The sequence below is a fragment of the Sparus aurata genome, chromosome 13 (assembly GCF_900880675.1).
Source record: "Sparus aurata chromosome 13, fSpaAur1.1, whole genome shotgun sequence".
Lineage (NCBI taxonomy): Eukaryota > Metazoa > Chordata > Actinopteri > Spariformes > Sparidae > Sparus > Sparus aurata.
Window position 1 is genome coordinate 30,509,043 of NC_044199.1, and position 144,179 is coordinate 30,653,221.

The 144,179-nt window shown below is 42.3% G+C and overlaps 1 protein-coding gene across 1 annotated transcript; it reads right to left on the bottom strand.

Annotated features, from left to right (window-relative positions):
* Nucleotides 1-19,204: 19,204 nt before the first annotated feature.
* galnt10 (UDP-N-acetyl-alpha-D-galactosamine:polypeptide N-acetylgalactosaminyltransferase 10 (GalNAc-T10)) lies at nucleotides 19,205-114,508 on the bottom strand. The gene is made up of 12 exons (XM_030437506.1): nucleotides 114,029-114,508; nucleotides 83,365-83,467; nucleotides 81,735-81,873; nucleotides 73,347-73,513; nucleotides 52,716-52,901; nucleotides 51,739-51,922; nucleotides 42,618-42,735; nucleotides 37,913-38,020; nucleotides 31,045-31,266; nucleotides 30,833-30,949; nucleotides 25,136-25,285; nucleotides 19,205-24,146 (listed from the first exon to the last, which is right to left on the bottom strand). The coding sequence occupies exons 1-12, from the start codon at nucleotides 114,185-114,187 to the stop codon at nucleotides 23,982-23,984; spliced, it is 1,818 nt and encodes a 605-aa protein (XP_030293366.1). The 5' UTR covers nucleotides 114,188-114,508; the 3' UTR covers nucleotides 19,205-23,981.
* Between the last annotated feature and the right edge of the window lie 29,671 nt (nucleotides 114,509-144,179).

Here is a 144,179-nt window from a genome sequence, read left to right on the forward strand (position 1 = left end):
GTCATTCAGCATTGGCTTTTGGAGGTGGATGGATGGAGGGTAAACCACGTCGTTGTTTCCTCCCCTCCCACGTTCATCCTGTTGATGTGATCTCTCTCAGGCTGATCCTCGCTCCTACAACCTCCAGTCAACCAGAATGATGGTGATCTCTGATCATGTGACATTATATCACATTAACAGGCTTCGATACTCTGCCAAACCACGTTTTTAGGGACATCATATTTTTCATTCCATCGTCTGCTGCAAAGTGACTTGTGGTGCCACCGGATGTGATCCACAAATGTCAACATCTGTTTAGCTCGATCGTCATGAAACGATGGTTAGATCGATGATTCAGGAACAAAATGAAGCTCGGGGGACGTCGGTGACAATAACCACTGTTGGTTTGTTGGATTGAGGATAATGGAGAGGGCGGCTCGTCCGGGCCAGCTGTGTTCAGGCCAGCTGGGAGGGGACAAAGACCAGAACCCACAATGGGAAACACAGAATCCTTAATAACCGTAATGTGTGTCGCTGTTCTGAACAGCAGCTTGTGCATCAATTTGGGAAGCGTCTGGCCGGCCGACCCGAGCCACACGGACAGCTCTGACTGCGCGGGGCTTAAATTGGTGGTGACATCAAAGCTGCCAGGATTAAAATAGATATGTGTGTTTTTTACAGCACGTGGCAGCAGGAAACAGGACTTTCAGTTTAAACGATGAATTCAAGGCTGGTGGGAAACTTTCTTGGAGCGCTGAGAGAATGAGGCTGTCAGGCCTCATGCTAGCTGGTTAGCATGCCAACTTGAGTAGATACATCTTCAACGTCGAAACTGTTATTTCATCATATTCTGTTGCTAATTTCAGTTGTTTTTTTTTTATGTTTTGAACCTTAAAATCATGCATATTTAATATTTAACATATGTCATTTAAGATGAACAGATATGACATCTTGAGGTTGATGTGTTGGATGTGTGGTATAAATGTGTGTTGGCCTATTTGGGTCTTTGTTTTGTTGATGTTTAATTGAAATTGTATCTTGAGAAATCCAAATGAAATCTTTATCTTTAAATAAAACATACAGTAAGTTGTTTTAAGTTTTAAGGATGGGGGAGGCTGAGCCCCCAAGAGATGCACAGGATGTGAGTGAACGTAGCGTGCAAGCACAACATTTCACAAACAGCTAACAAAGACTGAGAAATTATTTATTATCATGTTGATCTTTTTCTCCCTCAGCATCTCCTTCTGTCTGACCCTTCAAGATACATTGAAACACAATGAGTTGAATAAATAAGTGGACAACATAGAGGCTAATGCCGTGACTTTTACTCACAACACAATAATTGTTTGCTCCCAAATATTTTGAAGTCGCACAGATTACATTTTGGGCACATGTGTGACTAAAATGGTTGTAATTTCAAGCCCGGAAAAATATTACTTAATTACTTGAATTAAAGTAATATTAAGATACTCCTGAAAATACTTGGGTCAGGCTAATTTGGCTGTTATATATATATCTTGGCTTTCTCCACTTTCTAATCATTACTCTCCGCAATAAAAGCTCAAATTAAATAAATCTTATATGGTGCATCTTGACTGAAATGTTTCATATTTCATATTCATATTGAGTTCCATGAAATTCCAAGACTGTCTGCATCACAAATGACTCTATCCTGTGAAAGACTCACCTCAACTCTCCCCTCTCACTCCCTGTGCTCCTCTGCCCTGACTCCTACAGGTCAACAGGGGTGGTGGGGTGATTATTATTAGTGTATCATTATTATTATCATCGACTGATGATAATCATATGTGAATGAGCTCAGCTCCTGTTTCACGGTGTGCATCCATGCAGTAAAGTGAGAAACACTGCTGATGCTCCGGAAAGGAAGTCATCACAAAAATAGTATATGATAAAAAGAATGCACACTAACTCTATAAACAACCAGGGCCTTCACAATGCAGTTCAGACTAACTAGCTAGCTAAGTAGCAGCGTTCTTTTAGAGCTGGAATGTAACTTTTGACCGCGAAACAACAAAGGTGAGACGTGCGCAGAGATTGTCTATATTTGTCGGCACTTTTTTGTAAAAAAAAAAATAAAATAAAAAAAAATTATAAAAACACCAAATTATTTAGGGGGGGCTTCAGAATAGGGCTTCAGCCCCCCTTAAATAGGCCTAATGACGCCACTGAGTTGTACGTTATGTCGTATGTTTTGTTTCTTCACTTAGTGTCACACATCAACATTCTAACATTTTTGCCCAAAAAATGTTGTTTTAACTTCTTTTCACAGATGAAATAAAAGAAATGTTCTCATCACAAAACTTTGCATCTTGTTTAATTACTTTTTCTCCAGGATTCTTTCTCCTCTTTGTTTCACACATGAAAAAGATTAATTTTCAGGATTTTCTCTAGTCAACACGTTTGTTCACTCATTTCCACACAGTTCCTGACAAATGAAAGATTTTTTCTCCTGAATTGTCTTTTTCAGTCGGCTTCACGGATGATTCATTTGTCTCCTGACAACAAATATGCCACTTGGTTTTACAAATAAAAGGTTTTTCTTCTAACAAAACCTTCTTTTACACTTTTTTTCCCGACAGATCATTTCTTTTCTTTATTTAAATAAACAATTATCTCCTCTCAAATGTTTTATTTATTTACTTGGTTTCTAGGGTTTTTTTTTTTACATTAAAAGATTTATTTTGGGGAATTTTCTCCTGAATTTGTATTGTTGTGTTCTGGGCAGATAATAGATTACTACTATACTGTTTCATTCTGCAGCTGCCATGCAGAGATATAGTAGACATGTAATAAAAAGACATCAGCATCGATATTCTGTCTGGATGTGTTAAGTCATCCGGTTTGTTTATGTCATTCCCCGTCTGTCCCTGGAGGAATGAGGAGTCTACATATAACACTTTCATTTAAGTAGAAACTTTTTTCCAATTTTCTCCAGTTTAAAAGCAACCCAGCCCAAATTTTAAATTTCTTGAGGGGCTGACAGTGATGATGCGATGTTTTGAAACATCTGTCGTTTCTTTTTTTCTTTCGTTCTTTTTTAATCTCAGTTCCGTCTCTGTGTTTACGAGCCGCTGACATTTGGAGGAAAAACTCATCACGATATCATTTTGAGACATCTGTTGGTGTTCGTCTTTGATTTTCCCTCACACACGCACACGCACACACACACACACACACACACACATGCATGCACACAGTGGCTGCCATTGTGAATCCAGAGCACAGCATGGCAATCCGTTAATTACACAGCTCCAAAAGTTCAATATTTCTGAGGCCATAGCTACAAAGGAAGGAATGAAATGTATAAATAATGAATTCAGCATTCTCTGTGATTAAAGCTGAATATCAAACCAATCAGACAGCCGTTGCGGCAGCTATCTGATTATCATTCGCAGACTTTTTTTTTTCTGGCTGAAGCGATGCTCACTTTCCTCAGCTTTCATGCTTAAAACACCAGGGAACACAAGAAGCGGAGGGGAAAAAGAGTAAGCACGAAATGTTTGTTATTCATGAGTTCATTTTATTCAGATTTGCCTCCGTGTGATAGTTCATATCTCGGCCTAATGCGGTTTCATGCCGACGAGTGTCTCGAGTGAGGCTCCGCGGTTGGTTCTGTCCATGAGAGAGACAAAGAGATGACTTTGAAGTGTTTGCACAGAAAGTGCCAGAACACAAAAGTCTTTCACGCTCGCTCTGACTCACAAGGTCAAACACACACGGAGGGGTGTCGGCTGTGGGCCCGCATCACTTGACTCAGATGAATAAGAGATAGGAGCTGGAGTTAAATCGCTCTGTGTTTGCACTGCAGCACCTCCTCGCCTCGCCTCGCCTCGGCCCTCCCACAGCACATTCATGTCTCTGTTTGGAACAAAAATATATCTTTCAATCAATACTTCAGGCTTCTGCTCTGCTTCATCCCTGTCCTCGTTCTCGTCCTCTCATCCACATCAGTCCGTCCTTCCGTCACTCCCTCTGCTGCTTTTCTCCCCCCTGTGTTCCTCCCTCCCTCTGACTCAGAGTCTCAGGTGTGGTTTCAGACTGATGTTGGCACGACTTGATTGCAAGAAACTTTCACATTAGATAATCATCAATAATCAGTGAAGATGAGATGAGACTGCCTTTCCATGCGCATACTGTATTTATGTCTTGATGTTTCTTTGTATCAGATTCACAAACAAAGAAAGAAAATACTTCTTTTTTTCTTTTTTTCCATTTTCCAAATGTTCAGGAAACATTTTTAAAAAGCACTTTTTTTTTCTGTGGAAATTTTTTTTTTAACTTGCTGTCACAAAGGAGGAACAATTTTCCTGGAAAGAAAATCACCCGGTTTCAGTGGATAATTTTCACAGGGGGACATTTTTGTGGAAAAAACAAACAAAAAAAAATTGAAAACATGTCTACTGGAAAAGAAAGAATTAAGAAATTCTGCTCAGTTTCGGGACAAAAATTGTTAGGGATTTTATTTTTCACATATGAAAAAAGACATTTCACTTAAAGAAAATAAATTATACTAAAAACTGTTCATTTAGTTTCAGGATATTTTTTTTTCTTAATTATTTTTATTTGAAAATGTGTTTACTTAGGAGAAAATTATACATGAGATTTATTCATGAAGAATTATTCATGTGGCGGAGCAAGTGGAAGAAAACATTTGCACAAAAAATAAAAAAAATAAAAATAACCTTGAGACGAATAAAATAAAGACATTTTCGCTCGGTTTCGCACATGACAAAAAGAAGGAAACATTTTTCCCGGGCAGATAAACACTCACTGTTTTTATTGGTCACATTATTTTGGAAAAAAAAAAAGAAATTCACTTGTTTTCACACATGAAAAATTATCCTGAATAATCCTTTCTTTTTTAAGTCTTTTTTTTCATGTGTGACATCAAGAGATAAAAAAAAAAATAAATATTCAAGAAAGAAAAAAAGTATCATTTTTGTTCAGTTTCACACATGAAAAATATATTTTGTCCTCTGGGAAAAAATAATGAAACGGTTTTACACATGAAATTCTACTGAAAAAAGAAAATCATATTTTTTTTTATATGCGTGAAATCAAGTGACAGAAAAATGTTTAATTTGATTTCACACCTTTCATCAGCCCTGATCCCTGCTTATATCATGAAGTCTTGCACTGCACAACAATAGTGTTGGTTGTGGAAATGTTGCAGCCGATTATATCAGACTCCATCTTGATGTAATGGATGTGAGGTAATCAGATCACATGCTGTAGCCCCGAGCGAGCGCCACTGATGCGTTGTGTGTGGTGGGAAACAGAATCAGTGTCAGCGGCTCGGCTGATGGCTGCAGACAGCCTGATGCTGTGATGATGGAGAGGAGATGCAGTCAGGATGTTTGTAATCCTACATTTAACGTGATTATCTGCGTGCCGGTATGAGGTAAATAAGAAAATGGCTCAGATCTGACATGTTGACAATAAAGAGCCTCGTACTCCATTTGCAGAGAATTCAATCAAGCGCGTCCTTTCTCTCTCCCTCTCGTTGTTGCTTCAAGCTGGGCAGATCACAGTCGGCCTTCCTCTCATTTAACAACCTACGTCCTCTTCACTGCCTCGATAGTTTCATCAGCCTCGAAACAAAAAACAGCAGTAATGGGTTCGTCTGATGTCTGTCTGAGGAGGTGAAGCTCAATTTCGAGTGAATTTCTGAGAGAGCAGGTTCGACTGACCCGTTGTTTCCTGAGCCGCTTTTTAGAAAATATAATCTGCGGGACAAATTGTTTTTGTGACTCATAGCCAGACAATCTTTTGTGCCTTCGAGGAACTGCAGGTTTCTCCTCCCCCAGAAGTTGCTGCTTGGTTGCCATTTAGAAAACAGTCTTCGTGAGCAAGATGATCTAAATATTTCAACGTAAAACCACAATGTTAAAAAAAAAAAAGCACAAGTCGATACAGCAGCTACTTTCACTCGCGTCCGTGGAGTCTGCTCTGTCTTGCAGCCTTCTGTATCGCCTGCTCGATCCTCGCCTGATCACAGTCAGAGAGGAGGAGATGTGTGGAGTGTGAGGGAGGACAGTGAAGTCTCTGCGGCTGATTGAGATCCTGTCGGATGATTACAGGCCCAGCGGGGGGCGGCTCACTCTCTGATGGCAGTGATGAGTAAACTGTCAGATGGCTGTCAACCTCACACCCCCTTTGTTTACTGGACTGTCAGGCTGAAAGCCGTGCTCCACGTTTATATGAATATACACCAGTGTCATCTGTCTAAATCGCAAGTAGTAGCGCAGCGTCTTATCACCACTGATTAGAGAACAGAATAAATATGAGGTTTCCCTTTTCGTTCGGTACCAGGAGGAATATTTTTCTGCTAAAAGGAAGGCACAGATCAGGATTTAGAGGCCAAGTGCAAAAACACAAACAGCAACAAGGATCCGCTGTGCTTAGAGAGTCACACTATAAGCTAATGAGAGGGCTAGAAGGAGGGTTGCTGTATCGCTCCTGATGGACTCTCTGGGTGTAACAAGCCATAGATCTAGATCTAGATATCGATAATTTCATTTAATGATTAATGATCTAGTACCATCAGTACAAAGATCTACATCATCATCTGTAGCACACACCTTTATTTTCAAATGTTTGAGAAAATGACGGTATACGAGTTCCTGAGTTGACGTCCCAACATTCGAAACAGGGTTGTAAAACATTGCTTTTTTTTCCGAAGTCATGTATCGTGTCGTCATTGTATCGTTTCCTTTGCTCTTTCTCGTCACTTAAAGGGATATTCTGGTGTAAATTTAATCCACGGTCTAACACACCGTGAAACTGCGTTAGACTCCCTCTCGAGAGATCAAGTTAGCAGACCGCTAATTTACGGAGTTTTATCAACCTCAGAAACGACCGCACGACAACAATACACTGCAGTAAATGGATCCAAATATAAACCGCCACCAAAAAGCCACAAATAATGCTCAGAACAGCACCAAACTTCAGCAACAGCACAAATAGGGTCTCAGCACATAGTCCGGGGCATCTAACCTCCGCTAGCTTAGCTGGATTTCTATTGTGAAGCTAAAAACAGATTTCAACTCTCCTCCATCATCTTCCGGGTCGGGGAAGTCCCGACGCGGCGATTACTGAGTGCGGTTAGAAATGCTGAATTCCGTTCTTTTCCCTGTCCGCTCTCGATAATAACTGTTATAAACTGGCAGGTAAGACACATATGAACTTTGATTGCTTTTCCATGGAGTCATAATCATACATTTTCATCCATGAGCCGCGGAACTCTGCTGCACTCGGTAATCGACTCGTCGGGACTTCCCGTCAACAGGAAGCTGCTGCAGAAGAGTGGTAAATTTAGTCAGCTTTTCAGTAGAAATCCAGCTAAGCTAGCAGAGTTTTAATGCCCCAGACTATGTGCTGAGACCCTATTTGTATCGTTAACTGCTAACTTCTGCTAACTTGATCTCTCGAGAGGGAGTCTAACACAGTTTCACGGTGTGTTAGACCATGGATTAAATTTACACCGGAATATCCCTTTAAATACTGGAAACAGCTGCTGACTTGTTGTTTAAACGCTCTGAGCGACGAAATGCAAAACAGCTTCTCTCTGGCGTCCATGTTTTTGCCACATTCTGACATGACGCACATGAACACACCGAAGTAGGAAGAACGTCCTCCCAACTCGGGGGAGCGGGACCATCCGAGGAGCACGTGAAAGCAGCATTACTCCCCTCTCAGGAATAAATCAGCTGTGTGGAAATATTTTCTAGTTTTGGAGAAATCTGCTAACTGGCTGCTGTCACGGCGACAGCATCGGCTGCTCTGTTTCATCAGTGTGAGGCTGAAAAGAACGGGCGTACTGAAATTCAACCGTGATGTTCTGTCAGGAGAGACGGTGACTTAAACCGGTAATGAGTTGTTGTTTTCTTTTTGGCCAAAAAGCAGAAAAAGAAAGAGGAGCAACGCCCTTCTGTAACTGGTTGCGTTAAACGGACAGAAGATAACGTCTCGTATCGATCGCAGGCACCTGAATTGAATTAAAACCAGAATCACATCATGATTAACATTTGTGATATTGGCAAATATTGTATTTCTGTCCAAAGAATCAATAGAATCTTGTATTGTGATGAAACTCTGATGTCTCTACCGTCAGTGTATGATGTGTGTAAGAACGGGTGAAAGTGGCCAGTGTTTGAGTGGTCGGTCGATCAGAAAAGATTTGCATAAATCCAGTTAAAATGTAATATTTACATGCCTGACGTCAGATCCTCGCGTGTTAGTGACGCTCTCTAAATGTAGCGGCTGATCTGAGGCAGCATGAACGTGAGAGACGACACTGGGGAGAAAGCAGGAGGCCGGCTTGATTGGTATTCGAGGAGACGCCCCCCCCGATCCAGTCACGGGCTGGAGGGAGAAACTGGAACTGAAATGCATTCAAACACAAGTCGGAGGGAAGGGAAGGTACAAAAACGGGATGTGGCATCTTTGGTTTATTGTTGCTCTGCCCACACGTGTCGCCGTCAGTTCCAGTCGGGGCCGGGAAACAGGCCGCGTCCTGATGTAGATGTTTGGAGTCATCCGCAGAAATGAGATATGAGCGGTGGCTCTGGATTCAGCACGAAGGACCGCAGCGGGAGTGAAGCCGTATGTCTGTTTATTCTCCGAAACATCTCGACCGTCTGCTCGTCTTTCACACTTTGTCCACCTGAAGTGCTCCAGTGCCTCTGTGACTGTCTGAGATCCACCTGTCGCCATCTGCTCTTCTTTCACTCTCTCAACTAAAAAAACAAACAAAAAACCTAAAAGCTCCCGTAAGTGAAACATTTTTCTCATTGAAATAAGTGTTAAATAGCTCTTAATTCCAACAGTAATCACTGTTATAATGTGTTTGCTCAGTAACTCAGTAGTTTGCTTCCACTCCGCTACAGTTTGCAGGAAAGTATCTTCCATTTTGCTCCACTACATTTATTTGATAACGTGAGTTACTGAGCAGATTACATCGGATAAGACAAACAACAATGATTATCATAACCGGAAAAATTCTGAATCCGATGATCAGATGAAACACAGTTTAGCATACAAACGTTTAAATACACGTATAATTTACTTTACTTTTGATACTTAATTAGGTTTAATTTAAAGAATTTTAAAGAAAAATACTTGTTATACTCGACTGAACTTGCTACTACAAAGACACTTTAATATTTTGTTGATGTTCGAGGCCATTGTGAACAGAAGTGGAAGTGTTCTCACCGTCAAAAACCACAAAATATAAAGTTAAAGTAAAAAATGTAAAAGAAAAATCGGCTCCTGCTTCTTTTCAGCTGGCTAACCAACATGCCGACCTCGTAGCAGGTGTTAAGAACACATTGAAATAGTTCATCTTCTCACTGGTGGCCTCATTTGCGTATGCAGGTCATACGGTCATCGGTATTAATTTGAGACTGTTTCATAAACTCCTTGTGGTTTTAATTTCAGAGACTTGTGTGAGTGACTTTTACTTTTCCAGATTCATATCCTAGTGAGCGGGCTCTTTTCATAACACTGCTGTGAAGGTCTTTAACGTCAGGCGAGATGTTATTATTCCCAATTATTCCGGTAGCGGCCCCATTATTCTGCACTTTCTATCTTTTGATTTTGGCTGAGTGTCAAGTCCCTCTTGATTGATTGGAGTGGATTCAGATCACCTGTTGCTCAGAGAGAGGAGACTCCTGATTAATGATTGAGAGCAACTTGGTTGCATCGCTCTCTCGAGTGTGATGACGTCCATTTTCTAAAGGGGCCTAAGAGAGGTACTGTCTCTCTGTCTCTGTGCTGTCTTTGTTCTGACTCAGGGGAGTTCTGGAGCATCCTGCAGCCTCGAATATTTAAAAAGTCACCGTTCAACAAGGTGAGTTGACTCCGTGCCTTTCAGTAGCCTGCTGCCTGCAGGGTTCTTCCCCTTTAGACAATTGTATTGTTCCATGTAACTTGGGAAACTTTAGACGGAGATTAAAGGAAGAAATATATTCCAGTTTCATCATCATTGAAGAGGCGGCTAGTAATATATATATTTTTTATATTTTTGTAGTTTGGAACTGGTTCTCAGGCTTTTCCCTCCAGTCCAGCCACTCACTTTTCCAAAATAATGAGAGCTGTGGGTTGACAATGTGAACAATAAATGACAATGACTCAGCAGTTCCTGTGTGTGTGTGGGCTGAGGTAAAACACAGAGGGTCAGCTCACTTGTTTGAAGTTTGTTGGGCAACATTTTCTAAACTGCTCCACTCATATGTGTCTTCTTATTGCACCATCACTTACCTGCAGCAAATCAAGCTTGAATTAAACCCGACCCCTGCACACTCTCCACCCTCAGCTCGCTCACATCAGGACGGCGATGTGGACGGACTGTGTGGACTGTCGCGGTGCAATCTTCTCCTCTCGCCCTCTGCCCTCATGTAATTTTATCATCTGTCTGTTATTACCTCTCTCATCACCTCTGCTCTTCTCTCATTCTGTTCTCCTGTTTTGCGTTTGACACTTCGATCTCTAATCTTTTGTCTGATTTAACACATTAATGGTTTCTATCCGACTTCTGTAAAAAGCACCTGCGTAAATTGAAAGGGGAAACTCGTGCAGTAAAATCATCCTCGGAACACATGACATCATCTGAAAGACAACATAATGATGCAGATGGGAACAGTTGGTTTTTACACCTCGTAAGAGACTGTTGACAAGATATTACAACGCTGCTGTGTCAGAAGTTAAATCTGTAATTTCTGCCTTTATTGTAGTTGTTGTATGTTTTATCTCAATCAATCTCGATCTTAACTGACTGACAATAGTAAAGTAAGTCTTCTAAAAAAAAAAAAAAAAAAAAAATTTCACATCGCAAACATAGCTGGATACAGAATCTATGAGGAGCAAGTGGAGAAATGTTTATTTCAGCAGCTGATCCATAATTTAAGTCGGATCTACGGATTTTATTTTTCATGTATGAAAATAAACAATATGAGGGGATTTTCTTTTTTTCTTTTTCATGTGACATCGAGTGAGGAATAAAAAAAAAATCAAGCTAACAATGTAGATCAGACTCAGAAAATGGGTCACCAGACAAATTTAAAAAAAAGAAAAAATATAGTCCCTTCAGGGCTTCCATAGGTGTGGTCCAGTGGTGTGACTTGAACCTGTTGGCTAACATCACACCACCACCGTCACCTCCTGATGTGAGAGAGGTGACTAATAATCACATAATGTCAACGAGATACGCCACTTTTAGACCAAATGTTAACTGCTGACAGTGATGTCCTGGAGGCCGGGCTGAAAATCCTGCTTATATCGGGTTCTAAAAATAGATTAGTGGGCCAGACAGGGTTTTAAAAAAAAGCCCAAATGAAGTTCAAATTGTAGCTGCTGAGGATTCAGTTAAACTGTCTAAAACCTCAGCGATTAGCTGACTGAACCTGGGTTGTTGGAGTTGAAGCAGCTCAAAGAGTAAATCTGCCTCCTCTTACTTTCCAGGCACTATTTAAATGTCAAACTACTTCCTGTTTCTAGTCGTGTCTCCGCGTAATCCCTTCATGCCGGGGAAAAGGATTACTCACTTCTCAAGTCATTAGCATATGTAGACTTCATGCTCGTTTCTCAACATTTAAGCAGGGCTGCGCTCGGCGTCCACGCTGAGACACAACAACGCTCTCCCGCTGCCGCCCAAACTTTATCTGCGCTCTGCTGTTTTTAAACAAGCAGGACAGTGATGAATGTCATTTCTCTACAGAGCTGCACTTCTAGCAGGAGAAGAATCGATGTGAAATCACTGGAGACTTCTGCTGCTCTTTGTATCCCCGCCGCAGCACAGACACAACGACCTCAGCATGGGAATCACAGCGGGCCTCATTCATCAATCAGAGCTAAAAAAAAAAAAAAATCTATCCAGCATCAGTACATCAGGGTGCGTAATGGTTCTAAAAATAAATGTTCTGGCATTTATTTAATCAATGCTTGGAGACAAAACTCACTTTTCTTGTCGTTCTAACCTTGGAGCTGCACTTCTGAGGAAACTTTGGGGAAACTTCAGACACTCTGAGATGAATTACATGTTGAGGATCATTTAGTTTATACTCCCCATCCATTAAAAGACGCATCCAAACAACACTGGCTCGTATGAAAACCCAGTCCAGATGCCAGAATAAGATGTTACCATCTAACGCTTCCGAAAACCAGACGCATTCAACTTTATCATTTCCACAACACGTGTTATCGGGTTCCCATGTTTATGACCAGACCAGAGGGGACGATGGTGGAGTTGCAGGTGTTAAGGGTTCTAACCATGGCTCGAGTACGTGTTTCAACATTTGTATGTTTGAAAACATATTTTTGACATGAATTCAGACTTTGTTGTGACCAAAACAGGCATTCTAAGCAAAATCATGATGTTCTCACCTTATCCAAGTGTTTTTTTGTGCCTAAACGTAACCAAAGCATGAGAACAGCATTGTGATGAAAAATCTAACCGAAATTTCTCACCTAAAGAAACGGAAAGTTTTAAGTTATCTGTAGCTTTGCAGAAATGTACTTTGCCAACATTAATTCTAGATGAGCGAATAGACGAGTGTCATCAGCATACAGACGTCCTTTTTCCAAGTAATTTATAAACATAGGTGCTAAAATTACCCCTGGGGGACGACCTGGGCTATCTCAAAATCAGATTTGTGGTCTTCTGCATATACAAACTGAGTTTAAGTGCAATGCTTCTGTCCAAAGCACCAATGAAATCGTTTAGCAGCAGACATGGTACTATGGACGATTCTAAAACCAAACCGAATGTTAGTAAGTAAAAAATTGTTTTAGTCAAGAGAATGATAAAACTTGAGCATGAGCACTTGTCCATTTATTTTTTGTAAATGTAACATTTTTTGAGGGGTGACGTTGTAGTTTTGAGGTTAAGTCCGGACAAGATTATGAACGTTTCCCCCCCCCCCGCCTTCAGTCTGGCCTTGTGTCCATGGGCATGCTTTTTGAAAATGTTGTTCAAAATGCCTCTCTTGTTGTGTTAATGGGAAAAAATTTGCATTTCATAAATGCAAAAACGCACGAGGCTAGATTACTTGACAGGGAAAACGAACAACTGCCTGCAGCTCCAGGCCCCCCAAAGCCCCAGTCTGACTGTTTGTAGTGATATGATTGATCGTAACACAGTCTGTGGCTATGCAACACTGATGCACAACATGAGCAGATGTGATGAGGGCCTTTTTGGCTGATGTTCTTCAACTGAGCTTTGGAGAATTTACTGAAAATCACTAAGTAATAACTAAGTAAGTCATCCAGTTACAGGAATCACTGAACGACCATGTCAGGTAGGCTGAACAACATGCTTCACAGTTCGATATGAATCATTTTTATATAATTTTAGGATCATCTAGGAGGTTTTTAATTCAGGTTATTTTGCTGAAAAAGGTCTGATGAGCGCTGAGTGTGAACCAAAACACAAAAAGGTGCTCTGCAGAGTCGAGGTGAACTGTTGAGTCGTTGGGTTCAACACATGCTTCTCAGATTTGACTAAATTCCTGCTGAGGGTTGCGCACAGAAAGGATAATTTCGGGCTTGTATTATGAGGCAATTAAATATTTTTCCCCGTGCCTGAGAGTTTTTATGTAATGACTTGGCACCAAAACACAACACTGACATCTGTGTCCATATCCCAATAAAACAGTTTAAATGGAAGCAGAGAACAATAAACTGAACCAAAGTCAAACTGCAGTGTGGACCCGTGTTCATATTCAGCCTCACAGTTCTCTGTTTGTTTTGTGTCCGAGCTGCAGAGAAGTAGAGCACAGACAGAAACACCGATCCTTGGCTGAAGTTGAAAGAAAAAGTTTCTCTTGTTGCTCCTGAACACTGATGTTGTTCCTCTGTTTTCTCTCACTAACGACGAATCGATGAGGACGGTGGAGCTTCGGCTCCAGCTCGGTGTCGTTTTGAATTTCATGGGCCGAGCTGTCTGCCTGTCTGTGGAGCTTGTTAGTTTGTTTTGAAGCGAGGATCGGACGCTGATGTATTATCTCCCAGACTGGTTGTATTATCCTTCACTGACCCAAGACCAAGATAACAAGGCTGAGGAGCAGAGGGCTGAAAGCTGAGAGAGGAGAAGAGGGAGAGACCATGGGAACAAACAACATAATGCAGTCCACACTTTTCTTTCTTTATTATCTTTGTTTTTGTTGTTCTCTTGTCTCCTGGATAATTCAATCTCACTGAGGCTGTCTTATCTCAGTCTTCTGAACTGTGGAGTTTGGTCATTTTACTATGAACACATATATACATTTAAGGTATAAGATGCTTACTGACACAATCATGTGTTAATATACAACTATACATGATAGCACCATAAACATGTTTTATTTGCTAGTTATTGTTAGATTTTATATGTATTAGCAAGAAAATGCCAATTTAACTGTTAACATGTACAGAATAAATTGCCTTTTAATCTTAAAGCAACTTAAAGGCTCAGTAAAGGTTTGACATGACATTAGATAAAGTTAACAAATGTCTCTATTATAAACAGTCATCAAAAAAGACTTCTTAAAATATCAAAGTTTCTTACAAGTTCGTAAATATTGTTAACACTTAAATACTGTAGTTTAACACAAAGTTAAAAAAAACAATTACATTTCTTAAAGGAGAACTTCGCTCGATTTAAACATGCAGCTTCATTGCTCAAGCTACCCTTGACTTGCCAGTACCGAAGACGCGAACAAATTTGGTCCAGCCATTACAGACCAAACTAGCATATCCATCGAGTGTGCACTTAACAGGCTTAACAGGCTATTGTAAGGCTCATGGGTCATGACTGGCTGTAACATGGACATGATGAACATAAACACGAAAATGCTGGATTACGTTTCCGTCTCCACCAGTGAGGGTGTAAGTGCACGCTCGACGGATTGACTAGTTTGGTCTAGCTACCGGAAGACGCGGATGTCAACAAACAGGTAAGTAGCTGCTTGCACAAACACACTGTTTTAACTACTTTTTTATTCAGTTTGAGTCATACACGCTACAGTGCTGTGTGCTAAGGTGTCTGCTGATGTTGCATAACTTTTGGTGTGAGATGTGGAGCATGTTAAGACGCTTAAAACACAGTGTAAAGTTCTGACCCCATGCTGTTAGCGTTCAATGCTAAGTCTCCGTTCACGGAGCTCTGTAATGGCTGGACCAAATGTGTTCGCGTCTTCGGTACTGGCAAGTCAAGGGTAGCTTGAGCAATGAAGCTGCATGTTTAAATCGAGCGAAGTTCTCCTTTAATTACGATTAAGAAACAGTCATGGCTAGTTCATAATGATGAGTTTAACTTGCTTTATGATAAACTGTAGCAGAAATGGGTTTATTGCCAAGAAGGTTTTTACATACAAGGAATTTGCCCTGCTGTTTGCTCCGTAACAATAAATAAAGTAAAGAGGGTAAAAAGTCAAGGATCTAAATATAAAACAGAAGTTTACAATACAGTGAACATGAACCATAATAGTTAGCTTTTGCCTTTTTGCCACTCATTATAAGAAGGAGCCCTCGTTCATTGTTCCCCACAGTACATTTGTAAGGAATTCTGCTGAACTTGGTTATAAAATATTAATGAGACAACTTCAGCTTTTTATTTCAGGGTCAAATGTTTTTACTGCAGGGCCTGATTCACCCACAGGCTGCTATTTGCCTCCACCGCTTTACAGCCATGCTAGCAGCTCTGTGCGGCGGTTTGTTTGGCATCATGGTACTGTGAATATAAAACTAACTATAAATCTTCACAGTGAACATGTAAATTTCCCATGTAGAAACTTTCATTCACACGTGGGGGAGGAAAAAGCCAATAACTCGTTAAAATGTCCGACTCACATGTGACATTATTTTCATTCACGTTGTTGCTATTTTTTTTTATTTCACGTGTGAATATACTGAATTCACATTGTGAGAAGGCAATTTCTCAAACTCCCTCACATTTCCTCTCTTTAACCACCAGCTTCTCCGCTCTGAACTCTCCCGTCCGTCTCCATTTAGTCTGTCCCTCGGTAGCAGGAAAGCCAAAAATAATCTTGAAAAAGGCAGGAAAAAAAAGCAACTTTCCCCACACAGCCTCGCAGTTAAATCTGTCAAACCCAACCAGCCCTCGGAAAATGTGTGCAACCAGGACTGTGACACACTGTCATTGAAACATCTTTCCATTTTGCTGCGTAATTGGAAGGAGCTGTGGGCCGAGAGAGGGAGGGAGGAGGGAGGGGGGAGGGTATCAGTGAATTATGGGAGACAATTGGATTGGCTTTTTCTTTTTATAATGGTGCTGAGCCCAATAAAGAAACTTAATGGATATCTTCAGTGGAACAGCGTGCAAATGTAATAGCCTGATCTCTGTCCCAGTTACAGCCCACCAGTCTGGAGGAACGCTGATTATTTGCTAATTAACTAGAAATAAATATAAATGGGAAAAAGCATTACGCAGAGAAGTAACCTCTGCTGATAACATTAGTTTAGTCTCAGTAATAATACAATAAATAAAAAAGCTAAATCCAATTTAATTAGTATTCTAACTGCTTAACTGCTCTCCCTTTACTGTGACTGTGTAATGATGCGATAGCTCAGTAACATCCCGACTGTAAAGGCTTCTCACGGTGAGACAAACTGAAACGTTCTCCTCCGTGACGCGACGTCCCAGGAGACGCCGAGAAACGGGACGCAGTATCACTCCAGCCACCTCAAACACTGAAAGCTATCAGAGTTAGCCGGTAGCCGAGGGGGAGGGGGGGGGAATGATTATGGGATTAACGTTTTGGGAAAGTGTGTTCTTGTGCCATCAGTCAGAGAACCGATTAAAGCAACACAAAACCTACAACAAGAAGTGACAAAGGGGAGGGGGGATTAGAAAGCTCTGGGCAGCTGAAGATACTCAGAGGAGACGATGGCGGCTGGATCGAGCCGCCTCTCTGCCCACCTGGTGCTCTGTGGACGGGTCGCTGCCCCACACACGGTATTAAAGCTGTAGATGTTGTGCTGAGGAAGTTATGATGAGAAAACCTACTTGCATTGGATTTGTACGGTGGCCCCGAGAGCTCAAAGCGCTGCAGCTTAGACTCACACCAACGCCATAAGCACTGATGACAACCGAAGCAGGAGGACATTAACAGCGGTCAACAAACTCATCTGTGCTGCATTCAGTGTTTCTGTACTTGGTGTTTCATTTCCCCTTTGCAGCACGTTTTCAAAATGCTGGTAGCTTCTATTTTTGCCCAGTGGCCACTCATGGTGTTGCTGCAAACAACTCTCCCCCTCGAGCACGAGTCTGAAAGAATCTGAATAACATGAATCTGTTAAACTGTTGACAGGAGACATTCAAATACGAACAAGGTCAATTATGACTCTTTTTTTTGTTTTGAATTGTTGATCCAAGGAGTTTTTGGATTTGTGAAACTTTCTTCAAGCTGAGAAGAGCGATTTAGAAATCTGTGACAGCATCACAGTGTGAAGTCGACGGGCTGAGCAGGAACTTGTTGGCGACACCAGCGGGGGAAATGCTACTGCACACCGCTGCTACTGGGCTGCACAAACCCAGGAGCTGCAAACATGTTGGCGCACAGTTCTCATTGGACTTGATAGGCGCCATCTTTACATACGGCATCTGGTTCTGTTATAAATCTATGATTTGCATGTGTTTTGTCTACGTCTGCGTTGTCTATGTGTGTGGTAACATGTAGGCAAGTAAGCGAGCATCTATGTTCACCACATGTTGACGTGCTGATGAAGGTCTTCAGTCATCCGGGTCACGGTAATACTAAGCGCTGTATCGCAGACAACTGGACTTGTTTCGGTTTCTTGAAGACGTTTCACCTCTCACCCTTACAGAGGTCACTCCCACACAGAGTGTAAACGCCTGCAACTCCCCTCCAGCTAGTCAGAACTGAAGAAGCCTCTTGGTTGAGAGGTGAAACGTCTTCAGGAAACTGAACCAAGTCCAGCTGCCTACGATACAGCACTCAGAACTAAGTCATCACTTTAACCCCTGGTGAAAAAGTTGCTCTTTGTTTTTTTTTTTTACCGCCCCCAGTGAATCACATGCGGTGGTTTAACTGGAGTGTTTTTTAGAGAGCAGGGAACGTTTTATTAAATGGGAAAATTATGCACCACAGAAGATTGAATAAAAATCCCTCATGACTGGTACAAATAATAATAATAATAAAAAACATGCATGTGTCATGAAGACGCACTGATTCTGCTTCTGAATCATTTTAAAAGGCTTCCGCTCCAGCATGTCCGATTGTGTTTCATCAGCGTTTCCTCGTGTGAAATAAAAACTAATTAATATTTCATAGAGAGCTTTCAATTTTCCGAAGCCTCGAAAACACGTGCGCATGGGGTATTTAAAAAACACATCAAACGACCGGGTTTACTCAGGGATCAGCCCGTCTCTGAAATGTTGCAGCAATAAAAACATGAAGCCTGACGAGGAAAAAGAGCGAAAACAACAACAGGTTTTATTTATTTCTGGCAGCTGTTTTCCAACCTTGTAACTGCAGACATTTTCCGTGTAAACACACGAAGCTGCAGCTTTCTTCAGACAGGTGTACTCCCACCTGGACAGGTTAAACATCTGAACCTCGGCCAGGACTGAAGAAGAAAGAGAGGAAATCAATACGAGGCTGTCAGGCAGCATTTAGTCAGCTGTGACAAGCGGACAGGAGCGTCATATTCCGGTGAATTTGAGATGAAAAGCAGGAAGTGTTCACCTGCTTCGAGGTAGAGGAGACGCTCCTTCCAACATGGCGGCACGTTTTCATCTCATCGCGTTTGTATTAAATTCATCATTCAACAGACGGGTATTTTTTTTTTTTCCTCCAAATATAGAAACCTTTTTTATTTTACAATTTCAGCAAAAATATCATACAATTCCAGTTAAATTGTACAGTTTGTTAAATACCTAAATACACTTTTACAGTTGCAATGTCAGTAGAAAAAAATATCGGATATTTTCTCATGAGATACAAAATGTACACGTCCCTACACGACAAAACTCACACACACACACACACACGTACACGACACGTGTGTGACTGGCCCGACGCCGGCCGTGGACATTAAAAACCTTTTTGCTCTTATAAAATGAGATTTCTTTACATTGCTCAATACATTTTTAGTCTGACCAACAACAACATCATGGGGGAAGGATCATCACAGCGAAAAAAACACAAAAAAAAGGCTGCACGTTTACGCTGAGCTTATCCCAAACATTCTGTTAAATGATTTTTCAATGAGTGGATTTAATTGACCACAGCGGATTAACAGCTGGAATGAAAGCAAATGTGAAATGTCACTTTAAGACTCAAAAACTCGACCCAAGTTACAGTTTGATGTGCAACAATAAAGGTGCAATATTATACTTTCACGAGTTTTCTCAACTGAGTGTTTACCTAAAGGGATACAGTCGGCAACATCTTGGGCAATACTCGGCTATTTTCAGGAGAACAATCAATTACAAACAATTACTTCGAGGTAAAGTAGCGACTTTAAGACACACCGCAACGTTTCATAAACCTAACCAAACTGCAGCAGACATGTTTTAGGAACAACTCGATCATTTAGGTACGAGGATGTGTCGTCCAGTTTGCTTCAGCTGCCCCACAGAACAGTCCTGTATCAACATCGCCGCCATGTTTCTCAAATGCAGAGAGCCTGAGCACCCGCTGGAGGAACAAGTCAGGGGCGGCCATGTTGTCCCTACCGTCTACTAAATACTACTCGGTGAGCGTCTTCCTAAAGCTGCATTAATTGATATTTTTTGGCCACTTGGAGGCAGAAGAACTCCTCTGCAGGACACAGACCTGACCTGCTTTCATCTTATCGTTGTTGCGGCTCACAACAGCAACATTAAATTAAATTTGAAGGTTTTTGGCCCCGTCTGTTTTTGTTTGTCGGCAGGATCACACAAACTACTGAACGGATTTCTACAGAACTCTGAGGACGAGAACAGATCCTGTTACTTTTGGTGTGGATCAGGATAAAGGAGCGGATCCAGGAATGTATTTCTTTTAAAATTGTTTTATTCTCATAATTTTTCAGGGAATAATGTGTAGACCTTGATGGGGGGGAAAAAAACAGATGTATTTAGTTGGCTGGAATCTGAGTGAGTACAATTGATGCAGATCGAGCAGATTTAAATGTTTTATTTGATATGTGATTAGGCTTGATTGAATAAGAAGGGACTGAGGAAAATAAAAAAAATAAAACATTTTTAGCTGCTAAACGTTCCTTTTTATGGCTGCCGCTGCTGAAAACGAGGCCGATCTCATCTCAGCTGAGCTCCAGAGTTCGGTGATTTTTATGGTGATGAGCGACTCCTTTCACATTCATTTCTTTTAATTAATTTCTATAAACCCATTTGTGCATCTTACAGCTTCACAAAAAAATTAAACCTAGCATGACTGTAACTCCAGATACAAGGTAAACATTGACGACCCAGCTATCACGTTAGCAGAAGTCTTCTCCACCTTCCTTTGTTATTAAGAGTTTAGCCGACGTGAATCAAGTCAGTCCAGTTTTTACTTTACGAGCCGCTCTGGCCGCTCTGTGAGATGCTCTTGGTGGACTCACACAATCCAGATATTTCTGTTCTGATGTGGAAAAAGGAAGAAGACAAGTAGCCCAAGATGTTGCCATGTGTATCCGGCTCTTTGCACAGCATTGTCCCTCAGTACAGTATCGGTATTAAACAGTCCTTCACAATAAAGTGACGTGATTGAACAGCGCAGGTTGTGGTTCTGATCCGAGCGGAGCTTCGTTCATGTGAGAACACTGGTACTGTGGCGCCGCCGCGGTGTAAAACAGTCAGACGGGTGTTTGGTTTGGTCCTGTAGTGGAGACTCTGCTACTGCAGCGACTCCGCGTTCTGAAGCAGCAACTCCTGCTGCTCAACTCTCAACAATCTGACAGAGCACAAGTCGTCCAGGCACGGGGGTCAAAGGTCAGGGTGGACTCCACACACGGAGACAGGTGACCGGACTGAAAACAAGAGATGTCTGAACTGCAACAACGACGACGAAAGATGACGCGTGTTGCATGGGAAGTTGTGCATATACTGTTAATTACTGGTGACTTTGGTTCTCCATTCAAACTTCTAATGTTTCCTTTGAAGCAGATGAAATATCTGAAGCAGACAAAAGGCTGAAATATCTCAGGGATATCATGACTTTATAAAAAGCTAACACAATAATGGTTGAGCCAGTTTCCAAGTCCAAAAAACAGACGGTTACTGACAGATTTCAGCTTTCAGTCTGACGGCGACGTCCTGCTGACTGATTACAATTTGGCTGATTTAAACGGCGGTGCATTTTCTAATGAACTTATTTTATTTTCAAAGCTGATGATCAGTTGTATGTTTGTAAACTGTTGATACAAACATGTAACTATATTCCTATTTTTGATGCTGAAATGCCTTGTATTTGCCAGGAAATTACTTCATTACAATTTAATATCAGATACTTTAAATACTAATTGTACTGGTAACTTTCCATTTTACCTAAATAACATTTTAACATGATATGTTTACTTTTACTCAAGTAGGATTTTCAGGAACCTTTTACAGTACTGATCACAGCTGCTGCTCCATTTCACCTTGAACAACTGTCAAGAGATGTTCGAGTTGATAAAATCAGCGACTTTCATCAAGATTTAATCGGAAATGTATCTTTCTTGCTTTTACACGTTTATGTTCGATACTAATAATCACCTGCAACGGTTTCCTACAAAACCAGACGGAAAAGTAAATTGTTGGCATTTGATGATTCTGCCAAATGAGACAGAACCAGGTTTTTTAAGCCAAAACATCTTTTCCGAACCCTGTCAAGTGGATTTGTTTGCCTGAACCTAACCAGAACATAAGCGCAGTGTCGTCACATAAAACACAAGAGCGGACCTCAAGTTTCAACATATCCACAATGTGCAGAAACATAAACTGCCAAGATTTAGTCTGCTGATGTCACCAAGTTAGGCCGATTTGCAGCTTCCAAATAGTTTGACTGAAGTATGTTTGAGGACATTTTGTTTTTGGTTTTACACCGATCGAACAGAGCACAACACCTGGAAGTGATGATTAAAACGGCACACGCTGTACATTGTTCTACTTCACATAATCGGATTAGCGAGAGCGATGCGGGCGACAGACCGGAACATCCCAGAACACCACGTCGAACAAAATCAACATCGGCTGAACGACAGGATCAAAAACAAAACACCACAGAACATTTCATTAAAAAAAAAACAAAAAAAAAAAACAAGAACACAAAACGGGATTCAAAAAACAATAATTACATAATTCCCTTTTCCCATGAAAGTACTTTGGATTGAACAGGTGGGAAAAACAACACAACAGCATCATGTCATGATTAAAACAGAACGGAGGTCTTCTTAGGGCTAAAGTTAACTCTTCAAGGCAGGAGGAAAAATAAGGTGGAAAGAGTCTCTTTAGCTCTATTCACAGCCGGCGGATACGTGTGTGTTCGTTCAGAAAGCGGAACCCAGCGGTGCCTTCAGTGCCCTCACCAGAGTCGAGGTCAAGTCAGCTTCAACTCCAGTTCGGATTTCAAGAAAAGTCCAGAATTGAGTGAAACGTTCTCTACACTGAGATGGACACACACGCACGCACGCACGCACACACGCACACACACTTTACATCTAGTCCTCTTCGACAAGGCACTAAGATTTCATTCAAGTTTATCATTACACAAGTGCTTTATGCATTAAAAACTCCCACATTTGTCTCAATCCCAGAGCTGCCTCCATCCGTCTCTCCTCCTGCTCGCACTGTACGCTGAAAGTGATGTGTCAGCTGGGCGGCCGGCCAATCAGGTGGCCCTGCTGTGAATCAGCCGGCCTGCCAGTCACGTAGCCAGTCATCCAGCCAGGCAGGCGGGCAGCCAGGCGTATTTGCGGCCCTGCCCGCTGCTTCTGCGCCATGACGTGACCCCGCGCTCAGCCGTGTGTGACGAGGTCGTTCTGGCGACTGATTGGCGGAGTCGGTTGGGGAGCGGCGGAGGGCGCAGTGAAAGCAGAGGGAGACTCTGGGAGGCAACTCATGCCACCACCATGACCACCACCACCACCACCACCACCACGATCACAACAACAAACAAGCCCTTAGCCAACAAGAGTTAGTCCGCACAAGAACGTGGCGGCGGACGACTCATCAAACAGCGAGGAAAGTACAAAATAAGAGGAATAAAAGGAGCGTCTCTTTGTCAACTTCCTGCGGCTACATTCAAAGCAGAAAGAAAGAGAGGGGACCGGGAGGAACTACACGCTGTGGGGGAGCGGGAGACACGAGGGAGCGAACACCGGGTGGATGAGGGTTGTAAAGGAGAATCAATTCACCAGTTGATTTTCAGAGTGGTTCTGCCTGACTTCACCCAGGTGTCAGGATGACTTTGGCTCAGTAGGAGCGCTACCCCCTCCTCCCCCCAGGGAGGATGTCAGAGCTGGAGAGACATAAGGGGATTTGAGAGAGAGAATGAAGAAGGTGGGCAAAGACGCAGTCATGCAGGCAGATAGAGACGGACGTGCAGGGAGAGGCGAAGCGGGAGAGACAGGATGGGGAAAGAGATGGAGGCCGAGGATAAAGGGAGAACGAGGGGCAATAAATAAACTTTAAACGAGACAAAAGAAATAAGAAAAGAGAGGAGAGGAGTGTGAGATAACTAATCAACAGCAAAATCAGGGAGGCGAGGCGGACCGTCCGCCACAGCGACGCCGTGACAGAACAAATACATCTCACACACACACACACAGTCACTTTAAAACACACACCCATCCATCAGAGATCAGTCTCTCCTCTAACTGATGTGTTTAACCAACTTCCCCCCGCAGGTATCCCATCCTGCCTCACCGCCAAAGAGAGGCAGCTGTCACCTCAGGGGCAGGCAAATGAGAAACTGGAGTAAATGTAAAAAAAACTCCATTTCATCGGCGGCAGCAGTCCGCCTGCGTCAGGAGTTTTCTGTGGACGCTGCAGGGTCTCAGTTGGCGCCCTGGTTGAAGTGATCCAGAACGGTGGAGTTGGTTCTCTCAAACAGCCACTGCTGGCTGAGAGAGGACGGGTCGCACGTGTTCATGAAGATCCGCCGCTCGTTGGGGCTGCAGTCGATGCAGCTGTTACTGACCGGGTGATACAGACTCTTGTCCTGCAGGATGGAGGGCGAGAGAGAGACAGGAAGGAATGAAAAACCAACAAAATAAAGCTGCAAATCGTTTCATCTGAGCCTACTGGTGAGCAGGAACCTTTTCCACGCTGCTGGTGGTGCATTCACTGACATTCAAAAGTCTTAAAGCACCATTATGTATTGTACCTTAAAATAACACTGGACTGTAATAGGGTTAACATTTAACAAGTGCAGCCATGTGTTTACCAGAACAACTCTGTGAATCACTGACTGTTCAGGCAGAGCGCCCGAGGACAAAATGATGTTGCCATAAAATACCCTTTAGTTTCACCCAAATCTGTTACAAATGTGTTTCTGTACAGTAATCAGTGAAGCCTGGCCCGCAAAAATCTGAGCTCTGCGCCGCTCGCTCACCGCTTACAGCTTAAGATTGATTGATGGATGGACGGCACGATATTACTGGTTTAAAATTGGTTAGTTCAAGAAGTTTGCATGCAAAAAACCACGAATGGATTTAATATAAAAATACAAATCGATTTATAATGTTTAGTCACGTTAGAGAGCTTTTGCATTTGAATGATTATTTCTGAGAGGTGCTCTGCTGAGCCGTTATCGTCTTCTCTTGTCTCTTTTGCTTCTAAGTGTTAACTGCTGCAAAAAAACGCCTTTCTGTGACACTACATTAAATCCTAGAAATGCTATAAAAATACAAATGTGGCCTCCTGCACGGCGTGTTTTTTTGTAATAGCCGAGCTTAAATGCATAACAACGGCGTAATGAGGTCCTATGAATATCCATCAGCTTCAGGGCACGTTCTGTCTCAATGTGCAGAACTCTGTAGAATGATTTAAGAAGCCTTGAAGTCGTTTATTTTATAGCAATTATGTTTGGAGCTTTGTTGCTTTGTACAGGAAGAGAAACAAAATGTTCAGAGGAGGGAGGTCGAGACACACACACACACACACACACACACACATAGGTAATATGTTTACAGTTGGGGCTGTGTGTACCTTCCTGTAGCGCCACAGCTGGTTGCCCTTCATGCCGTGACAGTCGTACAGGGTGACGGGGCTGTTGTGGGAGATGGCGTCGAAACAGACTTTTTTGGTGTGCATGGGGTCGCCGACACGGATGTCCTCTCTCCAGCCGAATGTGAACACCTGCAGGGAAACAAATGGCACAATCTTTACGATTTCATGTTATAATATTCTAAAAACAAACAAAAACCATCCAGTCGCCATAATAAAAAGCTGCAAACCACAGAGATGTTCAAATTTGCTGAGCTGACTGTAGATGTCTAGAGTCGGTACAGGGCTCAGTGGGGAAGTTACTGGAAGTCAAGATGGCTGCCAAGCCACAGACCACTGTTCAAGAAGGTGTTTCAATATTTGTAAGCATGAATGCACTAGATATTTTAATTGAGACATTGGACACTTTTGTTGTTTTGCTGTTAGGCTTTATTCCTTGAACATCAGAATAAATGTTGCTAAACGACCATCATAGCAATGGAATGATAGCCTTTTTGTAATGTCATAGCTTCGACTCGTGAACAAGACCAGAAAAACACTGACATAGATGAAGCTGTCCTCTCTAGCAGGTGGTTACTGTTGTGAAAGGGTCTAACCGCTTTCGACTAAGACAGTTCAGAAACACGCTCTGGTTCCAGAGTGGCGCCGACTTTTTACTGGTCTAGAATAAAAAACAGCTTACGTTGGTTATCCTGACCAGGGGCCGACTGAAACTACTTGTGATTGCCATTTTTATAAACCAGAGTTAGTGTAGCATGTTCTGACTTATCCATGTAGGACTAAACAAAAGATTTTTCCTATAGATGCCAAATTGAAGCATCAGTGGTCCGAGCACTTGTCATGTTCGGATGTAGACATGCGAGGCCACGAGCAACGCTTGTGAAGAGTCGATGTAGTCCATCATCGCTCTTTCTAGCAATGCTGGGAAATTGGAGATGTATACAGTGAATGAATGATGTGACTATGGCGACTCTCATGCCTGTGGAAAAGCAAACCGATTATTAAAAGTTATGCAGGCTGAACCAACTCTGAACCAGCCCAGAACAGCACTTGGTTCGCTTTGGTCAGGACATCTTTTCCTAAACCTAATCAAGTCTTTTTGTTGCCTAACTCCAACCATAGAGTGACAAAATACTGAAAAATGGCAATAATATGTAAAGCCACAACAGCTTGCTCTCGATCAGGCTAAGTTAAAATGATATTTGTGAAACGACACCAACGTAGTGGTATCAGATAAAACAAACCTAACGAGTACATAAGCTCAGCGCTGTCGAACATACATTTAAAAACTGAACCCAAAGACACCGTTTGCTGAAATGTAGATTTCCAATGTTTATTCTGCTGGTTGGCTTGATGAGAAACCAACAGCAGACGCAGGCATCATGGTTTTTAAAAGTTTGAGGACTTGACCTTTAGTAACTGTGTCCATTGAGACATGAGGCACCAAAATATGTTCAGTGTTGTGCCCCAATTTAAACTCCAATAACCTCAAAGCCAGAGGAAAGTTTTGTCTCATGTACCTCACACTGACTCATTCTGAATGAATCTACATGACTTTTATCATCCCTCCTCCCTTCAGACTCCGGCCTTGACCCCTTGCACTCAGTTTTACTGGCTGGACACCAATAAAGTTTTACTCCTCTTTCACAAAATGTCATGGTTCCCCTGACTGAGTTTTACTGGAGCCTTTGCATTCACTGTTATTGGATGGATATTGTGTTTGGTTCCACTGGCTTGTACTATTAATCCATTAACTGTAAGTGTTTGTTTGTGCCTCACCTCAGATCAGGAGCCGGCGTGGCCTCTGTGGATAAAAAAACTAATCTACTGCTGAAAACTGAGCAGCTAAAAGGTTCAGTCTGACTAGCGTAAGCTGCTGAGCATTTTACAGGCTAATCAAGGTTAAATGTTTCACAGGCTTGTGACTTTACAGCTGTATAGAGCTGAAAACACTATAGCAGACAGGTCAATCGTATCCTTATCGACTGTAAAAAGAATAAATATTACATATTCATCAAAGTTTGCAGGTATATTCACACAGAATAATCCTGTTACAAAGGTCAAGAACGTCTTCGAATGTCTTCATAGCGGTGATGTTCTGAAGGATGAGGGTTTTTTTCACGTCCCTGTGTGCAGAGCTTGCTGAGTTGTCTCATCACACTTAGATTTAGTTGTTATTGCTAGTTGGAGCTGCAATAATCAACTGATAGTTGTTAACTATTAAATTCAGTAAAAGCAAAAAAATAAATAAAGGGGAGTCAGCCCAATACTTAATATCTGGGGCTGATATTAAGAAGCAAAACATTTTGAGAAGACATATCAGTCGAAAAACACATTTTTTGCAATGATCTCTCAAATGTGGTTATGCAACGCTGCTGAAAATATGTAACAGAGGCAGTTTATTTTACAGTTTAATAATTAACCGTATCATCTAAAAGGAATAACACCTATGATACGAGATATCTGTGATATCAGCCTTTAGCAGTGGCCAATTGATATATCGGTCGCACAAAATGCTCCGATTCCGACTTGTTCAATGTGAATATGTTCTACTTTGTTTCCTCCTCAATGACAGCTGGCTGAATATCTTTGGGTTGTGGACAAACAAGACACTTGGGGACGTCATCGTTGGCTTTGGAAAGCGCTAAATGCCTTTTTCTCCAACATTTTCTGACATATAGACCAAGGTGTCAAATTGATTACTAGAAAAATAATCAACACATTTATCGTGAACGAAAATTATTCTTGCAGCCTTTGTGTTAATCTGTGTATTAAAAATCAATCTCAAATTAAAGATCACTTTAAGACTGACTGTATTCCCATTCTTGTGTTTTCAGTCCTGATACTGATGTTTATGAAGGTATTCTGTGGAGTTTTTGGCCATAGGCGGATTCAAAATACCACTTCCTGTTTCCCTTCATGACCAGGCTGTTTCTTGAAAACTCAAGCTTTTGAAATGTTTTAAACCTTAAGGTCTTTTATATAGGTAATCCAAGTTTGAAGGGAATCCAATTAACCCCCTAGGAGGAGGTGTTACAGGTGCGAACCCCGGAAATGGGCAAAAATATTAAAAACTCTTAAAATGACTTCTAGTTTGCAGTATAATACAAAAGGTTTTCATTTAATAGCTGCACTCCAACGTCTATAAGTTTAAATCAAAGTTAAAGTGGTGCTAATTATAATAATTCATGTGGCTGTGGTGCCGAGACAAAACACAGAAAGTGAGTGTGTTTCCTCTGAATCCGTATTCATGTGAAGAAACTGCGATTAAACACATGATATATGTTGTAAAGAGTCCCTGTACCATCTGAGGAAGCTCCCCAGAGTTTACCGATCATCTGTATTGATTTATCTAAAAACTGCAGTGAGATTGTGATGACTCGGCACGCTGAGGAGAGTCGTGTAGGCCGCTGTGATTGATGATCGTCCCTTTTTATCTAATTGTTTGTCACCGTTGGTCCCTGGCATTAAAAATGACCATGATGAACTCAGCAGTCAGGACTGATGTCTTCTTTGGCTTTTTACTGGAGTTCTTAACCGAAGAGAATCTGCTTTCTCCTATTTTTGTTGTCTGTGATTTCATTTTGGCCCTTGTTAAAATCTTGTCAGCAACGTCCGGGCGGCTGCCGCTGCTCCGGCTAATAAAGACTTTGTGACTAACTTCCTTCTCTCCCCTCGTACGGAATCAAAAAGCCCCGACAAGGACAGCTGCCGGGGGGCCTCCTGTGATTTGCGGTGAATCCATTTCTCGCTGGCGCTGAACACAGACTGCAACTGTGACACAGATTAAACTACAATGCATCTTCAGATTAAAGCAATTAAAGTGTCAGAGCTGTGAGGCGCAGTATTTCAGCTGAGGAAACAAAAGGGGACATTCAATCCATTACGGTTGTATTATGAGCTGGAGTTTAAAGATCCTCGGTGTGACGTGCGAGAACAAACAGACTCCTTAAGAACAATGAAAAGATGATGAAGCGGCACAGTGTGTTTGTGTGTGCCATTTATGTGTCTGTGTTAGCTGCACTGACATTAATGTGTGTTAAGCAGAGCAAATACTGTTACTGACAAGATAATCTACCAACAGAGGTGAAATCTCATCGTTCCCCTCGGGATGGGAGCAGGAAGATTTCCCCCTATAAACAATTTTCTTTTAATCGCTGTATTCGGAGAGTGGCCGGAGAGAATTACAGCGACAGTCAGACATCGTGGTTGGACGGATGGTGTGTGTGTCGTGTCTTAAAAGTGGGAATATGTGCGCTGCTTGATTGGGCCAAGTGTGGCATTGAAGATTGATGCAGCAGCGCGACTTGTGCTGAAAAGTTGAGAATTTTTTTACTTTAATGCAATGCTAAAAAACGTGACATGCACCACATGAGAGCAGCACAAACCTGCCATGATGTTTCACAGTAAAATAACGGTTTTGCTGGTGACACGTGTCGGTGTGAACAGCTGCCCAGTTGAACTGTTGTTGTTGTATCTTCCATTTCTTGAGGAGCAGGAGCTCGACTCCCATTTGTAGTCGCGCTTGCCTCGCCTGCAGGACTTGTTGCTACATTCCTTGTTTTTTTCTTTTTCTTTCATGAAACCAGCCCGGAGATGTTTCCTCGCAGTCACCATTTTGGACTCGTGTCAACCACTGTGGTAGCCAAAGCGTGGCGGCTGTTGCTGGAATACACAGCTTTTGAATATTGTGTAAATATTTTTTATTTTTTTTTCAGGTAGAACTTGCAGAGCTTCTGCAGTGAGACGAGAAAATGCTGCACATGTCGACACACTTCAATCTCAAACCCAAATTCTGCATAATATAAAGTTACACTGAGTACTATCTTGACAAGATTTAACATAAGCTTATTTTATACGCTAATACATTTATTTATTTGGCATATTTGTCAACAGACTTTTTGGTCGGTGATATTTTGCGCCACAACCCCAAATTAACCACTGAACATTAACCTGATGTAGTTTGTATCGGCTCCTTCACTGTGTTTTGTGAAACTAAATGTTCGGAAAGGAACAGCACTATTCAGCAGGTGATTGGATGTCATCTCAAATGTTTCCAACAATGTTAGAACCAGAGAAATCCACAAGTTTACTCGAGGTAACAGTGTGTTCACCTGGTCGCCTGTTGCTTTCCACTCCAGGAGAGTCAGAGCTCTGTGAACTGAGCCAGGTAGAGTTCCATTCATTGTTGGTTGTTTAACTTACATCTTGTGTTTTGTTTTGACTGAGAGAAACTTGACTGCTGACAGACTTTATTTCTATTACAGCGTTCGTACAATTTTTTCAAAATCAAATTCAAGCACTTTTCAAGCACTTTTAAGGGTCGTTTTTAAGATTTTCCAGCACCTTACTGCTGGGGTAAAATACGTATCTAAAGGAACATATATATACTTGTGATTTTTTTCTTCCCTTTTTATCACAATTATGTACATTGTATTATGCTGTAAACATCTAAAATGATATTTTATAAAAGCAAAAACTTCAGAAATTAATTATCCAGTCTGATCCCAATTTTGTGAAAGACACAGAGTTATAATGTCAAGCACTTTCAAGCACTTCAACTAAAATCCAAGCGCTTTTCAGACCTTGAAAACACAACATTGAAATTCAAGCACTTTCAAGGATTTCAAGCACCCGTACGAACCCTGTATTAATTGACATTTGAGTTTCGCTGCTCACCTGTCCGTGGCTCCAGCTCACCTCGCCCCGGCCCTTCACGCAGCTCTCCAGGCGGATGGGAGTCCCTGATGCAAAGTGTTTACTCTCCATGCACATGTCGCTGCCCACGTTACGAACCTGCAGCAGACATACACGTGACAGTAAAGTCATAAACAAGGACAGACAAGACGTTCAGCAGCATTGTCATTCACGTCTGGAAACGGTGGCTGTACCTCTCCCCACGCTGCGGCGGGAGGCTCCACCGGCGGGTAGTGTTTGGGCAGATCCCAGGCCACCTCGCTCATGAACCACTTGAAGTTCTTGCAGTTGAGGCGGTTCCTCAGCTCCTTCTGGGCCGTCATGTCTCCCGCCGACAGGTGGCGGTACTCGGGTCGACGCTGGTAGACGTACTCGGCGTATTCGTCCATCCACACCTCCGCCACGCGCTTCAGATTCTGAAATCAGAGTCAATGTCGGGTAAGAGGTCGACATCCAGCAACTTCTACAGAACAAGAACAAGAACAAGAAAGAGAAAAGGAAGAACAGGGACGAAATGGATTTATCTTTAGGATGCGGGGTCTGATCCGGGAGCAGAGGAAAGAGGAAAAAGAGTGGAGAAGTGGTAGGAAGCAGAAAAATAAGTGACTTAGTGGTTTTCTACATCGACAGGAATCATTTAACGCTGTGAACATTTTGTTATGTGGTGTAAATGTCACTGATTTGTCGACTCGGAAAGAAATCTTTCCCGCTGTGCCAGACAGTAAAAAAAAGCACTCCGGCTTCAAAGTACTCGAGTGAACTGGCTTGTTAGCAGATCTTTGCGCTCGTGGACATGAAGTCTTCATTGAAACAACAGACGAAGCCGTCATTCTCTACATCCTGCCACCCTTGATGTTTTGATTGATCCGACATGACAGAGTGATCAAAGCGGCCTCGGCAGAAAGGCAGCCAGTCATCACACAGGACCTGTCGTCGCCTCCCAGAAGGCGAGGGATGAAAAAATAGAAGCAACTCGTCTCGAGTCGCGACGGCAGATACGACACTGAACTCAATTATGTGCTAATTCAAAAGGTGGCTTCAGACGAGACTACATTTCTGTCTCTTGTATTTGTCTTCGTTTCTCTCTGACACCCTTTGAAACGCTGAATTTATCTTCATCTTGAAATGAATATGTAACGAGATCAAATGAAAAAACATGACCTTTATGAACACAAATGCCTTTTTCAAACCACGAGTGTCCTGAAATTAACCTGAAACAGCTCCTGCACTACTGGGAAATCACTTGGAGCATTTCTGTTCGATGCAGTGGTGCAGCCACGGAAATATGTTGATTATCGATGACGTCAAAGCTGTCTTTATAGACGAAACAATTATTTGCAAAGATGAAGACAGCTGTTAGTCGCAGCCCTAAACATCATACAGTTTCAATAAAGTGCTGGAGGAAGCATTTACAGCACTTCATTCCCACTGTAATAACATATATATGGTGGTATGGTTCTGTTCTGGGACTTCATTGCCCTTCCACGTGCATACATGGAAAGCCTAAGGCAGGGAGAGCAGCTGATAGGCTACAGAACAGAGCAGGTATCAATTACATTGATTAGTCAGACAAACATGAGCAGGAGGAGCTCGGGTGGAGGCGTAGCGGCTTGCAGAAGGAGCAGCACGGCTCGTTGTGAGCTGATCTTGACTTCGCGGCCTGTCTGTATCAACGCTACGCTCCATTTTTGGGAAGTTTATCCCTTGGTTTGTTTTTGTAATACTCATTTCAGCCACAAGAGGCTGAAGTGCACCAATTCACCACGTTCTCAACACGCCTGAAATCATTCATGTTTTATTCCGGGTGAGGTTTTCTCCCTGTGCTCTAAACACAAGTCTTGGACAGAGTGTGTGTTCATGCAGCTTTCATTCAGAGATTCACCATTTCAACTACGATTCTCTATTAATAAAAGGTTAATGTTGAGCTTTAGATAAATGTGTAAAATGTGCTCAGGAGACAATTTGTTATACAGCAAATGTCGCGTATAGATAATATTGTGATGAAAAAAAAAATGTGCAGCTCCAAAAACTTTTACTGTTTTCACTGATGAAGAAATTGTACTTAGAAAAATGATCCTTGCAAAACAGAGTTGTCCAAAATGTTTACTGGCATGCGAGGGGCTTTTGCACGTTTTAAATATTGCTGTTTTTAGGTGCAAATTACTGGTTTGCATCTCGAGTGCCCTTTGCTGCCTCTCCTTTGATTTCAAAATGCCTTTTTTAGGTTTATATCATGTCTCATGTCATGAGACCACAACAAAAGCAGCTGGGATCCAACTGTTAAAACTTAATATCAAAATTTCTGCAACTGACTTCATGTAATATACAAAACGTATCAGACATGAGGTCCCATTGGCTCTTCTTCTAATTCTTTAATTTCAGATTAAATAAACAACCAGCCTATCGCTGGAAACCGTAAGCGACAACAACTGCAGGGCAGACAGCTTCCTCAGCCGCCTCTTTAAGCTCAGACAATTGCAAACATGAAAGATTTACACCCGAGCAACGGGAAATTCATCCATCTGAGGCCTGTGGGGTGTAAAGAGTAAAAAAAAAAAAAAAACACAGAGCCTGTCAGCCTCTGAGGGACGCATGCATGTGTGAGAATACAGATGGAAGCAGCCTCGCAGGTATGGATGCTGAAATGAATGAGAATACATCCAGCGAGCCTTCCAGGAAAGTAGAAATACAAATCTTCTGCCCTTTAGAGGTACAGATGTAGAGGAAAAAAGCCTCCAGCCACACACACACACACACACACACACACACACACACACACACACACACACACACACACACACACACACACACACACACACACACACTTCCTGTAGCATAGCTCATAGCCTGCAGCTAAATTTGCCCCCTCCAGGTGAAACTGAGTTCAGCGGTTCATCTCCCTCCGTGCTGCCTGAGCTCAGAGTATCGGACTCCACTGCTCCTGTGCTGTTTTTTTTTTTTTTTTTTAACAATAACTGTGGTATTAATTAAGTGAAAGAAAACAGTTTTTCTCCTCAAGAAAAAAAAACCCAACAAAACAACTTTGATATTGGTGAGAAACACGATTGATATTAAAACAGTGAGAAGGAAAATAAAGATCCAGGCTTAATTCTCCCCCCGGGCGAAGATTTTAAAAAACCATGACTGAGCTTCTGTTGTTGAAGCAACACAGACTGGACTAAAAGAAAACTCCAGAGAAATAGTTTAGCAAGCCTATGAAGGTGGAGTTTTATAAAAAGGAAGAGAAGTCTGCAGGCTCCCATACACGTACAGTTTGTCTCATCTCATCACACTGATTACTATTTAGACCTGCAGTGACTGATTTCTTTTTGGGTCACTTTATCACATTTTATCATCTTATAAGTTGATATGTTGATCTTTATTTCAAACAGTTTTTTCCAAACACGGGCGTTTAGAGAAATATGGACATTAACTTAGACCGTGTTGCAAAAGACAGCCAAAAGTCAAGACTTCAGTAAAGATATAGTGTTAAAATATTACTTTGATAAACGTGAACGTCGAACATGTGGAAAGTACTTGAGTAAAAGTCAAGACATCTTTTTTTAACAATCAATTGTAAACGAAATTAAGCTACAATATCTGATTTCCTGATGAAAATGTGTGTGGTTTTGAGTGATGCGAGCAATAATCAATATTCTTGATTGGAAAGATTCCATCACAGAGCTTTACTAGTACACTCACACTGTAGCACCGCCTCACAGGGGACTGACATCACAGTTTTTCCGATCACAAACATCAATATCTCACTCGCAATCGATATTTTTATGATTATTGGAATCAGTTTTTTTCTCCCCAATACAGAATGTTTTTCTTTTTTTTTAAATGAGCTACTGTGGCTCTTATTCCACATACAATCGGAAAGGTTACTACAGTTAATGAAAGTATAACAAAGTAAAAGGTCTTGTGGAGTGAAAGTATAACGAAGCAGAAAATGGAAATACTCAAATGAAGTACAAGCACCTCAAAATCATGCTTAAATAAAGATACTTGCGTAAATGTACTTGGTAACATCTCATAACGGAATTTAGAGTTCTGTGTCTGTACGATATTCTCAAACCAATGCGAAAGAAAAAAACCACGTCGCCGTTATTTTGACGGATATCAGGACTGAACGTGACGCGTCGAGCAGATGATCTGTGGGTCAGAGTGTCTCGGCAGCTCAGCAGTATTTCGTTATCACGTTTCTGCCGTCTTTATCAAAGAAACTGCTGCTTTCTGGGATTTGAATATTGCACCATACTGCGACTTCGATAATAAATGGATCAACTGTGCAGCTCCGGCCAAAAACGAGAGAAGAGCTACATTTCCTCTCCTGCCTCCTCCTCTTTCACTCGCCAACAAAACTTTCCAGAGGACCATCCACATCCTCTGTGTCTGCGCCCAAACTACCTCCAACAAAGCTCTTTGCATTTATGGCATTTCCTCCTCTGTCTGTGTCTGCCCTGCAGTTACATTTTAATATATTCAAACAGTTCCACCTGTGTGAGAACAGACTGGGATGAACCTTCTCCACCTCTCAGACCATCGTCTTTGATGGAAGACGCAGAAAAAGAAAACCAGTTTCTAATCAGGATACGCAGTGTAATTATCTCAGCTTCAGCCTAACTTATTCCCGACGATACAAAACAAGCACAGCAGTCGTCCACTCGTCGACTAAAGCAAATCAGAATGTTGTGCTTTTTTTAAACACGGGGGACTGACAGGATTCCTCCCAGCCTGAGGTACAGTACGTGTTTGTGTGTTAAACCTGCTGCTTGTTTGATATCAGCATTCACACACAGCCTCCGTGAGGGGCTAATGGTCAGACCGACGAGGCAAAAACAAAGGCCAAGAGGTTTAATAACATATTCAGCTGAGCCAAAAACAGAGCCAGGTGTCAGACTCAGACTGAGTCATGCATAATGAACACCGTTCAGCTACAGGCCAGATGAACTGTTTTTGAGAGAGGCTCACACAGAGTGAAGAAACCTGAGCTCATTATCAGAAGACTGGACGTCGATGGAGGAGACGCGAGTTTCATACTTGAATTGGAAGTTAAAGGATGTAAAAGGAGCAACAATTAGAGTCATTTTCACTGCAGCGCCTGATGCAAAACGTAACTGAAATGTTTATCAAAGTGTCAGTTCACCTAAAATTACAGAACAAGATTTTCCATTTTTGTACTTTCAGTTTGTTTATGGCTGGGTGTCATTTTCGTGCACAGACCCTCAGCTCTGATCCAGAATCATTTTTTTTTTTTTATTCATTCTCCTTTCATCACAAAAACTACTCCACAGATTGAGCATTGCAGACTCACAATAGAAAGTTAAACAGAGAAAACATCAACCTAAAAATCTGTGCAAGATTTTCTATTCCACGCTTTATTTCCTCGTCAAAATCCGTTGCCTACATTTTCCACAATACATTACAGCTGCAATGTTTATTCAGTTAAACAATTAGTATATTATTTTGACAATTGATCAGTTTTGAGTGATCAAAATTCTCAATGTTTGCTTCTTAAAATGTGAATAATTTCTGGTTTCTTTCTTCCTTTATGACAGTAAACTGAATATCTTTGGGTTGTGGACAAAACAGGACATTTGAGGACTTCATCTTGGTTTTTTATATATGTTATATCTTCCTATATAATATGTGTTTACTTTACTTTTTAAATTTAAGCACATTGAGTTTATGCTTGTTGTATTAAATGTTTTACCTAAAAAAACCTGACTTGACTTGGATTTTTGGGAAACACGGACGTTTGACATTTACATTTTTAAAGTACAAACAAGTGATTCATGTAGAAAATAACTGACAAACTGTTGCAGCCTTACAATTCAACTCAGTTGACAGTTCGATCGGCTGTGTTCGTGTTCTGGTAGCGGCTAATATAGCCTTGAACCGTTAGCATCAAACAGCCGACAGAGGTCTGGCAGGTTCACTTCTGTGGCTTTATGCTCCAGATTGATTTCAGGAAGTCCACACAGCAAAAAAACACAAACACATGAAATGTGATTTTTGCAAATCAGATCTAAACCACATTTAGACGTGGAAATGCAATTAAAGTTTCTCCACTCGTGTCTCTGTTGGGCCGCTCTGGCAGCTTATATCTGATTTCAAAGTGTCTTCTGTGTCACTGGCAGCGGGACACACGGCGACGAATTCCAGAGTGACGGAAGTGCGTCAGAGGACGAGCGGGATCGGCTCTGCTACTAGCAGATCCACGTGGGAGACAACAGAGAAAAACAGATTTCGGACTGACATAAATTGTTTGCTCTGCAACTTGACAGCATGATTGTTTGGAGAGTCTGATCAGTCCGTCTTAAGGATCTGGTTTGAGGAACAAATCTGATTAGTCTGCTGCCCCAACAGAAGTTTTCAGCCCCGACTGACGTGAGCGACATCACTGGAGGCGTTTTATCAGACTTCACACAGCTCTTACTTTTATACACAGAAGACGACGGCACATGATCACAAATCACATAATGTTCCCTGATGAATAGTTTTTAATACAAATCTTGTTAATACTACCAAAAAGTGTTGAGTTTTGATCCCCAGTTCTGGTTTTATTAAGCAAAGTTTGAGTAAAACTGAAGGTGAATGGGATTTGGTTTGTGGTAGTCAAAGCAGCCGGATAATACATTCAGAAAAGCTGAAAAAAAAAAAAAAACGTAGCTTCTTTTGAAGGCAGAAATAAGACAAAAAAAAATGTGTTCTGCCGTTTAATTAATGTGTGTTTTGTGCCGGAGCAGCAGCAGAGATCTCAACACCTCTGCAAGTAACCCCGAAACCATCAGCATGGCAAGAGTGAAAATACTTTCATTTATTAATGCTACTTAGGTAAACTGACTCTTTATCATATTTCTGATAGAAGCTTTTCTTTGCAGCGCCGTGTTCAAAATCACTGAACCTCGTCACGTTCGATGAAAAACGTTTGACCATGAAAGACAAACAAAGGAAACAAACCAGAAAAAGGAAAAAAATGCAGGTGTAAAGAAAAATATTCTGCAAAGACAGTCCTCATGTCCACATTAACATGCTATCAAACCACCTGAGACTCACCCGGGCCAGGCTCACCCCTCCAGGAACTTTGTAGGGGACGTACTTCCTGTAGATGTGTCCTACCCTGGAGCAAGGGATGTCCTCCATCCGACCACCGCACATCCACACCTGCAGAGAGACACACACAGAGAGTCAGCGGCGATAAAAACCGGGGGAGGGGTGTTGGTGAAATGTACCGCACTGGTGTTTGCGCAGCTGAACAAGGAGAAGGTCGATGAATCAGAGAGATGAAACCAAAAGAGTGAGAGGGATAAAACTGAGAGGAAAGAAGGTTGGGATGTAAAGAGAGGCGAGGATGAAGGAGTGGGAGGACGTGAGGTCGTCGACTTGGTCGTGATGCAGAGGAGAGAGGGATGAAAGGCGGGAGAGGGTGCGCCTGGACAAAAGAGGAGAAGTTAAAGTCGAGATTAATATCATGCGAGTGTTGACGAGCTCGTAAAACCGGTGGGTGACATGAATCATCTTGTGTGAGGAGCGCAGAAGAGAGAACACAATTCAAAAAACAACTCCACAAAGTTCAAGTGTTCCTCTACTGCGGAGAGACGAGAGCGAGCCAACGACATCAAAGAGAACACGAAGAGTCAATCACGCTCAGCTAAACGACAAAGACTTCAACTTTGATTTGTTACGCTGCTTTTTGGAAAGCAGAGAGACCTTTCAAGTCTACAGGGAGTGAGTTTAAGAAATATTAAAGATGGATTTTAGGTGATGCTTCGCTTTAAATATACTCAGTCGAAGGTCAGATATTAAAAGTGTGTGAGCTCTTTAAGATTAAGAATTTCCACCCCGTGCTCAACCCCTGCTTTCCTTTTTGTATTTCACCAGTCGAGCTCCGGCAGAGATAACACTTAATTTAAAAAGGACCATTTCAATTCATTAACTTCAAGTCACCTCACAGCTAAACATGCTGCACACTGCTGCTGTTTTAAAGCCTCAGAACCTATTTTATTAGTCTTCACTTAAGCTGCATTCTCTCACAACAACAAACAAAACAGATGCTGATTTGATGTGAGAGCGTCACTCAAGCGTATTTCGGATGTTTGCCGGTATTTTCAGCTCCACCAAGCGGCAATCCGAAGGGATGAAAAATGAAGCCAACACAGAAGTACCAAAAACTGCAGTTCCTCAAATGTCCACTTGAGGCCGGCTCCACAAGCAAGTCATGGGTGAGCGCCACAGCCATTGTTGTTAATTCTGATTATCTTTTTAATAATTGTAATGACAGATAAATATCAGTGAACCAGTGATTGTTTGGCCTTAAATCATCAATCGATCATCAAAACGTTGGTCAATGAATTTTCAGTTTATTGACAAACAGCAACTTAAAGTTCCTGTGTGTCGAATTTCGGAGGAGCTACTGGCTGACATGTAATCTAATACTCAACGTAATGTTTTGATTACTGTTTGCTGAAACTAAGGGGCCGTCCAGACAAGAACACTCTTTTGCGAAAACGCACACGTATTGTATCGTTTTGGCCGACCGTCCATACGGCTCCTGAAAACGCAGCGCCTGAAAACGCACTTTTTTGAAAACGGGTCTCAGGGTGGAAAAATCCGAAAATGCAGCCCTCCCGTTTTCATGTGGACAGCGAATCCACATACTTTCCAAAATGATGATGCCATCGCCCCACCCCGCTGAACCCCGCAACGTCTCCTAACAACAACAAAAACAATGGCGGACTACATGCTCGTGTTCGTGCTGCAGAAGATATTGAGCCTGTCTTGCAACTTACTCGCCTTGTAGTTGAGTGTGAGTCACAGCAGCAGTTCGACCTCATTAACGTTCCACACAAACGATTCTGGTTTCCTTGCACTAGCCCTTTTCATCTTCTTCTTGTTGTGTTCGGTTTCTCCGTCTACTGTCTGTTTGTTTACAGCACGCAAGCTTAATGCACATGCTCCGTGTCTTCTTCTGCGTTTTTGGTGAATGTCAAGTGCCACCTATGGGCCTGGAATATGAACGACAGCGTTTTCGGTCATTTTCAGTGGATCCGTGTGGATGCAAATATTCTTGAAACGATGCCAAGGAAGACAGAGGAAAAAAGATCGCTTTCGCCGGTCTGGATGGCCCCTAAAAATCATTGTGTATTTCGTTTTTACTTGGTTTTCACCACAGAGGTGGCAGGTCCTTTTCTTTATCTACAGTAGCCCAGAGCGGACAAAACAGACACCCGCTCCAGAGAGGACCTTCTCATGTTTTTTGGGGGTATTTTCAAAAATCTCATGGCTAGATGCCACTAAAATCCTGAACAATGGACTTTTTATTTGACAGAGATGAATGAAACCAATGGATGCCTGAAATGCTAAAAAAAGAAACAAAAAACAAAAACAAAAAACATGATGACGTACACTTGATTTGTAGATAACGGGCGATATGGTCCTATGAAGCAAAACACCAACTTTTTCACTTATCCATCATGTTAACTTTCCAGATAACACAAGCTGTGATGCAGGAGGCTTTCTAGTGACTCAATCAGAACCATACAGGGTTAATCAATACTTTCCTTGACCTCTCTTTCCACCTCACAGCACACCGTCCTCCACAAACTCACAGGTCTCGCAACCTACTCATACTTCTGTCGTGACTTGAATCTCTCCGTTATGTCAAAGAAGTTTTTCCAGACCAGAAACAACTTTTTTCCAAGTTCTCTGTGCGTGATGTGAGATGCCTCAACTGATTGGAGTCTGCTGACAGAGAGAAAAATACAGCTCCCTCCTTTCGTTCGTTTTGGACTCGATCATTTCCAGTTTGTTGTTATTCTGCATCCTCCGGAGTGGACATCAGCTGGCTGCTGTTTCAATTCAATTATTCCTTGTCAAGTTTGTTGCACCACTCCAGCTTGGACAAAGAGAATCGGGGGGGGGGGGGGGGAATAACAGACTGAATCCACCCTCTTCACATCTCTCTGTAGGGAAGGTCTGACCTGCTCCTCCGATCCCTTCAGCTGTCCTCATCCCTGACTGAAACACTTGAGCTTAATAACAGGGGGCGCCTCGCTGCAGGAGGGATCAAGAGCTTGAGTTTAGCTCCTGTAAGATTAAAGCGAAAGTCTCATCACTCACCTCGAACACGCAAACCTCGACAATCTGCTCATCTCGAACCACGAAGACAAAAACACCTCGATGGCACGAGGAAGGCATAACGATTAAAAAGAACGGGCTAGACTTGTACGGCGCTTTTCAGAAACCAGCACCAAAATGTGAAGAAGTCGCTGCCACAGTGTGCATTTCTATGAAGAGGCAGGAGAAGGTAAAACTAATTTGACAGCTATTTGATTTGGATGCTCAACTTTTAATACATCAAATCCTCTCCAGTGGAAATTCACTCTGAGGAACAACATTAAGTATCACACTGCAGCATATGTCCAATCAAATCAAGCTAGCCGGCAGTGGCCTTTGTGCTTAATTGAGTGAGACGACAAAAGTCCTTACTCATTCAAACCAGAATTCAATTATTGCGACTGGCCCTTCTGTCTGTTCGGAGGCAGCAGAGACGGGTTCTTAGCATGCTGGCCGAGTCGCAAACAGTTACGGCTACACTACAGAATAATTCATGCTGAAGCACCAGGAATAAAAAAAACACGATTTAATACGGTATTCTGATTATAGGGAGAGTCAGCCATGAACAGAGCATGTTTGGCTCTAATGGATGAAGAACGTCTCGTGGTTACATTAGCCATGTTGAATAAAACATGAGGGGAACCGTATGAAGACACACTTTCCCCCTTTAGAAGCGATTACATGTCAACATAAAGACTTTCTTTAAGAGACATCTCAGGTCACTACACAACACCGGGACCTCATACGTCATCATGTCATCGATGGCACTTAACTAGGGCTGTCAATCTAAGTTAAGATCGAATTAATTTCAAATCACGCCAAATAGGTTGAAAGCATTCCCCGGTTATTACAGCTCCATTATGACCGTTTCACCTCGCGTTCAAACACAGGTTGGGATTTCAAATCACAAAGTCACGGCACCGACGTGAACCGACGTGACACGTGGACGCTCACAGTGTGTTCACAACTTCATGCAATTAATTAAATCGTCAAATAAAAAGGAACCATGCTACATTAGCATGCTGTGCTAATACCCTGCCAGTCTGCACTGATATCAGAGGAGCGGTGCCAAGTGCAGAAACCTCGCTGCTGGAGACATTAGTGAAATTATTAGCGATTGTTTTATGGTCGTTATAAAGAAAAGGACCATAATACATTGAAGCAACAGGTTTCATTACACCTCGGCTTGAAATGTGCCTCTGAAGACCTGGTTTGGAGGGTGTTTGTTGGGATTAAGTCTTAATGTTTTTATCCAGTAAAAATGTGTAATTCTACTATATTTTGACTGTAAAATTACAAAGTTATGGTACAAAGTACAAAACAGTTCGTTATAATATTTGACTGTGGATTTATGGGAACAGTTTGTCATCACTTGCTTACGTACAATTTTCCATTTTTACCTCTTTTTATCTGTTTGTTTACTGTTTAATATTCAATGATGCTATAAAATATTCAGAACATAATGTCCGCAGCTCGTTCACGGACCGACTCCAAACATGTAACCACTCGGCTGTCTTCAGAAGTGACACAGAGGTCAAAGTGACACTGTTGATTTTCTACACTTGACTGCAGCTGCGTGCGAGTGTGTGTGTGTGTATGTGTGTGTGTGTGTGTGTGTGTCTTCGCGGCGTGTTTCATTTGTTACCTTGAAGGAGATCTCGTACTGTTCTCCTCCCCAGATCTCCAGACCCGTGTCGTATCCTCCCAGCTCCCAGAACCACTTCCTGTCCACAGCGAACAGCCCTCCTGCCATCACCGGTGACCTGCAGGACACATAGAACACAAACTATTAGAGACATAAAATGAGAGTCAAGAGTTGGAGTGCAGCTCTCCACCGTCTCATACTGTCTGAGACGAGTCTGGGTTCGCTCCCGCTCTACCCCATGTGTCTGCATGTGTCTGCATGTGTTTAGCATCTCAGGGAGACTGCACACTGCAAAAACCAATTAACCCATCTGAACCATTGTGAATTCTGACTGGTGTGACAAGCTCAGCGGTGCCAAACAACATAATGGTGTTCAGCTCGGTGCAGAAGGGAGCTCCTCCCTGGAGTGGAACTGAATCGGATGTATTGAGCAGCTTCTCATCAGGAGTCTACTGGTAGAAAACAGGAGGAGCGACGGAGAAGAGAGACACACTGTTACTCTAGAGAGCATTTTGTGTTGGACTAGGATTTGATATGAGATAGACGGTGGTGGATAACCCTCCTGTTTGTCCTCAGTCTGCTCTTAACTGCATCAGACAGAAGGCCACACGCAAAAATGTACTCTAATTATTACAGGCATTACCATTTCTTTCACTGAATGTACTATGAGTCTGAGGTCATATGTGACTCAGGCCTGGCGACTGGACGAATATGCATGTAATGTATTTTATTTTCCTTTTTTTAGTAAACTGATGCTGACGAACACGTGAGATCTGCAGGTTTGTGAAAGACGAGGGAAAACCAGTGAGTGGAGCAAATTCATGTTCACATCTAACTCAGTGACTTCAGGGGTGATTGTTGGAAAGAAGGAAAGATGAACCAAGTTTTGTTTTGTTCTTGTTGCGCTTGTTTAGAGTGTGTCTGCTGTATTTTTCTGGTTAATAAGGACAGTGAGTATAGGAATATTTCTGCTAAAGCAAAAAGAGGATTGTTATGACACATATTTAAATGTGTTATTAGGCAGTGACTTCCTCTGGCTGAAGGGAATATTACATCTGAAAAGGAGGACGTGAGGAGAGGTAGTGTGAGAGTGAAAAGTCCGTACAGGGAGGTCAGGGATGGACTTTCATTCGGGAGGCTGCTGTCCATGTCCAGTGTTTAACCAGAAGTCAACGGTGACTTATTCTAACGTGCTAGTGAGGATATGTCATGTTCTTAACGCAATGTAAGTTACTTAAGTAACATAGGTATGTTTGTAAATGAAATTCCATGAATAACAGTGATATACCACAAGACCACAATGTTTTACTAAACCAAGTAGTTGCAATTCCTAAACGTAATAAGACAGCGATTACTCAGTCGTTTAGGTACGACAAAACGTTTGTATATTGACTGTTTGTGGTGAATTAAAATGGACTGTACAATAACCTCACGTTTATTGGCAAATTTGAGCAAATAAAGAGAAAAATACATGTATTTAAGGTCCAGTTTTTGGGTGTGAGCTTGCAGACTTATTCTTATTTTCAGCTGATTATACCCTCATGAAAACACACTTACGAATATATTATTCCATTTCTGCACCCACATCCTACACATCGAACCCTTAAGACAAACAGTAAGTAAACAACGACTGAGCAGGGATATAATCACACATTTCATCTTGTGAAATCAACAAAAGTTCTTCTTCCTCTGCCTCCCCCTTCTTTGGACAGTAAGGTAGACTGTCCGCTGAACCTCCTTCTGATCCCTGTTCTATTTCAAATGTGTAGAAAAGTGTCACACAGGCTTGACAAAGCTTGTAAGATTGAGCGGAGACACAGGAGGCACAAACGTTGCCCTCCAACTCTTTAAATATGTTTGTCACACTGACTGACTCCATTTGGCTGACCGGCTGACAGACAGTTTGTCTGAGCAGTTCATCGTCCACGGCTGGTGATCGCTCCATGCTGGAGGAAGAAAAAAACACAAAGCCGACACACACAAACACACACACTCTGCCTCCCCGGAGTCGCGCCACAATGAAATGCAGTGGACAGACTTTCATCAGGACACAAGGCATAAACAACGGTGGCTGCAGGGGGACAAAGGAAGGGTGTGTGTGTGATTGCAAACTGGTGTATGGTCACTGGAGTGTATGAGAGCAGAGACACTGTGTGGGCACTGATTTGTGGGGTGGAGATTGTGTGCTCTTGTTCGCCGCAGGGAGAAAACACAAACACACTCCGCCTCTTGGAGTTGTGAAGGGATGAAACACACACTTCGGGATAGACAACAGTGACAACCCACGACTCAGATGAAGCTGGTGAACACGAGGATCCATTAAACACAACAGGTTCCAGTGCAACGTCCAGGATCACAGCCAGAGGCGCCTTCAGCTGCAAATGTGCACCAATACGCACTGTTTGCTTTCAGTTGGACCTCTAAAAACATCTGTATTTCGATTCTTTTAATTTGAGGCTTAACACAATCACTATAGAAACATTATTTTTACATTGCAATTCAAATTGTAGAATTTTTTCTTACATTTTTCTGAAGAAAGATCTTAACGACGGTGATTTAAATGTATATTTGGGGATTTAACTCGACAATCAACCATCTTTCCCCAGGTTACAATTTGAACCAATCACGATGTCTGTTTACAATAACTTCCAGGCAGAAAACCCCTGCATCACAAGTAGTGGTGTACCAAAATATCGATACTACGATATATCACGATATTCCGTATTGAGGTACGTTATCGATACACTGGCACCAAATATCGATATTTAATAATATTTAAGTTGTAGTCAGTGTGTGTGTTAAGAAGAGCCACTGTGCAGTATACACTTTGTTTTACTTGGCTGTCATTCATGTAAAATTGATTGACAATGTTTTGTAATTCCTGTGAAATGGATTCAGTGCAGTCAATAAATTCTGAATTTCTTCAGTGACACAGATATCGTGATGTATCGTGGATGAAATTTCTTGCAATATATAGATTATTGCAGAATCACTGTACCGTGATATTATCATGGGCAAAATATCGTGATAGTATCGTATCGCGAGGTACCCGGTGATACCCTGCCCAAATCACAAATTAGCTTACATTATAGTTAAAGTAACTTTTGTTTGTGATGTTACGTCGCAATCGTCTAAAATTCATGTTTGATGCTGTCAAATCTCATAAGTAAGTAAGATGTGAGGTCGGAAACTTGAGACTAACTGGAGTTTGGTTTAGTCAAACTAGCAGTTCATACTGAGATCTGGCTGCTGGTTATTAAAGATATTAAAGATATATAAGATGCTGGTGAAGCACCACAGTATGTACTACACCGTATAAACAGAAAGGTCAGATCAACATGTTTAACTATACATCTTTAAACATTACAGTCACAGCTGAAAATGCCAGTTGTCTATCAGGAAGTGACTGTTATTGTTAGTGTGACATCACAGTTATTTGCTCTATTAATACTCAATAAAACATTCAAACAATTAAAAAAATTCGATGCAACACCCTCACCCTCATCTCACTCTTTCATCATGTCCTGAGATTTGGAGTTTCACTGAGGAATGATGGATTTGTTACTTATTCAGGCATCTTCCGTCGTGTCGACCTGATGGGTGCAGTTCACCTCTGAAGGCCATGACAGGGACTTTGTTAATAATTGAATGATGTAGGGAGAAAAATCAATATCAGCCTTTTTCAATCTTATTCAGTCCATGTATTTTGGCAGCTGTAGTAAATATAATACAGGGAGGGATACATAAATAAACAGTAGAACTGTGTGTGTGGCCATCTGCAGAAGACTTATTCAAACCTACTGCAGCTGCAGTAAAATTGTCTTCGAGGAAGTCGTTTAATGTGGACTTCACTTTTAGTTTTCAAGTAAATGACGTGTTGACTTTGAATTGTTATTTAATGGCATTGAGGTTTATCGTATGGTTGAAATGGTTATGAAGGTTTCTGTTTTAGACGTTGCCGCTGACAAAAAACGAATGATTTTGTGTGTAATTTTGATGTCAGATAAATATAATGCGATATTGATTTCACTGCAATATAATCCAGGCAAAGCTCTAGTTGACATGCAGCATGTCGGACTCTGGGCTTCTGCAGTGGTCGCCAAGGAACAATCGCTTGATGAGATTTTATTATTTTTTTTCCTCCACATGTACTCAGACACGTTTCTCACATTTCTTTACAACAGAAATAGTAAAATTTCTCCTCAAAAACAGATGAATACACCTGTGAATGCTCAACACATTTAAAATGGTAACATGCTGGCCCAAAGTCATCACTCACACTGCTGCTGCTGCTGCTGCTGCTGTGTTGCTTGGCAACTGCTTTGTTTTGCTGATGTTCAGGAACTTTTTTTTTTTTTGTGTGTGTGCTGCAACTGTTTTGCTGGAGGGCATTTAATTCAATTTATTCCTTTTGACAAAACAATTCAGTCAAGTGGGGATTTGGAGTTTATTTCCTAAATCAATAGCATTTTAGAATATTTGTGACATCATTTTCAACATTTTTAGCAGCGCAGCTCTCGAGATGCCATTGTTACCACTGTGGTCCTGAATATTAATAGTAACTATTGGATAGACGGCGATAATGACCCCAACTTCACACGGACATAAATGACTCACCCACTGTGAGCGCAGCATTAGTGCCTGATGTTCTAATGGTGGCTTGCCATGAATACATTTATGTTCACCTCAGGGTAAATTGTACCATCATCAGTTATATTTTGTTACTGACCCCACACTTGTTATTCACCCCCATGAAACTGATTGGAAACTGAACACTCTGGGCTTGAGCACTCTGCAACTGGATATCAGACTTCCTCGCAGACAGACCTCAGACAGTTCTGATTGGCAGTCACACCTCCTCTACATTAGCGTTCAATACCGGAGCCCTGATAATGATGAAGTGTTTCTCCAGCACATCCAAGATCACATCCCTGCCTGCCTGGACTCTCACCAACATGCTTTCAGAACCAACAGATCCACAGAGGATTCAGTTTAAAGAAGATGGTACACTCGATCATCAAAATAGGTATCAATTTATCTAGTAGTCGATAACTAATTAATCACTCGATCGATCACTGCTAGCATCGTCACTGTGAACATGTTAGCATGCTGACATTTAGTTGTCAACTCCAGGGAGAGGCTGATGTGGCTTGTTTTGCTTTCAGTCGGTGCCAAAATGCCATTAACGATATATTTGATACACACAAACACACACATAGACAGAAACTCGGAAATGAAAGACTGTCTGCTAGCATCAGGCCCCCATACAGACTCCTTCTGATTACCTGTCCACACACACTGAGATACAAACGCAATATCGACCTGAATGATGTTGGCAAATATGTGCAGGAAAGTCTTTCAAACATTTGTTTTTGTAATGTTCCAGACAGAAGGCAGGCGAGGGAACAGTGCAGCTCTGAGTGGCTGTAATTACCTTCTCAACCTTTTTGATGTTACATTTTATTTTCTCAAGGAAGGAAATCATTTTGGAAATGCAGTGGCAAATTGGATTTCCACAACACAACTGCAGACTTCTACTTCCAGCCAGTGAGAAGCGCCACTGAATGAATATTGACCCGCATCGACTGAAGCGACCTTAACAGTTCAGGAAAATTCAATACACTGAAAGTAATATACCAGGCTGTGTATCAAACCTCAAGACTTTTGGACTTTTGACACTTCCTGTGTGCTTGACCAGATTGTTCGTCTTAATTATTCTTCGATCAAACATTCAGATGCAACGATTAGACGATCAAAACAAAATGAATCGCTAACTATTTTGACAATTAAATGTTTCAGTCACTTTTTAACCAAAAATGTTTTAACATTTGCTGGTTTCAGATTCCAAAAGCTGAAGATTTGCTGCATTTATGACAATAAATTAAAGTCTTTTTAGAGCGTTGGACTGTTGTTTGGACAAAAGTAGCAATCTGAAAACGTCACTTTGTGCTCCGGGAAACCGCAATAAGCATTTTTCACAAATTACATTATAGAATCCAAATTGTTTATTATGGCAAAGTAAATTTTCACATAGGCAGACTTAGCTGTGGTTTGTAGGTGCGAAAAACAACAAACAACACTAAAAATAATTAAAAGACATTCTAAAAATATAAACAGACAATAACAAATGAATGCAATTCTAAATAGGTATAATTTATACAGTATCGCATAACGTTTGACCTTGTTTCTTTGGCGCTAGAAGTGACCATATTTGGACGAGAGAGTCAAACTGGGAAGCCTAAGCTTTGAAACATTAACATCCTTTTAGGCAGGTTTTGCCGCTTGTCTGCCATCTTGGCAGTACCTCTGAGTGGCTAAAAAAGACCAGGCCCCTATGTAAATGATTGGGGAGAAAGCCATAACTGCAAGTTCAATGGTCACTAGGACATAAAAACTGCATGTATAGAACTGGCAGTCAAATCTGATAGAAAATCAACACCAACAGCTTCTTTAACGGCTCAGTGCAGAGCGATGTGACGTGAGGCCGTCAGCTCATCTCAACTGTCAAACAACAACTCGCGACTGTGGCTGGTTTGTTTTCTGGTTCGGCTGTGACAAAGCAGACGATCTCTGGCGTTGCAGGCTAGTCTAATCAGAATGCTTTAAGGGGTTTGCTTCCTCTATATAACGTCTCTGGTACTGTCTCTGTCCTGGTGCAGCTAGGCCGTAAAACATACCCTCTATTTTACTCTTATAATTAACAAAATAATCATCATACTTTAGTGAAGAAGACTCAACACTAGTGATTAAGATCATTAACTTGTTAGTAAACTGTTTACTGAGGTGATAAATCAAGAGAGAACTAGGGTAATTTCCTCATAAGCTTACATACAGGCTTCTTTTTGAAACCAGTGCAGTTGCCCCTGTTGTTGCTGGTAAGAATGCAGGTTTAAGGCACTTCTGCACCTCTCAGAGGTTTTGTTCAAACATCAGTTTCTCCAGCCGGACTAAATCCCTGCAGGTCTTCCTTAGTCACTGTAAGATCCAACCCAACAGACCATGAATATTCCAACTTACAGTTTTGATTTAATTAGAAATGCTCAAGTTGATATTATCCATTTCAGTCCATTGACCTTGAGGAAAGAGAGTGTCAGGGCCTGAGCTCATCGCTAAATGAAACACTGGAGCCTGAAGGAGAGATGAGAGGGAGACGGAGGGAAAGAAAAGAGGGAGAGCGAGAGCAGTGATGGCATTGATGAGAGAGACAGTGACAGAGGCATGAGAACGGGGATAAAATCACACACACACACACACACACACACACACACACACACACACACACACACACACACACACACACACCTCCAAGATGGATTTTGCCGTCCCGCCGTGCCTCATTCTCCGCTGCGGCAATGTCAATCAGAATGAAAATGAAAATCTTTGCGACTCAAATTGGATTTGCACTGATGAAGGTCATTTCATTGGGCAAGAAGAGCAGACTAATTCACCAAATGAGGATTGATTCTGATTGTTCTGCAGCTCATTTCTTCTTCTTTAGTCTCTTATCTTCCTGCACTACAGCCCTGCCTGATGATACCTGTACTGTATTTCCCCGGACACTCAAATAGACCTTGGCATCCGAACATAGAGAAACGCTGTCGAACTAATCCCCTCGAGGCTCACAAATAGAGTTTCTGGCATCACATGCCGAGTCATTTGGCCTTACAAATAGCGAAGTGAGTCTCTGGGTGAGGTGTATTTATGTTGGCTTCCATTACTTAAAGGTTACATATCTGTGCTGCTGCGTGTTGACGAAGGACACTGTGGTCGAAAGCCATCAGTCCTGTTTGCACAAAAGTATTACCTGGGGATCTGATGTTATACAGTAATATACCCCTATATCTCCTATATCTGTGGTTTCCGTTTCCAAGGAGTTACTATTCTTGAAACTGAAATGAGCAACGAGGCTAAAATGAACCTTACTTTCAAAATGTAGTTGATAAAATGACACAAATTATGAAAAAAAGAACTTATGCTATCCGACCAACAGTCCAAAAACCCAACATTCATACATTTACAGTGGCATAAAACAGAAAAAATGGCACATTTTCATCCATATACGACAACATTTTCTCGATTAATCTATTAGCTCTTAGTATATAGTTCGATTTGGTCTATAAAATGTAAGAAAATGGTGAAAAATGTTTGTCAGTGTTTCCGAAAGCCCAATATGACTTCCTCAAATGTCTTGTTTTATCCTAAACCCAAAGATATTCAGTCTACAGTCGCAGAGGAGCAAATAAACCAGAAAATATTAACATTTAGGAAGCAGCAATCACAGAACAAGGCCATATTTCATTAAAATATGACTCAAAAGCTTTTCAATCATTTTTGTTGGGGATTAATTCAATTGCTGACATGTATTCGACTGACAGCTGCGTTTTGTGCAACCTCAAATAACTCACTCATCATTTTGTGTAAATCTAAAGAAGCATTGGAAACAAAGCACACATTTCTTTTCACTACAGCTAGCTGAGCAATATAAAAATACACCTTTCAACATCAATGTATGAATCATTTTCTTCCTGAAGCACTCGACTGCATCTCAGCAGTTGGAGTTTGTAGCAGGAATGTGTAACACAGCGACATAGCAGAGGAGTCTGAAGAAGAAGAAGAGGAAGAAGGAGGAGGAGGAGAAGAAGATATATTGGATTTGCACTGTTGTCCAAGAGATGAATGCTATTGTTACTTACTGTAGATTGCAGCATTATATTAAGGTGGTTTTTAGGATCTCCCATTTCAAAAGCGACATATTTGAATGAATTGCACAGAAGGAGAGAAGAAATGCTTCGTCTGACTTACCGCTGGTAACGCAGATGTAGTCTAATGCTTTAAAGACTATAAGACACAAACTGCACCTCAGTCACTGCTTATCTCAGGCAACACCCAGGTCTAATAGAAGATTAGTATGAGTGTAGAAGCAGTGCAGTGCTAACAGAAGCCCCCTTCAGTGAAAAATGAGGGTTTTGAGGCCTGTGGATTCAAAACAGTGTGATGCCAAAACACTGAGCTGAGGGATTCAACTCACTCTTGGTCAACTCGTGTCACAGATGTGTGCACTCATGGCGCAGTAAGACAGTCGGGATGTGACGTCAAACGTGTCAGAAATAATTGCACTCACTCGAAGGGTTCGCTGGGGTCGTTGTTCTGCAGCTCGGTCGGGATGGGGATCCGTTTGTAGTACATTTCCCAGTCAAACGCCCCTCGCATGGCGTCCCCCGCCTGCGTCTCGTAGCCGAAGTTGTCGTGGTCGATGACGTCGATCATCGGGCACACGATGGTCTTCCTGTTCTGGGCGATGCGATCTGAGAGACACGCAGAGAGAAGCCATTAATGACAATGGATGGTGCAGAGGAGCTTTTCTAGTCCACACAAAGCGATATCTGAGGCTGCTCACGACTCCTGCTCACAGATTGCTGATGTCTGGGAGCTGGGAGCAGTTCACCCGCAGCATGATGTTCTCTTCTCAGGCTGTTTATTTTCAATAGTTTTTAGAGTCCTGGTGAGTAAAGAGGCTTCAGCATTTCACAAAAAAGAAAACTCAAAGATTTGAGGAAAGTTAGAAGGAGAATACACAATACAGCAACGTTTAAAAAAGTTCTACAATCGCTTGGAACAAAAGTTTGAATTATGTTTGAATTCATCTTTTATATTTTTGGGTTGCAGAGAGTCCTCTTTACAGAAGAATCTGTTTTATACAGGGAGAACAAATCACTGTACAATGGTTCAACCAGACTGACGGTTGCTCTGGTCTGAAGCTGTGAGGAGGTGATCTCAGATCTTATTCTTTTTCTTTTACTTTTGGGGTTAAAAAGTAGATGTCAGAGGATTTTTGGCTCAACATGCTACTGTGTGAACAAGGTGAATGAGTCTGATCACTGAGCAGAAGTTCCCACTTGTTCTTTGGAAGCAGAACAACCAGCGATGGATTAATTCAATATATTTGTTTAGATGCCAAACCCCATTCGTCTGACACTAACCGGCCAGTTGTCGGTCATCGCCGCTCATGCCTAAAACTGTTGGACTCCGGTCCTGGGTCGGTCGATCGGTGTATTTCTAACTAGAATGTAGTAATTAATGCTGACGTGTGTTCCTCACCCAGCAGCGGAGGCAGCCAGTTGACGTTGGCCTCACAGTGGGAGTCCAGGAAGGTGATGACTTCTCCTTTAGCGAGGCCGGCTCCCAGCAGGCGTGTCCTGATCAGCCCCTCCCTCTTCTTGGTCCTCAGGATGCGAACCTTTGGCAGCCGCACCATGTACTCCTCCAGCGCCGTCTTCAGGTGCTCTGCGGAGGCGAAAACAGAGACATGTGAAATTGCCGCCGAAGGAGCACAATGGGTTCAAACCCCCAGTTATTGTACGCGTGCAGTTTAATTAGGCCGCGCTGACATGAAAGAGCTCTGATGCGGAATCGTCCACAAATGACAACCTCACCAACACGCTATCCGACAAAAAAGGATCAAAGAAAAAACTGAACCATTAGCAGTCACCATCAAACGCGACATCTGCTGATGCCACATGCGGCAAACTCAAATGTTTCCCCTGAAGGCATCTACATCATAACCCACACTGGGATCAACTTCACATTTCACTTACTTTTCTGCACTCGCAGACTTTTTATTATAACTTTACGGCAGACACCAGACAGACTGTGACCCTAAAGAGAACGAATCCAACTGTGAGGAATGAAAAAGGAATTAAATCAGTCTCCTCCTAACACGTTCACTCATAAAGCCTTTTGGCAGAAAACAGAGCTTCCTCTCAAATTGCGTCGATGCTCAACATTTCACTGAACAAAATTCATAATGCCGAACGAGGGAATTGCAGATAATGCTGCCTCCAATAATCTGTTCAGTTTATTGTCAGACAACTTTTAAGGAGCTTATTAATAACTCCTGCAGACAGTCGCCGCCGTTGGTGAAAAACACGAGTTCAGATCGAAGTTGATATTGACTCTCGAGCTGCGCCGACACATTAAAAAAAGGCTATTTTCTTCAGTTAAAACAGCAAAAAACACTAAAATAGAGATGAAGGTGAAAACATATTAAAATACAGACTGAAAAGACAAACCAGAAACTGTAAGAAAGCATTAATCAATCAAAGAGAGAGCTATATGTACACAATCTTTCCTCAGAGCTGCTGGTGACAGAAATCAATCCTGTCCTAAATGGAGCCTGTAAATCTTTCTGCTCAGACGTCAACTCACTTCTGACAGGTCAATAAAAAAAAAAAAAATGGAGGCAGACTCAAGGCAATGTTTCATTCGCTGTCTGTCCACTGTCACTGTGTGTCCAAAGCTCGAACACTCTCAACCATCACGAGACAGATCATCCACTCTGGACCAGCTGCTTTCACATCCTCGACTGCTGAAGTGGTAGAAGCCCTTTTTATGAAGAAAATATCACCATGATTTAAAAACCCATTACGGCTTGGAAAAGGTCAACCAAGCCAGACAGGAAAAGTATGTGGAGGCAAAAGACTGATTAAAAAAAGAGACAAGGAGCTCCTTTATGGCTGAAAAATTTAAAAAATCCCCAGCACACAAAGAACTATCTAAGATATGCGTAGAGGCATCTGTCTTACACCTTTCATCATCTTCTCGGTTTTTCAGTCTCTGTTTTAATCCTCAACATGTTGCTGAAGTGCATTTGGATTTTGACGCCATCTTGATTGGATGAAGTCTTGATAAAATACCATATGGTACAAATAGACCGGCCAAGAATAGTTCCAGTTATAATGTTGTCCACGTTGTGAAGACACACAACAGATGCACGAGGAAAACAAGACATCCGAAATGTGCCACTGCTCATCTTCACCAGAGAGACGAGAGTCAGGAGAGGGTTTTTTTTTTCTTTTTTATCATCCGTGTCCTGGAAAACAAACTGTTTAATTTAAGTCATCTGTATTTTCTTTTTTTTTTGTTTAGTTTATTCTCTTCAGCTTATCAACAGTTCAACACTGTGGATCTTTCATCTGTTTACTCTGGAAAACAGTGTATGAAGGCAGTGGCTATATCATCCTGTGGGCAACTACAGGTTTTACACAATAATCGAATAGTTAAATTTTGGCTATCAAAAGGACACCGTGCATTATGTAAACAATCTGTTTTTTTTTTTTTTAGATTGTATCATTTTATCATCATAGTGCATCATAATAGACTTCTTAGAGCCTCTGAGATAGTCCTCTTACAGCAGAGGGGGGACATATCAACATCCCTGCTAGCCTGGACCTTCATCAGCATGCTTTCAGAACCAACACATCTACAGAGGATTGTCATATCCACTGCCCGCCACTCGGTCTTCACACACATTGAACAGCCACAACAACAGCAGCAACATCAGAATACTATTTGTTGACTTCAGCAACCATGAAGCTGACTGGAAAACCTTGCACTCTAGGCTGGAGTATCACACTCTGCAATTCAATGTTGGACTTGTTCACAAACAGACCCCAGACAGTTACGACTGGCAGTCGCACCTTTTTGTTTTGTGTATCTGTGATACAGCATAAAAGGGACTCAAACACAGTTTTGTTTAGCAACCCTGCTGTTGTAAAATTACACATAAATGAATCCCTGAACATAACTTGGCTGTTTTTAAAGAGTCATTACTTAATGCTATGTTAAATAAACAGAATTTCAGGGATTTAGAGAAGTAACGACTCCTGTTATTCCAGCAAGAAAGCAGCCACGTAGTAACAGCAGTGGAAAAGAATCTCTTGCTGAGACAAGCTTGCTGGAAGTTTAGCCTAATAATATCCCACCACATTTGTAAACAGCCTCTCAAGACCAATTTGTGAACTATTTCACATACCGCCAGGTTCGATCCAGCACTTTTTGAAACCTTTTGACGAGAACTGATCACTGGGGTGAGAAAACACATAATATCTCGTCTGATTTATACGCTGTGCGACTTCCTTTTGGGAGTTGTTGATGACTACTAAAATACAGCATTCGTGAATGTCCCAGTGGCTGAACAGACTTGGGTTGAAATGGTATTGAACTTTTTTTTGGTACAGACCAAATTATGCCCATAACATTGCAGAGCATTGGAAAACTAATTGAACTCAAACTCATTAAGACCAAAAAACTTGCAGTGCAGCTTGTGTTTGGACACTCTAGGCAACAATAATTATATTTTTTGCAGAATATGTTTGCATTCCCCAAAGAACTGAAAAATGCATAGTTTTGGAAAACTCAAATATGGTATCGGCACTGCTCCTAAAAGAGATGACACATGGTAACCACTGGGACACTTTCATGCCTTTTCCTGCCATCTTTAATTTCGGTGACTCTTGCAGGTTGTTACTGATTATAAAGTCAGGATAGCACACATCCCTTTTCTCAGTGGCCATATTGCGGAATGCAATGGAGGACAGGATCCTGTACATCAATTCTGATCCGAAAAGATTTATACCTGAACTTTACGATCGGCCGTTCATCTTCAGAATTTCAACAATAAGACAGGTGAAGAGGCTTGACCTTCGCGTTCTGCTGTTTTTTGTTTCTTCATCTTTTCTGCTTCCGTCTCTGAACTCTAACACAAGTTTGGAAAGCTTGACAAAAAGAGCCATTATTTGCAGAATACAGGGAGACGTTAATAAAATATTACCTCTGTCAGTGTTCCTCATTGATAGCTCGTCTTACAAATGGGCCACTGTCACTGAGGAAGCCCGCTCCACCACAACCACTAATTGGATTCTGAATATCAGCGGAGAGGATGGTAGAAAGGCAGCAGCCCTTTCAAGCCTTCACAGGACAAACTGCTGGTGCTAAAATGACAGACAGGACGTCTTTATCTTGGCACTCTGTTCCTTCCTTCCTGCTTTTCTTTTGATTCTTTTTTTGTTTGTTCCTTCTCTTCATCCTCCCTCCCTCATTCAGCTCGTCTTTCCGTTTTGATGCCGTCTGGCAGCGGCTGCCTCTCGGGGGAGGCACTCCTGACCCCAGCGGACGGCTGAGACGTCGGAGACAGCAAGGACCAGCCAAAACCAACAAACCTGGAGCCAACAGGTGCCCACATCCGTCTCTGCCTTCTCACTCAGTCCCGATCATCCTTCAGGCCGTACTTTCTACTGTGGTTTATGTTTCAATGAGTCAGTAAATGACAGCCCATTCCTTCAAGTCAAACAGCATCAAAACACACCATCAGTTCGCAAGTGTTTGGGCGAGACCAGATCTGACCAGACATTATTAAAGCTGAGGGAACTAAATTAGAGGAGAGCTGTAATCAAGAGCAGAGTGAGGAGTGCTGTCTATCAAACTGTCACACAGGCCTCTGCTGGTTAATCCTGAGAGCCCCATTTGGGAAGCAGCCTGCCTGAAGTAGTCTGGCTCAAATTAACCCGCGTCACATGTGTTAAAGGTGCCGCCAAAAGCTCTGCTTTAAAGCCAAGAGATGGATTATCCTCGGAAGTGATAATTAAATTTGCCTCTGACATTAACATGCAGTTCAGGCAGGAGAATGAGGACGGCCAGATAAAACGAAGACAAAGAGGATAAAGTGCCGACTTTCACCTTTGATTTGAGGGTGTTTACATCAAACTGTGGCCCTTTAACCCATGATTCTCCAATTCTGACGGATAACTAATGGATCATAGACAAGATATACTAGCATTATTGGTATCAGTAAGTACTATATAAACATTCAATAAATAGCTTATAACACTACATTGTGATGACAGTTCTGGACTTCATAATGCATTAGTTCCTGATACTGGACACCTTGATGGGCATTATCCCGCTGATACCTGATGCTCTTGCCAAAGTAACAAAATAAGAAGATTCATTTATATGTTCATGTATTTTGCGATCAAAGGCTGAAGTTTTTCACAAGCTATATACTGTTTCTTGATTAATCCCGTAATGACCATTACAATCCCAGAAGGTTATTTTTCAATGCCAACATTTTTCATGTTTTTCAGTGCTTTTCTTGTCTAGACTCCACATTTACCCGTTTCCCCGGACATTCACACAATAATGGCGGTGGCTGCCATTCGAGGTACAGACTTGCTCTTTAGAGTCGATACAGCGAAGCCTAAACAAAACTCCCCCATCATATTTCTATACCCAGCCATTCAAATATCCACTGCTCAAGGACACCTTGGACTGAACCACCGACCTTCTGATTCCGACAATCTGCTTTACCTCCCGAGCCACAGCTGCCTCAACAAAACATTGAGGTCTGTTTTTTTTTGCAAGTCTTTTGCAAACCCTGGACTATGATCATTTGGCTAAATCTGGCACGTTTTCATCACAATTTAGTCAAATAAATAAAGCTAAACAAAGTTATTCACCTATACTGATATCCATTTATTATATATTAAACTACCTCATCGCAGGATTAACACATGCTGCGGGGTTTTGATATGAATCGGAGGCAGAGGGGTTCCATACGGTCGCTGCCACCCTTAGAGGAAAGGGCGAGCCTTCACCTTCATAATAGGGCAATAAATCAGCCCATTAGCTATTAACCATTAGGAGATTGATTCAGGCGAAGCTTTTGCCCTGCATGGGATGGTTCTTACATAACCTTCCTAATGACAGCCAGTGAGATTAAACAATGAACATTTGCATTGCATGTACAGCACCATTCGGCGGAGGAGAGGGCAGCGGGAAAGGTTACAGCGTCTAATTATGAATGGTTAATTTGACCAGAATAAATTGGAATACGGCTCCTCTGGTTTACTGAAACTCTGGTGAGGCAATAAATCACCCTAACGAGATCAGGCTGATGTCTGCAAACACATTAGTCATTATTAGAATGTGAAGTCCGGGACATGATGAGGGCTCAGACATCATCGAATGCCTGGATCATTTCCGTAGACCCCATTTACCAAACAGCTGAACGTTCGCTGCCCTCCATCTGTTTCTGCGGCAGGAATGCATCGCATCTTCCTCCGAGCTGTTAATTAGAATCAAATCACAAACACTAAAAATACGCAAAGAAGAAGACAGTGCAGAGTGGGCAGCAGGGAGGGAAATGTATGCATGCAAATGACGATTTACCTTTGACAGAAGGGTAAAACCCTGATGATAAAGCATCCAATAGTTTCCATATAGTTCTTTCCTTCTCCAGTCTGTAAGTGAGGAAGGGGAGGATTTTTAATTCAATTAACCTCAAATTACAGTGAATCCAGTATGGCATCCAAATCTTTGTCTTTCCAAGGTGCTGGATTACTTCCCAGAAGTCCTGGCAAAGCACCAAAGAGCCAAGATGCTAATTTATTCCTCCAAAATATTCGGCTGCTCCTGTGAACTCCATCATACATTCTCCCTTATTTGCCGGGAGCCATACTGGGAACATTTGAAGCTGCTTTTTTTTTTTTTTACCAACCATCCAAAAAAAAAAAAAAAAAGAAAGGATGCTGAGGGAGAGTCTATGATGATATAAGCAAGTCTGCACATCAAAACACACACAGTTTAAACAGCTACTGAGGCTATGAGACGAGATGTATTACAGATGTGCACATCGCCGGCGCGTCTCAAACTGATGAAGGCAGCCTTTTGATAAGCAAGAGGAGAGGACGGACAATCTCTTGTCTTTGCCTTCAAGCTCTGTCACACATGCTACACCACGCACTAACATCTCTATCAGAGCTGCTCTATTAATGCTGTAGATCTGAATTTAAAGGTTAAACAATGTTCAGAATATGAAACCAATGCACCGCATTTATAAATATGAATATGTAAATCACTTGCACTGCAAATTCTGTGATTCTCAACTATTTCATTTTTACAGAACAACGGGAGTTCAGTTTGACAAGAGGTCCCCCAACTGTTCACGTACAAAGGCTCTAATTTAGATCGATCTAATCAGTCTTATTGTTTGGCCGCTGGTCCTGCTTTATTTCAACATGTATGAAACCTCATTGACCCAACACGGCTCTCTAGCATTTGTGATCCTGCGGTGTGTCGTAATCACAAGAGAAAAATGTGTTTGAACTGCAGAAATGACTCGTATAGCTACTGTTTTAGATCACAGCTGCTTACTAATTAATGATTCATCAGGCTGCTGCCAGTCTCGGTGTTCACTCTCTGTGCTGCTCTGTTTGGGTCGGCTGTTTTTTTGCATTGGATCTAATTATTTGGACCCATTTCAGACGCGCTGTGACTGAAAATGATAATGAATTCTTGCACCGTCCTGTCTGTTTTGGATTGGGTCCATAACCCAACCCAACCCCGAGTTCAGACAGCTGGATACTTTCTCCAGTCCAGTTCCAATTCAGTATATAAAAAATCTGGATTTCTTAAGTTCATATTCAAATAGTATTATAGTATTATAATTCTTTATGACTGACATTAGAATAAAAACTGCAACAAAGCTCTCCAGCCGGCCTCGAACTAGAGATGTTGTAGGGGACCAAGGCACCCTCAGGGGAACATCGTGCAAGATTTAAGATTTAGAATAGAGCTGTACAACAAATGGCAGCAATTATGTATAAGGTTAAAAGTTTTTTTGTTGATTCTAGCAACCACTTTTGATAAAAGCAGTACGACACGAGTGCCTACTGTTGTAAAGATCTTCGCTAGCGTGTGCCGGTGGCGCCACATTCGTTTTGGAAGCGAGTGAAGCTGAACTGACGGAAGGAATTATTGTACATGTAATTACATCTTCGTATCTGCTTAAATGGAAGGAGGAGGGATTAAGGACCTATACACCCTATACAGCCAGCTAGCAGGGGGCGATCGAGATGTTGGGGAGCTGTCATGTCGTCCGTCTTTATACACAATTAATGGTGCTGTCAGGTGGAACAGTTAAGTCGGTCCTTGGCACCTTGCTGATCACCCATGATTCAACTCATGTAAGACAGCTACATGTAGTCTACCACGTCTCTTAGCCGAGTCATGCAAGAATTTATGACTCTATGACCACCTGATCTGACACTCTGGCCTTCACGGAGGTCAAGACTATCATGTAGTCTGAATCCTGCATGAGGAAAAACTGTCTACAGCTCAGCATGACGGAAAGGTAAAGCAAGACTTGACCTAAAACACAGTCCGATGCCAAGCGCTGGAATGACAGAAGAGCAGAGGCAAACTGACTTCATGAAGAAAAAACAGGAACAGCAACAGAGTCACTGTTAGTCACTGTTAACACGGCCGCGCCGATGTTGTGTTCACTCTGGATCTCCAGACCTCCTCCTGTCGAGCGGCTCTCGTACTGCCGCTGTCGACTGCTGTAACAATATCCCCGTGGGGATTGTTAGTCCTTGAGAGAGTCATTGTCAGAGTCCGGACAGCAGTCTGCCAGCTCAGACCTGCGAGTTCAACTTTTCTCACACACGTCGTCATCGAGCGGCAAGCGTCATCAAGAGGAAACAAGAGGAAACAATCTGTTGTGAGGAAAGACCCCAACAGATTGTAACACGTTTTCTGGACTTTGATCCCATTTTCAGGTTTCAAATTTACATGTACACATCTGAATATTAAGTTATCTAACATATGGCTCTGACCTCCGTGTTGAGGAACTTAGAAGGAATACAAATGTTCATGCTGGTGTGAATCGTGAATCGTTGTTTGTTATTTTTATTGGTGTTATATATTGTTTTCCTTTTGATAAGTGCTCATTGTTGTCGGGTTATAAAACTTTCAGAGTCGATGTAGAAGGTGCTCCGTTTTGTTTCAGCGCTAAGTCAGTTGTCAAACTACCTTTCACCTTTTTATTCTATTCTTGTCCAAAAAGCAACAGAAACATAAAATGCATCACTTCTGATTTGATACCTGGTGTCCGGATCAGACGTTTTTCTTGATTAAATTAAATTATTTCTTTAAATGCAACAACTATTTTGAAATTAGACATCTGGCCACATTTTGGATTCACACTGGAAAGCACAACCTGGACAAGCACTGTGTCTTGAGAAGATGCAGCTTCTTTCTGTGCTGTAGACTGTCAACTGATTTTGGAAGGATCATAGCAGAATCAATTTGGGAGGCTGAAGATTCACACCTCTGGTCAGACAAACAAATACAAATATTTATCATTCTCTAAAATGATTTAGTTATCTCAAATGTATAACTAAAGGAGCATCAGCCGTCAACAAATCAAATGTTAAAAAACAGGACATAAAAGCAACCAAATTGCCAAAATAACTTTTGGCAATATATGTTTCTGCAAACCAGGAACATGTTGAAACTTCACAGTTCCTTAGGTTTATTTTTGTATTCTATGATCTGGTCAGTTTTAGGCGTACAACCACATGGTGTTTGTGCCACCAACACCCACCCTAATTATTAAAACATCAGTTTACATGGATTGGCTAACATGCAAGTATTTTCTTATGTTTCCGATCCACTTCTTCTTTGCTTCTTTCAACTTGCTGAGCAGCCAAAAATGGCATCTGTGCTCTCCAGGGAAGGCTATTAAAACATAATAACACGTCTTTAGCTCAAACACCACCCCTATTGGTCTCATATTGGCCATTTCTCTCATCATTGCTCATTTCCCTTCTTTCCATTTTCCTTCCATTCTCTTTTGTGCTTAATGGTTAACTTGTGTTTATGATTGTTTTGGTACCAAGATTGCCCCCATTAAGCTGGCAGGATGCCAGTTACTTCCACTATTGCGGATGCTAATGACGCTCCTTGGGGAGCAGCTCCGATTCTCAATTTAAGTTTCAATGAAACAGAAATAACAATAATAATAACAACCGCTTCATGGAGACAAGACAAAACAAAGAAGGTGACTTGTTGTCTTTAGTCATGTGTGTCCTGTGTGTTAAAACACAGAGAACATGACATATTGAGACACGGTGAACTAAAGTTTGGTCTGGGAAGAGGAGGTGAAACATGAGATACATTTTGACTCAGTTTCTGATATCACATCCAAATATTTAGTGACAAGCATTTATTAAAGACGGCTCTCCCGACATGCTTCTCTCTCTTAATCTCTTCCTTCTTCGCCAACATGCCTGGACACTTACAGGTGCTAATGAAGTCGGCTCCCCGGGAGAACGGCTCTCATCTCCAAAGTACACTCCAATTAAAAAGGAGGGGGAAAAATAAACACTTGCTAAAACACGATAACGTGCTCGGCTGCCTCTCGCTGCCTCTCGTTTAAAAGCGACGCCTTTTACCCCCTGGCCCTCACGGCTTTATTAGAGGAAATAAAATTAGCTGAGGAAATTTTTAACCAGAGCGCGGCTGAGAAGGAAGGCAGAGGAGGGTAAAAGGACAAACGTTTCCAATTGCAGTTGAACTGTGTTGAAATGTCTCAGCATGGTGCTCTGAACACATTCTGCGAGCAGAAAAGTAGAAGCCCGGACCCGACAATGGGACCACGCAATCCAACAGCCCTCACTGCATGTGCCACAATGTAATCCTTTACATATCATTAGTTACTATCAATAGAGATAGAAACTTTCTTTATGATGTTACTGTCTGTGCAGAGTAATGTTTTACACTGTTTTGCATTATAACGCCAAATAAAGTCCAGAAGTCCGACTCAGCATTACAAAATGGAAGACTATTATTGTTTATTGTTTGAATATTATAGCTCAGATTGACCTGGTCTCTGTTGACTATAACATTTTTTACTATCGTATGAAAATAATTGTTCATCATCATCCGTTTTATGTTCTTCAGTCTGACCACTAGAGCCGACTGGACTTCCAAACTGGGAGCACTTGCTTTCCTCCAGGTGGTGTCTTGGGGTGAAAACTAGACAGAAAAATGCGGAGACATTTTTAGTTGTAGGCAGCAATTTAACAAAAAAAAAACACACACTCAGCATCACTCGGTAGGAGGAACAGAATATACGTCTTCTGTCGAAAGCAATGTGATTGGTTTTTGTTTCACGAACAAAGTCTGCTGATAGTGAGAGATGGAAAATATTCACAACTTGGATCTTGAACTGTTTTGATTCTTTTGATCAGTGGACACACTTGAGGAATAAAAAATATTGAAGGATGAACACATATTAGGACCTTATGAGCGCTTCAGAGGAAGGGTCTACAGGGTCTGGATCACTGTAAGGCCTTACTTTTGTAACACTGACAACCATTTAGGTCGACTGGTGCAACCTATTACAGACCATACTGACCTTTAATGCCCATCTTAATTAATATTGCAGCAACAGGTGAAGAAGTATACAAAGTCCACACAGTAAAGCAGATACACCGGTTAAACAATCACACCACTCACCACTTCCACCTCACTTCTCATTTCCAAACACAAAGAGATTCCACTACGCGAGGCGTTTAATGACATGGCCATACAAATCCCTTAATATTAGATGAACTTGAATGTAAGCTTCATAGAAAAGAGTGCACAGACTTCAACTTTGGGCTGATGACATTAAATCGATAAAAAAGTCTGTTACTATCTATCAAAAATCCTTAAATAGTAGCACTAAACTGTGTGTCCACTGAGCAGTTCTGCTAAACTTTTTTGGGAAACAAAGATGAATGTCCTTCGTTGTCGGTGTGGTCAGCTGTAACACTGGGACACTGCAGGTGCTTTGTTGAGCCGCTGCCACAGCTCGTCTCAGCTGTTGTCAGGGCCAGAGGTGGTCCACTGCAGTGCTGAACAGGGTCTCTAGTGGAGACTCTACAGCAGCATCGCGCGGTCGATCAGATACCTGTGCTTCTACATGTTCGGACATGAAGATGACAGACGGCGAGCAGAGAAATCCGGGGAGAAAGTAGCCCATTAGCTGAGCTAACCTTGAAAGTATCGGGGAGGCTGTGAAGCTGGAGCGAGCCAACACTCCCCTGCAGGGAGAGCGGGAGCCGAACATCCTTCCTGCGCGAGCTGCGGAAATTCAATTACAGCCTAATGAAGAGTGAGCTGACCTCCCCTCACCATCGCCACCCTCCGCACGCCTCCTCCTCCCCGCCTGCTTCCTTCCTCTCGCCCAGCTGCAGCTAATCATGGACTGTAGCTGGGCAGGTTAGCAGGTGTAACTGGTTTCATTGAGACCAGTGGTGTGTCCGTGTCCTTGTCTTACTTCACTTGATCATTGTTACACTGAATTCCTCTCACACTGAATCTCTCTCTTTTGTTTTTCACTGAGCCTTGCAGCCAGTTCATCCTGTCATCAACATGCTCGTGACGAAATGTTTGTTCCTGCTTGAAGACGAACAAATTGGGTCACACTGGAAGTAATGTTCACACTTGCATTGTGGCGGTATGCATCGCAAAGCTCGCAAATTGGGTTTCAGTTGAATGTAGCATGGAAAAGTTGCAGCCAAAGGTCAGATGATCAATGAACAATATCTAAAAACATCTGAATAAGGTAAATACGTATGAAGTTTCGTAAAGGTTGGTTGAAAAAAATTGTGATCAACAACGCAGCGCAACAAAAATCACCCGCACATCGTCACAATATAGATCAGGCTGCACCTAACGAGCTAATGGCTAACTCTCAGTTAGGAAGCCCGTTAGCTTGGCTGCGAGCAAGAAAATAAGTTCACACAGTTTATCTGAAAGATGTATTAGCACCATCGACTGTCTCTGAACTGTCTTAAAACCACATCGTGCTTGTATATCAGCTGATAGTCCAGCAGAAGAAGAATGAATCAAAGCTGATGGTGCAGCAGAGCCAACAGGTTTTGGACTCTCCGGCTTTCTCTTCCCTCGAGGATCAGCACTGTTGAGACGTCGTGCTCTTGGTCAGTGGTCACAATTTCATTTGACGAAGGTTAAAGATGTTATCATGTGGATTTGTTTGACCTTGCGAGCAATTCAATCAACGGATTCCTCTCCTTGTGAAACCTTTTAATGTGCAAGTGGTCAGTATTTGATTCTCAATATCTTAGTTTTCAGTGGAGTATTCCTTTAAATGCCCTATCAGAGCAATGGCATCATATATTCAGAAGGTTTAAACTGCACCAATGACTCAGTAAGTACATGAGTTGATTTATGTATTAAGATGATTGACAGTAACCTCATTTCCCAAATGAGTTTTTGATAATCAAGCTCATGCCTGAACAATGCATGGTCGCCCACTGGATGCGAGGAAAGGGGAGTATAAAAGAGAGAGATAATAATATCAAAGAAGGGTGTTTGTTTTCATCGTCATGACAGCCCTTTTGTCATTTCTCCTTTTTTTTTTTATTTTGCACCTGTCCTGCTGCCAAAAGACTGGCAAACCAGCTCTTCTGCTTACTCAGACTGCAACGTGAATACGATAATCTGGTTAAGAATTTATTCGTCTGCCAGGAACTGACGTGCTCACTTTAAGGCTCCAGAATCTCTCAAGTGAGATTTTAACACTTTCCATCTCAAGCTCGACAGAAAAAAAAAACAACAAAAACAACAACAAATGACCTCCTCATTGCACGTTCCTGTTCTCTGATTAGATAGCATTTCTGTCCGTGTCAGGTCACCACGAGACGAGCCAGACGACCGCTCGACTGATTCACTGACGCAGGTTCTTAAAAGTAAGAGAGAGAGAAAAAAAAATCATTTCAAAGCATCCACCTCCCCGCTCTGTCTTTCACATCCTCTCTCCCCCTCCTCTCTCTGAATGTTGTTTCATGCTCCTTGATTGCTCCATTTCTCACTCTATGACTACATTTATCACTCGCGCCCATTTATCACCTGCCTCCACACTGTTTTTACTCCTCCCGCCAAAACATGATAACCACCATTTAAAACATGTCGTGCAGTCTCAAACTGTTACAAATTGACGAACCAGTAAACAGAATTAATTACATTTTGAAAAAAAAAACAACATTCAAATACGAACATTTCAGAAGAGAAAGAGTATCTTGTGTAATTATTCCATTTCTTTCACAGCATCCACAGTCTATCCAAATGAAATGTTCTCATTTCTATAGTTTCTGAGACAGTCGTCTAATTGATCCCATCAGGCAGTGGACAGTGACTGAATAATTGGGCGATCAATCTGAAGTCGATGACAGGTTTCCATCACAGGAGGTGATGCTTCAGTGTGGCTCAGTGGTCCTGCTGAGAGCGATTGTCTCTGTCACACACCACAGTTAACCATGATGGATACATCTGGGCTCCCGCTGTCCCCGCTTTAATGAAACTCTGCTATGAAGACGTCTGAGCCCAATAACACGCCAGAGAAGAGATATGAAAGGAAAATAGGAAGCTGTCCTTTAAAGGCTGATAAAATCTTTTTTAACCAACTGGTTCCTTCATATTTTAGGAATCTTTAATAACACAGCAGAAGTATTCATGATAGAAACTTCTAAGCTAGCTACATTTTGCCCTGAATATGTAAAAGACAATGACAGTGATAGCTGATAACTCTTTGAGCTGACACGACAGCTGGCTGAATGCAACTGTCAGAGAAATGCAGTTTTTCTCATCGCATCCTCACTGCATAATTTAAAATGTCAAACACGGACACACCAAATGTAGTCCTTACAGATGCTGTGTCAGAATTTATAGCTGAGACTGTAGAATATACAGCCGGAGGCTTTGCAAAATACACAGAATAGCGTCTCTCAACAGCATGAAGTACAGCTAGACTATAAACCAAAAAGTAAAGACACTCGCACCAAGAGTCCCCACCCGAGCCAGTTTTACTCATGTTGGTATGTTCAGCGATGGTTCAAGATCTGTCTCTGATAAGATCTGATTTGTCTCCAGTCACAAACTTTCACTTGTCTTGTCCAGTGTTATGCATGGCCTGTGGTCTTCCCATTAAACACACCGACATCTCCATCTGTTGCAGTCCCTCCTGACCAGCCGACTGCTGCTCTTCTTGGGTTATGTTACTCCTCTGGAGCAGCACTTTGCTGCAGTTGTGTCGCTGGGCGAGAAAGAGTGAGCTGGGCGGTAATCTGAAGGGTGGGCTGCCCCTCCACAAGCAGCCTTGTGGCGAATGCTGCCTTGCCGAAACCAAGTAACGTTAAGGCAGAGTGTGTAAGGATAGCACTTACTGCGGTTCCCCAGCCAATCCACTCTGTCCTGCCCAGACAAACAGCTGCAACCTGAAGAGGTCGGTGTGTTTACCTGGAGAAAGTACAGCTGGCAAACTGCTCACCATCACCAGCAGCACAGACACACAGTGCACATGTAATAACACTCATAATGGCACATAGGCCACTTCCCTATGTTACAGCGTAGGCTCTGTGTAGAGCCTACATGCCACTATAAATCAGCCTATAATCACAAAGTGTTAAAATTGTGACTGGCAGTCTGTGAGACAGATTGTGTGTGTGTGTGATAATGAAATTGCTTCAAAAGTCTCAAAATGTAAAACACATGTTGTGAATGCACTTACATACGAAAGAATTATACATTTTTTGAAAGTTTAAATTGCTCCAGTGATGTCACTGCAAAAACTTAACAAAGAATTGCAATTTGCATTTAACTTTGATAGAAAAAACAGGCGTGAAATCACATGTTAGTTCGCAGTAATCCTCAAAATAGCCTGCAAATATACTGCAGGGACTGTTTGAGGAAGTTAGGAGGCGACGCTGGCTGTATCGCCATGACACCTCATGTGGATAGATTTCCTTTTATAAAGAGAAGACCCGTTTTATTTTGTGCCAGAAGCAAAATACGCGAGCAAGAGAAATCAGTCTTCACTCTAACTTAAACTCCATGTTGCGGCTCTGTCTTATTATTTCCTTTTCAGGCGAGAGGAAAATATCGGTCCTTCTGCCTCTTCTGTGATGGATTCGTACCTTTATGATTGTTGAATGTCAGAGGGAATATAGAACCAGGAAGAAACAACAGCTGCTCTTTGATTGAGGGACTGACACTGAAACCTGACATTTACTGCGATCAACAATCTTCCACAGAGTAAAGTCAACCGTAAAGTTCAGTTAGTAACATGACAGCCGACAATCCCAGCAGCCACTGCAGCTGACAGATCTACTAGAGTCAGATTTAGGAGCTTTGTTGATCTGATCCCTGGAAAAGGTGGATATCAAACCCCCTTACTGTAAACGAACAGAAAGTCCAAGTCCAAGGGATAGAAGAGAGGAGAGACAAACAGGAACGGAAGAAATGTGAAGAGAATGAAAGAGAACTTTAAATAGAATAAAACTGGGACGGACTGATGGTCATTTCCAGATCCTGACCGATATTATCAGACAATTTTAGCTCATTGCATATTAGACATTGGTTTTAGCCCACAAATCTGGGTGACAAGCAGACATGTGACTCAAGTAATAAAGTCTCAACCAAGTCCTTAGTCATTTTTTCTTTGGCAATCCAAGTTAAGTTTTTCAAGTGATTATTAACCTTGGAAAATACTTTCCAAAAAAGTTTATGGTCTCAATTTCTAGTTTCAAGCCTTCTTCCAATACAACATGATGTTCATGTTGCTACCGCATGTAGCAAACGAGGAGATGTTTGGCAAGACAAGACAACTGGTCTCAAGAAAAGAGCGACAAAAGACAAAATGAGAAAAAAAACCTGAAGAAAAGATGACGAGATGAAACAAGACTGAAAGTTTTCCGTCGGGGAGGTTCCGAAGTTAAGAGCTGAAAGAACAAAATTCGGAGAGAATCTCCCCACAAACGAGAGGAGACGTCAAGAAGTAGACGGAGGTGCTGGAGACAAGCGACATCAAGAAAAGACCAAAAGAAGAAAAGAGACAGAGAAGAGATTACAGACAGGAGAAACTAAAGAGAAACAAGAGGAGAGGAGCGATAGAAAAGAGACACAGAGGACGATGAGGGGAAGACAGGAGATAAAAGCAGCAGGTTCCAGTGTTTGCATGTTATCTGTGAGTCACTGTTCCGCCTGAATGAACTGCTCCGACAACGCAGAGGTGAGCGTGGGCGAGAGACGGTGAGAGAGGCAGAGCGAGGACGGCCACGGAGGGAGAGAGAGAGAGAGCGAGGAGGGATTGAGATCATTTTACATTAACAAGGTGATACGCACTGAAAAACAGATGAATATGGATGCAAATATTGCCGGCTTTTAATTTCAGGTTTTCTGCACTCTCGTGGGTGGGAAGAGGAAATTATTATCATCACTTGAAAAATAACAGGTGAGATTTTTTTCCTCCAAATATTATTCTGCAGAGGAACAGCTTGTGCAGAGAGAAAGTGCACAGTACTGCTTTCCTTTCCCGTTCAAAACAACAACTTTAAAAGGCGACTGTTGTTTTGTTCCCTGGCTGCGTGTCGCTGCTGAAGACATCTGCCTGCAAAAAAAACCCAACACAACTTTTCTTTTCTTCTGTCAGAATGTCGGCCTTGAAGTAACCAGGTTACAGATGGTCGACCACAATCCATCAGGACAACTGTGACACATAAAGCTCGAATTTCTCACAGCAACCATTCGACTTATCTTTCTTTCTTTCAAAGTTCAACGTCGAAATAACAAACGAGAATGGCACTCAGTAGAAAAAATAACTCTGCTGTGGTTTTACACTTGTCAGTCCATTTTTGGACACCTTTTGCGTTGCCAGGTTGGAATGAGCAGTGTTGTACTTTAGTCTGTAGAGTGAGGAGAGGTGGAGGAGCAGAGCTCAGTAGCCGATAAACAAATATAGAGACTCCCAATGAAAGCCATCTGACCCCTGCCTTGAATCTGATGATTTTCGACTCTCAACCGTACCCGACAGACGCCGTCAGAGCTCCACACAGCTCGAACTCTGCTGTTCTGTTTTCTGTGCGTTTCTGTGACATACTGTTCACCAAAAAACACATTTAGCACAGGTTCATACGTTCGATGGTATCACAGGAGGTAAAACGGTCCAAAATCCACCGGAGGCCCTCCCGAACCCAAAGAGAAAAGTTCTCTTTTCAGATACAACAAGAAGTCAGCTCCAGCTAGGCACACAGATAAATAAAAATCATCAGGTATCCTTTGAGTCAAATATGAATAGATGTATTAATTATGATTTTAAAAAGGAGAGAAGAGGCTGTTCCTGAACCGCCGCTCTGCAGCGGAGCTATAATTACACAACATAGAAGCTGGGTACTAATTAGCACCCCGGAAAAATAGAACTGCACTCCGAAAAAAAACATCTCATCAATTGTTTATCGTCCTCATGTCGGCTGTGAGGTACCGAAACAAAACAGCATCATTTAATGTAGCAGGGCATCGGTGTAACAGAGAGAGCAGACACGCTGAGCATCAGCATCAGGGAGGAGACGGACGTTTACCTCAGGCTTTATTACATGGGGCTCGTATTCACAGCGGAACAACGACCACAACAATCATTTCGGATTTTCTTGACCTCGAAATTTGCGTTGCCTGTCGGGGTGGTGTTTTATTGCCCGATGTCGAGCTCGCAGGTGGAACGAGGGACCGAGAAGCAAGGAGTTAGTATTTGTGTGATGGAGGTGCTGAGAATACACTCAGCTGCCACTTTTGTGATTTCATCAACAAAAGCTCACTAAATACTTGAATGGTGTTTAATTTAAATAGTTTTTTTATTGTTGTTTTTTTTAAAGAATTATTGCTTTATTTCAGCACATTTGCCCCACCTAAGAAATACATCAATACATCTGACTGTTCTGCCTCATGAAAAGCTTCTCCTGCAGCCGTCTGAAGGCAGCAGGACTGATATGCTGATAAATCTGTAGCCTCCAACTGCACCAACCGACCAGTGTCCTTGATTAGATCTCATGTAGATGACAGCTTGCTGAAGAATAACCACATGCACACCTCTTCAAACATCAGACTGGCTGGCTATAACTTAATATTATGCCTGTTTCCCCCATTTAAAAACCGCCCAAGTATTTCTAGCGGCCGATTTCAGCACTTTTCACTGGTGTTTTTTTAATCAATCCCACAGAACGACGCCTTCAACAATCGATTACATGTGGACAATCTGCCCTCCCTCTCCCACTCAAACCTACAGACAGTCGTGCATGCATTTTTGCACTGATTGTGATCCATCCCCTCTGATTGAATGTAGTACTGTGTACTGTGAAACTATGATTCAAAAACGTGATCATATAAACCGCTTCGACCAAACTATTATTTATCACGTTTCTAGAGTCATCGTTCGGCTTTAACTCTGGTGCCGCTCTGCACCCTCCAGTACAGAAGATTTCCTGGAGAATCTAATTCTTCTTCATCATCAGTATTGATGAACATCGATGGACGTATAAGGTTGAGGTTAAATGAGTGATATAATCGAAGGGTTCTTGTCTACATTAAGCAGACTGGATAAAGACAAATCCAAGTCAGAAGAAGTTATCGTGCTGCCATGAACTAATAGATAAACAAAATCAATTTACCTTTAATCCACTGCCATTATTCTCATGGTTGCAACTCCACTGGTTCCAAAAAATCAGTCCTACTGTATGTAAGCTTATGAGAGAATGACCTCTACCTCGACTTCTAGTTTCAAGTCTTCTTCAGTACAACATGATGTTCATGTTGCTATGACGGCTACAATGTCCGCTGGTTCTTAGTCACATCCAATCAGGATTCATTCATAATAAACTAAATAAAAATTAAAAGGTTCATCAGTTTAGACAATTTATACATAATGACTGGTTTTAAGTACTGAATAGTTTGTATGTATTGTTGCATCATTTCAAAGGTTTCTGTCAGAAAATATACTTTTTTTAATATTAAACTTTGCTGATATAGTTAAAAATATTCTTAACATTGTATTCGATTTGCTGCCATGAAAACTAAACATCTTTGGATAGTAATAAGAGTTGCATCAATCAAGCTGGAGACATCTCAAGGTATGTTTGTGATCAAGCTGCTTAAAAATAAGGTCGAAACTTTTATCCACTGAATGCTGGTGATGGATGACATATGGGATGGTACTGATGTCTTTTATATAGAAGTGCATCACTGTGATTGGCTCGGCTGATTCAGAGCAATGAGAGCAGTGATGTGACTGGCTCAGAGCATATTTGTCAAACCACCACAGCCTCTGCTTCATATTCCCTCTCAGCCAGCCATTTCGCATTCTGGATTGCTGCATATACATGAACCAAAACAGCAGTCTGGTGTAAAATGAGGCCCCATGTGTCCCTCTGAAGCTGTGACACTGAGCAAGAGTCACGCACAAAAACACTCGGCACATTCACCACTTCATATCCTTTTCTTTCTTCCCTACTCATATATTTTTAGTGCATCATTTAATATCTAAGGAAATGGGAAAGTGAGCAGGAAATTGTGCTTCACGCGGTGGGCGTGAGCCGGGCTTCATGATGAATATCTTGTTCTCTCCTCCACTCAGAGCCCGGCGATAATATTGCACTTGTCCCCCCCCATTTATTATGCAAGGGTTCAGAGCTGTACATTAACTCCCGAGTTCAAACTGATTAAGCCGCTTGTGTGAGAAAACCAATCCGGGCCAGGAAGTGATTTTTTATTTTCTCTCTCGGTACCACGGGCAGGGTCACACGATGACCTCATCATCACCATCTGTTCAGAGGACACTGCAGCCTTCAGCTCCAGACGCAATGGTAACATGATTTTCATGGAGGTTGGTCTTTGTAATAAAAGAACAACAAACCGAAGAATGTCTGATGCAGGTGATGCTCGCTGCTCTCAGGCCTTGATAATAAATGAACAACAGAGCTGGTGGGATACTTTCATGAAACACCAGCGTGTGTGTGTGTTTCTCCCTCTCTTTGCTTTTGTTTCTGAACGGCTTATTATTTGTCCAACAGTCACTAACACTTGCAAACAAATGACTCAGTGGTCTGTGTCTGAGATTAGTGTCTGTCTGTGTGTGTGTGTGTGTGGGCATGAAAGAAGGAGATGGAGGAAGAGGATGCCACAGTGCACCAAAAATACTAGCGAGCCAGTACCGAGAGCAGCTGTGCTCGTGTGTGTGTGTGTGTGTGTGTGTGTGTGTAGTGTGTGTGTCCTCGGTACCTTTGTCGCTGAAGTCGTCGACCAGGATGACCTCTGCTATGAGCTGTGGAGGAGAGCGGTTGAGCACGCTGTGAACGGTCCTCAGCAGCGACGACCAGCCCTCGTTGTGGAACGGGATGATGATGCTGGTGTTGGGCAGCTTCTCCGCGTACAGCTTCTGTTTACAGCTGCAGATAAAAAAAACAGAAGACAAAACATGCGAGAGGGAAGAGTTAGTCATCCCTGACGAATAACAAGCACATTTTCAGCCATGTTTAGTGGCGTGGCTCCGGGGACGGGCATGTTTGTCGGGTTGGTCCAACCTTTTGGAATAGTGAGAGAAATATAAACAACTACTAGATTCATTTCTACCACCGTCATCCCGAGGGAATTAAAACATTCATAAACAAACTGTGTTTACCGACGACAGCTCTCTGAAGTGTCCCTGAACCCATGCAGTGGCATCCTCCATACAATCATGTGTTTGACAGAGTGTTGAGCATCACCTCATCCTCGCTTGTGAACGGCCGAGCCTTTCAAAGATGCTCCTTTCATACCCATCGCAATACCATCACCTGTTACCTGTGAACCTGGTCACCTGTGGAACGATCCATTCAGGTGCTTCTGGAGCGTTCCACAACTTTCCCAGTCATTTGTTGCTCCTGTCTCAACGTGTTTGCAATGTGTCGCTGGCATCAAATTCAAGATAAATATATATTTAAAAAATCAATATTTTGTCTTTGTGCTTTTGCCGATTGACCACATTCTGTTGGATTTATGTTTTACACAGCGTCCCAACTTTTTGGGATTCAGGGTTGTGAGCAATTTAGACACTCCTTATCACCCCCCAACATAATCTGGCAATGTGTTTTTCATTTATTGTCATGCAAACAAGCCAATGTGCTAAATGTTAGCATGTTTAGATGCTCATGGTTTGCACATATACTAAAGCTAGATAAACACACACATCAGCCGCTTCAACGCTCCAGAAAACAGTTCATGTTTATCACATTCACTCTCAGCTGCTGTGCTGCCAGCTTCGCAGTTTTCTTTACCACACCTGTCCGCTTTTAACATCCCTTTAATAGGAAGTTCACTCAAAATTCAACAGCCAAACAGAGACAAGAAATCACTGCAAATGTGCGTAATAGTCATGTGGCGAGCCCCGCTGTTTGTCCGGGGAACTCCATTTCTTTGTTTTTGTTCTGAAAGATTTCACCTCGACTATTCAAGCATTATTTTCCCCAAAACACACAGTTCATAAGAGTCGGTTTCCTCCAGCGTCTGGATCCTCTCTGACATTTCCACAGTTCTACAACCATCAGCGTACAAAGGTTAAATGTAGATTTAGATGCATAATGATGTGATGAGAGCAGCTTTAAAAATGGCTGATGATAAAGCTGCTTAGAGCAAATCAGCATGTGATGTCATGTCGCAGCATCTAGAGCAGGCTTTGGCTTCTTTCCATTGAAAATAGCAACAATGCTTTACACTGTGTAGGGTTAGTCTATGACCCAAAGCTGGATAAGAAGTGTGTAACGTTCAGCATTCAGCTTGCAAAACTTCTATTCACATGCATGTTTATACCAGCTAGTTTATACCAGTTTGTATCCCTCACATCAACCAGGATAGATGGATGCAATGAATAGGAGGGCTTTTTATTGATCTGCCTGAGGTTTTATAGCATAAAAAAGAAAGTTCAAATATTTGATATGAATGTTGGCCGTGACATACCGATATGAGGAATGGAAATTATTAGTGCATTTCTTTTAAAGTTTCAAATGTCATTGGGGAAGAAAGCCCTCAGGAACCAACCTTTCCTTGCGTGTCCTGCAGTGGTCTGAACCGGCCTCACCTGAACAATGAGTTGCTCTTTTAATAAGATGTAACGAAGCGTCCCACCTGCCGGCTCGCCCTTCCATCCCTGCCACTTTTCTTTCCCTCTGTCTGAGAAGACAGAGAGGACTCTGTAGAGACAGTAATTATCTCGGAGTCTCTGAGGCCTGTCTGGCTGTCTGACACTCCTTCTCTCTCTCTCTCTCCATCACGTCACTCAGCCGGCGAGCGAGAGTGAAATGAATGAATGAATGCTGCTGGAAGGTCTCGGCCCGCAGAGGACTGATGTGGCACCTGGCTGTCAGGCTCCTGTCACTCTCCTGTCACTTTGGCCAATCAAACAGACACACCTGCTCCCCTCCACCATCCAGAGCACCAACCATGCCCCTGTCTGTCCTGCGTGAAGTGTATGGGTCCCTATATGGTGGCTTGTTTTCAGGTTCCTTGGAGGGCCAAAGCATCCCTAACAGGCCAGACTTTCACCGGCTTTTGCCGGTCTGTGCACATGTTTTTTTTTCCAATTTGAACCCATCTCACAAGTCCTCATAAATAAGATGCAAATGTTTCCTACCTGTTAACCTCAGCATCTGCTTATCAGATGCTATTATGAAAGATAATAGTGATGATTGCATAAATCATGTCCTACATTGCTATGCACCAAAACCATTAAGCAAAGATTATATTGTAATTTTAATTGTATAATTGTGGCAGCAGCAGTATCCCTTTGTTGGGATTCGAATCTGGATGCGATTGTGTGTTGGAGGCTCTCTCAAGCACCTCTTTATAGCAAACACTTCAAGTGCTTGCATCATATGAATAAATAAATCGATAAAAGATAAATCTAGATCATATCTTTCCTATTTGGCTGGTCCATTATTCAACCTCATAACTCTGCAGAAGCCTGGTTTCTGTTGAGTTTTCATATTTTGCTCAACAATGAAACAAAGTACAACAACGTAGGTTTGACAGTAAGTGTGTTGGTGGAAATTGCATTCAGTGTTATATTAAGGTATTATGATATATGATTTTTTAAATACTTTGATTGTAATTAAATGAAATGTAGTCAAAACTAATGTGAAATTGGCAACAACTATGATTATGTACTTGGTTTTTCAAGATCCCCATAATAATTTGATCTAAAATAGAACCCAACAGATATATATGATATATATGATATATATGAGTCCTATTTTAACAGAACAAAATAGAGAAAAGCTGCTGGTGGTAATTTGTAATGATTAAATTCCCAGTGAAGTCTACCTACTGTTTCATGGCACTGATGGACGTCATTTTGGCTGATGAAGATGACTTAGAAACTGTCAAATATCCTGCCTCATTACATATCTTTGTGTTTGACGACCGCAGTTGAGGGATCATGGCAAAAAGTGTGTGGTTACGAATATATTATATATACTATGTTGTTAAGAACACTGCCTTATATGTTGATATCAGAATTGTTTTGACACCCTCATATCACCATCTGGCCTTAAAATCCAAGTATGTGTTAGGCTCTGTGTTAAAATACTGAAGGAACCATTTGGCAAAATTACCAAAGAACCCTTTAGAAGAGGCTCTTTACTGAGCAATCTGAGTCAACAAATCTTTATGAAAATGGTTCCTTATGAAAGCTATTTTTGCAATCGATTCATGGCGCACAAAAAAAACATTCTTTGATAGGTCACCTGTGAGTTTTTTCTCATGAACCTTCTGCAGAAACGGTTCTTAAAGAACCTCTTGCAAGAAGTTTAGTGATAATCACTAATAACTTTAGTGCTGTGCTGAGAAAAAAAAGAAACAATAAACGGTTCAGCCAACTTTGTTAAAAGTCATACTGGACCTAGAGCTGCAAATATAATTTCATGGTTGATTGATTAATCGTTTAGCCTCTTAAGTGTCAAAAAGAAATCAAGAGTCATCTTCATTTCGCATCTTTTGTCCAACCAACACTCCAAAGCTCATAAATCTTTGTTTACGATCATAAATGACAAACAAAAGCAGCAAATAATCACATCTTAGAGGATAAGGGACCAGCATTGATGACTTAAATGACTGAATCGATAAATTGATTACCAAAGTAGTCGGCTAATTGTCTTTCCATCGATTAATTAACTAATCTTCCCGGCTCAAATTGCAGCAGGATGGTTGAATGACTGTATGGAAAGACGTGTTCACTGGATAGTTCTTCGTGAGTTGCATGATAGCAGAGATATACAGATATAAGGAGACCCTGAGAGAGAACATGTATAAAAATTGCTTTCCACATGAAAGTGACAGCAGGGTCAAACAAAGGCTCTTGTCAGGTAGAGGGAAAGCGCTGAAGGCTGATCTGTGATGAATCGGGTCAGCAGGTCTGAAGCTGTTAAGCACGCGGTATTTATAGTGTCGCTGGTGTGTTTATTTTCAGTATGTTGTTCTTTAATGAGTCAGAGGAGAGCTGGAAGAAGCCCAGCAGTCTGTACTGTGGCCTCGGCTCCATATGGCTCACCGGCTCTACAGCGGCTGTTGTTTCACTCTTTACTCAACTACATTTTGAGCTGAAGGTGCATCTCCTAAAATGTAAAAATCTGGTAAAAATGATCTGCATTCAGCCGCAGTTTGCAGCATGTTTACTTACTAACATTCAGTATATTAGCTACAGTTTAGCAGACCATTTCCATCCATTTCTGACATTTCCTCCGTTTATCTGTGTTGCATTGGGACCAGGTTGAGCCGGTCAGCCCGTTGACATCCTCCTGGGGGATCCTAAAGTATCTCCAGGCCAGAAGAGATATATATCCCAGCAGCGTGTTCTGGGTCTGCCCTGGGGTCCCCTCCCAGTTGGACCTTCCCCTCCACTGAGACATATGCAGCAGGCATCCTGATAAGATGCCTGCACCACCTCAACTGACCTCGCTCAACAAGAGCAAGCCGTCCCTAAGGCTGAGCCCAGCAAAAAATAAATAAATAAATAAATCTGTCCATCTCTATTGGTTATCTGGTTTCCTCTGTTTACATAGAGAGCTATCTAAGGTTAAGTAAGTCAGAATTACAGGAATTTAGTCATTAGTTTGGAGATATGTGCTCATATCCAACTCAAGTAGGACACTTTTGGCGACGCTGGATGAGAAGACATTACCTCACGAGGCAGCTAGATCCAGGAGATAGACACATCCATCTTGCCAAGCCTGTGGCCAAACATACAAGTGTCCTAAATGGAACTTCTGGCAGCTACAGCCGTGACAACCAGCGAGAGAAGTGGCTGTCTGAAAACAATTTGGAGGCTCCTCAGCAGAGGATATCTGGAGAGTTTATTTCGTTAACAGAAGAGCAAAGTACAGCACGGAAGGCTTCTCTCGATGGAAAAAAGATGCTTTCACTTGTTGGTTTTTGGTAAGAAATTGATTTACAGTTATTATCGAATCACCAGCTGGGCTTTTGAAAATTCTTGTCCCTTTTCAAACAGTTAGCGGTGCCAGTGGAGCCTTTCCAGATGGTTCTGTGTCGCAAATCATCTGGTGCGTCAGGTTAGAAAAGCCAGTAGATAACAAACATTTACTTAGCACATTCATATTCTCCTGTGGGTGAAGCCCTTGGCAAACGCCACCCTGAACGCAAAACTTTGTAAACAGGATCTCTTTTAAAAACAGGGGGCAGATCTCAAGGAGGTAGGTTCCCCCTTTACTTTAGTCTTCCCAATGCGATGAAGTCTAGATTTGAAAGACCCCATTGCCTTTCCTCCATCAGAAAAGATGTGTCATATTATGGAGAACAATAACCGCGGTGGCCACTGGAGTCACCTCTATTATCATCCCTGTTCTTTGTTTTGACAAACCCTCCATGGAAAATAACCCCAACACACATTGTTTTTCACACCTTGCACAGTGCTCACAGGGGAACATCAATGACACTGATAATTGCTGTCAAGACCACAGTTTCTAAGAACATAGGTGTTGTGTGGTGTGTAATCAGCATCTGTCAGTGTAAAGCTACATCTCTCCTGTGAATCGACCGGGCAGGTTGATAATTGGAACGATTGTTCCAAACAGTGCTTGTTGTAATGAGTTGGGGCAGATCCAGCATGCAACAATAATGGTGCAAACAATGCTGAAATTAGGGTTTGGTGTCCAGGCAGAATGGTCCACCGTCATCCCTTCACAACTGGACGAGGAGGGTGCAGTGCAACGGATGGCACACGTTTTGTGTTTTACAGGTTACCATTTTGTTTTCAAAGCCATGTTGACACATCTTTTACATAGCTGAGACCAAGTTGCGTCAGTGCACAGCTTTACTAATTCAACACTCAAACAATATGAAAGGGTTGGGTAGGTTTCTGCTTCTGTTTGTCCGATTATAAGAGCTTAAACCTGTTTGATTTCATTCCAACTCAATGAAAAGGCATTCGTCAGGTGTAGGTGCAGACAGGTTATCAGGAGCTTTGGGATAGTAAGCTCAACAATACAGGGTGTTTCCCCTGTATGTTTTATTGTGATGTACTAGAGTTGAGAGGTGACGTCAGCAAGGGTGTGAACTGTCACCATTACGGAGTTAGCACAGGTTATGCTTTGTGTTAAACGTTAAGATAACTCAGTTTGAAGCCTTGTTTTGATCCACTCCTGTTTGCCTTCTCGATGTATCTGCATTTCTGTTAATGTAACCTTTAAACTTCCTGGATGTTTCAAACTGGCATTTTCAGTGGACACAAAGGCCTTAATTTCTTTACAAGGCTTTTGTTGTGAAACATTTGTAGGAACGTGTTGAGGTTCCCATATGCAGTGAGGCTCCAGCCATCTTTTCTGGTGTGAATTTAATTTGATGTCAAACTTTAGATGAAGAAAAGCATCATGTGACACAGTTGTCCTGATGGATTGTGGTGCCGCCACAGGTGAGGGACTCGAGTCATGTGTCTTGACTTGGTATTCATGTCAAGTCTTGACTTATACTTGAGACGGTCGACATGAACAAAACAGAATATTTGCATTTTCTTGATACTGATTTTCATGTTTGGTTTTCACGACAATGGGGTGATTTCGAGCTCAAAGCGTGCAAACATGGCAAATTACTAGGACGCAGACGCAGCTGTCATGGCAAAGTATAGTCTAAACTTAATCAAATTGGGATTTAAAGATTATGTTGTCGATGACGGCAGTAAGAAAAGACAGCAGTATGATGAAAATGGATGCTGTGATGGGTATCACTACAAATCCACGAAGACAGCTCCGGTTACTGGATTGATATCACAACCAGTCTGAAGATCTCTACCGTATGTAACATCTGACTGTCCTTATATCAATTTGTTATCATTCTGGGTTTTCAGCAGGTCAAACCATAAGACTCACTACAGTAATATCTAAATTTACAGCACTGAGGAAAATCCTCAAGACACATACCTGTAGATGTTGGGACATTATATACATGCACACAAGCAGTCATGCCCACAGAATTGCCTTACATGAAATCATCAACTCAGGGTTGTATCAGAGGTATTTGTCTCAGTTTCTTCCCTTAAAAAAAGATTCCCCTGCTCAGTCCTGCATTGAATCTGGCCTCTTGTCCAATAGTCAACCTTATATTGGGGGTGGGGGGGCAACCATCTGTTTCGAACGGCTGGGAGTTTGCTGGTTTTTTCCAATCCAACCTAGGAGTGCACCAGGTGATTCATTTTTCCTCTGCGGTTGATGGAGTGCCAATCTGTGAAATAACCTGCTGCAGTCTTTGGCTGGAATGAAAACGTGCAGACTGCTTGGCCCCGTGTGGCCTGTTCCTGCCCTCATTCAGAGGAAAACTGCCCACACAAACACGGGTGATTTATTTTTATTTTTGTAGGGAAAAAATGGCAGTTTTTCCTGAGGTCACTGGGCACTTTCACTGGAAAAGTTGAAAGGAAATGTTTTCCATTTGGTCATCATTGCACCGTCCATAAAGATGACTGATGTGGGCGATGGAGATGGGATAGAAATCACCAATATGCTCCATAATTCCCTTATTATTCACCTAGTCGTAAAATCTTCTAACAAATACACTCAGTTAAGAGTTTATGGTTTTGGTAGACCTATAGTCTATAAGCATCAAAATTATTATGGGTTGAAATCACCACTTTCATTACAATACTATATTATTCAAATTCAATGGACAACAACAAAACATTTGCTGGTATCACAAACTCCAGAAAAAGCAAGAAATTGTCATCATTTTTCTACATCGTTGGATCAGAGCTGCTAATATTACCGTAGCTCGAGCAACAAGTTAGCGGACTGCTGAGTGAGATGCTGTGTTTGTCTGATGACATATCTTTTTTCCAAAATCCAAAATATCTCCACACTATATACTATATTGATAATATAAAGCAATTAGTAAGTCCAGATTTGTCCAAAAATGACTTTGAAATTCTTGCTTATGCATCTGAAAATTACCTTTTTGGGTTACCTTTCTACCAACAAACTGTCCAGCGGAGTGAGAGCTGTGCTCCAAGTACATTCAAGACTGAAGATAAATGCAACTTGACCAAGTCCAGTGATGTTTTATGTTTAAACTTGCCCCACCTAAAACTTTATCCCATTTTCCCTCCCTGGACAAACAAACACACACATGACTCACTTCGGATGGCGGATGTCTGGGACGGAGCGGTTCAGGGAGATCCGGTCACTGACATAAATGTTGAAGCCGTTCTCCCTGTAGGCCTGGTCCACCCGGTCAGCGTCCGTCAGGGGGAACGGCTTCCCCTGTTCACCATTACCTGCGTCAAACATACACAATCAGCACGTCATCACATATATCACATATATCAAGAGTTTCCCACTTCCCTTTAGGAAAAGATAACATGCAAAATCAAAGTTTAAACAATCATTTCTGGCAAACAGAAAGAGGCACGCCTTCAGGATGGGAGTGCCCTCACATAACTGAACACAGAATAAAAGGAGCGTACCATCGGCACCATTAAACCAACAAAGCTTTCTTACAGCCACTCCTATAGACGAAAGACGAGTTTTAAGACTATTCAATGCCAAAATAGATAGACGATAGGTTCAATTTCATTCATGGAAAACGTTTGCATGAATTCCTTACAAACAACAAAAAACTTTCAAAAATAGATTTTAAATTCTAGAGTGCAACAGAATTTAATTTTATTTCATAAAATTTGCAATTTGTAAGAATTTAATTTTAAAACATTCAAAAATTATGTTAAATTATAAAGAGTGAGAGTGTGAAAAAATAACAGCTCTGACGTCATGTCGAAGACGTCTTTGTACTGTGCTGCAGAGATGTTTGATGGCATTAGTATGCTAACCAGCGAGTTTTTGGCCTGAAAACATCAAGCTCTAACACTCTGATGCAAATAGTGTGAACAGCAAGACTCTCACAGCAGTCACGGATGTTTAGAATACAGTTAGCAGCAGGAAACAGTTACTCTGGTGTTAAATATCACACCTTTAAATACAGAAAACACATCAGACAGACTAAGACAGAACTTGAAGACTATTTTTTTCCCTCATGGGGCGATGATAGCCACACTAACTGCACCTGCAGATCCATGCATAAAGCTACCCTAGACTTTGCTTTTGGATGATATCGAACAACCAAAACAAAGAAGGTACAAAAATTAAGAAAGCAAAACCCCAAAATTGGCAAAGAGGACAATAAAATGTTCAGTTGTGGGTTGAAGCTGATGATTAAAACAACTAAATAAAACATGTGTTTACACCCCTGGTATGGGGCAAGAGCAAGAAACACTGATGAACCTGATGAAACTTGATGAAATAACAGTAAATCTGAACTCTAATGGCTGAACTGCTGAAGACAGTTTGATATCTTTCCAGGAGAATCAGGGACGTATGAAGTCCCAGAAGACAAAAAACAACCCTCATCATTCACAGACATGCATGTTTTATTAGGCAGAAATTATCCTCTTTCCCTCCTAAAGGTAACAAGTGTGGAAAATAACTTTGAGCCCTTCACGGCTCCTTTCAAGTATCGACCCATTTCAACTAATTTACACCGTTTGTATCAACGCTAATTTCCCTGAACAGAAAATAAAACTGAGCTGGTGATTTTTGTAGCAGATGCAACAGCAGAAACTGCATTCAAGCACAGATTTAAACCTCTGCTGGAGCAGCAATAAGACCCAGAGAGGAATATGATTGTGTGCGTAAATGTGAATCTTATGAATAACTGAACACTGTGTATCTGATGAATAAATATGAACATCTCTGAGGACGTTTGGACATACCGGATCGAGATGCATCTCTTTTGATCGCTTCATAGTTGTGCCAGTCTTTCCTCCGCACGCCGTCAGGTCCCAGCTGGGCGTCCTTCCCCACCCGGTTAACACCCTGTAGACACACAAACATGTAGAAAGAAGGTCGTGAAAGCTGTCAAATACGCGGACACACTCCTTCATTTTGCTTTCATCGAAGCAGCGTGCCAATACAGAACATTTCTGCCCGTCATCATCCGAATGCACGGACACTTTTAGATTGATTTCTATGGAGGAGTTGGGTTTTAGATAATCTGAGGGCACAATGGAAGTAACTAGATTTCACATCTACCAGCTTTTTGTGTTTATCTTTTGTCGTCAAAGATTATGGTTATTATCAGACAGGGATCATTTTGAAAATCGTCTTCATTGTGCTTTCAAAAAACATCCAATTCATGAACTGTATAACGAGAAAAACAAACTTGAGGCAGAACAATGGGGACACGTGGTGATCGTCAAAGGTCAGAAGTCAGTCCCCTATGGTACTCAATCATAGATACCAGCCACCTGAATATTCCTAATTTGTTCATCAAGATCGATGCATTATACAAATATCTAAAAAAAAACCAAAAAAAAAACAGTCTCACTCGCAAAGTAAAGGACAGTGAGAAGAAAAAATCCTGGATCTGTCTCTCGGTCCAGATCCATCCAAGTTTGGAGGAAATCTGTTTGGTATCTTTTGTGTAATCCTGCTGAGAATCCAACCAACAAATGGACACGGGTGAGGTGGTAATGATTATCTTTCAAGCTCAGAAATCTTTCAAAGTAGTGCAAATATAAACTACAGATGGGCTGAAGAGCCGGTGAATCTGCGTAAATGTTGCATTTACTACAGATTGGAAACTTGTTTAGTTAGAAATTGGCTTGTGATTGCACCGCTGTTTCTAGGCCTGCAATTATTTTCCCATTTCATTAACAGAAAAATGCTCGCTGCGTTTTCAGATTGCTTCTTTTGTCCGACCAACAGTCAAAAACCCAACGGGACTTAATGAACTCTCATAAATGACGGGATAAAAACAGCACGTCTTCACATTTAAGGAGCCGGAACCAGCTCAGGTTAGACAGGTTCGACTGAAAAATGACTGAAAAACAATAATTACGCGAGTAATAGCTTGATTTGTTTTGCAGCTGAATCTTAAGAGTTGACTGTGGTTGACTTCCCCACCAGCCCACAGTCTCCCATCCCAAAGCTGCTGCAGTTCGGTCATCTCAAATGAATCCGCAGCTTGTAGGAAACGCTCAGAAATGTTCTGCAGTGGTATAAAATAAAACACAATTTGCTGTAAATGAGCTCAAATTTGCAAAACCATCGATGTGCATCTTCAGAACTGCTCCTCAGTTATACAACAGCACGGCACACAATCATTTTTTTTTTTCCCGGTCCTCTGTCAGTATCAGTGTCAGCAGGAGATTTCTCCAGAGCATCAGACTCTCACTCTCCAACAGCGTTATGCTGGGGCTTTATCCACAGAAAGTGTGCTCTTCTATTTCATGCTTGACGACCCTGTGAGGAGAATATCAATGCCGCGACGCAACGCTCCGCGGAGGCCTTATATACACAACCACACACATACAGACAGGCGCGCTGCGGCTCGGCATACAAACGCCGGGGCCCGTTTCTTCTTCCACTTACTCATTCTACACACCGAGTGACTTTCGGTGACTCTGCATCGTAAATTGCAGGATCACAGCACAATGGAGAAATAATTAGCTCAGTGGTAGGAGACAATTAGTGAAACACTTCAAATACAAATGGCACAACTGACTGCATGAAATACCGTGAATTATTAATCCGACTGCTGGCTTAGAGGAACGTGATACTGAATAACAAACCGCTGTACAGTACGCACACACAGAGATTTGGTTGAGGGAGACTTTTATTTATGTGTCTTTGTACTGTTGTACTTCAAATCTGTTTGAGGTCTGGACACGCTGTCCTGTTATCACTTTTTCAAAGTGTGGTTAAGGGCGAAGGCTTTGGGGTTAGGAGTTGTGTTAGGTTAAGGTAAAGGTCGGGTTAAAGTGTGCAAGTGTAACATCGTGTCAGGACTCAAGTGGGAACAAATCAGTCCCCACAGGATTAAGAGTACGAACTGAAATGGAACAAAACATCACGGGCTCATGTCGACTGAAACTGACTGAAGTCGGCTAAACCCAGTTAAAAGAGGCTTTATAACTCTGCATTAAAGGAAATATTTAAATTCAGTCATTATCTCCTCACCCCCATGCAGACTGGACGTCAGGTGCATTTCGTGGTCCACGAATATTGCTGCAGCTTCACATCAAAACAGCAGTTTTAAAAAAAAATAAAAAATCAAATGGCTCCCTACGCCATAGGAACATGAGCTCAACAACATTGAGGGTGTAAATAACATCTTTTCAGATTGATTTGGGATCTCGGGGCTTCTGGAGACTTGGATTTTGCCAGACGAGCTGCATGGAACCTTTTTCACGCTCATGTTTCAGCCCCGCGCTGTCGTGCAGCTCCAGAAATGTTTGTGGACGACAGAACTTCTCCTGACAGCATGGGGACGAGAAGATAATGATTACATCGTCACTACAATGTGAACCGTTCCTTTAAGACGTGATGACTTATATTCCCATGCCACAGACTCTGAACTACAGAGGACTGAAGCTGCAAAATAAGCAGCTCAGTAAATAAATATGTTCCATTAGACGCAAAATTATGTTGAAATTAATCAATTTATCAAATGTGGCATAAATTGATACGACTGTTCTCTCACTATGCATTTCTAACGAAGCAAAACAGAAAAAATGACTTGTTCAATCTTTAATATCTTCATTAATGCTGACATTTGGCTATGTTTTTTTTTCCTTCTTTATATATTGGTGACTTTTGCAGTAAGTTTGCAGACTCCTTCTCATCCAATTTTGAAACATGAACACACGTCGGGTCGTGCACCTTGCTGAAAAAGCCCCCGAACACACACTCAGCGTGGAGAAGTTCAATGCTGACGTCAGCTTGCAGGCTGGATAGCCAATTAGCCTCTCAGCTGCAGCGCATTACACAGCATGTAAACATACCTGAAAATGTCAGTGCGGTGCAGGTAGACGCTGCTGTGGTTCTCGCTCTTCAGCACCACTTACAACAACTGTCTGATCCTGACATGGACACAGACGCGTCACTTCAGAAACGAGCTTATTTCCCTCTATCGACAATGAAAACTTCTGAACAGAAAGGGCTGCAACTAATGATTATTTTCATTATTGATTCATCTTCACGTTGTTCTCTAAATTAATCAGTTAATCATGTGGTCTATAAAATGTCAGAAAATAGCAGAGCTGCAACAAGTAATGGATTATTCGATTGAAAAACTCAGGTGCCAAATATTTTAAAATCTAATTAACCACTGAAGTCATTTATCAAGAGAAAATGTCAAACACTTGCTGGTTCCAGCATCTTAAATGTGCTGCCGCTGCTTTTCTCTGTGACACTTTGGTTCTTTTGTCCAAACCGACGGTCTAAAAACCCAGTTTGAAGCCGTCGACTTGTGATCAGGAAGACTGTAATGAGCATTTTTTAAAAGGCTCAACGATAAACTGTCAAAAAAAATAATCGCAAGCTTGATCGTCAGTTGCAGCCGTACAAAACAGTGAAGTAGAATCGAGAACACCATGACGTCACAGTGCATCTAACCTCTGACCTTTCAGATGTCGAATGTCACAACTTCCTCATTTTATGCCATCAGATATTTGTGCGGAAATGTATCATAATGATCATGTGAAGTCTTGAGTTATGGCCAAGACGTGATTTGTGAGGTCACAGTGACCGTTGACCACTAAATTCTAATCAGTTCATCCTCGAGACATACGAGTCACATCCGGTCCGCTATGACCTCAAGGTGATGAGATACTGCAGAGGCATTAAAATGTCCATCTCCGTTTCTCGTGGTCGGAGGCGATGTCAACCCAAAACCCACACGTACTCAGTTTAATATGAAACAAAACAGAGAAAGGGAAAACCTCCAAATTTTAATAGCTAAAAAAACCCCATAATTTTCCTTTTGGCACTGAAGAATTACTTCAACAGTTAATTGATTATCAAAATAATTGGCTTTTACCCCGTCGACGGCCAGGTCTAATCAACAACCCATTAGAAAAAACACACGACTACAAACATGGAAGACTTAATGTGATTTCGGTGTCCTTGAGCGAACTGCTTCTGATGGGTGAGTGGGAAAGATGGACGCCTTCTCCCCCCCCCCAAAGTAACTTACTGTGGGAAGAAGAAGAAGAAGAAGAGTGCCAGATGAATGTAATGTTGAGAGACAGTGACACGTTACCATCTGCTGAGGAACTGGCACTGCTGAGTGGATGAGTTTATCTGTCATTCTGACTGCTTATTACATTTCCAACCACCACATGTTAGAGATAAATCCCATTTAACACATATACTGTACGTGGCACTTTGCACAGACTGGCTTAAATAGTTTAGCAATTATCTGGGCTTTAAATGAAACTTGGCTCAGGATTCATATTTTGGGTTATTTCACATTAACCCCCCTTTTAGTTTAGTTTTTCTATGTTTATTTTAAATTCACATTCTCTTGAAGGCGTCTATATGCGCCTTTCCTTTAAGCTCCTCTGCTGCATCCCTCCTTCGTGCAGCATCCGACTGTCTGGGTCAACCTGACGCACAGGAAACCTCGAACACCTTCGGCCCGTTTGTGTGATGAATGTGTAAGTTATTATTCCATCCCATGGCCGTCCTCCGCTCCGGCACAGAGATGCTGCATATGAGCCTAATACAAAAATCCATTCAGCTTCCTTCCTCTCTTCTTTTTATTCTCCGTCCCCTCGCCTCTCTCCTTCCCCCCCCCCCCCCCCCCCTCCTCTTTCTGTCACAGGCAGACGCCCTCGGTGTGTCACACAAGGACCTGACAAGCAGCAAGAGTCCGTCTGTGCAAATTTATACTAAAAAGAAGCGCGATTGTGCCGCCCCATTTCCTCCTGATTAAAATTTCAGCGCACGTCGCCATGATATTCCTCCGGGGCTTTTTTCTCGCTGCTCGACGAGACCTTGAAAAACAAGACAAGGAGAGAGGGAAACTTTTCAGCTAATGTGTGCACATGTTTAGTTTTGTGGAAGCCGAACGTGGGCGGGCGAGAGTAATTGAGACAGACAGTGGAAGACGACGAGTACGAAGAAGACGGGATAATCTTGAGGAACAGATGGGAGACGCGGTCGCATGTTTCGAAACGAAAGCGGGGTAAGGCGAGTGAAAAGGACTCGGCGATGGTAGGATTTAAATTCACGACACACTCCTTCCATAACAGCCACTTGACTTGACTGGCTGACAGACACACAGACAGACAAGACGGCACTAAAAGCTCTTTATAAACTCAAAACTAAAATGTTAAACTACTGGCGGCACTACGGGAGAAGTCGGGTAATTAGCAACCGATTCATCCTCGAGGGACCATTAAAGCTCCACTGTATTTTGATATGTCATATAGTGACGCATGATAAATATCAACAAGATATTTTAAAATAAATATCATGGACTATATGTCGGTTTAGGTTCAAATTATAGCTGATGAATAGACTATTATGAAGCCAAACTGCTTTCAATGGCAACATCTGCTCACTTCAGTACAGCGGTGGCTCTGAAACTGGGTTACATTTTAATAACCGCAGGGGGGACGGAAGAGACGGAGGAGACGGAGGAGACGAAGGAAGAGGAGGAGTATGAGAAGAAGAAGACAAAGAAGACTAAAAAGAAGATGGAGACGATGAAGACGAGGGCGGCGAAGACAACCAAAACGAAGAAGTAGAAAACGAAGAAGAAGAAGACAAAGAGGAAGACTAATATGAAATCATCCATTTTTGCTCGCTCCATCAGAGTCTTCCTCACCGTCAGCAGCGAAAAACTACTAAACTACTAAACTACTACTATTTACAAAGACATAAAGTCATTTCCTGACGATGTGATGAGCCACGCTGTTCCCCAAATATCTTCTGATAAATAACTCCAGCTACAACTGTCTTCAAACACCAGTCTTCACTTTGTTTAGTTGCTCAGTTAAATATTTACATCAGTGTGAACACGGTCCCACCAGGGACAGAGCAGACTTTTAGAAAAGACCGAGCGAGTCTTTCGAGTAAATGCTGGTTGAAAAACAACACGCATCGTTGATCAGGAGGCAGATACGGTGAGCAGGAGACGGGATTCTCACGGAGGCGTCAACGCCGTCTTAAAGTCCGGTTAAATCCATCCGGACCCTGCTCCTGGGTCATACGGCATGCTGTGAAGTCTTAAATCTACATCTCACTGTACGTCAGTGTGAACGGGCGCCAGCGGGGACATTAAAGCACTTTTACTAATTCAATACTGAAATATATTTTTTGTAATTCCCAGCTCCCTCAGTCCTTTCAGCGAAGACTGAAACAGGAGGTGAGCGTTTGATTCTCCGAGGATTTCGTGCTGTTTGGTTGAGACCAAATGTTCATTAGGATACACACAATGTGTTCTTGAAAGCATCATTTGTTTACAATCAAAGCTCCGCGGGGCAACGCGCGGCGCAGTAAACATAATGCAGGATTAAATTCACAAGACGATCTCCTCCGGCTCATGAGGATGCGCATTCACAGCCGCGCGCCAGCCCAGATGAAACTGAGCCCAAAAAATAAGGCAGCGGCAAACACAGTCATCTGTTCCTCTGCTGTACGACACAGCAGAGTATTACCTTCCTCCACTCTGCTAATCACCATCATCAGAAAAAAAAAAAAAAAAAGAAAAAGCCGAGGCTCCACGCTGCCACAAACTCATTCCACTCTGGGCACTTTTCCGCTCGATTAATATTCAAGACACAGCGCAAACACTCTGATGGGACGCTGGAGGAGCGACACCGCCATCCACACAGGCTCTGTTGTCTCCATCCAACATGCTCTCATTAACTGACGGGCCACGAAAACGTCTCCTGAGTGACACAGCAACACAGAGATGCATCTTCGGAGTATAACGCACATCCCCGCTAAAAGTAGAGAAGCAGCGGGAGGAGGACGATGCGAGCAGGAGCCGAGAGGACGGGGATGTAACTCGCGTCACCTGGCAGCGTGATCCCTCATTAAATTTAATGCGGCCTTTTAGTGGTCCATTTAACTGATGACAAAAGGCCACATGTCAGTCAGTGTTTGCGCACGGATTCACAAAAGACAGACTGAGAGTGTCAGTTAACAAATGAGCGAGTCTATATGCGCAAGGCGCGGAGGCAGGCACGTGCACGCCGCCTAATCTACCTGAAATGAGATATTAGCCGTGTCCAAACTCAGGCGCCATCTGAGGACACATCCTGCTCAGGGTCCACGGAGCGTTCGCTAGAACAAGCGTCCACTCTGTCAGGGTACACTCCATCATGAGTGCAGAGTCCTAGCACATCAGAAATGACATGTTCATAGGTGTTTTAAACTGCTATGATTAATGGCACGCACTTTTCAGATGCTCTCGCCTGGAAGACATTCACAGTGACGTGACATCTTCGCACCAAAGTCTGTTCACCCTCTAGGGCTGGGTATCACCAGATACCTCGCGATACGATAATATCACGATATTTTGTCCACGATAACGATAATATCACGATACAGCGATTCTGCGATAATCGATATATTGCAAGAAATTTCATCCACGATACATCACGATATCTGTGTCACTGAAGAAATTCAGAATTTATTGACTGCACTGAATCCATTTCACAGGAATTACAAAACATTGTCAATCAATTTCACATGAATGACAGCCACGTAAACAAAGAGTATATTGCACAGTGTCTCCTCTTAACACACACACTGACTACAACTAGCATTAAATATCTATATGTGTGGGTTTCAGAGCTACTTAAACCATTTTTTTAATTTTATTTGGTTGTATACCTATGTTTGAATAAAGATAAAGCTGTCCTCCGAAGAGGGGTGGTGGTGGTGGGCCAAAAAAAAATAATAATAATAAAAAAAAAAAAAAACATTTATTTATTTTTTTTTTACATTTTTAAATATCGATATTTGGCACCAGTGTATCGATAATGTACCTCAAGACGAAATATTGCGATATATCGTAGTATCGATATTTTGGCACACCCCTATCACCCTCCAGCTAAGTTTTGTGGAAATCCATTCAATCCAACAACCGGTAAACAGGCGGAGGTAATAAAAATAGTATGGCTGCAGCTAACAGTTATGTATTAATCTGCCAATTATTTTCACAATTAATGGATGAATCATTTAGCCAACAAGATTTTGAACAACTGTGAAACGTATTCATCACATTTTCCCAGAGCCCAGAGCCACATCTACAAACGGCTTTTCCTGTCCATCCAAAAGTTCAAATTTTCATCCATCAGAAAAGAAAAGACAGAGAAAAGCACCAAATGTGCACATTTCAGAAGCTAACGCCAACGTTTCTGCTTGAAAATGACCGAAATGATAAATAAACATTGATAATTCTTCTTCGGGAATAAAGACGCTCCTTATAACTGAGTTTGCTTGACGATCACCATTCTCAAGTATTCTGATGTATCGCAGCACAGTTTGTCACATGGGGGCATCACAGTGTCCACCGTTAAAAAAACCCTTGTTTAACCCATCAGTGTGTTTCACCAGTAACAGTTATCTAAAGAGTTCAAACGTAGCGTGGTTTGGTGCGTGTTTAACCGGCTGTGGGTCTTGTATAAGACGTTACATGACTTCATCTGCTGGCACGTCCCAAACAATTATTTTCTGTGTTCGTGATGTGATGTAACCGGTGACCGATGTTGACCTAAATGCCAGCACCTGATCGTTAATTAAAAACGCGACATCTTGACTCAAAGAGTTCACGGGAAGCGCTTGAAGGGGATTATGGTACAGTCGAGTCCTCATCTACAAGCACGGATTTATTCTTTAAATTTGATCGAAAGAAAGCAACATGTGGAGGACTGAACTGCTTAGTCGTAATGAAATATATCTAGTCTCGTAACGTGGACCACACCTGAGCGAGGACATTACGAGAGCCACCGAGATTGCGGCCGGTCGTCGGTCCGTCAGTTTTCCTCCCGGTGACCTCGATGGAGGGATTTGCAGATTATAAAGAGCCTCTCTGAAACGCTGGCTGCCTAACCTCATTTCCATGCTGCTGTGGTCTTCTGTTAATCTGCCCAACAGCAGATTATGTTTGCTGTTCGCTCAGATGGAGGGGGGATTGGTGCTGCTGCTGTGAGTTTGAGCTCTCAGCAGCTGTTGTGGGACGTTACACAGTCATACAGCGCCGACATGCCAGGCGGACACGGACCGAGTTGCTTTTCTTCGATTCCGAGTCAGCTCGAAGGTCGAGTATGTTGCGGTTCACAGGGACGGATGTAGAGCCAACTTCAGGTTCAAGTCTCACGTTGACAAAACCGTCTATGGCTGACATCAGGTGGAAATACTCGTTGGAGAATACGCTCTTTTATTTTTAGAGGTACGGTGCTCAGGCAATATCGCCGTCATCCATAAATCATCACTTTAAAGGTGCCGGTGAAAGGAAGGAGAAAAATAAAGAGCTCTGCAGAGTGATACAAAAGATTTTTTTTTTCTCTTCTCCTTCTTTACAAATTCATTCCCTTCGCCTGCTGCCCAACACCTTCAGGCTTGAATGAAGTCCTGAGGCATGAAGTGGACACACAGGAAGCCACTGGGGTTTTCTTTTAGCAGCAACCACAAAACATTCCCCGTTTCTTTTAGTTCATTTTCAGAATTTTGTAAACTCGTTTGTTACACCGTCACTGTAATGGCTGTGTTTTGCAGTTTTGCAGCCGACTTTCTAAAGCTGGGTCAGGCCGCGTGCAATGACGTCAGCTGCATTTGACTTGTGGTTATACGCGCTGACTAAAAAAAGACCCAACTTCCCTTTTCTACTGAACTGTATGAGACACTTACAATTAGAGGCTTTAAATATCTTTTCAAGTGGATTTTTACCCAAATTTAAGAGCGTTTTCTGGACTAATCATCTTATTATTCAAGCATTCCAGGTAAATATTAAGGTGCTATTTGTCGTACATATGTGGCCCCATGCAGCGGTCAGTATAATGTAGGAATACAGTTATTTGTGTGAGCTAGGGTAAACTACATTTTGACAAAAGTTGAGATCAAGACAGTTTTGGTTTTGAATGCTAGGTTTAATCAGAAATGTGGCCTTTCACACATAAGAACTTAACTCACTTTCACAAAATCAAAAGACGCCTCATAACTTCACATTTTCAAGACATTTTAACTCTTGATGACAGCCTGTACAATGCCACTGATGTATCGTGTTGTTCTGTTTTTGTTTTTTTACCATTTGTCACACTGTGACATTTGAGGATACTGAAAAGCTAAAGATAGTTTTAGAAGTCTAAGGAGAGACTAAACATCAGAAAGTCTCACTAAAAAGTAAAAGAGAAGTCTTAATGAAAGTTGCACAGAAGATGCTGCAGTCTTGTGTCGGATCAGTCAGTGATGTTCAGTCCTACTGGGCCGGTACTAACCGGGCCAACAGGAGGCAGGTGTGCTGCTCAAAGTGGGAACTACAGTCGAGAGGCAGGCCAAAAATCAAGAACGTGCAAAAAGATTCTCGGGGTTTCATGGAGAAGTTTTCGTTGTGGGAAAAGTCCTTTTGACTCTTAGCTGTAGCTGCTTGATTTAATTCAGAACCGACTTTTCATACATGGCCCATAATCTCCTTTCGGCAAGAACTTTGGGCTGCCTTTGGCGTAGCGGAGGAGCCGATAAGAAAAGAGATGGCCATTCATTCTCCGAGGTGGATGAATCAGATCACCTTAGGTCAATACTTCTCTTTCCTCGCTCCTCTCCTCCCGCTGTGAATCGACGGTATCTTTGAGTGAGTAGACGAAGATTTCCTGTTCTTTTTTTTCCTTTCCTCTCCCTGCTCTGTCAGATCCAACTCGACCCCCAGGGACGCAATTACCTGTCTTTCCTGTTCCGCCTCACCCCCCTGCTCCTCCTCCACCTCCTCCCTCTCCTCATCCACTTCACAGACGAGTCAATTTGCCCCGGCTGTCCGGGCTCATCACACGGAAACATAAGCTACCAATCCTCACCTTCTAAAAATAGTTCACTGTACCACAATGCCTCCACCTCCACACCACTTACACATCCAACAGGCTGTTGATCCAACTGCAAAGTGAAGGTGAATCACATCCTCTCCTGCAAATTGGTTTGTGTCATAGTTTTGACTTTTCTCTTCCCTGAAGAAGTCCGACTGAACGCAGGAGAAGGGAGTCGTTTGTTTTCAGATAAGAATCGCCCTGAAGGTGTGATGATTCAGTGTGCAGTACAGAGAAGGACAAAATAAGCAACACAATCTTAGGCAAAGGGCAAAGGCAAGGAAAAAGAACTAAAATCGTTCAGATAGGGAAAAAAACAACCTTTCGACTTCTTTAAGAAAAACGACTACTGGCAGCGACTGCGCTGCTGCATTTCTCTCAACCCTCAGAGAAACACTGAGTTGTAGAAAAGCCAGCTGGGAGTTTTGACTGTAGATCTTTTCCAAATCCCCGTCCATCCTCCTGTGCACCAGCTCCACTGCTCTTTCCTGCTCGAGTTGAGGATCTCCGAGCGGAGATTGAGGCACAGAGACCACCCTGGAAGACGAGCCCGGCGGGGCTGCCACACAGCGTCTGATCTCCCAACAGGAGTCATTATCCAGAGCTCTGCTGCGACCAGAAATACCAGGCAGAGGACTGGACAAAGGCCATGGCAGATGGCTGCTTGTCTGACTTCTGCAGGCGCAGAACTGTGCTTAATTCTTGGATGCATGAAATGCGGACGCAAATAAACTGGCAACTTTCATGTTGTGTGAACAGCATCACCGCTTGCAGGATGTTTACTCTGCGAGTCCGTGTTTATCTCATCACCATCAATGCAATCAACTCACAAGAGCCTGACCGATACTCGATTTCTGGGGCTGGTACTGATATTAGGAAGTTTGAAAAAATGTATGCATTGGTGAATAAATATTTTATACACATATATTTGTGTATTTCTATATTTGGGTACATTAAAGTGCAGCCGGTGCCTCATTTCTCTGACCGAACCCAACCAATAGAGCTGTAACAGAGCTCCATCTAACCTCGGCAGGAGTTCTGTTTTTTAACGCCCAAGCTTGACTCAAGCCAAAAGTTCATGAAAGCTAAATAAATGTTATGTGTTTGTGTGTTTTATACAGTGACGCTAAACCAAAGACAGATGTTGCAGCTGCTAAGTATTCAAAGGGGTGAAGGCAGCACACACTCACACACCCTTCTTCAGGACAGAGTTGACGAATCTCAGTTTCACCAATTTATTCTGCCCATGTCAAACAACATGCTAACATTTCAGGCTAGTGGCCTTCCGAGCATGAGAAGTCATGTCATTTATATACAGGGGTTGGCATGTGATGTGCTCAAGGCAATGTCACATCTATAGCCTAAGATACAGCAGCGCTTAACAGGACAAACAGCCCCCAACGCAGACAGTAGGTCCACCACTTGTCATCACTTAGTTTTACACTATATATATTTGTAATTGAAAATTGACGATAGTAATTTAAGTGACTGAACTTGACCCAAACCTGGGCAACATTTCTACATTTTTTCGCCTCCATTTGTGATGCCTCAACTGTGTATATAAACACTCCCAAAGACACGTATGTAATGGAGGCAGGATATTTTACAGTTTGTAATAAACCTTACTGGCTAAAATGGTAGCAATTTAGTCAAACTTGTAATTAAATATTCAACGTGCATTATGTTTTGTTAAAAATGAATATTGATTGGGGATGGGTCATAATTTACGAAGAATCTGAATAGTTAATGCAACTTCAGTGAATTTGTCTGTAGAATATATTTTCCATTGTTTTCACTGGTGGCCCGCGTTATTTCCAGGCCTTGGTAAAATCACGTTTTTATTACCAGGCTCCAGTCAAACATGTGTAACACGAAATTTTCCACACAAGGTGCTTCTGTCTGAAGAGGAGAAACAATAACCCCATGATTACTACATGAGTGTGGTGGTAGTAACAGGAACTTGGACAGATGTGTCATACAGAGCATGTTAACCTGCTAAAGGCATCTCAGGCAACATTACACGAGACAGATTACACCACGTCACTCCAGTTAAAAATGGAATTTTAACAGGAGACATAGTGTGATGGATTTGTAAGGGGCTTCGCTGGTAATTTACAGCTGTGTTGCCGCTGCCATGATCACAGCTTTCCACTGGCGCCTGTCCAAACCCATCTGAGCAAAGTGCTGTTCAAATAAGCCCCTTATTATCATGTCTGAGAGAGAGGAGGCAGAGAAATACTGTACGTGGCCATTAAATGCTGCTGAGTTGTGGCGCTGGCAGCTCAAAGAGCAGCCTCTGTCTGGCCAAACCTCTCCTAACATCCCATGGTCCTTGGATCTAACGTGGACCAGCGGACTGTCCTTCAGGGTTTTTTTGTAGAGTCAAGGCAAAGTGATGGAAACAATCTGCCCTGCTGGAGCGTCCGTGAGCACGGCCTGTAATTCTTGCAGGGACGCTACTCATCAGTGACCTCGAGGGGAGGTCAAAAAAGGAAAATTTCCACACCGAGAGATTAATATGTCGAAGTAAAAATGTTATACGTAAGCGGATTTTTAATTTCCCTGTCAAGCAGTGGAGGGAAAGAAAGGAGGAAAGCTCGATACGAAAGAAGAAGGATCCTTCGTTCAGGGTGAACAGACATGCCACAGATGTGTCACATACAGGGCTGCAGATTGCAATATTATGTATCAGTGGGTTTTTCTGGGTCTGTAGCGAACAAAGGTGCTTCTAGATGCAGATAACAACATTTGCAGGGACGGGGCATCTATGTAGCAATACAGTAGTTCATCGTAATGTTGTTTGTCACATTTTAGCTTCTCCATCTTTCCTAAATTGCAGCTTCTGCACTTTGTCATACTGCAATTTTCAACAATATTCCCATTTATTATATCTCCATTAACAGAGCAGACAAGAATGTGAAAATGGCTACGTTAAACACTTGAATATCGCAAAAAAAAAAACGTAGATTTATGTGCTTGGTTTTGCTCGGCTGAAGAGGAACAGCGAGCAAATGAAGAGAAGATACTGATTACTGACTGACCGCCATGTTGCTACTTACCTGTTATTACTATACAAGCTGCTGACCCATAAATGTGAGAGCCAGAGGGTGGCCATTTTGTACTGGCCTGAAATTAACCACCTGTTTAGTGCCTCAGACTGATCTGGTTTGGAAAAAGAAGGGAAATCATTTTAGTCCCTTAGCTCTGATTTTTCTCAGAGCTTACAAGAGCGATTTAATAATCTGTGACATCATCACAATGCAGAGTCTATGAGCGGAGCGTGTACTATTGGGCCAGCAGAAAAAAAACAGCACTGGGAATGTCTGATGGGGATTTTTGGACTGATCAATGAGCGCCTACGAGTCGGTGATTAAGGGAAAAGAATAGTCTGATCAATGCAGTGAATCTCGCAGCCTATCGTCCAAGGACAGTCCGATCTACTGTATCTGTCGGTCGGCTGTCGAACTGGAATAGAAACGCTTGGCTCTTCACCCGTTCCGTCAGTATATGACCAGCATTTTCCCTGTTACCATCATCGTCTGCTCAGTGTTTCTGCGACTAGCAGCCAGCAGCGCTTCTTCCCCTGACTTCCTCTGTGTGAGCAGGACTCTCAGAGCCTCGTCTCTTCAAGTTACCGCTGCTGGGCTTGGCTGCGTTCAGTGTGGGAGGCCAGATGCCACCGAGGGGACAGAGGACAGATGTGGCTTGCGTAATGATCAGCATAATCAGTTGTCTCAGTGGCCCTAATCCTGCCAACATCCCTCCATACATCCATCCCCCTACGGCCTCGTCCGTCTGCGCCGAGCTTTACCGTGCCGCGGCCGTCCAGAGAGCTCGAGGCACGTCGCTCCTTCCCACCACTGGTTAGAAAAGAGCGAATCAATGAGCTCAGCAGGGGAGAGATTTTACAGTTCCACTGGAAGGTAATTATCAACATTTGTCAGTGATGGGGACAATCAGGCCACGGGATGATAGCTCGGGGTTCAACAGACAACAGTCCAATATGAGAAAATAATGTGAAACAAAGTGGGCAGAGGCGACGCTTTGAGAACAGCCACAAAGACCCCCATTCAGAGGCTGCTTCATAATGGAAGAACGCGCTGTAAATCTACCCACGTGTTTCAGCCCGCTGCCTCACATCAATGCTGGAGACTAATGACAAGCACCAGTTCATCTGGGCAGCAAAGACACCCGACAATAGAAGCAGAAAGGCTCAGATTTGGAGTCACCGAGTGAAGTGGACGCTACTGAACAAAAAGAGGACTTTTCCACAAAAATATGAATATTAAAATAGTTTATAAACGCAATAAAAAGAGGTGTGTCCTATTTGTTTACCACAGTAATCCAATTCTGTATGTATTTGCAATCCCTGGGCCACATGACATGGAACTGCAGCTAGTTTCAATTCAAACACTTAAATCAATCAAAAGGTGGGCTTAGATGCTTAAGAGTCCGGGCACATAGATATGAAACTCTCTGCGATGGTGACTGTGCTGCACAATTGATCAAAATATAAATCAAAATCACAGTACAGCCCATCGAAAAATCCAAAGAAGCTGCAGTTTTTTGCCAAAAAGGTCAAATGTGCTGCAGAGATGTCCTGGCCTATGGATCGTTTGCCGCTGATTCGGAAGGTGTCAATAAAAAAAACAATTGATCTGACTGTGTGCCCACATCTCAAAAGAACTACCACTGAGAGCTTCTCTTCTTCTCAAACATCCACCAGAGAACCACATTCAGTGCAAAGGTCTGACAACACTGACTGACCCTCTTCCCAAAGAGAGAAGACTTGATATGAATAGGCTCCTTTCACTCCACTGAAACTGAATCTTTTGTTGACGTTTTTTTTTTTTCTTTTTTTGCGACTATTTCAGAAGTTTGAACTGCTGCCAGTGCAATTAGAAACTTGTTGACATGAGTGGCATATTGAGTCTCTTCAGTGGAAGCGTTCTCGCAGCAGCCGAGGACAGGAGTTATTTTTCCCTCGGCAGACATGTTCGTCATGAGCTTAATTCACATGTGTCAGTCACACGTCGGCGGTTGAAAGCAACTAATGCAAATTACAGTTCCACAAGTAGCTCCACGAGTGAGTCACCAATAAGCAGCCGATGCACAATTTCCTTTAACAGTTGACATCCACCGTTTCTATCTAAATGGCTTCTAAAGGTAAAGCGCGACATTTCATGACAGTATAAATCAGCCGCCCCCTTTGCCACTTAATCATCTGCCAGTGTTGACGCAATGCGAAGCAGGAAACAGGTAAAGATGATATTTGATATACCACATAATAAACCACAGAATAAATGAAAAGCAGAAACAGAGGGGAAAATGCAGAGGTAATAATATCTCACCTTCTTTTAGCCAATCACATCGGCACTAATGACTGGAGAGACATATTTCAGTGGATTCCTTTATGAAATCTCTGCATGTTCAACTTAAATGATCCCAACAAAAACACACCATTTTTGCAACAGATCAAATCGCCTACACCTCAGCAAAAAAGCTGCACTTGAACACACCGCAAAGACGTCGGCCTGGTGTGTCGGGGCGCTGTCACAGAACTTGGTGGAAAACATTTGACTGTTTATTTCAGGTGTGTCAAGATTGACCCTGCTCTGTATGTGCTGACATAGAAAAAGCAGCCAAGGAACAACTCAATCTTCATCAGAGAGCTGCAGTAGTACTCATAGTAATATTCACAGCATCTGAGACTGACTGTATGGAACTTGCAGCAGGTAAAGATGTTCTCATGCAAAATGAACAAAAGCAGCACACAGTATAGTTTTTAAAGATACAATATTCTGTTCTGTATTGACACAGAAATGCATCAATAACACCATAACATTGTAAAAATGCATCCAATACATTCGGCAAACCAGCAGATGAGTGACAGCTGAGTTAATGTTCCCATTAAACTGGACTGTTTCAACATTGCATCGGCAGCCACCACCTGAGCCGCCTGGAAAAAATCCCAGCGTTTATAGCTCATTTCATTTACCTTCTCCTCACAGAAACAGCCCGTCTGTTCACGCATCGCTTTACTACCCCAATCAATGCCAATGAAAATATTTGACAAGATTGTGATCCAAGATGGAGACGGGTTGGGGGGGGGGTGGGGGGGTTGTATGTGCATGCCCGAAATGATCAAAGAAGCATAAATGCTAACAGTGACATCACCTGCTGTTCCTTCAAGTAGCTCAGTAAGGAAGGCCACGGTCTAACGGAGCAAAAAATGCAGCAATTTCTTCCGGAGACAGCATGTCAATCTTCAAACAGCTGTTCAGAAGTGCTGGTGTGGCTGCAGTCCGATTGCTGAAAAGTGCTTTAAGGCTCGGAAAAGCGACCGACTGCCTCAGTTAAAAACCATTCCTCTGAAGCTTTCTGTACTACAGGATACATCTATTGCACCGTGATCTGTCAGAGTGAAACAAAGTCGTCAGCTGACAAGAGAAGCGGGATGGCTAATGCCGAGAGTAGAAGGGCTTCATTCTTTAGGCTTTGCCCGTTTTGAATTGCAACCGTGGGAATGTGGGTGAGGACGGTTAAATGAAACTTACAGTATGGTTGCAACAGCTGCTGTGGTGCTGCTGAGCAAAGAGCTCCACCAGGTTCACATTCATAGAGGAGGAGATTATTCTGGGTAATCAGGATATGGCAGGAAATCAGACAGAACTATAAGCATTTACAGCACAACACCTGTTATAATACTCAGCCATATATCAGCAGGTTTGTTAGCACAGCTGAGAAGATCCTGCTGACAGAAGACAGAGAAATACATGTTTATGATAAAAGCGTCATTCACACTATTATTGCTACCAATGAAACCTAAAATTCATACTGCTGAAAATACAATATTTTGCATTAAGTGGTCTAACAGACTCATTGCTCCTGTGCTGCTGAGCTTTAGATAAACATATAAAGCTGTTCTCACCCAATAATCACACAAGGGCAATGAATTCATTCCCCTCGGGCAGACATTTTCTCCTGTTGATAGTTTACTAGTTAATTTCCTTAATGCATCCTCCATGCATCTCGTCATTGTAGCTCATCTAAGAAATCCAACAGGTGCAGCTAACTGCTGACTGCAGCGCTCAACCTTTCTTGAAGTTTGTTTGAAGTACATTTTGGTACGGCTGGCCAATGGCCTTAAAGGTGAGATATATGAGCAATTACCACCTGTCAAATTCATACTCAAACAAATAGAGGGCAGCACACAAACTGATGCTATCTTTAGCTACCCTTTGCTAGGTAGCTCAGTTAGCCATGCAGCTAGTGGTTCGGACTGGGAGCGACTGGGCACCAAAATGGTACTTCACAGTATTTTTCACCAAACACAAACCACCTGTAAGTTCAGAAAATCACATCATTTATTGTAATGCAGCCTTGCAAACCAGGAACAGACAACACTTGTTCTGTAGCACAAAATCCAAACCATATAACTAAATTACTGCCTCTGGACACCACCAGTCCTGATGCCGGTCCTGAGCTGTGGTAATGAATAAAGGCCAGAACATTTTAAGCAGAACATTAAAATTACCTTTTGGATATAAAATGTGTTTGACATTTAGTAACTAAATTTGGATCAGGTCATCCTTAACTCCAAGTGGCTGTTTGTGCCAAATTGGAAGATGTTCTTTCAAGGCGTTCTTGAGATATTATGGTCACAAGCACGGGATGGACTGACAATCAGAAAAACATAATGCCTCCAGCTACGGGTATCATCAATGTGGCGACATTGAAACCTGCAAAGCTGGGGTATTTTCACCAAAGAAACGACTTTAAGGATTATTAAACTGTCATTAGTTAAAGTCATGAGGATCATAGCTGAATAATTGGAAGAATCTCCTGCACTTTTTCATTCTGATTTAATTAAAAAACCAAAAAGAAAAGGCATTAATAAACCATACACTGGCTAACAGTGGCCATGTCATGTTTCTCCAGCTGTTTTCATTCTTAATCCTTGAACCTACAGCGCGAGATACAAACTGACATTTGTGATTCGGGTTACTGCTCAAAGAGGAGAATAACCACATTACTGAAGAGCATGTGAACACAGCGCAGTGTTCAGAGGTTAACAGACACAGCTGAGCGAACAGAACACACAGAAGCAGAAAACTGCCTCAGGTTAAATGGTTCATCTGTTATGGACACTGTTCCTTCTTCCCATGATGCTCGGCTGATTTAACTGTCATGAGTGTGTCATGACTGCCGTTTTTTTCCTTTATCACCTGATCTGTACAGCCGGGCGGGCGATATGGAGAAGGTAGTGCTTTGTCTCCTGAACACACACACACACACACACACACACCCAGCTATTATCTCATGTGCACAAAGCCAACAGCAGACTACCTTTAAATGCCACAGACTCCAACAGTACGAGCTACAGAAACTCCAGACATCAAAGTGTGCTGCTGGAAGAAAACAGAATATTCTCTCCGGTGAAAGCAGACTGTGTTTCCCTTCAGAAAAATAAACTCATCACAGGTCAGAAGCTGCGGTCAAGTACACCGCATGGAGTTTTTCAGCAAGAGGAACGAAAAAAAAAAAAACACATTTTCCCGGGCCGGCATGCGAACGCAGCACAGACAAGTAGAAGTGGAGGAGGGCCGGGGTCCATTTATCAGCCAACAAGTTAATAACATGTTCCCAGTGGTTCGAGTTAATTGTGAACATTTCACAGTTCAGGACTTCATCTGAGGAGCAGCAGTAATAATAACAGCGGGTGAACTTTAACTCCCGACTTCATCGAGATTATCAACGGCCGATAATGAAGAGGACAAGGGTCAGAGTCAGTGTTCAGACCGCAAACGTAACACATACGGAGAGCGACTCGCGGGACAGAAATCTACAAGAAGAGCACACGATACAGAGAAGATGTTCAACAACATGAGTGTCAGTAAAAATATCATGCTAATCTTCTATAGGGCAACAATTGAGTCTATTCTTCGGTATGGTATTACCAGCTGGTTCGGGAACCTAACAGTCAAATTTAAAACCCAGATTTTTAACCCAGTTAAGACAGCAGGCAAAATTATGGGAACACCAGCTCCTCTCAACCCGCAGGAGCTCTCTGACCAGGCAACAGTAAGTCAGGTATATAAGTCTATCCTATCTGACGGCTCCAATCTGTTGTATCCTGAATATATATTGTTGAATTCAGGCAGGAGGTACAGGGTTTCTCTGTGCAAACACAACAGGTATAAACATTCATTCATCCCCATCTCAATCAAGCTCATCAATGAAAAACGGTGATCGTGATTGAATATAGGAAGTAATGTATCCACATGGCTGAATGTATGGGTATATATGGAACAACAAATGTATATTTTTGTAGGATTGTTATGCATGGTCAGGGCCGAATGGAGAAATGGAGTATTAACATATGACTGATTGTAGACTAGGAAGTAATGAACTTTTTAAGGTTAAATGTTTGTGGGTATAGAAATGGAACAATGAGTGTATATTTTTAGGATTGAACGCACGGGAAGTGATGAATGGATAAAGGAATGTATACAGAATGGACTGGATGCATGGATGATTATGTAAGCATGAAGAAGTGGTTGCAAGGCGGAACAGAATGAATGTTGGATAGCTCTCTTGCACAAGCACGTGGATGGCAATCTGCACAGTAGCTCCAATGTTTAGTGTGTTTTTTATATTTCTGTACTTTTACTGTCTTTTTTATAGGTGGCTGGATGCCTCTGTTTGTTGTATGTGGTATGTTGTATGTTTTCCGGTTGTTATTGAAGCAGGAATTGTCCCTATACCCAAGACAAATTTCTCCCTAGGGAGACGAAATGAAATGACTTTGAAACATTTCAGCTAAATTCAGCTGATTTACTTTCTACTGTATTTTCATTGGGGGAGCAAGCGTCCTGTTCAAACCCCAACTGGACCGTTACGACCTGGCTGCTACAGGGATGCACAATTCAACATGGCTACCATATGCACAAATATAGATAACAAGTTACTGCACCGTTAGCTCCGTCACTGACCAAGATTGTGAGCGAGCGACTACCAGAGAGGTACAGTTCTGTTGGTCCTGTTCGGAAGCTTTCAGAAATTCAGACAAAAGCAGCACAGAGTACAGACAGAAGGCTCCTTCCATATCCGAACATGTGTCTAACGTTGAGCATAAATGAGTCTTTAGTCTCTGAGTGAAGGCATAGAACGTTTTCACAATATACTCCTGGCCACCGAGCTTCGGTCATTATTTTGTCTATAAATTTAAATTTCAGGGTGCTGCACCGCCCTCGCAGTTTAGTTCTGTCTTTATTGTTCCATTAAGCATTTAGAAAATTGATGTTAGACATTTGTGGGTCGATGCAGAATCACCACTCTTATCCTAATCCACCCAAAGTTGGAGGAAGATAGTTGATTGATTTTTTTTTCCAGGTTTTCAAACACAGACACTTTGGGTCATTACAGTGTTAAAAACTGCACGTTTCAGATTTTAATTTTCACACGGATTTGGTCAGGAGCCCAGAAATATTATCATCTGACCTCGGGTCAGTGTTAGTGTGGAGCGGGTTTGAGCCAAATTACAGGTCCACTCCATAAAAAAACTAGACACATTGACATGAAACATTAGAGTGCAACTTCTTCAGTGAGGCTCGGCACAGAGCTGCCCTTAAATTGGCATCCAGGGATTAGTGTAATCATCTGAACATGAAAAAAAAAGCAGCTCCACAACCCACGTGGCTGTAATTAAAAGCCTGACTCCTCGCTCCGTATCCACAGGCTGTCTGCTGCACCTGTCCCTCATTTGGCTCCTTGCACTGATCTGGGGCAGCGCAACCCTGACAGGCATACAGAGCAGCTTCTGCACGCGCTCAGTCGGTGCCGCAGCCAGCAGCGAGTCAACGTCTGCCTTGTGTGAGGAACCTGGGGAGGAAACACTCTCCAACAAAGTCGGCCTGTGAACAAACACCTCTTTTACCCACTCGCTCTGCCTTTTTCTCCCGAGGTGTTTCATCCCCTCCCTCTCTCCCAGTCTCTCTCGGCTCTGAGTGATAAAGTGCAACGACTTAAGTCTGCAGCGAGGAACTGCACTTGTCTTTGCAAATGACTTTCATCCCTCAGTCTCCCTCGTTTCCAGGGGCTTAACACATTAAAGGTAAAATCTCATTTCCCCAGTCTAGCAGCAGAGCTAGCCCCGCTGCATCAGGTGGTGACGTTAACAGCCCGTCTTCTGATCGCAAAATCCTGCAGCTGTGTGATTCATTGTCTCTGTGAATAATCTGACTGTGACGAAATCTCCTTTCAACATGAGTTAATTGTTGCCCGACTTCACTCCGCAACATTTATTTGAACGTGTCACTCTGCAGTAAAGCAATGAAAAATGTTACTTGCTGGGATGTGATCACTTTACTGTGTGAGACTGTTCAGACAGAAGCATGTTGTTGTCAGAAATGTGCTGGCATGTAGCACGGCGTCAAGTTTGTCCATCTCAACCTCAGCTGGGAGGGAAAGTAATGCAAATGACTACAATATGAACAGATTAATCACTAAATAGTTACATGCTAATTTGCTCTGGCGTAGAGCAAGACAAGATCTTCGAAAATAGGGTTGTTGATCGGATGATTCTAGATCATGACTGATATTGAAAGCGCCCACATTCTGCTCTTCAGGCGAATCATAAAGACGGCAGTATTTAATGTCCCCGAACTTGTGTTTCCAAACGGCAACTAGCCAGCAGAGTGATGCAGCCAGCTAAAAGGCTGTGCTGACTGGAGAGATGACTTCGCACGGCTCTTCCTTGTGTGACGTTCAGTAAACAGCGCAACGTGAGTTACAGCTGGCAACGCAGCCGAAGAGGAGCTTGTGTTAAAATGCAATGTTGGGTTATAACGGTGCAAATGAACACATTTACTGGCCATTTCAAGTCTGAGTACAGGACAGGACATTTCCAAATGTAGAAAAAAAAAAATAGGTGGCAATTTAGAATCTGGCTCGTCATTGGGATTACACAGACGGAACATGTCTTGTTTGTCAAAAGAAAATACTCAGTTGACTGCCACATATATATCAGAGAACAGTAAAAAAAAAAATCCAATAATCTGAGGAAATGTTTGGATCTTCTCTTGGAAAATGACCGAAATGCTGCCTCAGATATTAAAATGCTCTAATAACTGCAATAAATCAAGTGCAATATCCAAATCACAGAAGCTTCAATAAGGATAAAATGAATGAATCATAATACATGATGATTCTTTTGCCCAGCGTGCCTCAACTAACTGATCAGCTTTCATTTAAGTGCTACCAACCAGGAGGGGACACTGAATTATATCATTCGTTACCATTCATCATCATCATTTCCATCACAGGTTCATGACCTCTCTGTTGTTTCACACCATGACAAACACATTCTGAGGGGACATCCTCGCAGGGATGTGTGGGATATTTTTTTTTGTCACGACAGCGTAAAATGCAACAACGCACAGTATAATCAAGTCTAATGAACTCTCACAAGTGTTATCATAAACCATGTTAAATTGTCTTAATCCCACTCACAGCCTCTCTAATTGCTCTTAACCTCACAGGATTCATAGAGTTGATGTGATTTCCTTAATTGCAGAGAGCCTGCGTCTCCTCGCTTGTTTGCAGGAAAATCACTGCAGCCTGAAATTACTCCCAATTCCGAAATGTGCCTTGAGGAGGCCTCGCTTTTTTTTTTCTTCTTCAAATCCTTCTGCATGTGCGGTGCAATCCGCGTGAGCCGTTTTGCGAGGGCAGCCTAAATCCATTCAATTTCAATTTTGTTTCTTGTGCACTTTTGAGTCGTGCTTCCCCGTAGGTGCAGCCTGGAGGTTCCGAGCGCTCTGAAATCGCTGCCTGCTATTGGCATGAAACATCATTCCCTCTCTCCCACATGATGTCAATAGAGCAGAAAGGAGAGATTTTTCACGGGACCACGGGCTAAACTCTCATTCAACTTTAATGTTTATCAGAATAGCAACCGAGAGGAAACAGGCAGGGCGCTGCAGGTCAAACTGCTCGACACTGCCGGAGCACCGAGGCAAAGAGAGGCCCGGGCTTTGCCGACGACCGGGCCGAGGCATCAGAATCTGGGACATTTAGATGACTTTATGTGTCGGGCTTGGCCCAGTTCCTAGACTTCAGCTGTAGTGATGAGAGACGCATCAGCTCTGTCTTATAAAAATTTCATTGCCGAGTAAACTCTCTAAGAAGAAGCCATTCATTCACTGATTTGGAACATCATTTGTCGAGACACTGCTAACAAACACCGACACTTTCATCAATAAATGCAGGATGACTTCCAGTTGTTTTCCTTCCAGTGTTTTCCCACGGAAATATTAGCTATTGTTATTCTAACCGTGGCGACGGCAAAGCTAAATATATTCCATTTAATGATTTCCTCCGGTCCAGTCTCGTCTCATCACAGTCGTACAGAACATGCGTTCTTCAAAAAGGGCTTGAACAGTTAACGTGAATGAATAAAGCATCAAGGGTTTGTTTATTTTTTTTCCTCAAGAGGACAAATGTCAGACTTTCAATGTTTCTTAAGGCCCATGGGAGCCCTGGAGGACAGAAGGGTCAGACAAATATCTGATTTGCATCGTGACTGTGGGGTAGGAATACATCACAAGCAGACATCCAGGGAATTCAAAATCAGACTGAAGCACTGGGGGTGTTTACTGAGAAAACCAGTTTGTTCTTCAGTAATAATTTTGCCTGGTGAGCTGTGGTTCAACAATCTGTGACCTCTGAGGCTGAGAACACAAATTGAAAAAACGTTCTTATACCATTTTTCTGCTGGGATTTTTCCTTGTCCGGAGATGTTCTACATAGATGTCCTTGTTTACTCTGAGCTCTGCTCATTAATAAGACCAGACCGTCGCTGGGTGACCTTCTACTGGCTCTAAAGTCAGTCTGTGTGTGTGTCTGTGTGTGTGTGAGTCAGGGGTTGTACTGTACATGTGTCAGAGGCGAAAAGCACAAGGTCCTGCAGTGATGAATGAACAGTAATCCGGCCTGCAGTGTGTGGCTCATAGCTGCAGCCTCCAGTGTACAGAAGGCTGTGTGATGCTCGCTGCTCTGTGACAGGGCCGTGAGTCTCAGCCAACTTTCCTTTCAAGAGCACACTTTATCTTCTGGACTTTTATCCGAGCTGATTACATCCAGTTAGTGAGAGGGAAAATCCACCGGCAGTTTGGCCCAAATCTATATTTTTGTGCGTGGCTCTCTTTTGTTTAGACCGACCCTCCTCCAGCAGTTCAGGCTGGGTTGGGCTCTACGATTTATCTGAATTTCCTCCCTGTTTGGGTGAAGTAGTGTTTCCCAAAGTGGGTGACTTGAGCCTGGGTGAGGAACCATTGCCACAGTAAGGCAACACAGTTTCCAGGTTTGAATTTTTCAGATGCACAGCAGTTCGAAACCTTGTGCTCAACAGACATCCTGAAACATCTCGACCCAAACGCACCTTAAAACAAGTTTTAAATGGACAGTGGAGCCAACTGTCCCACTAAGCAATCTGCAGGAAAGACTGTCAAACGCAGCAATAGTGCCAAATAGGTTCAAGAGACATCTTGAGAAAACAGCTTCTATGGCCTGCCAAGATCAAGATTACTTCAAGTGTTACCATAGTGTTGCCAAGTGCTATTATTCAGTGTTGGTGGACACGAGCCACCGACCCAAAGCATCAGTATTTGACGACCTGAGAATAAGACTGCAAATCTTTCCTAGTATCTTATTTTTTAAAGTTGGCCTATAAAGTGTTGCCTTAATTGGGTTCTCGCAGTTGGTCTTGACTTTCTTCGTTGCCTGCATGTTTCATAAAGTCACCCGTCACCTTACCTTTTGGATTTTTTTTCCACGCAAGGTGAACCACATGTAGGAAGCTCGTCGTTTATTCTCTAGCCTATGAAAACGGAAATCAACATGGAACCGAATGACATCGCAACAACCAGGCGCACTCACAGTCTTGTGTGAAACAACGGCAAAACAACGCCCTCAATGGAGGTGTAACGCGGGGACGATTGCACACTAGTTGATAAAAGAATGCATGACACTCGGCGGTTAGCCGGGCAGCACAGCAGGCAGCAGGTCAGACTACACGGCCTCTCTTTTTTTATAATTCTACCCACTGCACTCCTCTTCCCTACCCCCCAATTAACCTGAGCTGGTGGAGCAGGCAGGTGGAAGCCAAGCCACCTCTTCTTCAACAGGCGTCCTTAATAACAGATGGGAAATGTGCAAATTACCTCTCTGTCACTGTCATGGTGGGGAAGCTCTGGGGCGGCTCATGTTTGCTAGAGCGGTATGAAATACTCATTCAGGCAGCGTATGCATGAGCACATGATTACAGCTTTCACTGCTCGTAGCTGCTGGATTCGATACAGTCGTGTTAGCGCGGTGCGAAGGGGGGACGCCTCAGAGGAAGACACTTTTATCTGGTGCTTAGATCAGAGCTGTACTACACCTGAGGCCCGGGCGATACTACAACAGTTGCAGGGGTAGAAGCCAAGAGTTGTCAGAAAGAAGTGTCATATGATATTAATGAGAAATAATGTGCCAAAATAAAGACCATCAACGAGAATTAAATATGGGAAGGGCAATGTCAAAAAGTCCCTCCATCGTCGAAATAAATGCCCCAAAATGTTGTTTCTTTACTTTTTTATTATCCTCTATAGTTGCTGGTTAAATGTGTCAGCAATCAGTACTGTTACCTCTGAACTGCACTCAGCTGAAGTATGTACAGTACTTCTGTTGTTTTGTCACATTAAACTGCAGTGCACTGTTTAATTCCTCGTGGTCTGCTAGACTTCAACTGTCAGTCCTGCTATGTAATTAGCTGTTAGCCACATTAGCTCTACTAGCTCCATCAAATTTTAGCTGCACTGGCTTTATCAGATAGGTCAGTTCTATTAGATCCGCTGTTTATTAACTGCATTAGGTCCATTAACTCTGTAAGCTGCATTAGCTATATTAGCTCTGTCAGCTGTGTTTGCTCCAAATATACCACAGGACTCTGTTACAAGGTTCAATGTAGCATCGGTAAAAAAGAATAAAAAATAGAGCGCATCTGCCGTGATTAGTGAATTCACTGCACCCTTTCAGGTTTTAAACCATCATATATTCTTAGGTCTCGTGACAAGTAGCTAAATGACAGTTACACATACAACGATACAATATTTCCAGAGTACAGACTCAACTCAGGTGGTGACAGTTGACCGTTATCCAACTTTATGTTTGCTTGACTGTTTGGATACAGGATGTGATAAACTAGCTTAAATTCCTGTTCTCGGTTGAACTCTCCCCTTAAAAAGGCTCAAGCGTTAACGGAGAAAGTCGGCCTTGTTTTTCAAATCAGCCCATCTGTCTCTTATCAAACCGTCTTGAAGGTTGGCAGCTGTTATCACACGGTTTGCTAATATGTAACAAGCTTCTCCCGGCCTCTGAGATGTCCTTTAATCCCAATCATATCACCTCTTGTCATTTTAGATATCACATCCAAACTCGGGGAGAGAAAAGTAATCGCTGGGGAAGATTAGTGCAGCTGTTTAAAACAATTCAACAATCCAGGATTGCAAATTAGCTGCAGCTGCCGACAAAAAGACAATATCACTGTCAACATTTACAGGATTAATGATGGACTGATAATGAAAATAACTGTTCCTGCTGTAAGTGATACATGTCAGCGGCCTTTTCTAAAACAAGCTAACAGCTACAGCATCAAAACTAAACCCTCCCTTCACTTGGTCCTTTTCCACAATCAATCCAGTCAAGCAAGTTTAGTGGATTTGGACAAATTCCACCACCACCACCCTAAACTCACACTGACACACATGCACAAACACACACATACCAACAGTGAAAGCCTCCATTCAGCAGATTTGCCTCATTTGAATTAGAGGAGCTACTATTGTCTGCCAAACGCGGTCCTTGTGAGTTTTCTGAATGCTTCACCTCACTCCAGCTTGAGCCTCTCGGTTCTTCAGCTTCTTTATTTTTGTACTTTACAGACTTTTGCAATGACGATTCAGTCACAAGGTCTTGTTTTCCATAAAAAAAGAAGGAGTGAAACCTTCAACACTCCGAGATAATGAAGTTGTTCCAAAGCACTTTAAGACCCGCTGCGCAAATGTTCAGTTTGCTGTACAGACGATTTGAATTACAACTGCTTTCACGAGCTGCGACTTCAGTATGTCAACAAAACAGAGATAGCAATCCAATATGGCGCTGCTCTCTCCATGCATTGTATGACACAAGGACAAAACGCAATGTACAAATGTATCAAAGACGAGAAATAACATTTCTCAGATGTTTCCTACAAGATGAGCAAAGAGATTTAACGCTTGGCTTGCTATTTTGTTTTAGCTGAAAGAATAAAATCCTAATTTGTGACTTTTTGAAATCTAGTTAAGTGTCAGTGTCGCAGTATACTTTTTTTTTATTTATTTAAGGATTTCTGATAGCTCGTGTGTAGCTAAACAAACTTGATTTTATCAAAAACATTTCCGAGTTTTGGCATCAAGTGGACTCCACCAGTCGTCACCAGATTGCCTTTTCCTAAAAACAATATCTTGCATCAACAAGTTAGTTGGAAAGAAACAATTAGTTTATGATCAATTAATCAATCAACAAGTGGTTTCCAGCATCTAAAATGTGAGGATTCGCTTCTGTTGTGGCAAATCGAATATTGTTGGATTTTGCATTGTTGGCTGAACAGAATAAACAATTGGAGGAGTCATCTTGGGCTCTAAGATATTCAACAAAAGGTTGACCCAAATATTAAAGTTCAGTCATAATCTAAGGGTTAAGTCATGTAAAGTTTGTGTAAATAACCTCTTTTAAAATCAATTTGGGATCTTAGGGATTCTGGAGACTCCAATTACGTTGGACAAGCTGAATGCTGCGCTGCTGCTTCACTGTGATGCTCCAGAAAGGTTTTGTGGACTATGAAACTTAACCTGAACTTTACATCAGCATGGGGTCAGTAGATAATGGTGCGTCCCATTTACCTAGGAAGTTGGAAGTCCGAGCTGGTAATGACGTCATACCCACCCCATGACCGCATTCCAGGGCAATATGTTGGAATGCTAGTTCTAGCCAGGTAAGCCATTAGTAGCTATTCAATTTTAATGTACTATGTGCATAAAAACATTGAAGCAACACATCCACCAATAGAAGTTGGACCGTTCCATGTGTAAGATTGATTTAATGAGATAATATTCTACAGCTGTTAATAAGCGAAGTAGCCATCTTGGATTTTGAGGTTGGTGCTGGTGAGGTACGTCTGTCTTTCCCAAGGACATTACATTAAAACCTGGATACAGTGTTGGAGTGGGAGCCCTATTTATTTATATGAAAGCCGCTCAGCGGTAACAGAACTTTCCAGTTCCAAAACCCCATTGCCCATTGAGCTTCCGGTTTAGCATCCGGCTAACCTGAATGGGGATACAACAATTTAGGCCTCTTCCAGTTTGCCCCATGGGACCTTAAAATAGGGTCCTATTGGGTGAACTTCCCAGTTCAAATGGAACGCACTGCACTGACTTGAATCTTTGGATGAACTTTTTTCCTTCAAAAGTGGACTCTGCCTGTTCGCTGATACTGAAGAAACTAAATAATCTTAACAGCTATAAAACTCAAACAGATGAAGTTAAACTGTCGAGATTAAAGTCGACTTTTGGAGACAACCTGCATTAGTGGCCATCTGATGACTTGAACTCTGTTAGGTTGGTTACAACTTAATATTGATATGATGTACATATCAATTACGTATGCATTCAAGAACTTTAACGCTACGTGTTACGTAGAAGGGACCTTAGGCTAGGCCCGCTCACACTGCTGTTAGTCACTCCCCTGACTGGAAGTGATGGACCAGAAGAGTTTACTTCATTCTCAACATTTGGACTTTATTCTTTAAGTGCATCATAAAAAAGAAAACTAGACTTCCTCCTCTCATTTCTTTTCTCATCCCTGGCCCTAACACTCTTCCTTAAACATAGCTACATCAGCTTTTTAAAAAAAATTTAAAAATTTAAAAAAAGAAACAGGGCCCTGGGGCTACAAACACTGTGACACGAAAGGACCCTGCTCTTAAATATAACCCAATGACCACTTGAACTCATCACCATAAAAACGGCTCCTTTAACTTCGCACTTGGCGTCCTGACCTGTGAACGCACCACCGCCCGCTCCACATTTTAGACAACTTCCTGAACTCCGTGTGGTTCTAACTTTACTGCGACGCCCAGCTTCGGTCCGCTACGTGGCCCCTCTGTCACCCTGCTCCGCTTTGTAACAAACGACCCACCGCGCTGACACCGCGCTGCGAGAGGTCCATTTTGTAAAAAATCCCATCGCACACACTCACAGTGTGGGAATGTGAAGGTTGATGTGTTGGGGAGTAAAACGGCTGAGGCGAGATCACGCAGCGTCTCGGGCGAATCTCAGCCTCCACTGCGGCGAACAAACTCACATTTGACGGCTTTTCTGGCGGGTGCCGTCACCGTGAACACACTACGAGGCAGCCCCGTGAAAGCAGCAGACAGCCGTGGAGACCTCCCCGGCCACCCCGCAGCCGAACCCCTTACCTGTATGAGGGGGATGCCGCCCGGACCGTCCAGTGTGTCGGGCGAGTTGTCGAACACTCGGTCCCGGTACAAAGACCACAGCCCGACGTTGGGGAGGAAAAGAAGAGCCGCTATGAGCAGCCCGGCGACCTGCAGCAGCCTCTTCTCCTTCCGCCTCATCTCTCCGGGAGGAAGCGTGTGAAGCAGCGGCGGTGGCAACTATCGAGTCCCGAAGCCCCGCTTTCCCAAGCGGAGACAACTTTCACTGTGACTGGGGGACGGACGCCGGCGCTGTGACGCTGCGCGGCGGACAGCTCTGCCGCTAGGGGGAGCGAACTACTGCGCTTCCGCCTGAGCGGGGTGCGGAGGTGGAGGAGGAGGAGGAGGAGGAGGAGGTGCAGCCAACACCAGACTTTAATGTCCTGAAGGAGATCTCTTTAAATCAGTCGAGTCAGCCCGTAGATGACACAGTGAAATACACAAATATCAGAACCAAACTGAGCCTTCATGAAAAGTTCTGTGACCGGCCGGCGGTTTGTGCTGCCTTCAAATGCACCTCGGAAATAAGACAAACGCTTTTTGGGGGGGCTGATAACCATCTGTATACCCGATAAACGCACCCAGGGGACATTGGACATAAATCAAGAGTTATTTTGAAAAAGACAGAAGTGGTAAATGTAACAATACAACACAAGTTCGGTACTAATTTGAGGTAACTGTACTTTACTAGGGTATTTCCATTCTTTGCTACTTTAAACTTCCTCTTTACACTTAACTTTGTACTCAACTACATTTTATTTGATAACTTAAGTTACTTTCACAGCCAAAGTAGCTCTTTTTTTAATCACACTTTTAGAAAAAACTTTCAACCCATAGTATCCAGTATATGCATGTTTATATATTTATAACTTACTTTAACTTGTTATTTTAATGCATAAGTACATTAAATATCAGATACTTTAATATTTTTTTCTCTATTACTAATACTACTTATATGGGGGATTTTCACTCAGTGATGAAAAGTACATTTACTCATATTGACACTACTGAGAGTATCATATACTCAACTCAACTTTATTGATATATTATTTACACACACACAGTTGATCCAAAGTGTTTTTTTACAGCATAAAGAGGAAACAAAATAAAACTAAAGGATACACGCGCAAGATACAAAAAGAAAAATAATGTAACATATAAGGTTAAAGGGACAGTTCGCCCCAGAATCACATACATATTTTCTCTCACCTGTTGTGCTGTTGTGTCCATCTAGATTGCGCTGGTGTGAGTTGCTGAGTTATGGAGATATCGACTGTCGAAATGTCTGTCTTTACTACAATGTAGTGGAAAAAGAATGCGCTCGACTTGTGGTGCTCAAATCTATTTAAAAAACTCAACAGTAACGTCTTTTTCCAGATGGCATGACCTGGTTAACAAAGATAATCCGCAGACTTTGTTGTGACCAGTTTCATGCACTATTTTGTATAATTACTGAGAGTCATCTCTACAGCCGGTATCTTCAAAACATGGCACAAAAATGTGGGTTTTGGGGTAAAATATCCCTTTAAAACCTTAACTCCGAGTGTCAGGTATCATTGGGTGCACTCTCATGTCACTGCTAAACTATATCAGTCCCACAAAATGACAGTTTTAGATCATATTTCCAAAACTTCCATTTATCGCAAACATTTAATAGCAGTGTGGTCAATGAGTAAACACGGGGTGCGTCATACAAACCCCTCATCAACACTGAGCGGCTAAACTAACAAACAGGTGACATCTCTGGATGGAAAGAGCAGCAATTTGTGTCGAAAAACAAATTATAGTTTATAAAAATCACTCTGAAAGGAAAAATCAGTATAAATGGGTTTACGGAACAAATGCAGAGGCTTCCGTACAGGCTCGCTCAGTATCACATGGGCAGATCTATGCGTCGTATAAAACAGCACTGGAGATATTTCTGTTGATTTCTTGTATGTATCTTCACAGCCAGAATAAAACACGCTTCTCTGAAGAAGCCTCTGCAGGATTAATCAGCCTGATCACAATCTCAGGGACTTCAAAGCCTATACACGTTTGTCTTTGAACGCATTTGTAAAATATTTCAGATTTTACTTCATGTTTCATTCAGATCAGCACGTATGTGGTTAGTCGAGTGTCCTTTCATGTTGCCTCTCTCCTCTTTAGCCTTCATCTGTCTTTAAACGTCTTCTGGCTCAATTCTTTGTGGATCTGTTTGTGCAGCCCACTGAACAGCGACTCTTAACACATTTGCGAATGCACAAAGGCAGATGCTGAATGTTTTGTGTTTGCCACTCAGGGAGTAATCGTCTGAATTCAGCAATGTCACGTCAAAACACTCCACACAGCTGTAGGCTGCTTGTACGCAGTCTGTTCGACAGTGCGGTGGGGATGTTGAGCTGATACTTCTGCTTTTTTTCCCCACATCTGGTCGATTAGCACAATACAAACACGCTGATGAAACAAGTTGTCTTACTGTTACGATAAACTAAAAAATGTACCCTGCCATATTTTGAAAATATAAACCTGTTATGCTTCTTTTAACATGGGTGGCATTTCAGCGGAGGTGGGCTGATTTTCGTGATGACACAGCACTTCTGAAATATGTCACTCATCCAAAATGAAAACCTCAGAGCAGAGCAGCGTGTTGGAAATGTCATCAGACTGAGGCGGGTGTTCAGCAGGTATTTACCGATCCGGTGAGGTCCAAAACAGCCACCATCTGTTCCATCAGGTTTTTTTTTCTTTTTTTTTTTCGCTGCAGCCCCCTTCAACAGAGCTGAGCCGCAGCCAGCAGAGGAGGAAATGAAGCTTAATCGTGTCTCTGATGGAAATCCAAGCAGCCAACACATCTATTTTGTAAGCACAGAACAAAGCATATGTGGCGAATGTGCTGTGAGCGTGTGTGAGTGCATTCTTACTCCCGTTTGTTGTCGGTGAAAACGGCATAAAATTGTGGATTCAAAGGATGATACAAGAAATATATATATTTTTTTTCAGTTGTGATTTGAGAGATTGGTCAAATAGTAAATAACCAGTTTTATACCATGGTCTGGGGGAATACTCGATTCTGATTGGCTGCAGGGTGTCCATTAACCCCTGATATATGGACACCTACTAAGTAGTTCCAGTCAAATTGACTGTTCACCGCTGTAAATGAATGCGCTAGCTGGCGTATCAAATCTTAATATTTTATTTCCAGCACTGAGTGCAGTCTGACTGTCAGTCCTTCAGTGTCTTATCCTCTGAACACCACAGGGTGGCGACTGTAACACACAAGCTGCAGAAAGTTCACTTCCCCTCTAAACTTACTGCTACGCGAATAATCTCTCATCCCGTTCGCTGTTCAACTCTCTACTTCAGGCTGCGGCCACAATAACGTTACACACGGCCGGTCATTTGTTCGTGAACATCTTGCTATTGATTTGGGGACAATGACATGACTGGTTAGCTAGCTAATCGTGTTAGCTAGCATACTGTCAAACTATATTTATTGTTTGTCAACCGTACGCAGTGTTATTGACTTTGAATCTTGCTAGCATAGCGTTAGCTTTCTGGCTTATCGCTGAGCGGACTAGAATATCTCCAGTTGCCAAGTCGTATCTATGATCCGTCCTATTTACTGGAGGAGTGAACAACGCTTCCGTTGCATAAGAATCTTACGGGAGAGTAATGATTGTTCCAGGTATTAGTCAAACCCTCAGGCGTTACCAGGGAAACTAAGTTATGGCTTGTGAAAAACTTTATATTTTGATTGTAAAACGCATGAAAATGTAAATTAATGGTCCGAATTTCTTTTCTTTGGCAAGTGACCATGGTATAAGCGGGATAATGCCCTTCGAGGTGTCCATAAACAGAAGTTAATGGACGACGCGGAGGCCTAAGGACCGTCCGATGCGTTGCCTCCGCGAAGTCGGGCATTATCCCTTACATATTTTCGGTAACAACTATGTATTAAAAATATAATATGTAGAAATTCTGCATTGAAATGTTTCAGGTCTTAATATAAAATCTGTTCGAGTTGTGTACCAACATAATCCACAAGTTTATTCAACATAGTGATGCTGTGTTTCATCAAGTCACTGTCGCTGCTAGATTTCATCCTCTAGCTTTTATAACAGACTGTTACCTTTTTTATACGCTTCAATTTTGAATTTACATATAATTATTTTTGTCACAAATCTGGCAATAGACATGTTTTTTTGTACTTTAAAGGGGCTCTGTTGAAACTTTGTCACATCCTTTGGACCGGTTCAGCAGCGCTGAAAAACATAAATCATCCACAGGCTTGTTTAGACAACCGAGACGAACGGAGAAGGAGCGATTTTCACGTTCTGTTACAATCCGCACACTTATGGCCAAAAACAAAAAGTTTTTTTAATTCATGTAAATTGCTACAAAGAGCCCTTTTACACTGGCAACAACACGTTTAATGCTCAATCTTATTATGAAATAAATGGGAACAGATGACGAGCTGCGAACACGAGGATCAGGACTGACGCAGGGTCACGGACGGGAACAGGAGACACGTGACAATCAGAACGGACGAACTGACAGAGACGGAGGGGAAGACGAGGGCGTAACGGACGGACAGAGGGAGGAAATGGAAAGCAAAACGTGACACATGTGGACGAAACTTCAAAATAAAACAGGAAATATCAAAACCAAAAATTCAAACTATGGCAAAACCTTGATGGCACGGTGTAATGGCCATAGAATGATTGATTCAACGTAAACTCGCTTTCACGATGCTGTTCTGTCTGCCAACGTGCACGACATCTCCCGGGAAATAGAAGACTGACTGGTGATCCAGCCTGACACCGTTTCTATCTGCTTTCATGTCTCCATAATGCACTAAATGAATTAATAAAGTCATGGTTTGTCCTGTGGCCCACAAGAATACCCCTTGGACACTCTAGGGGAAAACCTCGTCCATTTCCACTCTATATAACTTTTTACTGCTTGTTGTCTGCTCCAAGAGACATAACACACTGACACTGTGCAGGCTCTCTTCTCTTTTTAAACATCCTACAAATCGGGAAGGTGGAAATGGTCCAAGATCCTCTCCTCCAGACCCACCGCTGCACCATATTTGACTGTCGGATTTTGGCAAACTACTGCAGAGCTGCCAGGCGACTTTCACCCTCTTTGGAATAAAAATGAGGGTGAAACAATGCCGTCGTTCCTGTGCGTTAGGGCTCATCAGCCATAAGCATCGTCAGTCCATGCCTGTTCAGGTCCAGTCCCTGGATCAGATCCACTCATGACGGCCCGGAGGAGATGAGCCTGCAGCTGGCAGAGAGCAGTGTGGCTATTCAGTAGAAGTTAAAGGAAAATACAACAGGAGCACACAGGACGGCAATGGCGCAGAAAAGTTATTAAAAATACTGTTCATCACGAAACTGCAAGTAATTTTTTCTGTCAGTAGACATCGAGGAAAGAAACAAAACTTCTAATGTTGTTTTAGAAAAAGAGCCCAGAACAACATCTCCTATGTCACTGTGATGCCCTGCTCTCCGCCCGCTGACTTTCTGTTCTTTACTGTTTGTTGCGTCAGTATTTATACCTGCCGCCTGCTAGCGCCACGCCGCCGCTTGCTGCCTCTGTGTCTCTGCACGCAACCAGTCAGAGTTATGGATTTGAAAAAAAAAAAATTGCTCGGCAAAAATCAATGCGAGTCGAGACACAAGAGTGCGGCTGACACACAAAAAAAACATCAATCGCATGAGCAGAAACGTGAAACAGAAAAAATCACACAGCTGGAGAGCGCGCTGACGGAAAAGGCTGAGCACAAAGTCTGAACCCGGATTTGTATTGTTGACACACACTTTGGAGATTATATTCATGCACACAGCTGCATTATGTGAGAATAGCATGATTTGGACTGATGATTTTTCCCTCTGTTTACACCTGACTATCACGTACAGGCTTCAGCTCATGTGTGTTTTCACAGGATCAGGTCAAAATGAGACTCATCAACATGTTAATGATGAAGTAAATGAACCACTTTGGGTTCAGATTCTTTTTTTTTTTTATAGCCACCAGAGGTTTTGGTTTTGACGTTTGACATTAAGGACTCATGTGTCAACACTGAGATCATACAGAAGCGGTGATGCATACTGTACGTCAAACTGTCTTGTCACCACTCAGTATCATCAGTGACAAATCATGGGGCTTCTAACACACAAATACCAGTCGATAAGTATATTTTATCCACATCTTGAAGTCCCTACAGGATTTTTCACATAACACATCCCTGTGCCAGGTTTAAAAGTGTCTTTGTCTCTGCACCACGTGGCAGTAACTTCACTCTATTCAGCCTCAGAAGTCCGCGGCCGCCTCTACTGAGGACACTAAGCTAAGGAAACACAAATACAACAGCACAATTGAGAGAAACACAGTGGCAGCAGCCCACAGAGAGAGTCAACAGTGCCCTCGATGTAACCGAGGGTCTTTGGTTCGCCTAATTGAGCTGGTTTAATAAGAAAATAACATACAGGACACGAAGAAGTAATGTTAGTGCATCGAGCAGCAAAACAGACGTCTCTTCATTTTCTCTCCCTCGTATCACAAACAACAACACCAACAACAACTCTCGCCTTATGGCAACTCTGAGAGCAGACACTACTTCTCCATGCTCTCTGGTCCTGATGTGAGGATGGAACAGGGCCCAGCAGTCCAACACTGTCAGCCGTCAGCGATGGACGATTGCATCGACTAGAAAGCAAACCCAGAGCATGTTGCACTGTTCTGACGTGCTTTTCTGCAGTAAAAATTGAGGGAGCAAGAAAAACTGACTTTATCACACACACACACACACACACACACACACACACAATCTCCATTTAGATTGATGTTACATTCCACTTGATATATTGATTATAGCTTGCACACCACACAGAGACACACACATACAAATTGTCAAGCAAACCAATAATGATTCATACTACGTGGTAACCACTGCGCAGTAATTCTTGTATTAAAATGGGAGACGTTTGTGTTACGTATGTCTGCATGTCTTCATTCAGACTTAGCCGTGTTCTTTCAAGTTTGAGTCTGTAGTTACCCCCCCCTGGTGTCACGTCTTGAACGGCCCCTCTAGTGCAAGAAAAGTCAGAGTCGAGGGTTGGATGGGTGGCTGTACGGGTCACACGCTGGCTCCGCCACCAGAGACCAGGGGTTTGCATCCTGTGTGTGACCAAGTGTCAAGGCGGTTTTGTTTTAAGTGAGTTTAACATTTTTTTCTATTTGCTTCGTACCTTACCAAACTGTAACATTTTCACAATGTTAATAACAGTCCTAAAATGTGTTTTTGCTAACTTGACTGTGCAGAACCGACGCTAGAGGTCATGGTAGAGCGCCGTAGTTTGAAGACCACTGACCAAGCTGCTGTATTTAATGAGCTGGGAGTGAAAACGTGTTGGTGTGACTCATCGTCTCATCCTGGGGGATGCTATGACTGAAAAAAAACTCACAAGACACCGGGATAATTGGTCAAATTTGGGGAAAAGTTGCTGTGTGCCGTGCATCACAGCTTCCTGGAGGGACTGATTAGGTGACAACTGAAAATGAAGCATTTATTCTGTTTGGTCTCATCTGTCCGTCATCGTCTTCAGTGCCTCCTTGTTTAGCAGCTCACTGCGCCGAGCAGAGGAGCAGGAGTCTGTCTCGCTGCTTTTAATGAGCCTTGAGTTTATGTAACTATAAAACAAAAGCACTTTGCTTTAACTCAGAAACGTAGACATAGAAAAAGTCAGTCACTCGCAAAGATATCTTCTCCTCCGCTGCAGCTCAGCACAGAAACACTGTGAGCACACACAAAAATGATAAATTCTCTCTTAAAAGACTTTGGGAGATATCCACTTGACTATTCTCACTCAGGCTGCCGAAGCTTCACATCAGCTCAATGTATAATGCATCTTTGCACAGAACGAGGACTGTGGATTTCTATCCCTCAGCTCATACACAGGAAGTGCATTAGGAAGGGATCATTTCAAATCATCTGGGCACGAGAGTGTTGTTTTAAGAAAACCAATTCTTTAAAACAACCTGCCAGAGGAGTTTCCACCACTTAAAGTGCTGATCATAAAGTTATGTCATATTCCGTGACATATTCCCCAAGACGAAACGTGTCCTACAGGCTCGGGTCATCCGCCCTGACAAACTGCACGGAGATATCGCTCTGCTCAACTGGCAATCGGATAAAAGCTGACATCAGCTGATCAGAGACTTCTTCTCTTCATACTTTCCTTGAGACAGATGTGAGTGGATCAGTGGATCACAGTGGAATCATTTCAGCGCTGACATGCAATCATCGGAGGTGAGCTTCGTACACTCTCTGTCCCTGAGGTGTTTCCTGCTTTTTTTTTTTTTTTTTTCCTTAAACGTTTCTGCAAACCACTAATTCATTCACAGTAGCAGGCTACAGGAAACGTCATGTCACGCTCACAGTACATGTTTATTACAACATCATAGCAGGGAGGTGGAGAGGATGGTGGTGGTGGAGTGAGTGGAGTGACCACTGTTTGAGAGAGCATTTCAACATTTGTTTGTGTGACATCTAAGGAGACCTCTGGACAAATTTTAAGAATTTCAAAGTTGGGATTCCAGGTGTGTTTGTTAAGCCACATCATGACCTCTTCTGACGGCAGAACTGTCATCAGTCAGCATGTATTCTGGTATCGGGTTGGCCTGTCTGGTTATTTGGCAACTCTTCCAGGCTTTTGCTTTGTCCAATTAGCTGTTTGATTAGTTTTACCGGTTGCTTTTCCATCTTGGCAACATCCGTGGGCAGTTATTCCAAGTTAACAAGACCTGGCTCCTGTCTGAATGAATGAGGCAAGAGCCACAACTTCACTTACATGTTTAGAATCGCCAGTCAAATGTGATACGGAAAGCCCAAAAATAAGGTTAAAACACATTTGTCCTACAAGTTACGCCTCTAGTGAACATTTGCAAGGGTTCATGACACCAACTTCTTTTATGGCTAAAAACAGATGGCCGTGCCGTGCCATGTAGTGCCGCGTCATGGTCAGCACATCATTAAACAAATGTGAGTTTTACTGTATAATCTTTGCTGTATAAGTACTGTAACCTCACTGTCAGTGACAATTGGGGCACAAGGGGGGTGACTGCCCCCCCTTGTGCCCCATTGTCAAAAAACGTGTGCTAAAGTGCCCTCCTGGGAACCAAAACGTGTGCTAAAGTGCCCTCATGGGAGCCAAAAAAGCATGCCAAAGTGCGCTCTTCGTTGGCAAAACACACTAAACTGCCCCCTTGGCTGGTTAAAACATGATAAACTGCCCTCTTGGGAGCACAAACATGTGCTAAAGTGCCCTCTTGGGAGCCTGAACACGTGCTAAAGTGCCCTCTTGGGAGCCAAAACGTGCGCTAAAGTGCCCTTCTTTTCGCCCCTGCCCTTCATTAAGTCTGTGCATGCCACTGCTCACCGTGCTTGGTAAACATGTGTGTTAGTGTGATATCCTCATTTTCCCTGCTCATTAAAAGCAGGCCAACTGTGTGCTTCCAGCGCGATTGGTCGATATCTTTCCCGGTTCGTCTGCAGCGATTGGCTTTGGAAGGAAGGGGTTAGGATATGTGCCATGCAACCACCATCACAGACTTTTTTGTTCAAAATGCCTGATGTGCTCTGTCGCTGTCTTATAAAGGCTCTGGCTTCATCCTCTTTGTATGTTTGTTTAAAAATTTCATCTCAATCCATCCAAAACAGATCGATGCTGCCGTCCCGGGAGACAAAAAGAACATAACTGGTAAATAGTAACCCATCTCTGGTAATGGGAAAAAATATCAGGGGTTAAAAGGATCCAACATAACAGTTATTTGTTTTCATATCTTTTAGTGGCTCTTTCACCCGCTCGCCGCTCTCCAAATGTTTTGTAATTGCACTCGACTACATAAAAACATCTTTCCACAAATCGATGGCTTCTGTTCGCCCGACCCGGGCGGCAGCATCACAGCATTCTCTGCTGAAGAGCTCCGATGCTGACTAATTGTTATCAGAAACGACTCGGAGCCAGAATGAACACAGCTAATGCGTTTCAGCACACGCCAGTCAATCATTGGGGTCTGTCACCGGGGGAATACCGGCATGCTAACAGGATGCTTTGCTTTGATGCTCCGCAAATTACCTTGATTATTTTTTTTTTCCCCCCAACCTCTTTTCAAATCCACACTGAGCTGCTGACACGAGCAGGAGGAGTTATAAAGCGCGGGGCTGCTCGATCAACGTAAACCCCCGCCGCATTCACAGGTTGCAGGGTTCATCCATAATTCATGCTCGAAGACGCCGAACAGATTGAATTGTCACAACTCAGGCTGGTACAGACGAGGAGGACGAGGGAGGGAATGAGCTGCTCTGCTCCCTCTCTCTCCCCGAGTCCTGAGCAGGAATAGGAAGAGCAGGATTAGCAGCCAAGAGAGCAACTCCGACACATCCTCAGTTCACGGCCGCGCTGCTAATGTGGCTAATCTTTGCCCTCAGTGACCCGACACACGTCTGCAATGTCGGATGGGATGAATTCAGGCCACGAGCCACGGCTGGCTGGTTTATGATACCGAGATTAAAGGCAGGAGTCCGTTAGAATTTAGTGACATTGTGATTGCAACAAATTAAAATGAAGACAGAACTAGAACATTTATATTATTCAGCCAGTGGGAAAAAATACGATGCTTGGAGATCCGTGCTGCTCAGGGGACCGAGGTGAATCTAAGGACACAAACTTCTTCCCATCACAGGATCTTCATAATCGACTCATTCAGTCTCACTACACATCAAATTGTGTAATAGCTACATTGATCCACAGCACAGGAAGTATCAGTTGCATGAAAAATACATTTTGACTGTCTGTGAATTGAACACACGCAAAAAACAGCCCAGTCGGCAGAATAAAAGGCGACAGAACCAAGTGTTTTAGGCCAAAACTTGATGTTTTCGTAATGAATAAAACTAGATTACATACATAATCAAATAATTTGATTTTTACACGCGCACGTAGACGCCAGAGAGTAAGGGCAGTGTTGACACCAGGCCGACTTCAAAATTACGCCTAAAGAAGGAAGGTCCTTAATAAAAACGTTTCATTTTTCGCAATTTAAATCTTCGATACACTGAACAACACTTGGTTAGGGATTCGGTTTTGGCTGAGTCTATCTGGTTTTGTCGCCACAAAACATCCTGAAAATGTCCTGACATCTTGTTAAAAATATCCAGCTTTGAGCAGAATGTCCAGAACAGCGGACTCGTGTCACTTGTTCTTGACATTCAGACAGCTTTCCAGTTTTCATCTGACGTTTACAGTCTGCAACATCTGTTCATAATCCCATTACACTCCCACAGCTCTCCTGAAGGCTCGTATTTGGTCCATGTAAAGATTGTGTGTGTAGGTGTGTTTGTGTAGTGTGTGTGTGTGTGTGTGTGTGTGCACGAACCTTCATTACCCAGATGCTGCACCAGGTCCTTACCTGCCCATTAAGCCCATATGATCCTATAAACACTGGTGCACTAGAAATTCCAATCTAAGTAATGGAAGTAGTTCTGATCCCCGGTGAGGAGCGAGGACTCGGCTCTCCGTGGCCATGAAACCAATCAAAAATGACTCGATGATGGACAGCTGCTCTGCAATAAAATGCAAAGCGTGTTACGGACGGAGCAGGTTAAGCATGTTCCTGATGATCACAAAATAAGGGAGGTCGAGTGATCATCGAGAAGAAATAAAGCTCTGCTACACACATGTTTTAGCCATTTCTTCTGATCACGTGATAATGAATAATTTAACCACGTTTGGCTTTGAAATTATAAGGCTGTTAAAATTGAAGCACAGTTTTAAAGGAAAATCTCCCTTTGGTGGAGCAGCGAACCAACATTTCGGGTCACAGGCTGAAAAGGATCTTAAACAACTAATTCAGTCTTGAACGTTGCACTGTATTTCATAATCTCATTATGTTTTAATCTTAGTCTGAAGAGTAAACTGTAACTGCATCTGTCAGATAAATGTAGAAGAGTAAAGGGTGCAGTATTCCAGGTGAGCTGAAGAGAACGAGGAGACACGAAATGGATGTATTCAAGTAAATTACAAGCAGGTTACCTTAAAGGCAACGTGAGACGAAAGGTGGAGTGTTATTTGCTTCTACACGTTTAAGCGTTAGCTGTAAAAACGGTCACGTAGAATGGGACTTGTTATCGTAGCCAACAGTGTAGTTGCTTAAAGTGACCAACGCTGCCCACATGCCGGAGTAGCATGTGTAGCTCTGTCTGCCCGGATCACTGGGAGCTCTGAGTAAACACAGCTGATTAAGTCATGACGGGGCCGGCCAAACCACCGCATTTAAGTTTGCCAGTTTGACGACATATATGAGTAAATGAGCAAGTGGTAACCGTCCGGCAGCGGCTCAGCTCCGTGCACCACCTCTGTGATGGATTCCTTGATATCAAACTGGCTGCAGAGTTTATATTTGGGCCCGTCAACGACCGAGCCCGGCACAGTTAGCTGCCGTTAGTGGATACATTAGCAACAGGAAAAAGCCATCTGTTCATCAGGAAAGCCTGTAAATCACAGAGGGTTCCGGCAGAACGGCCAGAGGACATCAGAGGGAAAACCAGAAAACACTGCGATGAAACCAGCGGATGTTTCTGATGAGATGTCACGACATTTTCCAGCCGTGTCCGGGTACTTCACCTAAACAGACCGCAAGCACAGCGTCGTGACAACATCAAATTGAACCTAAATAATTATAGAAGAAAAATGAAGTTTGAATATGTCAGTGGTTTGCAGGAAAGTACATTACCAACGATTATTCTGGTAATTGGTTTCTGAAATCATGGCAGGACTCAATCGTAGAGATGATAAGCAAATGTAAATATCGTAGAAAAGATAATGGGACGTTGAGCGCTGATCTCAAATGCACCACATCAAGCTCGTTAATATAATTATGTCACATTGATTAAAAATAAAAACTGAAACTGAAACAAACTGCCCGAAAGAAAGGCAATCAATGGGAAAAAAAAAAACAACTAAGGAAACGCCTTTGAGAACCAGCAGTCTTTATTCAATTATGAATCAAAAAATCACAAAACATCAGCGAAATACAAATAAAACATCAAGCAGGCTTTAGCTCGTGGCTCACAGCCGGCTCAGACCAGATGCTCCGATGCTCCTCTCCCTTCCTGTACAGTTGTGTCCTTCAGCCTTTCATTTTAAACCTCCCACATGCTCTTCCATGTGGCCACCTGTCCATTAAGCCCATCTAATCTGCTCGATATTGATGCAATAAAAAGGCCACAGTAGAAGTGCCTGATTAGGAGGCAACATCTGCTCCATATGGCCGCGTTGGCATGTTCACTGTCCTCAGCCGTCGCACTCACAATGGTTCAGAGCACTCACCATTACAGGCAGCGGCTCAGATTTACTGCCGGCAGCTGGTCTACCTGTTATTTGATGGCTTGATTCAGTGCGATCCGTGTCGGGGTTTATGAGCTCCAGGACTCCGCAGTGATCCGGAGGAATTTATCGATGTAGCGATAAAAATAAATTCTAAATTCATCATATTATCTCTTATTGATTTATTGACAGGAGACGGCCGTTTAGCCGAACAGGAACTCAGGCGTTTAAAGGAACAGTTCCACATTTTTGGGGCTTTTATTTTTTAATAAATAACTAACCAATCACAAATCACATCTGAACTCTGGGTTTTCTTTGGTGAAATTTACTATGCTATTTGATTCCACTACGCGTCATTTTAGAGGAAACATTGAACTTTTTACTCACCTACATTTATTTGATTTTTCCTTTTAAGTATGATGCTGAATATTTCATCCATAAAAAAACAAAAAGATAAAGGGCTATTCATTTTCCTTTCTGGGCTTATTAAACTTAAATTAATTAATTAATTAAATATAAATATAAATATGTATTTAAATAAGTGCACTTTTGTAATTTTCTTTTATTAATACCTCTGGATTGGATCAGAGTTCACATCTGTCTTTTTGGCAGTGGAATATATATATATATATATATATATATATATATATATATATATATATATATATATATATACTCAAACCTCTTTTTGCTTATATAACATGATTGTGAATTGTGCAATATTTATAATAATAATAATAATAATAATATTGTGTGAAAAATACAGTTTAGGCCGAATGAATCTTTGCATTTTGAGGTCATCTTGTTGCCTCTTCACTACTGAGTGGTTGATAGTAATTTTTTGTTACAGACTCTCTGTTCACTTCTGTACACTTGTAATTTGGGTTTAATTCATTTGCCAAAAAAGAGATAAAACACACAGTGACCAAAGTTAAAGACAGATTTGATTTCTCTGCAGTAGATATTGTGATAATAACATTATTGAGAATGATTTGGCCTCGACAATTGTGTAGTAAAAAAACAGACATCATGAGAGTCCTAATGCGAACAACAAAATGCTCTCACGTGTAGGTGTTAGTAAAAGAAAACAGAATGATATTTTATAAAAACAAAATGCATAATGAGGACATTCACGTCTGCACTTATAAATAAGTGACATTTTGAATTCAGGACTTTTACTTGTAATGGAGTACCTCTTTCTTTCTTTCTTTCTTTCTTCTGTAAAAGTACCAAACCAAAGATTATGACAAACAGGGTTCATGTTTTTGTCTTGTAATAAGCAGCCTCACACTCAGACAAAATACTACAGTCCAAACAGCTCATAATTCTCCAGGAGGAGCTGCCGCCACCTCCGCCCAGACCTGGAGGAAGAAGCGGAAGATGGATGGGCTGATAATGTGGATGCTTAACGTCCAAATTGTGACCTCGCACTGATACATGTGGAGCGTACCCTGTGTGATCCTGGACATTTTAATTTCCCTGTATTATTCTGCTGATACTATCTGTGTGAGCACACATGACAATGAGCTGAAAGAGGCCGGCGATGATAATTTACAGCTGGTTCAAAACTACATGTGACACATTTTCACACATTACATTTAATTCATTTATATAAAATGTGCTGCAGTGGAAGCAAGATTAAATTAAGCTTCGGGATGAATTAAATGGTTCTGCTGCCTCATAATGAACATCATTATCAACACACCTTATAAATAATATTGTTTTTCAGTCTCCCGAGCTGAAACCAGAGGGTGATGCTTCCAAACAGAAAATACTGTTGCCCTCGAGCCAAACCGAGAAGTGTGATTACATCGACGACTGTATGTAAATAAGATGAGTAAGCACTTAAACAAACACTTAAACACCAGATTGATCTTAAATGAAATGCAAACACACTCATTTTCCTGTCGGCGTCGGAGCTGTTTGATTTAACAGCCCCGCGTCCTCGCCGCACTTTAGCTCTCACGTTGACATTTTAATGCGTGCCGTTCTGAGCGGCACAGGGTTGGGGTGGTTCCCACGCGCAGTATCGATCTTTTTCTGTTTTGTGTTTTAGATTGAAATCAATACGGCAACCGGTGTTTCTCCTCGAGTGATGAAATCCCCGCGGAGCCAGAGGGCGAGGCCGCCTCCTGTTCAATCGCTCAAACTGTAGGACGGTGTGGTTCCACCCACCGGTTACTTCATGACGAACACGTTTTTTGTCTCAACCTGCTCATGGATTGTAGTCCCACTCAGACTGCACTGAGCACTGAGCACTGACGGCGAGGCCACAGGACGGTGTCAGTGGTTAGTAATCTGAATAACTTCACCACCAGCCTTCGTTTCTGCCGACAGAATGAGCAGACAGAGAAACAATTTATCCAGAATTCGGTTTCAACAGACACCTCAACCTTCGCAGTGGTGATTACACGTCTCAGGCGAGGAAGGTCGGCACGAACGCGTCAGGGATGCGCGGCTCGTTGGCGGACAGCGAACAGATGAGGCTGCGATGCTGCTGCGGTGTCACTCTTTTACAGACACAAACGTACCATGAAACACTTGTTTCGTCTTGATAAATGCCACCTGGTTATGAGTAAGTTACTTTTTTTTTGCTGCCTTTAATTTGTATACAGTTTCTCTGAAAGGCTGTTATTAACATAAAATGAAAGGGAAATGTGTTATTTTCTAAGTTTCTATATGAAGATGAAAACTATGGAGGACCAAACCTGACATAAGTATAAATAAATAAATAAATAAATAAATAAATAAATGCATAAATAAATAAATAAATGCTGAAATAAATGTATATATAAATAAATGCATAAATAAATACATGCATAAATAAATGAATAAATAAATAAATGCTGACCAATTTGACCAATCATGCTCTTGACTGAGGTTAGGACCTCCTACCTCCTCATTTACATATGGACACAGAAATACAGAAATAAATATATGTAGGTGAACAGAAATAAATAAATGTAGGTGAACAGAAATACAGAAATAAATAAATGTAGGTGAACAGAAATGTATAAATAATTTATACATTTATTCTTTTATTTATACTTTATTTATTTACACATTTATTTCAGCATTTATTTATTTATTTATGCATGTATTTATTTATGCATTTATTTATTTATACATTTATTTCAGCATTTATTTATTTATTTATTTATGCATTTATTTATGCATTTATTTATACTTATGTCAGGTTTGGTCCTCCATAGAAAACACCATGTCTATGTTACATATTCACATATTACACTATACCGGCTGTAAGCAATGATGCACGTGTGTTATTTATGAAATCCACCTCCATTATGCATTGGTTCCATTAGAATTATGGATTTTGGACCTGCTGATTTATTTATGAAACCTATAGTGCAGAGTCAGCAGTTTTTTTTTGTTTACTTATACAAACATGAAGGAGGTAAATTTAATCTAGGAAATCACTGTAAAAGGGAACTTTCTACAAAGAGTGAAGGGGATGGTGGTGGTGTTGTTACAGCCACCTGGACATCGAGTCACACCGCTGGATATTTTAACCTGCAGACACTTTCTGCCAGTTTTGGTCAAAACATGTGTTTTTAAGCCAAATAATGATGCTTTCTTAACTCTAACCAAGTTTTTTTTTTTTTTCTTTTGTCCATACCAAATCAGAGCATAAGTCCAGCGTTGTGAAGAGAGAGAGGTAGGATTCAACCTAAACAAACGTACATTTGAAACTTCAGAAAAACGTTGGACTTTATCTGTTGCTCTGCAGAAACGTACTGAGCTAACATTTATTCTGGAGATCCGGTTGGTCCCGAATTGCCTCCAGCATTTATCAGTTCTGAGTTTGGACCTTCTTCTGTTTCAGACCTTGGGGACTGAAATTGTTAACTGCGTTCTCCAGGTGCACTTGAAAAACAAAGAAGCCCAGGTGTGCTCTGAGATTTGCTTCCTGTCAAACATTTGCCCCAGTGAAGATTTTTGCCGTTTGTAAAGAAAAATCATACACGAGACATTTTTATTAAATAAAACAAATTTCTTTCCTTTGTCTCACAGGGAGTTTATTTTTCTTTCCCCTCTTTTGTTCCCTTCCATCATTCCAGACACGATCGTCGTCTTTAAACGCGTTCTCTGGGAGTGTCGCTGCCCACAGCTTTCTAATTTCCTTCCCTCGTCGCTCCTTGTTGTGGGTTTTTTTTATTACTTTAATCGTCTCCCTCACTGATGCTGCTAAAACACACTTTCCCTAAATGTTAATCCCATAATCGTTTCCCTCGGCATCCTACAAGCTCTGATAGTCCGCAGCTATCACTGATGTGCTCGTAGCTGGAGTGATATTACTTTTTGCAGCGTGGCCCATTTTCCCCGAGTCTCATGGGATGTCATATAATGCTCAACTTGTCACACCGGCTCCGAGAGCGGGAGAAGGAGCGTGGATATATTAAGGGACCGCATTATATTGGAGATGATTCTGGAGCCTGGACATGTGTCCTAGAGGATATAAACTTTGAAATGCAAAAGGGATTTAGATTTTTTTTCCTCCCTTTCAAGCTCGACAGTACGAGAACCAAAGACTCATTTATCTCCTCTGCGGTTAGAACATCTTATTTGCAAGTGAAATGTAAAGTCTGTGGCCTGATAAGAACTTTTATGCTTACGATGCAAATGTTGCTCCGGCAGTTCAAATCTTTGGTCCACAGGATTTTGGAGTGGATTTTTACGTTCACCAGAGGATGATTCTTTATCACTTTGGTGAATCTCTGATCTCTTCTCGAAGGCTACCAACAGGTCGAAATGACCCAATAGCCTTCTTGTAAACTACTGGATGGACATGAATTTTCCTGTGGACATTAACCTGTTAAGCAGCACAGATATTTCGCCAAAGAACACAAACGCAGCATAAAGGCAAAAAAAAAACCTTGCTCTGATTCACATGCATGTCCGAAGTTATTCCGACTCATCAATACAGTGTCTGGGTGTTTCAGTAGTGGATCAAACTCCAACAGAAGCTGTCTACGAGATCCATTTTAGTAACATATTAAGTCCAGATCACTGTATTCAATTATCAAATGGTGACAAAATGGCAAAAAACTGTGATCAAGGACGCTTTTTCATGCTTTTATCTACGCACCAGAGATTCCGAGACACTGAGGAGTTGAGCTCTGGACTGCATTAGAAAAGGTTCACAGAGCACAATGACTTTTTTTGAACGGGTAAAAAAAAAAATGAATGTAGGCTGCGGTGATGATTATTTTCAGTATTTGTCAGTGAAGCTTAGTTTATAAAATGTCACAAAATACCCGTCAAAATCTTCCAGAGCTCAAGATGATTTCCATAAGCCACTTGTTTTGTCAGACCAACAGCCCAGAACCAGAATCAATTATTTAGTCTCTAAAATGTGGGAAAATTCATGCCCAATATTGAGATTAAATGGCGTTTAAAAAGCAGAAAAAGTGAAGCGATAGCGCGTACAATGACCACCATTTACTGATACCAGGCTGGATAAGCTGAAGAAAATGGATGTCCGGGCTTCTGAACATGTATTGTGCAAACGCCGATGTGCATAAAACAGACAAATCCGACATTGCAGTGGTTTTGCAGAAATGTAGGATGCCAACATTTTCTTCTAGCGACTGAGCTTCTCACGCCGCCGACCTCCCTCCTGGTGTTCCTCTACAGCAACATCTGAACTGCCTCACGATGAGCGGCGAGCGAGGCCTCTTGCTCAGAGAAAGCTGCACCAAATGGCGTCAGATCTCTTCCCTTCCTCGAATAAAGCGGCGCAGAGCGGCCGCGGAGAGTAAACACGAGCTGCCGCGTGCAGTTTACTGATGAGGCACTGTTGGATTTCTGAGCATCGCCGTTCAAGGTTTTCCTCACAGAAATCTCTTCTGTGCCATTTGAAGCGACCGGCATGTGAAGTAACTCTGGAGAAGAGTCCCCAGCTGGAGTGTGTGGCGTGTTTCTCCAATCTCGGTGTTTTGTCTGTGCCGGGCCGGCCGCCAGGTGACTCTGAGTATTGTTATCTTCGTCTTTGATCAGTGAAGGACGATGCTCGCTCAGCCGGAGACAGAATAGACCGGCTTCTAACCCCTCAGTGAAAACAGGGCTACACAGCCAGATGTCAATATATATTCCAAACCACGCCTCGCTCGCAGTGTGGAAAGATAAAAACAGGAGAATCATCTTTAATGAGGCCAGAGGTGAGAACTAAACTGCAGAACATCACTCTTCAGATAAAAGAGAAATCACCCGGTGTGTTCCCTGATACCACGCTGATTTCTGTCAGCCACGATCGGCTCAGGGAACAAAAGTTGCTTTCTGTTGTTCATCAGAGGAGTCGGCGGCGCGCTCGTCAGTGTTTTTTTGTTCTTTTATTAAATGGCAGGAGGTCTGAACGGAGCACGCAGAAGGGGAGACGCCAGGGAGGAAGTCCCTCTGATATGAAAGACAGGAGACGCGGCGAAATCCTTCATTTAGCCATCTACCCGTGAGCCGTCACAGTCAGCGGAGTCCCGGGTCACCTTCACAGGAGCACGCATAAAAATACACCTGCTTCTTCTTTGGATGTGCAGATATTGGAAGCCTCCACACTCGCACAGTCCACCTGCACAGGTGTTCTCACTAATAACCCCTGATAAAAACCCTGCTTAGGACTGTGTCGGTGTGTGCAGATGGTGAAGGACTTATTCCCAAATGTCCACTAGATCCATTAAAGGAGAACTTCGGTCGATTTAAACATGCAGCTTCATTGCTCAAGCTTACCTTGACTAGCCAGTACCGAAGACGCGAACACATTTGGTCCAACCATTACAGCGCTCCGTGAACGGAGACGTAGCATTGAATGCTAACAGCATGGGGTCAGAACTTTACACTGTGTTTTAAGCGTCTTAACATGCTCCACATCTCACACCAAAAGTTATGCAACAACAGCCGACACCTTAGCACACAGCACGGTAGCGTGTATGACTCAAAATGAATAAAAAAGTAGTTAAAACAGTGTGTTTGTGCAAGCAGCTACTTACCTGTTTGTTGACATCCGTGTGTTCCGGTAGCTAGACCAAACTAGCATATCCATCGAGTGTGCACTTAACAGGCTTAACAGGCTATTGTAAGGCTCATGGCTCATGACAGGCTGTAACATGGACATGTACATTATGAACAGAAACACGAAAATGCTGGATTACGTTTCCGTCTCCGTCAGTGAGGGAGTAAGCGCACGCTCGACGGATTGACTAGTTTGGTCTAGCTACCGGAAAGCGCGGATGTCAACAAACAGATATGTAGCTGCTTGCACAAACACACTGTTTTAACTACTTTTTTTATTCATTTTGAGTCATACACGCTACAGTGCTGTGTTGAAAGGTGTCTGCTGATGTTGCATAACTTTTGGTGTGAGATGTGGAGCATGTTAAGACGCTTAAAACACAGTGTAAAGTTCTGACCCCATGCTGTTAGCTGTCAATGCTAAATCTCCGTTCACGGAGCTCTGTAATGGTTGGACCAAATGTGTTCGCGTCTTCGGTACTGGCAAGTCAAGGGTAGCTTGAGCAATGAAGCTGCATGTTTAAATCGAGCGAAGTTCTCCTTTAAGTCCAAAATGCGCTATTCAATGATTAAATGGTGACAGAATGGCAAAAAAAAAAAAAAAATGTGGCGTTTGTGGATGCCTTCTCTTGCTTTTATCTGCCAAAAAATGTCTCTTGTTTCACAGCTGACACCGTGACGCCTCTACAAAGACGATCCTGTTTAATTGACATCTAATTTGAGCAGATAGGAGCTTCTACGCCCGGCCTGGAGCCTACAACCACCAGTGAGAGATCATGAAGACAAGTGGGTTAGTTTTCACGATTCCATATGCATTAACTTCAGAGAAAATAAGCAAATAAACAAATATAATAGGAGCTCGTTTTTTTGCCTGTTTCTCTCAGGCAGGGCTATTTTGAAGTCATAAAAAGGCTTTTTTTTTTTTTTTTTTTTTTGCCAGGTGCCGGGATAATTCCACAGAAAAACACACGTTAAGTGTTATTTTTTCACTGATGTGAAAACTTGTATGTACATGCTATAATATATGATGTGGACAAATGGCATTTTTCCAGCTAATAGGGGCAGTCACAGGTCATCTGCTGGCTTATCTCTGCTTTATAAAGGTCATTTTTTCCGTCTTGGTATTCAGTCCCGGATCATTTCAGACTCACAGGACAGAATACATGACTGAACACACGACTCCGACTTGTCCATTCATGTAAATCAGGGGGGGAAAAAAAGTACCTCAGCCTCTCTCCGAGTCTTTCCGCAGACAGACTGAATGATGAATGAGGTGGCGTTGGGATTCTCATGCTGTGGTGGTTGGTGTGTGTGTGTGTGTGTGTGTGTGTGTGAGATGTGGCAGGGATATAAAGAGCTGGACGGTCTTCGGGGGCTTCTCATTGATTCCCTCTCCTGCCAGGACTGCAGCGCTGTGGAGAAATGACAACAACATTCATCATCTCACCGGTCATTTGTTTAGACAGGACAGGACTACAATACAAGGTGGCAGAGCAGGAGCACTGTGTGTCTGTGCTCCAGGACGGCTGAGGGTGGTCTCACATGTTAAGAATATAGACAAACTGGAAAACATGGATCATAGAAGTGTTTCTATGGACACTGATTTTTTTTTTTTTTTTTTTTTGTGGGGGGGGGGAGAGTTTTAAAGCTTTAAACCTTGAAGCCTGCATGCAGCTGTGTTAGATTTGTGACCACTAGAGGGCAGGCTGCACTGACAGCTAAAGGAGTAATTCACAAAAAATGTACAACCAGTATTTCTAATACGTCGGACATCTATCGTCATCTGTCTCCCCCACAAACAGGACATCCTCGAGATTCGAAGAGGTTCCTTCTTTCACTGTACCATTATAATCAGTGTGTGTCCTCTGATCTGTTGAAGCTGACCTGCAAGTTGTAAATATCACACTAATTTTTTTCAATTAGTTGATCAAAAGGAAATGAATTTGGTTGGTTTGGTTGGTTGAGTCTTCGGGTTCTGGACTGTTTGTTTGATTCCCGGTGAGCATTTATTATTTTTTTGTATCACTTGACACTAATAATAGGCAGATTAATTAATAGTAAAATCAATAATTAGTTGCAGAATTTTCCACAACTTGTCGTGGAAACGTGTGCGAGCAGATGAAGGTGAGCTTCATGTCTCGCCCACCTGGTAATGCAGTACATTTCGAGGAGTCGGAGGTCGTCCAGAGAACCTCGGCGTACATGGAGAGGGCGGAAAAGAGTACAGACAGCTTGTGAGAAAGACTAGTACACGTGATCATTTTTATTATATAAGTGACATATAGCCTTCTGTACATTTACACGAGATTGTAACATGAGGGGCAGAGTTGTGTCTTGCTGTTTTCAGTCTTAAGCATAACTACTGTACATATCCTGTAAGTATCCTCAGGGATCCACATTTACTGACTTCATTTTACACTTTTCACTTGACTTATTTCCTATGTTCTCTTGTGCCCAGCTGCCCTGCGTACGGCACTACATGCTTCTGCTTTGTTTCGTATCTTGTTTTTGCACCCCGCTGTTTCACCTCATGACTTGCTTGAATGTTTTCTTCGCTTTCACTGGATGTTGCGTCATTCATCCCAGAGGAAACGAAAAGAGATCTCAGCAGTGTCTCATTCATTTCTCCTAGACAGCTATGAGATCTATGTGAGACCAAAGTGAGGCTGTGGCTGATTTCTCCTGTTTCTCAATTGTTTCTCCTGAGAAACAGGTGCAGGAAATCTCAACTTGGGCTCCCTGTAAGTTTCAAAGGAGATCTCATCAAGCTCTCATTGAAGTTTCAGAATGTCTCCCCAGTGCTGGAAAGGAGCAAGGTTTAAGCGGTAAAGTCTCAAGTCTCACCTATTGCTCCTAAGGAATTTTAGGAGAAACAAATGAGAAATGTTTGAGACCAAAAAAGACTACAACGAGACTGAAATGAGAACTCTCATTGAGCTCCTTTACAGCTCCATAGCCATAAAGGAGCAAGCTTTGAGCAGTAAAATGTTCCTCTGGGGTTCCTCTGCACTGTACCGTCAGTTACAGATACAGATACAGATACAGACAGACAACAGTCACAAGTTTACGAGGCTGGTAGCACTGACTGGAGAGCAACGACCAGCTGGCAGGTTGGAGACGACTGGGCCGAGTATTTGACAAGGATTTGATTAGACAGCCATCATAACAGCACAGCAGCTCCACGGCAAACCACTGACAATCACAGTCTCAGGTAGCCGATGTTACAGTGAGTTCCTTTTTGCCCGTTGAACTTTGCCTGAATTAACTGTATTTACCATCTGCTCGCAACCCTCCTCGTATATCAACGCTTCTTACTGCTGCACCACGAAGCTCCCTGCGGAGGAGTGATCTATACTGCAGTGACAGCGCTGACGTCCACCCGCCCCGACACGCTGGGCAGATCAACAACAGTCGTGCCGCCCGATGTGGAATCAATGAGTTCCAAGCGGATGTCAATAGGAGAGATGCTTGAGTCCAGGCTTTAAAAGCCGGGGCTTTGTCTGACGCCACAAAGCTGCTGAGTCAGAGAGGAAACTGACAGCAGACTGGTTATCAATAATCAGAATGTGAAAGCCCTCAGCTTCCTCCTGACTGTCATCTTCATCATCCTCACAAGCTGCTAATCCTGATACAATGATACTTCAAGATCAAGCTCATCATTTAAAGTGATGCTTTAGAGCTGTACATTCTTTGACAACAACAACAACACACTGCTCCTTTTGACCGGGGTCAATTTTGCGTTCACACGGACCATCAAGGGACTTCACTGCACGACAGTTTATTGCAGGATGACTGTCGTCCTGCATCATCAGCGATGCATCAACCCGAGGGGGAGAAATCAAATGTTCGGACACTGACAACAGTTTTTGCCGCACTTTACAGTATTGACTCAGTCTTCAACAATGAGTCCGAGACCCCTCAAGAGACCTCTGCTGACTTTCTGCAGCGCGTCTGCCAAATCATTATTTGAAGTTTTTATCCGTTCAGAACCTACTCAAGTCAGTCAAACTGGATTCAGAGGGTGCGATTACAAAACGATTATTGCTGCATCAGAAGTTTTGATTTATACAGGTGATTATTCTTTTCTTACAGCGTGACTACAGGCCCATTTAGTTCTCGTCTCGAACTCTTGACGTTATGAGTTTTCAAAAGTCACACTCACAATAATACATTGTGTTTGTCAGATGTGTCTGTGTTGGTTGAACTTTGCAGAGGGAAAATTTGTTTCTCTTCTTCTTTAAACCACGGCAAGGTTGAAGCAGGGGCATTATCATCTAGTTAGACACTGCAGAAAGTCATATGATCGACTTCTGACTCAAATGTAGACGCTTGTGGTCAACAAGAAAGGATTACTGCCACCGGCAGGGTCCTGTGATTTGAGCTGGAGTAACACTACATTACTGTCCACAATGAGGAACGACTGTGTGCCGGGGTTTTTTCTCTCACGAGGCATTGGGAAGCTGAGTTTAAATTCTGTCTTGAATTGGTTATTTTTCTATTAACCCTCGGTGTAGTAACGTAACAACACAGTTAATAGTGTCAGCCTTGTTTATTAGTAGCCTGGAAAGACTACCATTGTAACCAATTGGGTTAATTGCTGCTATATATATATATATTTATACCATGGTCTGGGGGAATACTCGATTCTGATTGGCTGCAGGGTGTCCATTAACCCCTGATATATGGACACCTACTAAGTAGTTCCAGTCAAATTGACTGTTCACCGCTGTAAATTAATGCGCTAGCTGGCATATCAAATCTGAATATGTTATTTCCAGCACTGAGTGCAGTCTGTCAGTCCTTCAGTGTCTTATCCTCTGAACACCACAGGGTGGCGACTGTAACACACCAGCTGCAGAAAGTTCACTTCCCCTCTAAATTTACTGATACGCGAATAATCTCACATCCCGTTCGCTGTTCAGCTCTCTGCTTCAGGCTGCGGCCACAGTAACGTTACACACGGCGGGTCATTTGTTCGTGAAAATCTTGCTATTGATTTGGGGACAATGACATGATTGGCTACATGGTTTGCTAGCTAATCATGTTAGCTAGCATACTGTCAATTTATATTTACTGTTTGTCAACCGTACGCAATGTTATTGACTTTAAATCTTGCTAGCATAGCGTTAGCTTTCTGGCTCATGGCTGAGCGGACTAGAATATCTCCCGTTGCCAAGTCGTATCTATGATCCGCTTTGCGGATATATATATATATATATATATATATATATATATATATATATATATATAACACACCTGTTTAACATGTTTACTCGATGATCTTGCACGAATACACAAATTGCTTCAGTTTCCATCATCAACAGATGCACCAAAGTTAATTCAACCCAAAACAAAACAGCGAACAAAAGCATAATTAAAGGTAAAGAAATCACCTTTCATATGCCCAGACACTGTCCACAGGTGACCCTAACCGTTGCATAGCTGACGCACAATATTTCAAATGATTAGGACAGAAAGTGTGGAGATATTTTCCGGCTTTCTTAACGAATGCAGAATATTAACGCATGGAAGAGGTCGCTCCTTTGGGGGCATGTGGAGTGTTATTTCGTCTGTTCGCAGGGTATTCCTCTCTCCTCCTCCTCCTCCTGCGAGGTTTTGTAGGAGCAACACACACGAGAGACGCTCGTTTCATAAACCGCACAAACCAGCGTGTGATGCAAACAGTTAATGTAAAACAGAAGGAAGCAGTCAGAGAAACTGGCATCTGATTAATAATTCCCTCTCATGATGAGAGATTTCAAGACCAAGTCAGCCAGAGAGCACAAACATATAAACACTTAGCATATTAATGGCGGGGTTGAGCTCGGGTACAAGGGGAAGCGCACGGAGGAAGTCATACATAAATAATCACCGTACAGCCACAAACAGAGATTAAAGCTGGTGTCTAAATTGTTGTTTTAATGTCTTCAATCTTTAAAAAAAAAATATTCAGAATGTTTATTTCAGATCCTGAACATGATGAGAAACGTGCGTGAGATTTCAAATTCCTAATAAATGAAATATCTATTGACGATTATTCCCCTTTTTCTTTTTTATGATTAGGTATTCACTGGGTCTGAGAAGTTTTATAAAAATGTGAGAAATGTTTTTGGTGCTCACATGAATTACAAAGGAATGAATTACCGAGGCGTGCCCTTAGTAAATGAATTTTAAAGTAAAAGACTAGGGTTTACTTTTACAGACTTGTGCTCAGGTCAGATTTGGCTTTTGAATTGTTTACTGTCAATGTGTGATAAAGTATTGGACAGGAAATACAATGAGGCAAAAAAAGACCTAAATGCAGACAGGTAGAAAAAAGAAGAAGTGAGCTTTAAAGTAAGCAGAAATCTAAAGTAGAAACCACTGAAACACTTGGAGCACGGGCAGGAAAAACAAGGAGCAAAACAGGACCGCAGCCACAAGAGACGCAGGAGACGTGGACGAACCGAAAGAGTGAAAAACGAGGCTTAAATTCACAGGAACTGATTAACAAAACACAGGTGTACGCAGTAGAAGACAAAGACAGGAAGTGCAAAGTAAAGCATGACACGCACGGCGATAATCCACAAAATAAAACAGGAAACAGCGAAAACAAAAAAAGCCAAAAAAAGTTACACCAAAAATATAGAAAGAAACTGTCGATGTACTGACGTCAGTAATCAAAACTTTCAGCTGAAACAAACTGCTGCTGATCCGAGAGGTGACGGATCAGAACACCGCCAATCGGCTCAAAACACAACCTAACAAATTAAACACATACAGTACTTGTACGTCAATTTATCATCCCAATCGCCAGAGGAAATGTCGGTAGCGTACATTTCATTTGTCCCAACTTCACATTCTCTTTTCACACTGTGTTAATGGGTTTAGACACAAAAATCACTTGATTATTGGAGGAAAAGATCATATTTCCTTTCTGTATTTTGAACTGCGGCCGTTAGCTTGGCAGCCTTCTGGCTTGCAATGACACCACCAGCATCCCCGCAAATTACCGATGTGAAGGTCAGCGAATAAGCATAAAATGTGAGCATGATATGCCGTGTTTGGGTACAAATGTCAACCTTGGATGTACCTGTGGTTGCAGAAACGCTAGGTGAGGTTTAGACACCATACTCACTTTGGTTGGAGAATATCCGGTGGAAGAATTTACTCAGTGATCACATTTCAAAAATATGTTTTACTTTAGTACAGAAGGTAGAAACACTCATTATGCAAAATTACCTGTTTCAGAATAATATTATTAGGTTGTAATTATGGATACGTGACATCACTTTAATGCTGTCGCTGGTAAAAATGGAGATGATTTGAGTTACTTAATAAACTGCTGGATCACTTGTTCACAGCCCCGGGATCAGTGAAGTGTGATCTTCGCCCACTATCTAAAAGCTGCGCTCAGATCTCTTTATTTTAACAACTGTTAAAACACAAGCAAAAAAACAAATTAACCACGTTCAGTGAATGAAACGCGCTCTACAGATCCCCAACGATTCCAGAGTGTTGGAGTCAAACTTCCCCCTGCAGGACTCGCCCGCAGTTAAACTCTCCACTCTCATCTCTTCTTATCGGAGTCGTTGTGTTTCTGCTGAGGCAGGGAGTTTGAGTTTTGCCTCAGAGACACTTCCTTCTGTTCAAACCATCAGACTGTGTAAACAGCCGTCTGTGAGCGATTAATCATGCCTGGTGCCTCGACGCGGGATGAAGGAGGGCGATGGGAGAAGGGGGCAGGGATTGGACTGGGGAGCAGAGTGCGCCGTGGGTAAAAAACAAAGTGTAAATCATGATTTTAAGGGCGTGAGTGTGTTTGAAAGCGAGAGACAAAGACGAGGAGGAGTGAGAGGCAGGTTACACTTCAGCACATCCTCGAGTAAGAATAATAGTGTTTCAAACTGAGGGTCTATCTTTTATTCATCAGTCAGTAAGCTCAGATGGAAACACTCAATTTAACTGGGAATTCAAGAATCTTCAAGAACCCACTGAACAACCTGCATGTTCAGTACATAGATACAAAGTAGTAACAACGTACAAATACTGTGTTACTGTACTTCGGTAGATGTTTCAGGTATCTGTACTTTACTTGAGCATCTTTCCCTCCGTACATCTGAACACAAATATCTGAAACAGCTCCTCCTCACATTTTTTAAAACAGGCTTGTTACTTCAGTTTGAAGGCACTGGAGGGGAATTATGGATTATTTTTTATTTAGCTTCAACTAGGGGTGAAAAGGTGTACCGTATTTCGGTATACCGCGGTGGTGTAAAGCCACGGTGGTGAAAGCTCACGGTGACGGTAATTAATTAATTAATTATTGTAATATTATGCGGCGCTGTACGAGTAGGGAACTCACAAATAAAACATTTCACTTCACGTTCACATTAAGATCAGTGGTGGTCAGTCGTCACTCGGTCACATTATAATCTAATTTTACAGCTGCGGCAGTAGATTGAAAAAGCGTTTCCTACCTGTGCGCTGCTCAAATGTAGGCCTATATTCCATTTAGTTCAGGGCAAGCTGCATGGTCAGCGTCTTTTAGTTGGTTCAGTGACAGTCCAATCAAAAGAGGCAGTTTTGGTAAACACACGCGAGACCCGCATGATCCAGGAAGCTAGGAAAAAAGCATGGCATGATGATGGCAGACTCCGAACCAGAGGCAGATTACCCACGGGCCCGGTTGACCCGATGTCCCCTACTTCACCACCTCTTTATCCTCCAGCCAAGCGACTCCGTTCATTTGTTTGAGTTTTGAGTTTTTGGCTACCCAAAGCAACCGGACGGATCCATAAAGGACGACGGAGAGCCGACTTGCAAACTATGCGACAGGAAAGTAGTTGCAAGATCGGCGAATACATCTAACATGATGACCCATCTCCGCGAGTGGCATAAAAAAAGAATATGCACAGCTTAAGTCCAAGCAGGTAAGATGAATCATGATAAATCCTGCTGTAGCCGGTCTACGATGTTTCATTCAGGAGCATGGCTATTGTTGTTGTACGTCGCTTTCGTTCTCCGTGGAACGGCATGGTCTTGTTGTCTACAGAATATGCAGATCTACAAGGCATCACTAGTCATTAGTTGTTTGTTTGGCGCATGGCAGTGACGTCATGCCAAAGAAAAAAAAATACGAAAGAAAGAAAGAGAGAGACTGAAGGAAAGAAGGAGAGAGAGAAAGATGGACTATAATAGATAGATGCACGGAGAGATGCATAATAGAGGCTGTGTGTGTGTGTGTGTGTGTGTGTGTGTCTGTAAACTTTACAGACACACACACACACACATTTTGCTTAAATAAAGCAATGTTTTTCTTCTAAGAATGATACTTGTCTGTTTTGTTGGTTATTTCATGGCCCCTAGTACCAAAAAAAATCTTTAAAAAATTAAAATACTGTCACCGTGAAATACTGCGGTATACTGTACTAACACCGTCACCGTACCGTACTGTAAAATCCCATACCGTTACACCCCTAGCTTCAACGCACGCAGCCTTCCCGACTCAACTTCATCCGTGCACGTCACTCACGGCAGACTTAACAAGACGAAACAAAGACGTAAGAAGACGTAAGTAACGTCTGTGCGTGAGTGAGCATCACTTTCACGCATTTCTATCGGTTAATCGACGTTTGCTTGACATGACTTGATCCTGTTTTTAACCTGTTGTCACCGTCTTTCTCTTCTAATCATGCTTTTCAACCTAATCATGCATTCAAAACCTATATGAACTATGAGAGACACACGGG

Excerpts from the sequence above, each read along its gene's own strand:
- galnt10 (XM_030437506.1), bottom strand. The coding sequence starts at position 114,187 with ATGAGGCGGAAGGAGAAGAGGCTGCTGCAGGTCGCCGGGCTGCTCATA. Across the intron at positions 52,902-73,346 it reads CGACGACTTCAGCGACAAAG|AGCACCTGAAGACGGCGCTG; the intron begins GTACCGAGGACA and ends TCGCCTCCGCAG. Across the intron at positions 25,286-30,832 it reads TGAGCTGGAGCCACGGACAG|GTGTTCACATTCGGCTGGAG; the intron begins GTGAGCAGCGAA and ends GTTTCCCTGCAG.